Source organism: Festucalex cinctus, chromosome 1 (genome assembly GCF_051991245.1).
Source record: "Festucalex cinctus isolate MCC-2025b chromosome 1, RoL_Fcin_1.0, whole genome shotgun sequence".
In the NCBI taxonomy this organism is placed as follows: domain Eukaryota; kingdom Metazoa; phylum Chordata; class Actinopteri; order Syngnathiformes; family Syngnathidae; genus Festucalex; species Festucalex cinctus.
The window spans coordinates 51,161,200-51,272,354 of NC_135411.1; the positions used below are offsets into that span (position 1 = coordinate 51,161,200).

At 41.8% G+C, this 111,155-nt stretch overlaps 5 protein-coding genes across 12 annotated transcripts; 2 read left to right on the top strand and 3 right to left on the bottom strand.

The window, feature by feature from the left end:
• The first annotated feature begins 1,839 nt into the window (after positions 1 to 1,839).
• On the top strand, positions 1,840 to 70,489 carry tnrc18 (trinucleotide repeat containing 18). 3 transcript variants are annotated; one of them, XM_077540325.1, is made up of 30 exons: positions 1,840 to 2,033; positions 3,487 to 3,852; positions 21,618 to 21,758; positions 26,432 to 26,533; positions 26,667 to 28,421; positions 40,401 to 40,485; positions 40,653 to 40,867; positions 41,672 to 41,818; positions 42,018 to 42,202; positions 42,314 to 42,719; positions 43,235 to 44,170; positions 45,503 to 45,648; positions 45,730 to 45,863; positions 45,942 to 46,055; positions 46,156 to 46,351; positions 46,428 to 46,734; positions 47,462 to 47,686; positions 50,401 to 50,583; positions 52,591 to 53,042; positions 53,301 to 53,438; positions 55,863 to 56,004; positions 56,102 to 56,219; positions 57,844 to 57,919; positions 58,244 to 58,352; positions 58,818 to 58,934; positions 60,641 to 60,778; positions 62,567 to 64,263; positions 64,341 to 64,577; positions 64,670 to 64,744; positions 68,050 to 70,489. In XM_077540325.1, exons 2-30 carry the CDS (start codon positions 3,645 to 3,647, stop codon positions 68,254 to 68,256), a joined length of 8,991 nt encoding a protein of 2,996 aa, XP_077396451.1. In that variant the 5' UTR covers positions 1,840 to 2,033; positions 3,487 to 3,644; the 3' UTR covers positions 68,257 to 70,489. The 3 variants fall into 3 exon arrangements, with proteins under 3 accessions (XP_077396451.1, XP_077396461.1, XP_077396468.1); XM_077540335.1 differs by having other exon boundaries at positions 46,156 to 46,336; XM_077540342.1 differs by lacking the exon at positions 1,840 to 2,033 and adding an exon at positions 9,936 to 10,100 and having other exon boundaries at positions 3,758 to 3,852.
• A 1,506-nt stretch (positions 70,490 to 71,995) lies between these two features.
• On the bottom strand, positions 71,996 to 74,764 carry LOC144000820 (immediate early response gene 2 protein-like). 4 transcript variants are annotated; one of them, XR_013278333.1, is made up of 2 exons: positions 74,662 to 74,764; positions 71,996 to 73,328 (listed from the first exon to the last, which is right to left on the bottom strand). XR_013278333.1 is itself a non-coding variant. In XM_077494511.1 (2 exons), exons 1-2 carry the CDS (start codon positions 74,147 to 74,149, stop codon positions 73,005 to 73,007), a joined length of 417 nt encoding a protein of 138 aa, XP_077350637.1. In that variant the 5' UTR covers positions 74,150 to 74,407; the 3' UTR covers positions 71,996 to 73,004. The 4 variants fall into 4 exon arrangements, 2 of the variants coding, with proteins under 2 accessions (XP_077350637.1, XP_077350719.1); XR_013278322.1 differs by having other exon boundaries at positions 74,584 to 74,724; XM_077494511.1 differs by lacking the exon at positions 74,662 to 74,764 and adding an exon at positions 74,057 to 74,407.
• A 3,321-nt stretch (positions 74,765 to 78,085) lies between these two features.
• slc29a4a (solute carrier family 29 member 4a) lies at positions 78,086 to 102,222 on the bottom strand. Of its 3 annotated transcripts, none has more exons than XM_077540362.1 (12): positions 102,037 to 102,222; positions 95,098 to 95,213; positions 92,164 to 92,495; positions 89,400 to 89,531; positions 89,212 to 89,325; positions 88,640 to 88,768; positions 85,368 to 85,442; positions 84,983 to 85,251; positions 83,275 to 83,395; positions 83,014 to 83,201; positions 82,701 to 82,941; positions 78,086 to 80,835 (listed from the first exon to the last, which is right to left on the bottom strand). In XM_077540362.1, exons 3-12 carry the CDS (start codon positions 92,384 to 92,386, stop codon positions 80,699 to 80,701), a joined length of 1,629 nt encoding a protein of 542 aa, XP_077396488.1. In that variant the 5' UTR covers positions 92,387 to 92,495; positions 95,098 to 95,213; positions 102,037 to 102,222; the 3' UTR covers positions 78,086 to 80,698. The 3 variants fall into 3 exon arrangements, with proteins under 3 accessions (XP_077396488.1, XP_077396498.1, XP_077396481.1); XM_077540372.1 differs by lacking the exon at positions 102,037 to 102,222 and adding an exon at positions 99,325 to 101,416; XM_077540355.1 differs by lacking the exon at positions 102,037 to 102,222 and adding an exon at positions 97,382 to 98,118.
• Positions 102,223 to 105,320: 3,098 nt separating this feature from the next.
• atp5mf (ATP synthase membrane subunit f) lies at positions 105,321 to 107,312 on the top strand. The gene is made up of 4 exons (XM_077540400.1): positions 105,321 to 105,456; positions 106,199 to 106,306; positions 106,401 to 106,517; positions 107,175 to 107,312. The coding sequence occupies exons 1-4, from the start codon at positions 105,375 to 105,377 to the stop codon at positions 107,201 to 107,203; spliced, it is 336 nt and encodes a 111-aa protein (XP_077396526.1). The 5' UTR covers positions 105,321 to 105,374; the 3' UTR covers positions 107,204 to 107,312.
• Positions 107,141 to 110,497, bottom strand: cpsf4 (cleavage and polyadenylation specific factor 4). The gene is made up of 8 exons (XM_077540384.1): positions 110,056 to 110,497; positions 109,880 to 109,930; positions 109,646 to 109,798; positions 109,454 to 109,549; positions 108,446 to 108,539; positions 108,294 to 108,366; positions 108,040 to 108,192; positions 107,141 to 107,928 (listed from the first exon to the last, which is right to left on the bottom strand). Exons 1-8 carry the CDS (start codon positions 110,156 to 110,158, stop codon positions 107,860 to 107,862), a joined length of 792 nt encoding a protein of 263 aa, XP_077396510.1. The 5' UTR covers positions 110,159 to 110,497; the 3' UTR covers positions 107,141 to 107,859.
• Positions 110,498 to 111,155: the final 658 nt, after the last annotated feature.

Genomic DNA, 111,155 nt, shown 5'->3' on the forward strand with positions numbered 1-111,155 from the left:
TTGACCACTCCCCACCAATAATTCTGAAAATGTGGCTTAAGGTGACAAGTGTACTTACCGCCATAAAAAAAAAAAAAAAAAAAAAAAAAAACAGGTGTGCAAACTGCAGTATTTGTGGCTAGCCTATCACTCTTGATTAATATGTGCTTTTTTTTTTTTTTTTAACAGATCAAGAATGATGGGTGAAACGACTAACAATACAATAACATATGCTTTCAAACTTGCGCTGTAAATATTATTCATCAAGTATAAAATATTCCTGACTGTTCTGCATGAATGATTTCCATCAACCACCCACCTCCAAAGTGGAGATAAGACCCCCACCATCGCCGCAAAATTTGACAAGAAAAACAAGGAGAAGATGAAACCTGCCAAATGTTTGTGGGGTGAAGAGAGCAACAATGGGAGCCTAATCTGCACCCATTGTCTGGATTCTCAGTTGGAGGGAGGAGAACAAAGGGTGCCTCGGTCCCCTCGGAGGGCTCGGCGCGGGACATCGGACACATCTGATCCCAGTCTGGGCACTCCCTTCTCGAGTCCTGTCGCGGGTGAGAGTCGCCATGAGGGCTCCGGATGATTGATCAACCTAAAGGTCTACCTTATCCGGAATATGTTGTCCTTTTTGTGACTAGGGATGATCTCATCGAAGCGCGTGTATGTAATTTGGGTTGTTTATCCCTCCGTTTAATGACGAACAAGGACGTTTCTCTCTTCACCGAATCGTAGCCTCCTGGTTTACGCTGCCGGAGGATTGCCTTGAAACCGACACTGTCAAGAGAGGAGGGGTTGGAGGACTCGGGAAAGGGGGGAGTGACATGGGCAGCTTGAAACCGTGTCGGATTTTTTAATCAACATTTGTTGGAACTGCATAACACCCAGTCGCGCAGCTTCAGAGGCTGTGGGAAGGAGGAGAGGATGGGGAGCGCAGTGGGAAGTTTCGGGGTTCGCTTGTAGCTTCCAGCAGAGTTTTTGCATAAGTAAAATAAAACAACGACATTTTCCTCCTCTTCTGATGCAAATTTGAGTACTCACTGAATGCCCAAAGGAGGCATACAAGAGCTGCACCACCTTCTCTAGGGCTTTTATGGGACATTTGCATCTCGAAGGTTCCTGTAAAGCAGTCATGGTGTATCTATCTATCTATCTATCTATCTATCTATCTATCTATCTATCTATCTATCTATCTATCTATCTATCTATCTATCTATCTATCTATCTATCTATCTATCTATCTATCCATCCATCCATCCATCCATCCATCCATCCATCCATCCATCCATCCATCCATCCATCCATCCATCCATCCATCCATCCATCCATCCATCCATCCATCTATCTATCTATCTATCTATCTATCTATCTATCTATCTATCTATCTATCTATCTATCTATCTATCTATCTATCTATCTATCTATCTATCTATCCATCTATCTATCTATCTATCCATCCATCCATCCATCCATCCATCCATCCATCCATCTGCGTCGTAGTGAAAAACACTGCAGCGTTTTCACCGTTTCCCCATGTGCTTTGCGCGTCTATTCTAATCAGTGTGTAAATGCTGAGCGTGGGGGTCGTCTTGCAACCCCATAACCAAGAACAACCATCCCAGCACCCCTCAATTTTGATCGCGTAGTCCAGAGGAGTGGAAGAGTGAAGCGAGAGGGGACCTTGAAACGGCCCTGCCTCTCTCGCTCCATTAATGGTTTTTATAGGGATCAGTGTTTGGAATTTGATGGACGTGTGACTCAGCCAATCACAGAGGAGTTTTTGTCAACCAATGGGCGGGGACCTTTAAGTAGGCTGTACTACGGAGGAGGGCGGGGCTTGTAAAACAATGCTATGTTTCATTGCTGATGAGTAAACGGACGAGACGGGGGTTCTCTCTTCCTCCCTCTTACCCCCCATTTCACCTTCGAGTGAGTCTGGAATGGACTACAGCAGTTCTCCAAGCAACTTGGACACATTTTGCGAGACTCATTGGCATTTTGAAATCGTGTCCTCGCTTCCTTAACACCCCTCCCTTTTCCAAGTAAGCGCCTTGACTTTGTTTTCGTACTTTTCCTCGGACGCCTTCCAGAAGAAATGTTGATTTCTCGCTATTTCTCACAAGCTACATTGTTTTGGGTAGGGCGCGGAGGCTCTTGGGTCTATTTACGGAGTGAAAACATGACTTCTTAACCCCCCCAACCCGAGAAAGTTTAGTCGTTAACGGAATGGCTGCAAACTTTGAAACGTGGCTCTTATGTCGTGTTTCTCCGCCACTTGAAACACACATATCACAGAGCCCAAATGCTCCCATAACTCCGTATACTCCGGGTTCATTAATATGGCTTGGGGAGTTAAAGGTGTGCTTGCGATGTTGCGTGGAAAAATACAAAACTGTTGCCGAGTGAGCAGTGTGTGAAGGAATAGATACTGCCCGCCTGCAGATCACGAGTCATTCCTGTAGTGTTTGCTTGCAGCTTTTGAAGGTTAAGTCCACTTTCGCCTTCTAAACATTACACCGTGTTGAATCACGTTTATGTTTCGGCGTGACTTTGCGTTATTCAGTTTTCTTGTACGATCCCATTCATAATTTTAAATAACTCGTAAAGTCGCGATTAGTCGCTACCCCATTTTTAAACTTAACTTGTGCATTTTGAATAGTCTCAAGGGCAGCACGATGTGTGCAGTCTTTCACTTTCACCACAACCATTTATTTTACATTTATCTTGAGACTCAGTGCTCCCTCGCAGAAAGCTCGATTACAAAGTAGGTCAAACTCCTTTAAAAACACGGACTCAAACAATATTCAGTATACATCAACCACGCCGTTGATCGTAAATGTGATTTTAGAGTAGCCCTGGACTAAAATTGTGTGCAAAAAAAACAAACAAAAAAAAACAAACAAAAAAAAACAAAAAACGCCACCGCCGCCTCTGACTGACTGCTGTCTATTAACAACTTTTATTTTTCATACGTTAGGGATGTGCTTAATAATCACGCTGTATTTGCTTTGCGCAGTGACTACAACCTAGAGTATTAAATTGGGTTTAAAAGTGAAGTTGACCGATATGAAATGCATTAAAATATGAACGTATGAGTTACCATGCAAAAATCGCCGTGTATGTTCATGGCGGCGCGGAGCCACTGCCCGGTGCGTGCTGGTTGTGTTTCCCCGGGAAGCGAAGCCCTTCAGCGGCTAAATGCTCGCTGCGCATCGGGGGGCGGAACGCCTCTTTTTCGCTGAATCATTGAACCACAAAGCTGTCGATTTAGTTAGATACAATCGCGATTAAATTCTCTACTTTGAGTAATACGCGGTATAATAGTGATAGCAAACCAACAGTCGGATCTAAGTGTTTTTCTCCGAACTGCGTCATAGCATATATGCGCCGCTTGCATGGTCGCCGAAACGATGAAAAATGCACATAAATTAATATATTAAAATGTTGGATTTTCCGGTATTGTAAATAAAGTGATTGTTTTGTTTTGTTTCCCAGGTCAGCAGAATGGCTGAAAATGCGTCCGAATCTCCCGGACCACTAAAGACATTATTTTTGTTTTTATTATTATTATAGCCCAAACTGGCGTTTTTCTTCGGAATAGTTCACCAATCCGAAAGGACAATTTGTTATCCTAACTTTCCCTGCTGTGGATAATGGATGGCCGAGATTTTGGAGCTCCCCGATCCGTCCACGTCCCTCCACCGTTGTTGGCGGGGCTCTCCGTGGAGCCACACCGACTCGGGGCTTCAGGAGCAGCCGGGAGGATCCCTCCTCCCCCCGGCCACTTGGCCGCGACTCACCCGCCACCTCTCCACTCTGGAAAATTCTTACCATCGGCCATTAACCTGCACGGACACCACAGTGAGTATACATTTTTGCTCTACTTTAATGCTACCACAACTGCCATAAAATACACTCCTAAGGATTAACTATTAACTTTAAAGGCGGACTGTTTGTGTCACTTGGCATGCATGTTCATTACTGGATGATGTTATAATGTGGGAAATTAGACCAGATGTCGTCTTGTTTTATGGAGGCAGTGACTGTAAAAATGATAATAACAATAAAAAAGAACCCTGGGCAAGTTTGAGATAGGAAAGGAAGGCATGTGTGAAGGATTCCCACGCTTTCGATGGGCAACACATGAGTGGAAAAGTACTTGGCCCAAACAGGAGCACAGCAGTGGGCAGGCTAGAGTGCAGTGCTCTTGGATTGCATGTGGACCATTAAACCGCCATTCGTGTTCCAAATGTTGCTATGCTTATGCGTGTTGTCAGAATTGTACTGCTCGACGTGTGACGTTGCAGCAATGTGATACTTAATGCTGGCTGGACTGGATTGCGGTGTTTATTATAGTGACAATGCAGGCTCGGGTGCACTCTTCTCTGGGAACGTTTTGCCGGTAGCTGCTGCTCCCCTTTCAATTTCTCTTGTTGTGTTTTGATAAATCTATATTCAAAGAGCGAGCTGAATGTTATTATGCGGATGTTGGAATAAAGGGACTTTGCTGAATGTAAACCATTAAACAACCTCTCCTCCTTGTATTATTCTAGCTGATTAGTGAGTGTTTTTGCGTTGCCTGACCAGTCAGTAGATCAAATGCAATCTTTGTTATTTTCCTCTGAGCTAGTGATTTACCTTGTAGTTGCACTGCCATGTCACGTCTCCTCCTGTTATTAGTAATGGAAGTTTTGTATGTGTGTGCACAGTCTTGTGGTCAACGAGGGGAACGTCAGATGCCTCTAGGTTCCAAATACATGTATGGAGGAAAGGTTACAGCTGTGGGTGTTTTTTTTTTTTTTTTTTTTTTTTTTTTTTTTTTTTTTTTTTTGAGATGGAAAGTCTGACAAATACTGTCATCGTGTTACGTCCCCCCTGAAGTCATGTAGCTGCAGACAGATATACAATTACAGTTTCTCTGGTTTCTGTTAAAGGGTAAACCCCAAGAGATGCTAATGTTTCAGATGAGCGGCATTCTTCGATCTTAATTGTTGAATGTGGTTGTGTGTAGTTTATGTCATTTGGGGTACAATGTATGATTAAACCCATAAGATGAACACAATCATTTTTTTTTTCCCCGACACCGAGTGACTTCTGATTTGTTTGAATTTGGAATAAAATCCAGTTATAATGGAAATGGGAAAAACATGTTCTAGAGTAAATTTCTCACATCCTAATCTTTAAGTCTGTGGGCCAAGTTTTGTAATGTGTCAGTCTTCTTAACCGACAACTAAGTTTAAAAATAAACCATCTACTGTTAATATTTAGATGTAAAAAGAAAATACTCAACCGTAGCGTAATGCAAAGGTGACAGATATCGCTCCGCTCTTAAAATAATAACAGCCAAAGGTCGACCTCAACTGCCATACCGAGGTGTGTCAACATGCACAGTGGAAAGATGTCATCGGCTTTAGAGGCATGATTTGCCCAGAATTCTTCAGCTTCAGGGTTATACAGCTTTAGAGGTAAAATGAACCAAGACCCTCTATGTCTAAAGAGCATTCATTTGTCACTCCCTACACCTAAAACACACGTACACGTGTGCATGCTGACATGGTGAGCCATGTCAGTCATACATTCCGCATTAGGAGAGTTTATTGACTGTGTGTTGCACCATGACAGTTTTTTTTCAGATTCTCGGATGACTTGTTAAAAATCATTTACAGGCCCACTGAATAGAGTAGCGGATATTTTTTCAATTTATTTATTTTCATTATTTAGGTTTGCATGGCTGTAATACTGTGCCATTTAAAATGACTCAAAACCATGTGTTTTTATTACTGTTATTTTAATGTTGACAGTAACACAGCCAACTTCAAGCAGCAGTATGTGACGATGCAGCCACAACGCTCTCTGTAGTGGGAAGAACCTCCCCAAAAGTCCTCAGAACATGTATTGGGAGTGAGAAAGAAATGGTCCGAATCTTTTGCGCTGGTTTGAAGCTCAAAAACAGCTTAACGTTTAAAAAAAAAAAAAAAAAAAAAAAAAAAAGCCTAATAAGCATGATTTTTTTTGAGGCAAGTAATCAATAGTGTTGACGAGCCACCAACTATACAACTGGACAGCCTTTTATTAAGACACACACTTTTAAATAGCTGAGTAATATATTTAATATGAACAGGATGGACAACAGCACAACTAAAAACTAGTGCTACCACTAACAATCTTTTTAAAAATCGAGTGTTTTATCGATTATTCCATCGATTAATCGCCCCCCCCAACAAAATTTATGTATATATATATATATATATATATATATATATATATTCTCATTGTTCCTTATCTTCTATACACATACTACACAAACACCAACATAATTAGCCTATGCTAAACAGTTAACAATCGCGATTTAACATTAGCCCCAAATAAACTTGAATCACTTATTGTATTTTTCCTGAAAATCACTTCATAATCCAACATGAAAAATCCAATAGGATCAAAATATTAAATGTCCATTTTAAATGGCGTACATTTAAATACTGCTTTATCTTAATCATATGTTTACTAAGCCTGACGTATTTGCTTGTTTCATTCAAACATGAGTTGTCGAAGCCTACACTGCACATTCACACACTCATTTGCTTCCAAAAACATATCAATATGTTCTATTTTAAGTATTACCAGTGTCCCAAAGACGTATTTGTTTTATTTATTATTATTATTATTATTATTATTATTATTATTATTATTATTATTATTATTATTATTATTATTATTATTATTAGAATGCTAGAGCATGGAGAAGGCTTTGATGCAGCCTCTGAACTGCAGAGAACGGTTGAAGCAATGGTAGTTATTACAAGAACAGCCGACAGATGGCAAAATAGTATAAGGGATCAACCAGGGCCATGTTGCAAAGAAACAGTTTTACTCCGTTTTAAACAGATTTGTGAATAATGATGAAATTTAGCTATATTCTGATGCAAATTACTGCAAAATGGAAACGGATAGAAATATCCTTTTTTTTTTTTTTTTTTTTTTCCCCTGATGAAAGAAGAGACACTCTAATCTTTCGTTTGGTAGGTTCCATGTTTTTATAGCATTCGAACACAATATTCTGTTGGCCTTGCAAAATCAGTCAAAATGCAGTTAAAGAGTTGGGAGTGAAGGGGGTTGCTTCTGTGAAAGTGGCTCGGAGTGAATGAGCTAAAATAACTAGTCACATACGGTATATACTCTATATAAAAAGATATAGATATTTTTTCCATCTTTTGCTGTGAAAAGGAGTTGAAGCAACTTGCATTGTGTGGACAAAGTCCAGGTGTATTCACAGGGAGGGCTGTGAAGTGAAATTTACCCAATCACTGGTCCAAAAACTGTCCTGATGAAACGTGGATGTGTTTGTGTCTGCCCACACACTGACCCTCTCACTTGCTGACTCTTCCCCTCCACACACTCACCAGCCCACACACCAGCATATGAAACAGGTCGTTTGGCTTTATGGCTTCTCTTCAATATCAAATCCCTACAGATTACATCAACCAAACAGGATTGAGATACCAGTCCCATGTTTGGCAATAATAAAACCCTGGCTCCACAACGTGACAGTTATTTGGTAATTGCAAATGGTAGCAATGTTCCACTTTTAATTACCACAAACAAGAACTCGAGCACCCAGTGAGTAATCAGATGAGCCAAGATGGTGTTTTTGTTGTATGCAATTGAAGTTTTTTTTATTTATTTATTTATTTTTTGTTTTTTGTTTTTAATTATTTGGGGGCTTCACTTTTGTAGCAGATTGGACTAGCACACTCTTACAGTGGTCTGCCTTAACATCCTTTTGCACTACCTGCACAATCTGGCATTTTGCAATCTTTTTTTTCCATGCCGCTGTTTGGAATGGGGGACTAGGTCATTCAGAGGTGTAGTATCAGAGCTATAACAGAGTTGGGATTCCGCCTCTGTAGTGCAGTGCCAAGAACGATGTGTAAAGTTTAACACCTGACAGTCCCCTCTCCCTGTCTGCTATGTTGAAAGCAATTGTTATCGTACCACAAGTATTTTATACATACTTGATGCTGGTGCTGATGTCGTCCTGCATCTAATTATCTGATTTGTCGGTTGATATGTGGCTGTGAAAATGCACACAGTTGTGGTAATATCTTGCTTCACTGGGTTATGTGTAGAAGGCACAAATGGATTATTACTAGAGGTGGGAATCTTGGGGCACCTCACGATTCGATTGCGATTACGATTCAGAGGCGACGATTCGATTATAAAACGATTATTGATTTCCCCCCAGGCAGCAGAAAAAAAACAATGTATTTTGGCGCTTTTAATGTTTCGTACATTAGTTACAAAAATAGTACAAAAGTCCTCTCAGGCCTAAATAAACTACTATTTCAGTATCAAGTTAACAGTTCAAAACAGTAAATAAAATACTCAAGTCCTCATTCTGTAACAACAGCTTTTAAGTATATTCAGTCTTCAACAGAATAAAACATAGCATTGAGCAAAAATATATTATTTTTATCCACTCAAAAGTGCACAGAGGTATAAATGAAAGACAATGTGAACTACTACTTAAATACAAATGCCTTAAAAAAAAAGTGCTTTCCTGCTTTTTAAGTTGTGTAAAGATGAACATGTAAACATTAAAGTTTCTCAGAGGTACAAAAAAAAAAAAAAAACTCAAGTGCTTTTCTGCTTTTTAACTTGTGTAAACATGAACGTGTAAACATTAATGGGATCGTTCGGCTTTTTTAACATGAATCTCAATTTGATCCTCACCTCCCGTGTGTGCGATCAGCGCTGACTTCGGCGTTGGACGAGAGGAAAATAGTCCAGCAAGCTGGCTGGGGTCTCGGAAATAAAGCGTTTTTCTTCTAAAAACTATTTGTTTTCAAAAGCGTGATACATTTCCACCACAATACTCTTTTCTGAATAAAGTCAGACGCCATTACCGCCAGCCACTACTTTTCTGTTCGTTCGTTCGTATCACTGCGCGGCGCCCTGTAGAACGCTAACCGACGCACTGCAGCCAGCTAGCTGATACTTCCGCCTGAAGTTGTTTGCCTTTTCGGAGCAGGTCTGATCGGACGAAGAGGTGGGTTGGTCAGCTCAGCCATGCTTGTTGTTGTTTTGAATCTCGAGGCGTGAGTTGTGGATGTGTACTCTCGGTCCGTCCCAAAAAGCGTCCCGAAGACCGCGCGCGCTACTGCGTTTCAGTTCCGCGTACTTTTCGCTCGTTTCGCTTCCCTTGGCATATTTATATAATCGGAATTTGGACATTTGTGAATCGTTCTCGATTGTTGCACGGCCGAATCGTGAATAATCTAAGAATCGGAAATTTTGCACACCTCTAATTATTACATACTAGGGCTGGGCAATAAATCTAATTAATTCGATACATCGTCATTTTAAAAAAATTAATCGTTGAAAATTTGCTAAATCGTGAAATCGAATTTTGTCTTCTGGATGATTAAAAGCTGTTGTTCTTTCTTATGTTCTGTTACATCCAAATGCTTTTATGTGATGTAATTTTGCGTTAAAACTGAACTAGAATCAGTATACGTTACTGGTGTCTGAACATTTTGCACAGGAATTATTTTTGAATAAATGAAACCTTTTATAAGTAAACGTTTGTTGGATTTATCAGGTTAAAATCGTAATCGTCCTGAATGACTGCAAAAAATCGAGATTTTATTTTTTGGCCATATCGCCCAGCCCTATTACATACATTTTGTTATTCTTCATATAGATAAATTTTCTGGTACTGTATGTTGGTGTAATAGAGGCTCTTGATTCAACACTGCCCGCATACTTGCAGGCAGATGTGTATGTCACAGCTTAGTAAATTACTAATTGTATAGAAAGAAACACACCAATTATAGTGAGCTTTTCAATTGTGCACAACTTTTAAACTGTAAACAATCAGCTTTCTTTCCCCCACCAAGTTATTTGAGTCGTTTTTTTCTGGCTATACATTTTTCTCTGTCTACCAGAGGTCTGCTGAAGCCTTTCGTTACCAGATTAAGGCCATCTGTCCTTGTGCATGGAGAGCAGCAGATGTAGGACCTACACAAATGTAAATAACTACACTGATGAATGAGACAAGCCCAGAAAGTCTCTCTTCACTGTTACTCTTAAAAAGCTGGAGGCATTTGAAGGTAATTTTCTAAAGTATGTTGACAATCAAGACAGTGTTTACTTGTGCAATTCACAAAAATGCCCCCTTTCCCAGCTCTAGCAACATTTTTCAACCCTGAATGTTCACTTGCATTGCATTTCCCAAAAAGTGTGATGTCCCCCCCCCCCCCCCCCCCCCCCCCCTAAACAACTGCTGTAGACATGGTGCATGACATCGCCTGTGAGTAATCAGTATTGAGGGTATAAATTCCAGATACAGATGCAAACTGGATGTCAGTTGCCTTGTTGTAAAACAATTGTCCATTACGACTGTTTTTGAAGTCAAGTCAGTCCCAACGTTTCGGAGTAGCTTGTGCATGAACGCATGCATGCACAAGTGACCAAATGATTTTTGGACAGAACGAGGAGCCAATGAAGGTGTTGAAGTGTGGGCTTGAGAACAAACTGAAGAAGAAGACTTAATTGGCTTTATATCCCCAAGATGGGAACTGGGAAACATTTTTTTTCCAGGGTATAAGATCTGAGATGTTTGTGTGAGAAGAGGAGATGTCTTATGTGTGGGAATAGGCGCATGTGATTGTGCTTATTGCTGCTCGGGCCAGGGGTTTCCCCCTGGGACTAGCTGCGTAGAGATTTCTCCTGACCATGACACACTCACGTACAGTCAGATGAATGTGGTAGCCCTTCAAATGCTCTCTCTTTGTGACTCACACATGCATACAGTACATATGCACACTGAGGTGCTGGAGTGCAAGTATAATTCATGCAGCTTGTCGGGCAGGACCGTGTTGTCTCAGCCAATACCAATTTGTCTTCCACGGTGCTTGGATAGCGTCTGTTTACGTTAATATTAATGTAGTGAGTGTTTGCGTGTGTGTGTGTGTGTGGGGGGGTGTTTATATGTGAACAAGGCACAGTTCTCTGTGTGTGTGTGTGTGTGTGTGTGTGTGTGTGTGTGTGTGTGTGCGCGCGCAAGAAGACGAGGACACGTCCCCTCTCAGATAAATTGAATCTTTCAGGAAAGAAAACAGGCTCTTTAAGGGAAGGCACAAGGCACCGCTGCCCTGCTACAATAAACCTGTCAGAGGGAGACAAACGGCGCACAAGCATACGTGGTACACGCAGCTGTCAAACATGAGACTGATAGACCCGTGTGTGTGCGTGCACGCACACACACATGGGACGATGCACAAATGAGCATGCTGTAGCATGTTGAAATACTCAGTGCATTAGCTAACTTGTCGGCTCTGCCAGAACAATCCCTTAAATTCAAACACACAAAGGTCACATGCAGCGTGGTGGCTTTTCTTTATGCTTGCCTGGTGAGTCTCTGCATGTCCCCGTACAAAAGGTTACATATTTGGAGTAAGACCCTAGAATTACAGTTCCAATGTGTAGTGTTGTGAAAGTGTCAGAGTGAGGGAAAAGTGTTAGTTTGGCACACTGATCCTTCCTTTGTTTAATCAACAATTGGCTGTCATCTTCGCACTCCACGCTGTTTCTATTGTACGTCAACTGTACAAGCAGATTCCACACTTGTTTGACACTTCAGTTTGTGTGTCACTCCTATCACTACAAAACATGCTGCCTGAAGCACGGCGGTTCATTATATTATCTGGTGTTAATAATAATTTTTGGTAGATTACAATGCGGTTACTGACTTGGTGGCTGAATGGCTGGAGTCTTAACTGCTCTGGACTCTTGCAGACTGAATGCATATTGATTAAGGTAGTGTTTACTTACCTTTTTATTGAACGAAAGCACACATTTCACACTGGAAAAATCTGTTGTCACATCCCTAGACAGAAATGTCACTGAAAATATAAGTTTACTGAAATACCCTCACTTTGTACCTTCTGCCATCACATTTAATGGTTCTGCCTCCGTTTGTTACTATACATAGTCGGCATGGATAGATGAACAAAGATGTATTATTTGCAGTTAATAAATAATCCTTTTTTGAAACGTTTAATTGAAAGTGGATTGGATTTCTCACGGCACAATAATGTGCCACAGTGCAGTAGTTGAGAATCACTGGACAAAATAAAATAAAGATTACATTGTAGATGTAAAGATGCTAGACTTTAAGGGATAATTCATTTTGTAACCATGCTTTTTAACTCAGAACACATATTCAAATGAATGGAAATACCATTAATTAGTGTGACATATCAATATCGTGATAATTTGTCTCCCGGTAGATTATCAATACGCCTACGCAAGTATTTTAATATTTGTAGTTAATATACAGCCATTATAATGGCTCCATTGTTCATGACTTATTGAGCAATTACTTGGCGGGCCACTTGGGGGAGGGCCTCATCAAAGTGGTGGGGAAATGGACGGAATTCTTCAGGCGAAGAAGACTCATTAGCGCTCTTTGACTTGTGGAAGACATTTATCTGTCCAGCAACTAGAGGTGGGAATCTTGGGGCACCTCACGATTCGATTGCGATTACGATTCAGAGGCTACGATTCGATTATAAAACGATTATTGATTTCCCCCCCAGGCAGCAGAAAAAAAACAATGTATTTTTGTGCTTTTAATGTTTCGTACATTAGTTACAAAAATAGTACAAAAGTCCTCTCAGGCCTACATAAACTACTATTTCAGTATCAAGTTAACAGTTCAAAACAGTAAATAAAATACTCAAGTCCTCATTCTGTAACAACAGCTTTTAAGTATATTCAGTCTTCAACAGAATAAAACATAGCATTGAGCAAAAATATATTATTTTTATCCACTCAAAAGTGCATTGAGGTATAAATGAAAGACAATGTGAACTACTACTTCAATACAAATGCCTAAAAAAAAAAAAAGTGCTTTCCTGCTTTTTAAGTTGTGTAAAGATGAACATGTAAACATTAAAGTTTCTCAGAGGTACAAAAAAAAAAAAAAAACTCAAGTGCTTTTCTGCTTTTTAACTTGTGTAAACATGAACGTGTAAACATTAATGGGATCGTTCGGCTTTTTTAACATGAATCTCAATTTGATCCTCACCTCCCGTGTGTGCGATCAGCACTGACTTCTTTCTGACAGCGTTCGGTGACACGCGTTCTGGTTCGACGTTGGACGAGAAGAAAATAAAAAAGAAAATAGTCCAGCAAGCTGGCTGGGGTCTCGGAAATAAAGCGTTTTTCTTCTAAAAACTATTTGTTTTCAAAAGCGTGATACATTTCCATCACAATACTCTTTTCTGAATAAAGTCAGACGCCATTACCGCCAGCCACTACTTTTCTGTTCGTTCGTTCGTTCGTATCACTGCGCGGCGCCCTGTAGAACGCTAACCGACGCACTGCAGCCAGCTAGCTGATACTTCCGCCTCAAGTTGTTTGGCTTTTCGGAGCAGGTCTGATCTCACGAAGAGGTGGGTTGGTCAGCTCAGCCATGCTTGTTGTTGTTTTGAATCTCGAGGCGTGAGTTGTGGATGTGTACTCTCGGTCCGTCCCAAAAAGCGTCCCGAAGACCGCGCGCGCTACTGCGTTTCAGTTCCGCGTACTTTTCGCTCGTTTCGCTTCCCTTGGCATATTTATATAATCGGAATTTGGACGTTTGTGAATCGTTCTCGATTGTTCCACGGCCGAATCGTGAATAATCTAAGAATCGGAAATTTTGCACACCTCTACCAGCAACTGACTAATTTTTGCATACGTTTCTATGAAAAATGTGGATTATATCTTAAATTTTAACATTTTAAAACATATTAAAATTTTATGTTTTAACTTTTTGAAGCACGCAATTTCTGAGGAATATTAATAATGATTTAAATGGATTGAATATTTAAAGGGGCTGGAAGCAGGATTCAGAGTTTTTGCACATTTGCGACCCCTCTGGCGAAACGCGGAATGGACCCCAGCGATGCGACTTCTCGGGCACGAGCAAACCTCCAAGTTAATTGAACAAACGTCAACATGGAGCAAAACGCCCTTTTCATAGGCTTAATAATGTACCTAACCTAATTACAACCTTCCAAACGTCAATAGTGCATTCCCGTGAATCCGATGACATTGAGGATAGCAATACTTTGCTAATATGCCCAAGTGCGGAGACATTATAGCGACTGTGCGGTCGTTTTATGATCCTGCGGTAGTTTTATTCTGCACTGCTAATCATAAATAGACCCTATTGTATTGTATTGTATTGTCTTGTCTTAGATCTCTCCACCTGATGAACGCTACTCCTATATTTATCCGCGTCCTCCCGCAAAGCTGCCCCGAGAGTTTAGTTTTTTTTTGTTTTTTTCTTCTCCTTTTTACTTCTCCTTTGTCTTCTGTAGAGACTCTACAAGGAATTGATACGTCTTCAAGTCCATCTTGAATTAGCTGTCCTGTCCGTGAAGTTGCGTGAACAATCGCGAGAGCTAACGGGGACAATAGCGTGAACGCGCACGACGTCATGCTCCGAGCAAAAGTTAAAGTTTCCGGCCCGACTGCTCCAACATTTTTTCCTTTTACAGAAAAATAGCGGCAACGGTCATTATGCCTCAGTTGTGGCCCCTGTCCATAATACAATTCTTAAAACGTGCGGGTGAAAAATATGGTTATTTTAACACTCAAATTTGAGTCTAATCTTTAATCGTGCTCCTTTAAGTAATTTTATTTATTCATTTACTTTTGCAATGTTACAACAAAAAATGGTGTCGCAGTTTATAAAATGAAACAATTAACTATGTAACTTGATCCAACCCACGACCTCACGGTTGGGACTCTACCACTGAGCAATGCCGCCCCTAGACTTTGTGTATTTTTTATTTTTTTTATTTTTTTTTGGGGGGGGGGGGGGGGGGGGGGGTCTAGTAAAAATTCAGAAAATTTTATTTACATCAAATAGAATTGCTACAGCATGTGTTATTTATTTAATTTAAACATCTCTTTCCGAATAGCTTTCATCACTCAGCATAAGTAATGTTAACGTTTGGCAAGGCACATTCAGCCAATCACAGATGCAACTAGCAGACAGGCATGTTGTTTTGCACTAACATGCAAATACAGGCTCATTCAACTTTTGTCAAGAGAAGTCAATACCGTTTGTTTAGGTAGTAGGAATATCTTCTGGAGCCAAACCAAACGGCTTCACACAGCGTCCTGTGCAGATAAAAAGTGGACAATGTAACACAGCCAGCTTCCAATAATAGCCAAAAAGGAGCCGACAGCAGTATATATAAAATTGAAAGGAGTCACTGTGGTAACTTGAAAGCCAGAAATAAAAATATTACTATCAAAATAGGTTAGAAGATAAATCTAACTCTTTACTCGTTACTATTAGTAGCCTATCCTGATGAACAGCTCACGACAATGGTGGGCCACGGCGCGGTAGCTGAAGACCGCTCATTCCGCATATTCGTCAAATTTAAAAGAATTGAACTTTCTTCACACTTTGCCTCGCGGCAGCTAATCAGGCTACATCACGCACAGCGTCCTGTCTGTTGTCACCCAGAGCCCGAGCGCAATGACAGTGTTAGCCGGGACCGTATTGACAATTCCGAGATGACGTCACAAGTCAATTTGGTGAACAAATCGCTCAATGAAAGGCATTACACTTTGGATCATTGTAATTTGATTTGTGAGGATTATTTAGATTTTTTAAATATGATGAGATGTTTTTTGACTGCTGTCACAATCTGTGTGGTTTGTATGATAGTCACAGGCAAAAGCAATACAATCCGCCATTTGTTTTCACCGTATGAAGGAAGCATTTGCAATGAGTTGCATTGGGGAAGAGTCAGAAATGCCAGGATGTTCGGAATTGTCAATACTGAGCAAGGAAGTAGCATTACACGCTGCTGGTAAGTGTATTTATTTGCTGTTTGAACTGTACCGAGGTAACTTTAGTGTTTAGAATCCATTATCCCAAGATATTTAGGACAACCACCAGCCGCTAAAGTGGGAATGCTTGATGGGTCTTTGATGGGTCTTTCTTTAAAATGAGTCTTTTATTATTTTTATTTTTTTTTATTATTATTATCAAAAGTACTAGTGGTATTAGTACTTGGTATCGGCCGTGACTATCTACAGTTGAGTACTCATACTGGTGGTAACAGTCTGGAAAAAAAAGTGGTATCGAACATCCGTAATGATATTAATTCAGTTTGTATTGTGCTGCTTATTCTAGTGTGAGCATCTTGTCTACCAGGAGCGTTACTTACCACACACGTTGATTTGATGATGAATCACAGAAGCCAGTCTTGACTAAGCTGCAATAATATTAGCCATTTTTTCCAATGGATAAAGGAAACATATGTTTGTGATTGTGAATATTGTTGTATGCTCTGCTTATGTTCCAATGTAAATTGTTTAAGGGTTTCTAAACTACTGCAACTACATCGTCGATGATCGTTTTGTTATCCCATCTAAGTTTTTTTTTCTTTTTTTTTCTTCTCCATATTGTGTTAGCATTAAGCTAGAGACCAAAAGTCAAACAGACAAGATAAAATGATTGCTTGGACGTGACAGAGGCCTGTGCACTGAGCTTTGTTTCCAAAGTATGTGCAGGAGATATTTGAGATACCAAGACAATCTCACTGCTGACATACGAAATTATTCGATTATCAGCTGGGAAAATTGTCGCTGCTGTGGTTTTAAATCATTGTATCAAAGAGCAGCAAATGGCAGTCACAGATAATCTAAAATATGTTAGCTACATAGTATTTTCAGTAATGCCACATACTCAACATGTAATCATTTCAAACTTTCACGCATTAATGCCTGTGTTCAAAATCTGCATCTGCCTTCTCTTGTATAATGGAAAGAAAAGGTTCTTGTTACATTTACCAGTACCACTGTGTTGCTTGGTGGTTGTGGAGAATGGAAACAGCACAGTTTTTATAGTTAGTTATAAATAAAAAACAGTATCAATTGATTTCCCAAACACCCCCCCCCCCACACACACACACACCCACACACACACACAACAAAATCCCTCCAACTACTGATGGATAACAGATGGTGTATGTGTGTGCACGCGTATTTGTCTGTTGAGGAATTTTTCTGATTATATATAAATTTGTTTGCTTTATCTTGCTTTTGTACCTATTCCAATATTGCTTGTTTTAATGATCAATTTTTGTGAAATCATTCATTGATTTTTGCACATGATTCTTGTCCGCTTTTAGTCCAATTCACTGATTCCACTGTTGGCCATGGCAGGCAGCAGCTTTCTCCGGATTGAATTTCAACAGACCTTTCAGTTGCTTTTATCGAGGATCTGAACATGGAGGCTCAGAAGATGCTTGGACTCAGAGCATGTTTCCTGGCAACCCAATCACACCAATATGGCAAAGTAACAATCTTGTGAAGTGGGAGCTGTTTGTGTATGTGCGTGTGTGAAGTGAATGGACTGGGGTGGGAAAAAGATGGGATGGTGAGAAGGGTTGAGAGATGAGGGAAAGAAAGGCTTGGAAGAAGGTGAGACAAATAATTAGACTAATTCCAAATGTACTGGCTGTTGGATATTGTTTCTGGAGCGAGGAGAGCAAATGTTTTCTCTTATGCAAGCCATTTCTCTTTCCTTTTTCCTCCACTGTGAAGAAAAGCTGAGATGGATTTTAGGATGGTATTTCCCCCCCAGTCCCCACAACATTTCTGAGGTGTGTCAGAAAAGTCCCAGGACTGTTGGAACTGTTTGACAGGTTGTACACGAGCTGGACGTTGTGTGTCTCGCATCAAGGTAAATCCAGTATATTTCAAAATAAAACAGTTTGCAAAATCATTTTTTCGAAGGGAAGCTAGCTAACTACATAGCATGCCATGAGTCGGACAAAAAATGAGCTCAGAGTAAATTAAACATGACAAAATAGCACTATTTAAACACAAATTATACTTTCGCATGGTAGAAAAGACATGGTAGAAGTCGCAGAAATAATGTCCAAAAAGCATATCGATTTGACAGCAGGCAGCCGTGGCTATTGTTTACAAATAGGACTCTCTCTATACATGGTTGTTATTGCGTGAACTCAACTCTCCAGCGTGAACCCCCGTGATCTTGTGCTCTGGCGGGTGCAGATTTCCGGACACGCAAGTCCGTGCGGCCGCCATACAGAAAACACACCGCGTCCGTTCAACAGTCATGTGTCAAAAGTCCGTCGTAAACAAAGAGAATCTGGTCACTTTTCAAAATAAACATTTTAATAAAAGCCTCGGCTAATCAATTAACCGGAAGTACAGCCTTTATTTATTTATTTATTTATTTATTTATTTATTTTAAATACTTTCAACTGTGCTGCCGCTGCGGCCCGGTCCAAAGTCTCCCACAGCCCGGTACCAGTCCGCAGCCCGGTGGTTGGGAACCACTGGTGTAGCTGACTGATGTTCATGGCCTATACTCTATTAGAGAGATCTCTGGCATATTTTTTCTTTCATTGCTAACTACTGCGCAATTGACAAAAATAATGGGAATGAACGAGCAAGAAGATGCCACAGTAACAACAGCACACCTGCTTCTCATCAAAAAGACAATTTGTATGTGTGGGGGGGAAATGTCATTGAATACTGTGTAGTCAAGTCAACTGCTGTTATGGAAGAATGACAAAATTTTGTGCTGTTAAAACGATTCATTGGCTCTGGCTGAACATGTTCCATAAAAATGGAAAAATCCCACAACAATATTGGTAATTGTAAAAATGCGGGGTCTTTTTTTCCCCCACCACCAAATCTCATGAGGAAAACACATTGCTTTTGGGTTATGACAGTGCTTCTCAATCATTTTTTGTTACACTCCCCATAGGGGCTAGATTTTATATATATATATATATATATATATATATATATATATATATATATATATATATATATATATATATATATATATATATTAGGGGTGTTAAAAATCGATTCGGCGATATATCGCGATACTACATTGCGCGATTCTCGAATCGATTCAATAATCGGCAGAATCGATTTTTTTTAAATTATTTTTTATTTTATTTTTTTTTTAGGATTCACACCTTGAGCATGGAAGAATGTTATATGAACGGAACATTAAGCCTTAATATTTTATTTTAATGCTGTTCAAACATGAAACAGATTACAACCTCTATAAGACTGAAATTTCAGATAAATAAATAATACATTTTCATATAAATCTTACACTGTACAAGCTTACTGATTAGTATTTTCTAAATTTGAATGAAAAAAATCTCAACAATCGACTTATAAATTCGTATCGGGATTAATCGGCATCGAATCGAATCGTGACCTGTGAATCGTGATACGAATCGAATCGTCAGGTACAAGGCAATTCACACCCCTAATATATATATATATATATATATATATATATATATATATATATATATATATATATATATATATATACGGTCTATACTGTAGTCCAGCAGCTGTAGTTACAACAAACATTTTTCTGTTCTCTATTACGCATCTTGTCATCTCTTGAAAGGATAAGACTTTTCATTCACGTCTTTTTAACAGTGGCTAAGTGATCTTTTTATATATTGTGTATATGAAATTGTATACATTATATTATTTAAAATATTGCATGTCCTATTTAAAAAGTACAATTAAAAGTGTTAGCTTGAGCCTGGACAGATTTATTGCGAGAATGTGAGCATAGTTCTGAAATTGACTAACTTCGAACTCAACCGGCGTCACTGAACAAATTGTACAACTTTGGAGGTTCCGCTGTAGTCCAAACGCTGCTCCCTGCTGACGTTGGGGCAGTCCGTGGTGGTGGGGATTGCTTTCCAGCAGAGTTAACCAACTGAGACAAACGGAAGGTTAATCACACTGTGAGTATGTGTTGTGTGCCTGTGTTTTTGCAAGTGTGTTTAAATAAAATATGCGTGCACTTGTTGGCCACATGCCTCTCAACGAGCGTTCACTGAAAAAACGCAGAACTGCTTGCACATGTTGGTGATCATTCGATGCTCTTAAACTACACACACTGAACTCGTGGTGAAGACACAAACTTGGAGCGACTTGGGCAGTGCATAGAAGGATCCACATAATGCTGACTGTGAGCGTGCATGCCTATGTTGGTGATTAATTGGAAATGTGTATTTATTGATTTGAAAATGCATCTATATGCTGACATAATGCAGTATTAATGTACTTATTTCGATGCAGGAAAAAACGGATTGTCGTGTGTCTTGATTCTCATAAGATGGGACGAGTATACACGTACACACACACACACACACACACACACACACACACACACACACACACACACACACACACACACACACACACACACACACACACATTTCTTTCCCCTGCCACCATGTTAGAGGCGAAAGCACCCTTTCCCCTACACATGGATAGTTTTATCAGGGTAATGGCTGTGTGCTGCTTTTAGTTAATGGTCTGGGCGGGGGCGTGATGGGACGATGGTGGAACACCTCAGTTAAACGTGAAACCTTTTTTGGGCTCTTGAGATGTGCGATTGGAGGAAGCAGCAATAGTTCAAAGGTTCAAAGATTGCTAATGGTCTGATAGTGCTTGGATGAGCCTACTTAAAAATAGACTGATAAAAGTATCAATACTGAGTTGGAGGGTTTCTGTCTTACAACTTGGGTTAGGTTTTAAAGGCTGTTTGTTTGATTTCAGCATTCTTCAGTGCATCAGTGCATCCTATCCTGCATGTGTCTATAATGAGGTTAGCGTGAGTTAAATAGACACAGTGGACATCATCATGGTCCAACTGATGCCTGTTTGTTGTGATAATCAAGTTAGGAATGATGTCTGCTGAATCTGAAATAAACCTAATAAAACCTAATTGCGTTGAGCCCTAAACGGAATGCTGTGTAGCCAATAGTAGATATAATAAAACCACTAAGGTTAAAAACTCTCTCTGTTCTGATACACACATCGACCACCGTTGTTGTTGTTTTGTTTTTTTTTGTATTTAAAAGCTGTTACAAACCATGACCAAACTGCTGGCATCATAAAACCTTAACAAAAATTAATTCATTGCCTCACACATATTGAATAAGTCTCGCACAGATAAAATGAAACATGTTCTTGAGCTTAACTTTGATATTGGCAGATGTGTTTTAAAGGGACAGCGGTTGGACCTGTGGATTTTTGCGATTTTATTTTTGTATCCGATGAAACTATTGATTGAATTCCAAATTACATTACTTTGACAGCATTTTAAGGTGTGAAGGGCTGAAATGGTTGACACTTGACCTAAAATGTCGGCGATGCACTCAAACTTGTTGTTGAAATGCAAATCCTTGCAGCAGAGTTTGGCTCAGCTCAGCTCAACACAAGGTGCCCTTGTGTTTAAAAAAAAAAAATGTTTGGTTGAGTTAAGCCTAATTCTCCTATATTTCCACCCAATAAAGATGTCATTCCTAGAAGAGAATGTCATTTTAAGATTAGATGATTTTATGTCTTAAAAAAACAACAACATGTTCTTCTTTCACGTTTACCAACTCACCAGCGATTCATATACAGGCTACAGCCTAGGCCACCGTTAATATGTATAATATACAGTAATGTCCATTGATTGGCTTTGGCTGGTTATTACTTTGGTCATGGTGGTTACTATGGTGACTGACAGTCCTTATTTTTTCCAGGTGATGCCTTCCCAACGGGATCCAATCCCTTCCTGGCTGGTTATCCATGCCCCTCCCACCTGACCTCTGACCCTGCATACAGATCAGCCAATCCCAGTGGTTTGTCGATGGCTCAGCTCTGGGCATCACACGCTCACGAAGGTAAATACATGCAATTCCATCAATCAGCACCATAAAGGACACAAATGACGTGGCGTTGCCGAGGGAGTGCTGTCTCTCGGCACCCGCCATTTGCCCCCAGAGACCTGTTCTTCTTTCTGGTAGTCTCATGACTTCCACCAGTGGGATTTTTTTCCCCTTTTCTCTGCTGTTAGCTCTGCTCCTGGCTCTGTCCTAAATGTGTCTCACTTCCTCTTTCCTGCAGTCAGCCAGTCTCACTTTTTTTTTTTCACCTGCCACATCTCACTCTAATGTGTTATCTTCTTTTGTTCTTTTTTTAAAGCCCCCTACCCAACATGGTCTTCAATTCCCTCTCTTGCCCCACTTTTCAACATTTCGCTCTCTCTCTCCCTGACCTAGCTTTTCAAGACAAACGTGCATGCATGTACGAGTGTCTTTGTCTCCTCCTGGGTAGTCTCTGTCCTCTGTGCTCTCCTTCTTAAGTGATTGAATGTATGTGCCCTCTTTACATGTCCCCTGATTAAGTCTGACTGAAGTGGTAGAAAGAAATGAATGAGGCACATCTTGCTATAGCATCTGGGAAAGGCTATACTGTAGCCGAAGGACAAATAGATTTCACTTGGGATTTAAGTAAAAAGAAAAACTGCTTGGTGTACCTGACAGAGATCTCACTCAGACTTGGTAGAGATAGGTGATAGTTTTGCTCCATTTCACCCCCGTTTGTGCAGTTAAGACGGGTCATCACTGTCATGTGAGTCTAAGATGAGGATGATTTACGTACGAGCATTGGTAGCTTACAGAAAAAGGGAGATAAACCCTGTCTGACCTAATATTCAGGAGATGATGGAATAGATGATGTTTAGACTTCAAATGTAGTCTGAATTAAAGCACAGAGATCTTACTTTAAAAAAAAAAAAAAAAAGATAAATAAATAAAACCCTGCCAACTCAAGAGGCCATAGATACGGATATAAATAAATTCCTTCATGGCCTAAAGGCGGTTCACAATGCCTGATGCCTGGTTGTAGCAACAGCTGAAGGTAAAAACTGGAAGCATTTCTGGGCAGCAGCTAAGAGTCCGATTTTGGATGTGGTTGGGACACACCCACGCGTCACAGGAATTTTCTATGAAAGCTGTGAGGGATCAATGCTAGCTAGATGTTTGCTGAGTTTAAAGGAAGGTTAGTGATAAAGCTACCCTGCATTCATTTGCCCTCTCAGTCTAACACTGCCTTTTATATTTCCACCTCACTGTGCCTTCCGCCATGCAGCAGCTCTGCTCGCATCTCAATTTCTGCCTCTCACAAAGTAGACAGATTTACACGCTGGTTCTGCTCTTCAGCGGTTCATGCTGGAATGGATGCGGCATCTTTCGAGATGCTTTAGCAAGGTGTTCCTGGGCATGTGGGAACAACACAAGTTAGCAACACCAGTTAGCATAGGAGTTACAAACAAGCGCATTGCTAGCATGAAAATAAAGGGCAGAGCCTTTTTTTTTTCTATATTAAGAACTGGTCTCTGAGCGCAACAGCTGGCTCCGAGGCAGACTCGAGCACATTGCTGACCTCATGTATGGAACAACTGAGAGCAAGGGGAGAAAAAGAAGTGTGCAAAGTCTGACATGAAGTATGCCAGATGTTGTCATGCTCAAATAGGAAGCTCAGATAAGCATACAGACTATGACCCCATTCGTTTCATTTTCCTTCTGTGCTTAGCTTCAATGAATGTGAGGCCAGTAATTTACCGTAATCAGCCTTTTTTTGGTTTAAATTTTGGTTTTAACAAAAAATAAATTAACATTCACAGTAGCATAAACTGGTAAAATTGCTGTAATGCTGAACCAATATGGGAACTATCAAGGAGCTATATAAGAGGAAGGACATTGCATGTTTATGAAAGCAGCAATCCAACTTTGAAATGTGATGCGTTGCTTTGCCAGATACAATGTTCTGTAATCTGGCCAAGTTTCTTAAGTGGCTCTAAGCGTAGGCACATTTTCTTAAGTGGATCTAAGCCACAACTATTTCGTTTAATCAGTATTTTCTCCTTGAGGCACTCGAATATTAAATGTTGGGTTTGAAATATATTTTATGTATGGCTGATCACTCACTTTTACTAGCCTGGTCGCAGTCTCATAAAAGCACATTTTTGAGGCAGGGCAAAACATGAGCAGACTGACAATGGAATGAACCAATCAGCAAAGAGTGGACGTAACGTCAGAAAAGCCACTTCCTATATATTTTGATCAGGGCTGTGTGTGGGCTAGTGCGGCACTATATAGTATCCTAATATATAGTTCCCTCACCTCAATTCAGACAGCCAGTTCACTACTTGGTCCTCGTCGCATGTCATGTAACCACTCTACGTGTCATGATGCAGCAGCATATAAATTGCCGAATATTGATTGTGAATAAAAAATGTTTCAAAACTGTATTTTATTTCCTTTGATGTACAATTGTTCAACTAAAACAAATTATTTCCATAGTACATAGTTAATGTATCGCTTTGCTGCTCGCGCCATTTTTTTTTCATACTCTCAATGCATTGTGATCTATTGCTGCATTCGAGGAAAGTAGGGAGCCAGACTTTTCCGACTTCATACCGGAAAGTGAGCACGGGAACGCCCCTTTGAACTCGTACATCCGAGTTGCAAAGCCGGGGGAAAGAAAAGGACCGCAACTTCACTCACCGGCTTCAATGTTGATTGATTTACATGTAGGGACAGTACATATTAATAAACATTTTAGTAAATATGCCAGAATTAGCCAAAAGGCTATTTTTTCCCCCAAGACAGATCGTAAATGTCACCCTAATAAAATTACAATACATTTACTAAAAGGTACGTTAAAACCAACAAGGGAAAAACAAATACAAGAAGCATGAGAACGTACAAAAGGCAAGCAAAGCAGCGAGAGCAAGTCCTGTTAGTGTTGACATTTCTGATTATCAATTAACCATTTTTTTTAGTTCGAGCTTAAATGTAATGTATGTGTACTGTTTAGATTTCTGATAACTGGAGTGAGATTCCACTCTGTAGCAGCTCGGACCGACAAAGCAGTTCTGATGTCACTTGACAATGGTGAGCCACATAGAGAGACAGTCTGTGAATGGCAAGACATAATTTAAAAGATTTTAAACAGATATTTATTTATACAGTATTGCTCCTTTAATTTATTTGAAATAGGTTCACGTAACATATCGTGAATGACTGCGATAACCAGAGTAAACAAATTATCGGAATCAGCCATCTTTGTTGTATCCATTTTCCTCGAACATTTTGAGGTTGGAACTTGGGACAATAAGAGTGGGATAAATCCGACGTCCCACCTTTATCAAATTAACCGGTCGGATTGAGTGACCATCAATGTTCGCTACTTTTCAAAGTGCATTGAGAGTAATTTTGAATGACCTACATTTTTTTTTCTTATGGACATTCTCTCACCCCTATAAAATGGCGTGACCCCATACTAGTCAGTGCACTATATAGGGAATAGCTTGCACAATTGGACACAGCCCGAGTGTAGTAGTTGCCGTAGTTGGAGGATAAAATAAATATGGCCGACATTCTGCGCATCGTATAACCCCATTCGTAACTATGAAATGTGCATGTTTCTCCCAGTCGTATTAGCACAACTGGATGCCATACACACATGTAGCTCTTTACACCATATGGTGCCCAAAATGCTTTACAATGCCTCACATTCACCCATTCACACACCAGTGGTCGGCTGCTGCCATGTATGGCGCTGCCAGGTCCACTGGGAGCAAATCGGGGCTCCGTGTCTTGCTCAAAGACACGTTGATGTGTTCACCAGGGTTGAGGATCGAACCCACAACCTCATGGATGTGAGACGACCACTCTTCCACTGATCCATGCTGACCCAATTGCAAATGAACCTGTAATATTATTGTCTTGGATGATATGGGACATCATACATATTAGTAAACATTGTGAATTTGTAAGGATGATGGACTATTATTATTGCTATTTGCTATGATTGGTAAAAGTTATTTTTTAAATCTTGCTTGCCTGGCTATTGTCCAAATTTCTCAGTGGGCTCAAATATGTATATTCAGCGCTCGAACTAAATGAGTGCCTGGCTCCTTTGAAAAGTCTTTAAAAAATAAGAAATAAAAAGGATCAGGACACGAGACAAAATTCGGAATTTTGTGGTTGAATTCCTATTCCTACAAATTAAATTTTGTCTTAAAGAGGAAGTCAACCCAAAAATATTCTTGACAACAATATCTTCTATGCATCTTCACTAGTCTAAACACGACATTCTGATTAATATTGTTTTTGTTGAATATGAATTAAACAGCAAAATCCACCTGTTATCATCCATCTCGGGTTGCGACCATTTTGCGACATGCTGTCGAGTGAAAACAGCGTCGCAGTTGCTCACTCAGGGTTTAGGTAACAAGTAACAACCAATCACGGCTCAGCTTCAGAAAACTGGTGAGCCGTGATTGGTTGTTGCATTTTGTGTGTGCACTTTGCCAAACATGCAGTCGAAAATGGAAAATAATCTCAAGGGTTTTTTTCTTCTTTTTTTTTTCAACAAATGTGCTGGAATACACTCATTTATGTTAAGCACTGTACACAATTTAAAGTGGAGGAAATGTTCCAAGGGTGCAGTTCTGTTGTGCTATTTCTAAATGGAATCGAATGATATGTTCTGTTTCTGTCTCTAGGCTACCCTCTTCCTGGCAGCCTGTACTCAAGTCCCTACCTATCATTGGGGCACTTGGACCCTCCCTCAAACCCCCAAAATCACCTCTATGACTCCCATAAAGGTCAGTCATTTTTTTTTTTTTTTGCCCCACTCTTATTGTTACTGTGGATGCACTCAAGCATCTAATTTGTCCTCATCCCCAAAGGTGTGCATTTGAGGTTGGTGCTCTTATTTTTGTTTTTGTCTGATTTTAGAGAGCTTTTTCCTGCCAGCTGCTGTTAGCCAGTCGCCCCTCCACCCCCACCCGCCATCTGCTCCTCAAAGCACACGTTCCAGCTCGACTCCGCCCCAAAAGGCATCCCGAGACGCAGGCAGAGAAAAGTCCTATCGGGGGGAACGTGAACGGGACCGAGAGCGGTCACGGGAGGAGCTGCGACCGCACAGTGTGGTGGACCTCACGCTGGATGGGAGATCTGAGGAAGACCACCGGGGGCGCCCTGGTGGTAAGGAGCGAGAGAAAGATAGGGAAAGGGACACGGTGGAGAAAGATGGTTGGTCGCTCCATCTGCACCACCATCAACCGAAATCGAGCTCTCAGCCCTCCACAGGGGAGCCCAGGTCAAAGCCGTCACCTGTGCTCCCCTCCTTCCCTCCAGGTGGGGGCGGAGGCATGAGCAGGCTCCCTGGACACGAAACGGACCGAGTGAGTCGGGAGGGTGAGGCGGGCTCTCGAGCCCACCATCACTCTAACGCAAACTCTAATAACTCAAACTTGCTGACAGCGTCTCACTCCGAACGACAGAGGAGGAATGACTCCATGCAAGCAGGGACACTCCACTTCTCCTACGCCCTTCCTCCTTCCCTGCAGACCTCCAGCACTTCAGTGCCCCTTCCCCACACGCTCCGAGAGTCCACGAGAGAGCAAAGAGTCAGTGCGCCAACATACGTACCTTCTGTGGAGGTTTATGACGAGCGTGTCGGGCCCATCCAGATCGCATCGCAGGCCCGCGACAAGCACGGTGACAAAAACAGGGACAGAGAGCGAGAGAACGATAAAGAGCTGGAACGGGAAACTTACAGGTTTTCTGAGAGGAGCCTGATAGAACACCCTCGACTTTCCCAGTCTGGTGACTCAGGCAATCATCGAGAGGAAGGGTCTGTAATTTGTTCCAATGGTTCTATCGGCAAACGAGGCCAGGACTCTTCTCACTCTTCCAATCAATCAAGGTTTAGCCCGGAAGCGCGGGACATGTCCAAGCACTCGAGTCGTTTGGGCGTCGAGCGGGCCGGGCCAGACAGAAATTGGAATTCCATCAGCCCTTTGACCAACTACGCTACCAATCACATGGCTGCCCTCGCCGCCCAACACGGACACACGCGTTCTTCTCCGCACAGGCAGCCGTCACACACACAGATTTCTCATTCCCCTCACACAACGAACCGACCCTCCGCTAATGTTAACTCACAGAGGCATTCCCCGCAAACGCACGCCACCGAGCATGGACAAAGCCGCTTGGGTGAGGAAGGGAGTCAGAGACTCTACTTGGACCCGTCAGCCCTTTACCGACCAGGAGTGTCCGCTGGTGGAGAGAGAGCTTCTGTCCCCTCGGAGGTGTCGGCCATGCAGAGTCTCATTAAATACAGTGGCAATTTTGCTGCTGAGGGACCCGCATCCTCCTCCAGGCTCACAGTGGACACCCGAGGGTCTTTCGGAGGTTTGGCTAGTATTGGGATGGAAGGTGATCGAGATCGAGAGCGGGAAAGAGACAGAGAAAGGTCACTTATTGGCTCAAGTGCTTCTGGGTCACTGAGGGTCCCTCCCCAGCTGAAACGAGAGCAGGATCGACCCGACAGCGCCCGCTCCTTTGGTCGAGAGATTGAGGGCGAGGTGCGCCACCCTCCTGTTGGCATTGCTGTCGCTGTGGCCCGGCAGAGAGAGAGCACCAGCAGTAAACAGACCAGTGCATCCTCAGACCCCCAGAGACCCCTGCTGCCAACAGCTATTAAAGGTAATGATTGTTTTTGCTGGGATATGGGGCCAAAACAATTTTCTGACCTTCGTTTTCCACACCTGTGCATTGGAGATTAGTCACTTCACATCACACCTTGATGTGCATTTTATTAGGATGTTCGACACCACTTTTTTCAGACCGATACCAGTACGATACAGTAGTCTTCAGTAAGTAGCCAATATCGATATCACAAGTACAGAAATACATAAAATTTCCTCCCCCACGCAATGGTGAAATCATCCCACGCAATGGTGAAATCATCCCACGCAATTACTCCAGAAGAGGAACTACATTTCCCATCGCGAGATGCTGTGACTATCGCGTGACCGGTAGCGAGACTGGGAAAATCTAACATGGCGGCGCTCTGCTGCTAAAATAGAATTAGCTTTATATTTCTAATTAAACCCGAATTTAATGATTAGATAAATTCGATTTTTTTCTTTTCTAAGAAAGATCGGAAATATTATCCAGTGTGGACGACCTCGAACGTTTTATTGACGATCATTTTTATAGCTGCGCGATGGATGAGCCGGCGGCCAGTCGGGATAATCCTTCGAAAAAAAAAAGGAAAAATGACTCGTCAACAGACACGGACGATTTAGCAACCGCCGACGTATCGGTGAGTATGCTGGATTCCATAAATAAAAAACTTGACGTCCTCTGTCTTATCCGCGAGGACGTCAAAGAATTAAAGGCAAGTTTGGAATTCGTTAGCCAACAGGTAAGCGATCTCCAATGCGATAACTCCGAGCTACGCTCCTCTCTCGTCGCTGTCACAGCCGAGTTGGAGACGATTAAAAAGGAAAATAAAATGCTAAAGGAAACGGTCTTAGATGTTCAATCCCGTAGTATGCGGGAAAATCTAATATTCTCAGGTATATCCGAAAATTCTCCAGATAATCCAGAGGGTGAGATAAAAAAATTCATGACATCATCGCTAAAGATCCCACAGGAGACGGTAAATAATATCTCTTTTCACCGTGTACACCGGCTCGGAGCTCGTAAGGGCAATAAGCCCCGTCCTATTATTGCTAAGTTCGAACATTTTAAACATAAAGAATTGGTAAAAAGTAAAGGACGGGAGCTCAAAGGGACATCTTTCGGGATGAATGATCAATTCCCAAGAGAGATAAACGAGCGGCGAAAAGTACTGTTTCCTATCATGAAACAAAATAGACAGGAGGGTAAACGGACTTCGATGGTCGTTGATAAATTATATATCGACGGCCAGCTATTCCGAAACCCAACCTCGACCCCTTGGCTGTTCTAACTGACAATTGGTAGAGCCGAGCATTGTGTGATTATTTGACGTAGGTATATGTATATGTATGTGTATGTATATGTGTATATATGTATATATATGTATATGTATATGTATGTATATGTATGGATAATGGGTTACGAAATAGAATATGAATTTATATTATGCATAGGCTATAAAGTAATAATAATAATAATAATAATAATATAGAAATATATTCTTAAAAAAATAAATTAATAATAATAATAATAATCTCGCTTAGGTCACCATTTACTGGTGTATTGTTATGTTGAATCCCCCACAGATTTCCTTCACACTCACTTCCCCCCACGTTTCTTCACTATTATACTTATCTACTTGCTATCTCTCTCTTTATATAAATTATATAAATTGCCTAATTACTCTTTTGCTATCCTACAATATGTTAATATTAATAAGCAGCTTATATAGATGTATACATAAGACTGAGTCTATATTGCTTGTATGCAGAAATTAGCTCTGGTCTCCTGGAATGTGTGTGGCGCTCGCTCCCAGGCAAAAAGAATAAAAATTTTAGACCATCTCTCAAAATTTAAGGCAGATATTTGTCTCCTACAAGAAACCCACTTACAAAAATCAGAAGAAAAATTATTTATAGATAAAAATTTTAGTCAAGTTTACTCTGCCTCCTATAATAGTAGACAAAGAGGTGTCTCTATACTTATACATAAGAATTTATTCTTTACTCTAAATAATATAGTAACAGATTTAGAGGGCCGATATATTATTATCCAGGTAACTATATTTAATAAAGTATATACAATTGGTAATTTATATGCCCCAAATAATGATGACCCTGATTTTTTCCATGAATTTTTCTCTCGGTTACTCGATTTAGCAACAAATTCTACTATTATTATTGGAGGTGATTTTAACACGGTCTTGAACCCGTTAATAGATCGTTCTAATAATACGATATATACAAGGCGATTACGATCCGCTAAAGTAATAGATGAGTATATGGAGGATTTTGGCCTCAGCGATGGCTGGAGACTTCAAAACCCAACTAAGAAGGAATTTACTTTCTTCTCTGCTGTGCACCGATCATTCTCAAGAATTGATTTTTTCCTTACAAATAATTCTATTGTTGATAAAACTGCTATAAAAATACATTCTATAATTATAAGTGATCATGCACCAGTCTCCCTCACTCTACAAATTGACTCTACCTTTAAACCTCCCCCGATATGGCGTTTTAACATCTCATTACTGAAAGACGTAGAGTTTGATAAAATTATTAGAAGGGAGTGGGCAGATTTTTTGGAAATAAATGACTCTCCAAATATATCTCCATCTCTTCTCTGGGAAGCAGGGAAAGCGGTAATTAGAGGGAAAATTATATCATATTCAACTTATAAAAAGAAACAGGATCAAAAATTAGAAAAATACCTGGAAGATAAAATTAAACAACTAACGGATGAATATGTATTAAACCCAAATAATCAAATATGGATAGAACTACAGAATATAAAAATACAGTTAGATAACATGTTATCTAAAAAGACAGAGTTTATAATACAACAGTTGAGATATAATAATTTTGAACATAATAATAAATCAGGTAAATTCCTGGCAAATCAACTTCAACGGAATCGGGAAAAATCTCTTATAACGGCTATTAAAGATATAAATGGTGAATGCACACAATCACCAGAAGAAATTAACCATATTTTTTATAACTATTATCGAAATCTATACACAGAAATTAATAGACCTAACCCTGAATATATTGAGGAATTCCTAAACAGCTTAAATATACCTCAGTTATCTATTGAACATAAAGATATTCTCGATACCCCGCTTACTATAGATGAGTTGTATCGTGCTTTAGACAGTGTGCCTAATGGCAGAGCACCTGGTCCAGACGGCTTTCCGGCTATATTTTTTAAACATTTCTGGTTAATGTTTGCTCCATTATTTCTAAGAGTAGTAACTGAAATTAAAAGTAAAGGTGATATACGTCAAGATATGAATATAGCAGCAATTAAACTTTTATTAAAGCCAGAAAAAGACCCTACCCTCCCGTCAAGTTACCGACCGATATCACTAATTAATACCGATATTAAAATTATCGCTAAGGCCTTGGCATCTCGATTAGAGACGGTAATCTCGACAATTATTCATAGTGATCAAACAGGTTTTATTAAAGGTCGTCATTCTACTAATAATATTAGGAGACTCTTTAACTTGATTAGTATGTCACAGCGGCATGATAAAAAGGCAGTTGTTATTTCGCTGGATGCAGAAAAAGCATTCGATAAAGTTAACTGGTCCTTCCTCTTTGCTGTCTTAAATAAATTCGGCTTCGGGGAGGCATTCATTCAATGGGTCTCAATATTATATGATTCTCCTAAAGCTACAGTTACTACTAATGGGATTACATCACAGAGTTTTACTTTACAAAGGGGAACAAGACAAGGGTGCCCAATTTCTCCTTTATTATTTGCTATATTTATTGAGCCGCTTGCATTAGCTATACGTCAGGATAGACGGATCCAAGGAATCCACTCCGGGACAATAGAACATAAAATTAATCTATATGCCGATGATATATTACTCTATTTAGAAGAACCTGCTATTTCGCTAGGGGAAGCATTTAAATTAATAACTAAATTCTCTCACTTATCAGATTACTCTATTAACTGGACAAAATCAACATTATTACCTATTACAGAAAATTCATGGAATCCTACAAGTCAGGATCCACACTACTCCTTTCCTACAGGTAATTTAAAATACTTAGGTGTTAAAATTTCACCTAAGTTAACTGAATTAACTTCTTTAAATTTTTCACCATTATTGGATAGTATCCGTAGTGACCTGGAACGCTGGAATAATCTTCCGATCTCTTTAATAGGACGGATAGCTACTATAAAAATGAAAGTTTTACCAAAGATTAATTATTTATTTTCAATGATTCCATTTAAACCTACGTCTAACTGGTTCCAATCGCTGGACTCTGCTATCATAAAATTCTATTGGAATAAAAAAAAAGCCAAAATTAGTCTATCTACTCTTCAGGAAAGTAAATCTAAAGGAGGTTTAGAGGCACCAAACTTTATGTACTATTATCTAGCTAATCAACTACAATATCTTGTGCTATGGACACAACCCAACAGAGATACTAACTGTTGGTTGGAATTGGAGCAGAAGGATTGTAATAATCTTAGACTGTCAGATTTACTCTTTATTACAAAATCAATAAGACGACATAATTGTTTTAAAAACCCAATGATAGCCGCCACCCTGACTGCCTGGTGGAAGGCATTAGAAATTACAAACTCCCAATTGGCGCCCTGTGGGCTCTCTCCCATTTGGCATAACCCCGACTTTCAACTTAATAATCAGTCGTTCCATTTAAGCCTATGGGAGCAGAAAGGAATTACACACCTTCATCATCTTTTCTCAGATAATAAGTTTATATCATATACAAACTTGGTCCAGAAATATGAAATAAAAAAGGGAAATTTCTTACATTATCTGCAAGTTAAAAATATGGTTAAGAAACAAATCCCAACACTTCAAGATACGCTCCAACTGCCTGTCTTAGCTAAAGATATTATAAAGCTTTCTCCAACAACAATAAAGAAAATATCAAAAATATATAAGTTATTTTTATACACAAATAAAACGTATTTACCGACTTTAAAATGGGAAAAAGACTTGTCTATAGTTCCGGAACCAGACTTTTGGACCCAAATCTGTGAAAATGTATTTAAAATGACCAAACAGACAAATTTGCAACTTATCCAATATAAGATACTTCATAGAACATATATTACACAATATATGATGAAAAAAATGGGACTCTCTGACTCCGACATTTGTCTCCAGTGCTCACAAAACACTGCCGATACTTATCTTCATGCTTTATGGTCATGTACTCCAGTGCTGCATTTCTGGACTAAAATCTTGGAAAAGCTCGCTGATATATTAAACTGTAGGCTTCCTTTATCTCCAAGACTGTGTTTACTAGGTGACTTAACAATAACTGAGCGACCATGTAAACAATCACAATCTATATTTATAGCCCTTACTATTGCTAAAAAAATAATCCTTGTCAATTGGAAAAATAAACAATCTCTAAATATCGACCACTGGTTAAACTTACTAATAAATTATATCTCAATGGAAAAAATCTCTGCCTTAAATAAAAATCAAGTATCAAGATTTAAACAAATATGGTCTATGTACATAGAATATTTTAATCTCAATTTGGCAACTTAATCCTGCCAAGATTCTGCCTGTTAACGAGAGCCACCACATCGTTACAACTTCTGTTTTCGCTGCTCCTGTATTTGGTATTTTGTATCTGATTGTTTTTATTTTTATATAGTCAGGAACCTAGTTGCTGCTAGTGGGCTCGAGCATACCACACTATACGACACTATACTCAATAACTCCTTAAGATCTATTTCTAGTGGGCACTAAGCATCAACACTTGGTGTTACTGCATGCTAATTAGTCAATTTTCTTGACGCCGTCCCCTGTGGTCGGGCGGGGGTGGTTCTGCCCCCCCCCCCCCCCCCCCCCCCGTTGTCTGCTCGGTGGCGGTTGCGTCTTGGCCGCTCCCTGGGCCCCCTGTGGGGTGCGGTGTTGGGGTGCTTTCCCTGGTGCCCGGGGCGGTGCCGTCCCGGCGCGGTCCGCTGCTCCGTGCCCGGCGGCGCGGTTCGGGGTGGGTGGGCCTCCGGTGTGCCCCGTGGTTCCCTCTCCCCTCCCCCTTCCTCCCCCCCGTCGCCTCTCCCTCCTCGCCTCCTCCCGCCCATCCTCCTCTGCCTCCCGGTCCCTTTTCCCTTGTCGCCCTCCCTCCTCCTCTCCCCCCCCGCCTCCTGCCCTGCAGCCGCCCTTTCGCCTTCTTGTCGTCTTCTCCCCGCTTCCCCCGCCCCCCCCCCCCCTTCCCTGTCTGCCCTGCGGCCCCTCCCCCTCCCTCTCCCTGGGCCTGGGGCTCCCTCCCCGGCCCGGGCGTCGGGCTCCGGGGGCCGGGCGAGGGTTTGGGGCCTGCCCCGCTCCGGTATAACTCCTGGTGCCCCGGGCGGGCCCCGGTGGCTGGTGGGCTGTCCGGTAGCCCTGCTGCGCTGGCTGTCCGCCCATTGTGGTGCCGGGTGGATGAGGTGGGGGGCGGCGGGGGGTGGGGGTGCTGGGGGGCGGGCGTGCCACCTACACCCGCCGGGTTGGGTGAGGCCCCGCTGGTCGCTCCTCTTACTCACTTCACTAGCTTGCACTATACACTTTGTAAATATACACATAGGGCACACAACACATTTCTTGGTGGGGTGGGGAAGGGTGGAAACACCGTCTTCACCCTTCAACTCCCCTCCAATTTTAATGCACCTCACGTCCAAGGGGAGGGGTGAGTTGGGGCGGGGAGCCATCAGAGGGGATGGACTGCAGTGCCTGGCAGCGCTGTGGTCCCCCCCATTTGTGTCCCTGCCCCACCACTTTGTCCCTCCATTCCCTTTTTTAATGCACCACACATATACATATTCATTTTTTTGGGGGGGATACGGGTGTGTCGGAGTAGGGGAAATTTTTTCCCTCTGCTCCGACTCACCTGCTCCCAATTTTAATGCACCACACGCACACACTTGTATATACACTGGGTGGGGCCACATTCACGGTGTAAGGGTAGAGCTCGCCAGTCGGCGAGCTGGCGGACTCAGTAACAGGGTTAGGTGTCACTTGTACTCTGGCGTGACGACCGGGGCCTCTCCCCACCGGGCTCGGTGTTCTGGTGTCCCGCCTTCTCCCCTGGTGCTTCCTCCTCTGCTTCCCCCCTCCCGCCGCGGTGCAAATCTCGCGCGGCTGGAGGTGGGGTGGGCACATCTTCCCTCTCTGCGCTGCTGCCCGGTGCCGGTTTCCGGGGGGGGGTGGGGGGTTCTCGCGGGGGGCCGGGTTCGCGGGGGGGGGGGTGGCGGCCGTCGGGGGGGGGCGGCTTGTTTGGGGGGGGGGTGGAGGTATGGGTGGGTGGGGGGTTGGGTGCTGGGGGTCGGGGTGTGTTCGGGGGTTTGGGGGTCGGGGGTGGTGGGGCCTGGGTCGTGGTGGATGGCGGGTTTGGGTGGGGTGCGGGGGGGTCGTGGGGGGATGGGGGCTGGGGACCGGTGGGGCGCTGTGGGGGCCCGCTGGGCCTCGTTCTGCGGCCTTGGGCTCGGGGGGGTGGGCCGGGGCTGGGGCGGGGGTGTTCCGGGTATCTGGGTCGGCTCGCTGACCGGTGTCCGCTCGGGTGGCTTGGGGGTGGCCTTGGTGCTGCCGCGGCCTGGGGATTCCGGGGGGGGTGGGGGGGGGGGGGTGCTCGCTTTGCTGGACCGCGGTTGACGGCTTCTCTCTTTGGTGGTGGTCCTTATGCATGCCAGATCCGTCGCACCAGCATCTACTGAAACTCAACAGAAGTACCCTCTCCCTCCCACAGCCCCTTGAATCAGTTGGTGCTGGTGTCTGTGGTTCTCACTTTTCTTTATCTATCCTTCCCTCCTTCCTCTCTTTAGTTTTTCCTCTGGTCACTTGAGATCTTAATTTATTAGAAGTATGAGGTTTCTGGGGTTGGCATAAGACTCCGGTTTTGTAACCACGCAGGAGGGGTCTTGTTGGTGCTGGACTTCACTTTGATGGATTGGATGTACTGGCTTCTATTGATCTCACTCTGCCTTATCGATCCTTCCCTCCTTCCTCTCTTTAGTTTTTCCTCTGGGCTCTTGAGATCTCGCTAAATTTGCTGGAATTTAGAGGCTTCCGGGGTTGGCGTAAGACTTTGATTTTGTAATCATGGGGAAGGCAGGAAGTGTTTGGTCGGTGCTGGATGTCACTTTGATTTACCTTTCTTTTCTCTTTATTTCTTTTTTTTCTGACCTTTTCTCTGGTCTCCTGACCATTTAAATCTCACGACTCTGGCAAGATTCTGAAGTACCTGGTTAAGGCGAAGGGTAATGGGATATTTATAAGGTTTTAGGTGAATGAATGAGTATAAATTTATACGTATTTGCACGCACGCACGCAAACGCACGCAAACGCACACACGCAAACGCACGCACGCACGCAAACGCACGCACGCAAACGCACGCACACATACACACACACAAAAAAAAAAAAAAAAAAAAAAAAAAAAAAAAAAAAAAAAAAAAAAAGGAAAAGAGCAATGATGACAAGACGTTGAATCGGTAAGACTACCGAATGAACAATTCTGAGCTCTTCAAAAAAAAAAAAAAAAAAAAAAAAAAAAAATTTCCTCCCCAAAATGACAGATGATAATTGACTTCATTAATAATAATAATAATAATAATAATAAAAAAAATTAAATCATAATTTTAAAGGCATAGTGTGCAATAATTAACGCCATCTAGTGGTGAAGTAATCACTGATTCATTTTATTGATTTAAAAAATGTGCAAAAAAATATGACCTATCACGACAAAGTACATTTTCATAGGTCGTAATCAGTAATTATATTACATGTCTGGAGCCTCACTTTATAAAAGGCTGACATGTTTCACTGCTATTTTCCTGCTACAGATGCCCAGAGGACAACTTAGCTTACCTTCCACAGCTGGTGGTCATTGCTGAGTCCGCATGATTCGGGCTCCTGCCGCTTGTCTCCCTCTGCTTTACTCTTGAACTGCTTTGCTCTTGAAGGCTTCTACTAGCTTCTTCCACTGCTGTATAAATAAAGATGACTTGACTAGCCACTCTTGTTAGCTGCTTGCTCGGTCTTTTGCCGTCGCTTGCTGCCAAATCGCTATCACTCGCTGAGATGCTCCTTCGTTCACGACAATAACAACATTGGTGGTAGGCTTGCGAAGTTTGGTCTCTGATTAACCGTAGTTCGAGTGCTTCGAAATGCATGCCCTTCGGCCGTATTCTATTATTTGGCGACATCTAGTGGTCAAGTATTACACACTGTACCATTAAAGACCTACTGTGTATATATCTCAATGTAGCATTTTTCCTTATAGGGAATTTCAACCCAAATATTTTCTTTACAATATGTTGTATGTGCCACCACTAGTCTAAACATGTCATACCGATTAATATTATGCTTGTAGAACATATGTTAAGCAGCAAAATCCATTTTTCAGCCATTTTGACACATAATGTCAACTGAAAATAACATCAGTGGCTCAGGGCTCAGTTAACAACCAACCACAGTTTAACTTCAGAAAACAGATGAGCCGTAATTGGTCATTGCTTGAGTCCTTAGCAACTGTAATATCATCATTTTCAGGTGACAGAAAGTGGGAAAATGGTCTTCCCTTGAAATGGTTAAAAACTAACAATAATTTTAATACTTAACTCATATTCCACAAACACAATATTAACCAGAATTCTGTGTTTAGATTAGTGGGGCTGCGTTGAACAATTTTGGATTGACTTTCCCTTTAAAATTGGCAATAAATAACAGCAACTTTCTATTCTTCTAATTTCTAATTTGTAGTTCCTGATCATAAAACGGCCACAAGGGGGCAGCTGATACTGGTATCGGCTGCCATCACGAGTACCGATACCTTGAAATCCAGCAGTGTATTTGCTCGATATTAATACCTGGTATCAATACTTGCCTGTCCCTCGTATTTTACAGTGTCTGGCGGGGTACAGCGAGTAAATATGCAATATTTCCAAATAAACTTTGTTTTGCCTTTTGCCTTCAAATTACATGCTCCTTTGCAGCTGCAGAGAACTCAGCTCTACTTCATTAAATGAACCAAGAGCAAAAGATCTCTCATTTTAGTTTCTATGAATTAATAATGATTCATTTTTCTTTGGCCCAAAGTCATATTTTCTCAGCTCTGTTTGACTTGAAAGCATTCTTGCCTATAATGTGATTGGACAGCTTTTTGTCCGGATTACTAATTGCGTCATGTGATGCATTTTGTTTTTGGGCTCATTTTGGCGAGTCAGTTGGCTCTCCTTCTGCACCCTTCTGTCTTTAGTCTTCTTTCTGTCTCTATCCAAATGTCTCTTTCCTGTCTGTCACAGCTCCAAGTGTTTTTTTGTTTTTGTTTTTTTTTATCCATCCTCTGCTCTCTTTTCATTTCCTTCAATGTCTCTACTTCTGAGTTATTTGGCAAAGCACACCCTTCTTGTCCCACCTCAGGGCCCCCTTCTCTCTCCCCGCTCTTTTCTGCAGCTTATAGTAGGCTGCCTACAGTTCCCAGCCTCACCTCCACCCACTCTGCATTAAACATGGCATTACGGAGCTCGGCTAAAAGCTACAAATAAACATTGAATGACAAGAAGTCCATTGGTTTGTTGCTAAGCAATGTTGAGCCTCGAGACTGATGGACTTGTGTGAAAGACTGTGAGGTACAATAGATGACTCAGTGTTATTAGCATGTAGTTGTGCATGCACGTCCATCCCCGGTAGGGCCTTTAGCGTATTCCTTTCTGGGGTAGACTGATTTCTCAAATAGCCCCCCTGTCCAAAAGAAGCTCTTTACAAACAGCTGAGGATTTGCTGTGGAAAAATACAAACAGGAGGAGTTGTGTGGATGCAAGGATGGGGAACAGGCGGTAGTGTTAAGATGAGACTGCCGGGTAGATGGGATGAGAGAGTTCTCATGGGATTCAAAGAAGAAGCGAGTATTAGGGAGGTGAGCGAGGGAGAAAAGGTGGTGACTAATCATCACTGGCTTTGTGATGCGCAAAGGATAGCATGTGGGCCAGGCTCCCTGTAACCTTGGTAACGGTCTTGAAATCTTTCCTGTGGAGCATGTCAGGGTTGGTTAAAGTCTCTTGTCCCTACACACACACATGTGCACTTTCTCTTTCTGAATGGTTCAGCACAGTGGTATAAAAACCTCTCTCTCCATCTTTGTACCTCGGGGACCTTGAGTCAGCTTGGCTGGGTGGAGGCCTAGAGTGGAAAGAGATCCTCATGTTTATTCTTTCCTTGATAGAGTGAGGACATTGCCCACAGAATTGCAGTATCTTTAGCAACTCAAGTTTAAAGTTCACTGTGCATCCAGACAGCCACTAATCTACTGTGATGCTCTGCTAATTGGCCGAGAAGGTTGAAAGACCAGAAATGCTACTTTGAAACTAAAGTAGTTCTGTGTATACATGTGTATACTGTTGAGATATTCTAAAATATTTGGCGCTGCGGGTAGTGTGAAAGCGATTGTTGTAGTTGATCATCTCAGTCCTTTGTTCACAATCTTTGTTGTGGTTCATTTCAAAGGTGGTTAATGAGGTCAAGGTCAACGATCGGAAGTTTTTTGTAATTTAGCCTAAATGTGGAATGATTGATTAAACAATTGCACGTTATGTCCCATGTAGTATATACAGTATGGTGTAAATATACCAAAGGAACACTTCAAAATGCATCCAGTTGAATTGAATTGAGGCTTAACTGCTGTGTGGGATCTGTGACAAATGGTTCACCAGAGCAAAGCAGCAAGAAGCTATGAGACATCAAACACCGTGCATCCTGTCAGGTCAACAGTGTGACGATGCGTTTTGAATGGTCGGTCAGATTGAGGTCAACAAGCTGGCCTGCCGTTAATTAACCTCTCGTGCCCACGGCCTTGTCGTTGTAACGTAATGACGACGCGTTTTGAAATCCAGTCGTCTTATCAAATTTAGTGCAGTCAAGTGTTGGCCAGCCAAATAGTCACAAATTCTCTCAACCCTGTTCATCATTTCCACACACCTTTTACCCGGACTAATGTGACTTCTCTGTTGTCAACCTAGCTGAAGAACGAGGTGAAGAGCGCACCCGTCATCGTGAAGACCGAATGCTCTCAGGCCGTTTGGATCGTGATGACAAAATGCTCAGGTGAGGCGGACATCTACCAGTCTTTTCTGTCATAAATACAAACACAATTGAAAGAGGCTGACAGTCTAACAAATATTTTTCCAAATCATGTTTGCAGGAATGTATAACGGCTTCATGCAGCTTTTGCATTAAGTTTTTGATGCAGTTTACTACTTGTTTTCTTGCAGAGACCCCAAAGAGCTGCCCGACTTCACCCAGTTACACCCTCCCCTGCTTTCAAGCAGTTTGACACCCAGTATGATGACAACCAGCCTCATGACCCCTAACCTTATGGTGACTGGAGGGGGTGTGAGATGGCATCCCGACCCATCAACTCTGACCTCTCACCCCTGGCTGCCTCGCCCTGGTGCCTCTCCAGTTTGGCTCCCCAGCTCACCATACAGTATGTGGACAGACAAATTCTATACTTTTATTGGTTGTATATTGGTCATCTTTGTCCTGATTGAGGAAAAAAGTGTTTTAAACAAAAGTGACCCTTTGACACAAACTGTTTTATTCACTGGCTAATCATTCAAAAATAGTAATCAAGTATTTTATATGTTAACGAGTCCCCACTGCCAGATGTGAGCAGGTGCAACAGTGGGCCGCCATTTCCCTTTTCAGCTGACATCGGTGCTGCCCTCTTTGGCACCCGAGTCGTTCAACCTGGTGCTAAAGACAGTCCAACTCCATTTAACACTTGCATACGACATGCTTACAAAATTCTACATGTGGCTGCGTGGCGGTCCTCCATTGGTGTAGTAACAGAGGGAAGTGTTGGCTTTCTCTCAAGTGGTTGGTGCACAAGTAGCCGCCTCCAAGGGTCAAGTGCCGCAGACATTCCTGAACTTTGTAGGACGTTCCAGACCTACGCCTCATTCCCAGTCCAGAAATAACCGCGTGCAAATTTCTTCAGGCTTGTATGTTAACTGTACATACAAAACACAAATCTCCCCAAGGGCCATCTCAGTCTAGACACTTGAGGAAGAAAAAACACAAATTCTCACGAAAGGAGCGAAATTCAGTTTGAGCCCCCTGATATAACTCATTACGTCCTCAAAATGGGTATAAATACTGGATGGAAAATCATGTTAGTTTTGAGCTTTGTTAAGAAAATGTTTGTCTTTGTGTCTCTATTTTTTTTTCCTTTTTCTGTCCTTTACCCACTTCCCTCCCATTTGCAACCAAACCTCCCGCTTCTTCTCAGGCTTGAGCTCCTCCTCCCTGCACCAGACGCTTCCCCCAGGCTACCCAACATCCATACCAGGCTCTATACCACCACCCTACCAGTTTGTCAGAGACTCACAGACTGGAAAGCTTATAGTCATCCCAACGGAACACCTGCCACACTATGGTATAAAGGCATTTCTCAGTTTCGCTCAATTTAAATCTACCCTTGACCACTAAGAAAATACTATCACTGTAACAGTACAATCAATATAAAACAAATGTATTTTAGATTTGATGCCTGCCAACATGCTGCACAAGGCTGCTGTCTAAAAGTGATGTTTAATTTAAATGTTCCACTTGTTGCTGTTTCATTTCATGTGCAGGAGGAGACTTATTGGAGCGCGGGACTCCTGTGTGGCCGGGGGTGTACGGTACAGGGACCTCTCTGCAGCATGCAGCCCAGCTCCAGCTCCTCTCCCAGCAGCAGATGCTCCGGCAACAGGAGCTGCTCATGATCCAGCAGCACACGGCACAGGTTCTGGAATTGCAGAGGAGTGCACAGCTCGTTGTAAGTGTCGTTTGTGCTTAGAGGACCTGAAAAATGTGGACGATGCCAAATCATCTCATCCTAAAGTTGTCAATCACGGCATTTATAAGCGGTGTGTCATTTGCTTTTCAGGAGCATATAAAGGCCAGCGAGCACCGACCGGACACGGATGACAAAGCAGACAAGCAGAACGGCGAACCCAAACCCCGAACCCGATTGGCATCTTCCCCATCTCCATCACCCGTCCTCCAACCCCGCAGGCCTCCCCCGCCGGCTCGTTCGCCGACGCCCTCAACGTCCTCCCTCACCCCACTGCCACTGCTGCCCTCACCAGTGACCAACCTCAAGTCAGCGGAATCGAGGCAGAGAGTGTCGTCTCTCTCGCCCGCGCCGCTGCCACACGCACGCTCCCCGTGTTCGGCCTCACCACATCCGGCCTCGCCACGGCTACCGAAACATGAGTCTGCCGATGACGCACAGGCTGAAAGGGGGGAGCGGAGAGATGGACATAAACCTGCTTTTCAAGGCATCTATTCAGGTGAGTGAGTGATGGACTTTCTCCTTAAATGTGGAAGTCAACCTCAACATTTTCTTTACAATATGTTCTGTGCAGCCCCAGTATTCTAAACATTCATATTGTATTTGTGGAATATGAGTTAAGCAGCAATGATCCAATTTTGGCTATTTTGCCCCTTGAAGTCAATTGAAATTGACATCACAGTTACTCAGAGCTCAACCAATCACGGCTCAGGTTCAGGGAACAGGTGAGCCATGATTGGCCGTTACTTGAGCAACTGTGATGTCATATTCAGTCAACAGCAAGTGACAAAATGGCCGCCCCCTGAGATGGATAAAAATTGATGGATTTTGTTGCTTAATTCACATTGCACAAACACAATATGAATCAGAATACCATATTTAGACTTGTAACACATTTTTTGTGTTGACTTCCCCTTTAAGAATGCCAATATGCACGGTTTTACTGATGTGTGAGGTTTTTGTTGTTGTTTTTAACTTGCATACCTTTTATGGCCATTTTTTTTCTGGTTACAGAGCTCTCGCCTGGTTACCCTTACCAGTCAATCACTACTCCTTTTGGTACTCCTGTCCCATCTTATCATATCCCAGCGCACACAACAGCAAACGCAGGAGCTCTTCCACGGCGCCACTCGCACTCTTTGGACTTGAGTACCTCCTTGCCTTCATCCCACCTCCATTCAAGGCTGCCGGATGCTGACCTCAAACCACAAAAGCTAACAATGAATGAGTCATTCCTGAAACAGGAACCTGCTGTAGAAAAGCAACGGTGCGATTCGGCCCCAGAACCACTGATTCCTCTCCTGCGTAGCTGTAGTCCTGCCCGAGCACGACAGAATAGACAGGAGGAAGGGGGCTCGTTGAAGCTTCAGCCCATACCTCTACTGGTTCCTAGTCCTCCACTGCAGCAAAGCCAGAAAGTGGACGATGTCAAGCAGGAAGACAAGGATGGACAAATCAAAACAGAGGTGCAAGCATATCAGTGTCAGGATGCGTATTCCTCTCCAATCGATGGAACTGAGCCTGAAGCAGTGATTTACAAGGATCCAGAGCGAATACAATACCCGTCGCCCATCACAGCAGACCTGGACCTCCAGGAATCCACCAAGCCAGGCACAAGTGCTGTATGTGAAACCCATCAACCAACGAGTCCAAAGCAACACGCTCCTAGTCAGAATGAAAACGTCACTAAAATAACCGGCTCTTCCAAGTCGCCACTCCCTCCGATCGTTCCTTCTGAAGATCCCATGGCGGGGATGCTTGCTCTGCTCACAGCCAGTCAGATGTCTCAGCCATACCCGCTCAGCCAGACGGCATCAACGCTCATTCAGCCCACTGAAAAGGCTGCAGACTGCAGCAGCGCTGACCCACTGGAGATGGTGGCATTGGAGGGCATGGCCCTGCTCAGCCAAATGGCCCAGCAGGAAATGGAGAACATCAGCATGGAGCAGGGTGAGGCGACTTTTAGAAAACAAAGAAATTGAGGATAATATACACACACCTACTCGCAAAAAATAATTATGTTTTTGGGAGCCTAAAATGCACTATAACCTTGCAAGTCAACTCAACATGACATTCTCTAAAGCAGTGGTTCTCAAATGGGGTTACATGAACCCCTGGGGGTACGTGAAGGCACACCAGCGGGTACATGAGATTTTAAAATATATTTAGAAAGTACAGTATATGTAAATATCTCAGAAAAATATAAATCCATAAAATGAATTTTATATTCAGTAGGCTGTTCTGTTGTAGTGTCCTAAAAACTACCAAAATGGTTCAACCCAACTTGCCATATGCCAACGAGGATCACCTGTCAATTACTTAAAAACTTTTTAAAATTCAATTACAGTATTTATTTTTGAGAACAGAGCTTTACTATAAGCCCGAAAGAGAACACTTTGTTGAATAATGAGCAAAAATCTTTCTTCATAATTAAACATTTTTTCTTTTTTTTTTTTGTTACATATTTTTATTTCCAAATAGTTCGAGAGACCACGTTTACAAATAGAATTCCAAAGTTTAATAAATCAGACAATGATGGCACAGTACTTTTCTTTTTTTCTTGCTTTCAACCAGAAATGCTTTGCGTTGGTTAGGGGTTACTTGGCTGAAAAAAATATTTCATAGGGGGTACATCACTGAAAAAAGGTTGAGAACCAACCACTGCTCTAAACATTTGAATGCACATACAGTATCTAGCTGTTAAACGTTGCAGTAATTTTTGTCCTAATTACTGCTCTCGGGAGCTAAAAAGGAAAATTCACAGCAGGTGTTTGACCAACACATTCCTTGGTTCAATTAGAATTGGCATGAATACGGTTCTCTTTTGACATAGCAAGACCATCCTTCAAACAGGATGTTGGCAGAGCGAGTGTTGCAGAGTGTCATTAGCAGGATGCAACAAAGATACACAAAGACGGGAAGAGTCACATAAATACTTAGAAGTGGATGTCCTTGGAAAATATATTTGTTAAATCATTTTTTTTTTTTTTTAATGAATTTTGTTCTTTATTAGAAAACAACAGGATTGGTGAAATATACAAAAACATTGAATAGGTGGACATTCAAAAGTGTAAAGTTCAGAGTGAATTCACCAGTAAAGGTTTTAATGCATTTTACGTTCATTCTGAAGGTTCACTTGAAATAAACATTTTGTGAGTAATGTATGAGAGGAAGTAAAAGTAAAATCACCACTTTTATTTTTTCTCCACAATGAAAATGTATTTCGGCACAGATACATTTAGCATTATCCTGTGTGTTTTATTTTCACTTCATCCCGTTCAGATTTGGCAATGGAGGGTTTGGACTGTCTTCTTGAGGCAAGCAAACAAATTCTGCTGGAGGCCATAGAGAAACAGTCCCACATTGATCTGCCCAGAACACTCGATCCCACCCGAAAGTACAGCTGGAGGGAGAGGAAGGAGGAGCCGGTAGGAAGATAAATATGGCCATCCACAAAGGAAAATGTGGAAAGAAAAGCTTCAACATGTTTCTCCTTTTCCCCCCTGAAGCTGTATAGTAAAATGTCCATGGACGTGTTGGACGCGGTGGAGGTGGAATACCGCATCCGCCTGGCTGAGCTACAGAAAACGTACAAGGAAAAGCAGCGAGAGATGAGCAAGCTGCAGAGACGCAGAGACAAGCAGTATGTGCACACCACGCACGCCGACTCTGCCACATCTTAAGCACAGGCACACACCTTGAACTCTTCTTGTCGTGTCAGTGAACGGCAGCAGCAGGATGACGAGAGGCGGACTCTAACTAGGCGGGGCAGAGGTCGACCCAGGAAGAGAAAACACTTGGCCACACCTCCCAAACTGGACAACAGGCCTGGAAAGTGAGTGTGGCCCACTTTGTTGTAAATCTATCTATAAATCACAACTTGGCAGATTTGACCCATTTTTACAGTTTGAAGTACAAGTATTCCCTCTTTTCAGGGTGGGTCGGTCATTGCAATACTCGGAGGACTCTGAAACTGGTGAAGGACACAGAAAACGCTTTCTGGTGTCCAGAGAAGACGAGGAGATGGAGATGGGGAGTTCAGGGGTGAAGATAAAAAAGAAGAAAAAGAGCAAAGGCTGGAAAGAGCAGGACACATCCAGCAGTCATTTTGGCGAGGTAACCCGCTTGCAAGTGCGTATTGTTTTGACATTCCCGACGGGCGCCTTCCATTCCACTCTGCTAAACGATGCGCCTGTGCCATTCTCAGGGGCTGAAGGTGAAACGTGGCCTCGTGTGCGAGCAGGAGCAGCTCGCATCAGACCTCGACAGAGCGCTGTCGCTCTCGCGGCTCGACTCCATGGACGCACATCGCAAACTATCTTCCGGTTCGAAAGGAGAGCGGCCCAGGGGCAAGTCCACCGACAGCCAGTCCAGGGAGCGAAACGTCCACTTGTCATCGAAAGGCAAACACAAGGTGGCTCCAAAGGATTCAGACGCCATCCGGAAGATGAAAAGTCAGAAGAAGAGTGCTTTTTTCTCCCCGATGAGATCAGAGTTCAGCAGCTGCTCTAACAGTGAGTACAGAAATTTAAGAACAAGCTTATACATAACATTTAAGAATTTGACTTATGAGCTTAATCATGGAACAGTTCTTAAACAGATCTTAAAGTGATAGTGTGTAGGATTTAGCGCCATCTCCCTCTGCTTTGCTCTCACTAGCATTTGCTAGCTTCTCCTGCTAGCCGCTCCAGATAGTTCTTGCTATCAGCTCTTGTTCAGCTCTTGTTAGCTGCTCTAGTGAGTTCTTGCTAGCCACTATTGCTCACGCTAGCTCCTGCTCGCCGGGCTGCTGGCTCGCTCACTTCACATAATAATTGGTAGTAATTGGTGGTTGGCTTCCGAAGTGTGGACTCTCTGAGGCATCGTAGATGGCAATAATTTCTACACACTGTAGCTTTAAGTCAGGTTATGTACGGTATATGTTCTTTATAGCATTCCTAAAACACCAAATGTAGGTGGCTCAATGTTTTTAGCCAGTGCTGAACAGTCCACCCCCCCAAAAAATAAAATTTAAAGGTCCCCTTCCCATGTAATAAATTAATCCGTATTACAATAAAGAATATCAAATCATACATAAAGGATAAAATAAAGTTGCTGTATTTTTTTTATATATATTATATAAACAAAACCGACCAATGGAAATGAAGAAGAAAAAAAAACAACTACAAATCCTAATTTTATTCCAGTGCCTGTCCATTTTTTTTGCTTGATGAACTATTGACCACTCTGTCCTTGTACCAGACTCTGATTCTGAGGGTCACAATTCTGCAAGAGGGGGCTGGCCCTCTCTCTCAGGGATGAGGTCCCACGGCAACCTGATCCGAAAGAGACACGCTGCATCGTCGCCAACCTCCGTGCTGTCCAGGGCAAAGTTGCAAAAGAAGAAGAAAAAGAAGAAACACAAGCACTTATCCCTGCTGCTTGAGGAAGCGGGCTTCAGCTCCTCCGACGACTCGTTCGATCAAGGTTACTGACCCCCGTCTTAGAAACTCACACTGTTAAGTCAGACGATACCTTGCCTGTTGAGTCTTGTCACAGCTTGTCTTTATTTGTCCTTTGCTAAGGCAGCTTCCCGCCCCCCCAGACTGTGCTTTAGCTTGACCATCCCTACCTCTCTTTTGCTGCTGGTTTCTCTGCAAAGTTGCCTTTTTTGTTTTTTTAAAAAGAGTTTACATATTCCTATGATGGTCATTTTATTGCCTGGATTGAAAAGCCTTTTGTAGAATTTGTACATTGATATATTGTGTGAATTGTGAGATTTGTTTTCATAAAGTTGTATTGCAGTTTGGTACATATAAAAGCTTTATTAAAGGTTTGGACTTGATTAGTATGGAAAGTGAAACGCTGTGGTCCTTGTGTCGGCCTCATCTGTCTTGTCTGTTTGTCATTCTGTCCAAGTGCACCTTCACATGTCGTCCCAGAGCCTTCTGTTTGTCCAATATCCCTCAGCTTGGCCCAGGAAAGGTTGGAAAGATTGCTCGGCTTCACGTTGCAGAGTGACATTTAGTAGTTGAGCTTTTTTTCAAATATATTGTGGGAGCTTAATAGTCTAATTAATGTGCTTATTTTAATCCAGATGAAGCCTCCAATTAGACATTTGGGATATTTGGACAAAAGAGCTCCTTGCCTGTCTACTAAACCTTCCAATAACACTTTTCCCCCCATTTTCGTTTGCTGTCAACTTCTTTGCACTGTTGGCCACCTTCCCCCACCCCAAATTGTCTTACCTGTGATGCTTTGAGTGTCTCTCTGCCTGTTCCACGTGCTTGTGCTGCTGCTGCTGCTGCTGCTGCCGCTACTACGACATTACAGAAGTTTGGCAAGGACTTGCTCAGCCTAGCCTGAACGCTTCCTCGCCCCGGCTAGTCTACGCGGCGGCTAAAGCGTAGCTTAAGCTAGACTGTGCTAAAGCGTGGCTGCACTAAGGCTAGGCTGCACTCTCGCCGCCGTGCTGCCCCGCCCTGCCCTGCCTGAGGCCACACCCCTGTCACCTGCTCTGTAAGTAGGACGAGCCCCTCTATTTTCTCCTCCGCTAACATGGACAGTGCTGTATGGAAAGACGTTTGAGCATTTATTCCATATCCTTGATAACCAACTTAAGGTCTGTACTAGTGCGCTCCGTCCTCTCTAGTATGACAATTACATGATAATTAGGAGGCAAAAATGGCCTAATTGTCTTTCATTGTTTACTAATACGTCAATAGTAGCGCTAGTAGTGGGTAAAGTGATTGGTAGTAGTAAGACAGCTGTCTGCTTGTCTGCACTGCTGAATTGTCTTTCTAGTGAGGACAACTAGCATACTAGCACATAGGCATTAACCTGAGTATCAAAAATAATAAATGAATGCTGAAATAAAAATCCATTCACAGAATATCAACTTTCACCTGGTTTTTATTTATTTTCCTTCCAAATTAGTTTTTTTTTTTTTTTTTCTTGAGCCATGGTCACACCTTTTCATACCAGTTTACTTTATTTTTTATTTTTTATTTTTGTCTATGTCAAAAGTTAGCCTTGTAAAGTTGAGCTGGGATGAAGACTGTTACCATGGTTGCACAAACTTTGTACATAAAGGAAAAGAAGGGGCCTCACAGGGCTGTCCTCTCAGTGCCTGCTTTGTTTTCTCTGTTGTCCTCGCATGCACTGCATCTGCTTCCTGAAATTCAGTTATAAATGTGCGTCCATGTTGCGCAGTATAACATAGCAAATTATGCCTTCCAGGTGGTAATTTGGAGACCAAACAACCACAAAATTCTGACAACTACATGATATCCAATCCAAGAACTGTATCATAATCCTGGGCCTTTACGAATATGGAAATGTTCAGTTACCACTGATACTGTCAGACAGGTAGTACTAGTAATTTAGCAATAGTATTGTGGTTGTAGTTCGCAGTGTTGTATAACTCTAGTGCAACATAATGAGAGCAAGGTGTAGTATTTGATTACCTCAATTTGTGACATGAGTCAAGAAAATTAGAAACAGTTCTCATTGTGATGCAATTCAAATGAACACCAGTGCAATCTACAACCACAGTAAATGTCACTCAATGAAAGCAAAGGCAGAATATTTGATACAGGTCTTGTATTGCATAATATTGGATTGTTAATATCTGACTACACTTGTACTGTGCATCCAACCCTCGTGTTAACATTCTGAGAAGACTTTCCTCCTGTTCATCTGTTGGACCTAACTGCTTACTACTACACCACTAACCAGCACTATGCTTCAATATCTGTGTGAACGTGTGTGTTTGCTTGCTGCGATGTCTTCACTGTTGAAGGAGGAAGTGGATTCCTGCTGTTTTTATATTCCCCTAAGGGGATTTAAAATATGGCTAGTAATGTATAGGTCAGAGGTCACATGGTCTTATGGTGAGTGTGGATGTGCAGTAATGGTATGCACTGTGAGGTGGAGTGTCTGCAAAAGAATTTGGATGACACAGCATACAGGCTTTTGGATGGTGTTGCTCTCTTTGCACTGTGGGTTCCATCCGCCAACATGTTTGTGTGTGAATTCTATCCAGGCTGCTCTATCATTCCAAGCAGGGCACAGAATTCAGCTTGTGTGCATCAAGACTTATAGATGAGAAGTGTGTTTTTAAACTGCTCAGTGAACATTGTGACCACAATATAGCAGTCAGATCTGTCCGTCTCTGAGCTAAATGTCTTTTTCTGAAACAGAATCTTCGGAAGATGACTACGAGAACGAGTACAATGAAGATTCCGATTCGGAAGACGGCGGCTGCGAGGAGAGCGGCCTGGGTCTGTTGGCCAGGTTCGCAGCCAGCGCTCTACCTGTCAGCTCCGCCCCTTTCAGCCTTCTTCCTGATGGCAAACATCACAGCCGGCATCCAAGCATTCTGGGTAAAAAAACAACAAAAAAAACTCACAAAAGCAGAGTGGGTTTATCTATATTGTTTTGTTGAACCAACCAAAAACAAAAAAACAAAAAAAAGAGAGAGATAAGAAGGTGTGAACAAACGGCTACCAGTTGTGATGGTTTTCTGATTGTGCTTTTTGTGGTTGAGCAGGTCTACCTGGCTGAGTGTTTTTGCAGCACTGTGGTTTGGCAGCATTAAATATTCATTCATTTCCAATTGTCACATTGCGGTCAATTGAAAGTTTCAGTCTTAAATTATGCATTGGTTTAGATGTAATCAATAGTACTATTCTTGTAATTATTGATTGTGGAGAATCAACACATTTACACCAACCGGCCACAACAATTGGCATCACATGCAACATCTAATGAAATTTAGTACAGATGCAGTTTCAAAAATTCATAGATGATCATGCTTATCTGCATCAAGCAGAGAGATCAGTCTCAGTTACTTCGCTTGTGCAACCAAAACATCAGGAGCTATCAGTATGATGTATCTTAGATCACTACAAGCTACATACAGTTAAATGTCAGTTCACAAATTTAATTCATTCCGAGATTTGTTTTGCAAAATGAGTCCCTTTTAAATGGTCAGAAATATACCTAAGAAAACACTTTTTTCCTTAATCAGTACTAAGAGTAGTTTTTCTATTTCTATTAAAATTTAAGGCCAAACAGTCACTCCTTTTTGCCTCATTAGCTACTTGTAATGTTTCTTTGTTCCTTTTTTGTTTTTGTTAGAGGGAACAGGGGTTGGTAATGTTTCCTTCTTTTTTCAACAGTACTATGATTAGAAAGTTGTCATTTTCTTTGGAGCAATACTGATGGCTAATTTACAGTAAAGCAAAGATACCTGCAATATGTGAGACACAATATAAATAATTGTCAAGTGACAGCATAAGCTAAAAGCGTTCCACGTGGAAGCCATGACTGTTTGTGAACTGGAGCATAGTACGTGAACCGTAGCAAGATTTGTTTGAATATCTTGTTTGGAAACCTGCTTGTTCATGAACAGGGTCGTTCGGGTTGACTCTTCAACCGTTTCAGTAGAACTAAAATAGTGAACCCTCCATTATCACTAGATGAAGGTCTGCGTTTTATAAATAGTTTTCCCCCTTCTACACGCTTTAAACATATTTAAACTGATTGAATGAACAGAACAGACTAACTTTTTAAAGTAGTGTCTGTTCATACTCTTTTGCTGGCGCAGTTCTCCAAAGAAGAGGCCAAGTGTACTGCTGTGCTTGCTTCAAGCTGTTTGTCACTCCCAGTTAGTGTACTGTAAAATCAACGCATAGAACTAAAGAGCATTAAGCAAGTAAACTAATGAGCCAAACCATCTCGTTTCTTTTCAGGGATGTGCACTAGCTTAATGCTAACAGAAATTGCAAAATGCCATACATGGGCTAACCCACTTGCTCTTCTAATGCGCTGCATTTCTTCCAGTAGCCCTTAGTGCTGTCTGGCACAATTTTAATCTAATGAACCCAACAAACATTTATCCCCAAAAAATCCGTGCAAATCAGTTTTAATATAAACTTAACGTTCATAGTTTGTGCTTAATTTCCACAATGAAGTAGTTGGTAGCTATTATAAACGTGTCTTGTAAACCACCCATCCAGCATTCTGCCACTTGTGCAAAATTACAGCAGATAATATCATCTGTATGTAACCCAACATAAGAACAACAGCTGTTAATTATCCATAAGACAAAATTCACTTTCACAATTTAGCAAATTTTAATGGTTCGATTTTAAAAATGCTGATTTATCAAATTGATTTAATTTATTGCTCAGCCCTACAATGTAGTAACTACTGAAGTCTCTCACCTATAAACAGGAGCTTGCCTGTTCACTACAGTGTATGCTGTGAAAATCCATCCAAGAATATCGCTTACAATATGCTTTGTAGCATAATATAGCAGGAGCGCATATGGCTATAATCTTTATTTGAACTTTGAAAATCATGAGACTCTGTCCACCCACCATCAGGTTCATCAGAGTGTGAATGGTCCGACTCCGGTTCCGACCTGCGCTTGAGGAAGTTTCCCTCTCTGCTGCATGGCAAACGCTCCGCGCCCGAACTCCCACTGTTGCCCCCGGCGACCCGCCGCATCGAGCAGAGCAGCCCGAGCAAGCGTGACGAAACGCTGCCCGTCAAACGCAAGCCTCTGCCTATCAAGCAGCGGCCTCGACCTCAGCGCCGGTTCAGCTTCGATCTGGCCAGCGCTTCCGGCCTGGGAGGCTTCAGCGAGGACGAAGCGTGGAACCGCCGACGCAGCGAGAGGATCTTCCTCCACGACGCCACTGCCTCGGCCAACCAGATGTCATCTTTGTCCGGCGCCAGTCAGAGCTCCTCCAGTTCAGCCCCGTCGCTCACCCCCAAGTCTGTCTCCAGACCCAAACAGGCTCCTTCCAACAGAGAGGGCAAAGACACAGTGAAAGTACGTCAATTATTCATCTAGCGGTTATTCAGAAACTGGGGCGGGGGGTTCCATTATACACTTGCTTCTTTTCAAAAGCACTTTTTTTGTCTAGTGTATGTGTCACAGCTCCAGCAGGGTTTCCCGGTACTTCAGTCACTGTAGCACTCCCCTGCTGTCTTAAATGTTGCTAACAAGAAAGGACAACTGCAGGCTTCTCCCACCCTGTGTGCATACTGTATCATTCTAAAGATGTGTGTTCTGACATGTGTAAAACAGAAAAAGAAGACAAAGGAGTCCTCCTCTCTGCCTGTGAGCCCGTCCTCTCTGGGTAGTCCAATACGAGACGGCAGCACGTCTCTGAGCCTCAGCCCGGCGCGGAAAAGCCAATCGAAAGCAAAGACCAAGGCCCGGGAGGTCAGTGAGATGACGGATGAGCTGAGAAGTCATTAGCACCATAAGCTAATTGCTTAGTATCCTGGCAAGGTCAAACGAGATTGCTAGAGTTCCACGTTTGGACATAAATGGTCGAAAAAAACACATTTTTGTTTCCTGTCTTTGCAGTCAAGTCCGAGTCCATTCAGGGCTTGCTTCTGTCTTGCATCTGAGAGTATATTAAGCATGTATAGTAATGCAAGAATAGTACTACTGCTCCTGTACGTGATTCATGAAGATGCTGTAATATTATTCATTTTTCAGAGAGGATAAAGAATATATGCATGTGAGTATTCCATCGTGTGGACCTTGATTCGTTGCTTCAAAAACCGCAACTATCGATGCAAACCCATAGCATGTCAATTGGGTTTTTGTTAGCATTAAGCTAAGTGGATTTTGCCAAGGCAATATAATGGGCTTGTTTTAAATGCACGAAGTGTAATTATTTTTGTTTAGTTCATTAAACTTCAACACATAGCGGAATTAAACTCCCTTCAAGCCTCATTTTTTTTTTTTTTTTTGATGAAATTTTCAATATTTTCCAATGTGCTGTGTACTCCGAAGTGTGCTGACTTGAGTTCACTGAGCAGTTATATTAAAGGTACAGTGTGTAATAAGTAACCACTAGATGTTGCTATAGCATAGAATGCAGCCGAAGTGCAATTTTTGACGCACTTACACTACGCTGGCTCAGAGAGACTCCACTCTGCAAGCCTTCCTCCAATTCTTACTTTGTGTGAGCGAGTGACAGCGACTTGTCAGCCAGTGTGAAACCCGGCGAAAGTCCGAGCGAGCTGGATTTAGGCGGAGCAGCTAACAAGAGCGGCTAGTTAGTCAGAGCCATAGGCTAACGAGCGGCGAGCGGGAGAAGCTAGGCGGGAAAAAAAGCAAATAAAAACAAAACAAAAAGATCATGAAAGCTTGTGAGAGCAAAGCAGAAGGTGACAAACGATGGGAGCCCAAATCACGGGACTCGCAACGACCGACTGCAGGTCCCAGCTGTGGAATGAAGCGGTGGTCCACCCATTGGGTTAGACACTCGATGTAAGTACCACCTGGGCTAACTACATTCGCAAAGTTGTCCTTTGGGCATCCGTAGCAGCATGGCATGGCAGCCTCTTGGAACGTGAGACTCCAGCCATGTAATATAATTGATTACTAGACCTTCGATTATATAAAAAAAAAAAAAAAAAAAAGTATGTTAATGGGATAGTACATAGTTTTGCATATTATTGAAAACAATAGTGGGTTTTTAACTTGAATGCATTATTAGTTCACCTCTAGATGGCGCTAAATATTACACACTGTGACTTTAAGTTTGCGCTTGCAAGTCAAAGCAAAAAACCCATCCTACTGACAGATCGTATCTCGAAAATTTACTAATGGTTAGTGGTTACTTGCCACAATTGTGGCACAAAAAAAGGTAGTATACAGTCGAGACAATGACAACTTTATGAGCACAATCCAATGACGACCAAAATCTACCTCTACAAAGTTCATATTATCTTCATCATATGGTTGTAGTTTGCAGTTGTGTAGTATGAATCGTACATGTAGCTATATTTTGATATGCTCATATCGCGATGTAGCTAAATGTGATAACCAACATATGAGCAACATCTCTGAGTGAGGCAGTACCGTTCTGCATCACTGCAAACTACACCCACCATAATCAATAGTAGGGGTGTTAAAAAAAATCGATTCGGCGATATATCGCGATACTACATCGCGCGATTCTCGAATCGATTCAATAATCGGCAGAATCGATTTTTTTTTTTTGAATTTTTTTTTTTTTTTTTTTTTTTTTTTTTTTTTTTTTTTTTTTTTTTTTTTTTAGGATTCACACCTTGAGCATGGAAGAATGTTATATGAACGGCACATTAAGCCTTAATATTTTTATTTTAATGCTGTTCAAACATGAAACAGATTACAACCTCTATAAGACTGAAATTTCAGATAAATAAATAATACATTTTCATATAAATCTTACACTCTACAAGCTTACTGATTAGTATTTTCTAAATATGAATGAAAAAAAATCGCAACAATCGACTTATAAATTCGTATCGGGGTTAATCGGTATCGAATCGTGACCATTCGTATCGGGATTAATCGGTATCGAATCGAATCGTGACCTGTGAATCGTGATACGAATCGAATCGTCAGGTACTAGGCAATTCACACCCCTAATCAATAGTGTCAATCAAAATGTATGTTTCCCCCCTCCATGGATCTCAGTTATTGAATCTATTTAAATGCAAGTGACGACTGCATGGAAGCAGCTGATGTCAATAAGTATAAGGGAAAAACAAAAACCTCTCTCACCAAGACAAAATGTTTTTTGTAAAGCTGAATCAAAGAATATGATGTTATTAGAAAAATAAGGGTCTTGCGTGTCATTTGCAGCAATCGAGGGGAGCAGTGAGCCGGCTGATGGAGAGCATGGCTGCCGATGAAGACTTTGAGCCCAATCAGGACAGCAGCTTCAGTGAAGACGAGCTCATCCCGCCGCGCAGCAACAGTGTACCCGAGAGGTCCTCAACACCTGGTCAGCGTTTGTTTATGCATCAGCACCGTCACTATTCAGAAGAACCGGCACACGTGTTCAATATTCACGTCTTGTGTTTTCTGTTTGCCGCGTCCAGCTCCAGTGCAGTGTGTGTTGGACAAGGACTCTCTGGCGGACGGGCTACGGGTTTTGATCCCAATGGACGACCACCTTCTGTACGCAGGACACGTGAATACCGTGCACTCGCCGGATATGTAAGTACCTCGGCGCTCAAACACAATCTGCTATGTTTGTTTGGATTTCAAATGCAGTTTTCACTTGAATAATCATGGAAATTGAATGTCTTGAAATATGGGTTTAATTTGTTCCGTGATCAAGCATGTAAAAGAGCACTGGTATCAGAAATCAACTTTCCACATTGAAATGAATGGATATGCTTTTCAAAAAAAAATAAAAATAAAAATTGGCATTGTCTATTTAAATGAATAAAAATCGCACTCCATAGTGTTGTGCTTTATAAAAAGAGTTAAGCAGCCATATCCACCAGTTTTATCCATCTCAGGGGGCGGCCATTTTGCCACTTACTGTCGACTGAAAATGACATCACAGTTGCTCAGGTAATAGCCAATCATGGCTCACCTGTTTTCAGAGTTGGTCATGTGATGTTTGCAACCTGAACCTTGACTGGTCATTACCTAAGCCCTGAGCAACTGTGATGTCATTTTCAGTTCACAGCAAGCGACAAAATGGCTGCTGCACGAGATGGATAAAAACAGGTAGATTTTGCTGCTTATTCTTATTCCATAAATGCAATATTAATCAGAATACCGTTCTTTAGACTAGTGGGTCTGCATAGAACAGGGGCGGGACAACTCGGTCCTTGAAGACCGGAGTCCTGCCGGTTTTGGAGGTTTCCCTCTTCCAACACAAGCTGATTGCAATCAACAGGATCGTTATCAGACTTAAGCAGAGCTTGCTGATGAGCTGATCACATGTCAGCTGTGAAACAACCAAAATCTGCAGGACTCCGGCCTCCGAGGACCGAGTTTGCCCAGCCCTGGCATAGAACATATCAGTGACAAAATTTTGGTGTTGACTTCATCTTGAAGTATCTTAGATTGGTTAATCACATCATCAAAGCACAAATTGAGTAACTGTACTTTAAAACCGTATTTATTGGCGAGTTCTGCTATGGACAAGATTTTTTCAAACATATTCTTGGTGGAATATTTAGTTTAGACGGGTCATGCACATCAAGGCTGGCTCAGTGATATCTATTTTTTTTTTTTAAGGTTTCCTCTTTGGCTTATCAGTTATTGCCAACCGTCATGAACAACCGTTTGAGTTATGAGGTTTGACTGTATAATAGAAATGCAGTGCAGAACGAGCCTTGCAGTTTCCTTTTCCATTTCATGTGCCAAAGTGCCTCAGGATGCAGCGTAATGCATACTTAACATCTTAATCACAAGAAGCAAATCAATAAGAGCATTTGACAAACTGAAACGGGGGAAAAAAATACCAGCTCTAGTTTGTTCACTGAGCTGCACTCAAATCCGATGTGGCTGAGTTAAAAGAAAGCTAGACTTAATCCCTTTTAAAGCAGGATTAATATTCTCTGGGAATATAAATGTGAGCTGTGCAACAATAGAGACAAATTACTGCGCATCCATAATCATGTCGTCAGGGTTTGTTTTTGTTTTTTGAGTGGCCAACAAGGTGTGTATGTAGAAAAAAAAAATTAGTCGTAGCAGCCTTAGCCAGCTACGCTTGATTAAACTCAGTTGGAAATGATGCAATGCTGCGTCGAGGACCGAAATCACAGATAGGAAAGTGGATGTGGCTGCACATGTTCGAGCCTGTTGTAATTCCTTGCCGCAGATACAGCGTGGTGGTGGAGGGCGAGAGAGGCAACCGTCCGCACATCTACTGCTTGGAGCAACTGCTGCAGGAGGCGGTGAGTAAACTGGATGTCACTCGCATGAGAACGGCGGGGTTAAATGCGCCGCGTCGCTCTCGCTTGGATTTCCAGTGACACATGAGAGGGCAGCCGCTCGCTCGGAGCTGAAAGTGAAACATGAAACATGCATGAAACAAAGTAGGTCATACGTCATGTGACGGCCACATGCGCTAAACCTCTCCTGCCCTCTGCCTGGATGGCTTCTTCAAGTTTGTCTGTGTAGTCTTGATGAAATGAATAAACGGCATGTTGGTAAGAAACACTTAGCGTGGCTTGTGTTGTGCTGACATTTCAAGTCCTTTTATTCTTGTCTGTGTTCAGATCATTGATGTGAAGCCTCCTTCGGTGCGCTATCTCCCCGAGGGCACCCGCATCGCTGCCTACTGGAGTCAGCAGTACCGCTGCCTTTATCCCGGCACGGTTGTCAACGGTACGCGAGCGCACACGCAAACGGTGCAAACGAATGCCATGAGTCATAGTCAATTTACGATTTAATTGTAGCTGGCAGCACAGACCAATGTATCATATCAATTGGGTGTTTTTCAATGCAGCAGAGTATTGTTACACCTGATATGAGTCATGTGTAAGAATAAATATAGCCTACTGGTCATAGCATACTGTCAGAGAGGTATTTATTTGACAATAAGTTTATTATTGTGCCTGTGCTCTGCAGTTGTTGTTGTTGTTGTCATTATTATTATTATTATTATTACAGAGTTACTTAAATGAAACTTAGGAGCAGTTCAGGCCTGGTTTGCTTTTAAAAAATGGGCTAGGTTATTTTACAAATCAAAAATATTAGAAAGCAATAATAACAATATTAATCACCATTCAAAATTTTAAGACAAGAAAACTAAACTGCTTCTTCCCATTTTGCTTTTCCACTCCCAAACAGGAAGTTCAGACATCGACGAGAACGACGATCTCATCACTGTGGAGTTTGACGATGGCGACACGGGACGCATCCCCCTCTCTCATATACGACTTCTGCCTCCAGACTACAAGATCCACTGTGAGCACATATTGTACATAAGCACTGATTGTTCCTTTTTTTTCCTTCCCTATTTCAGCATAGAACAGAAAAAATGTTACGGCCCCGATTGACAAAGAGGGGAGAATTGTTTACACAGTCGTCCTTTGAGATTTCGCTTGACCTCTGTCGCAGTAAAACACCAAGCTGGTTTAGTATTCAGTTTGGGGCCCTTAGGTCACGCCTGTTTTTATTTTTATTTGCAAGAATCCTGTCTGCGTGGGTGTCACAAAAATATATTCTGTCCTCAGACACAAACTATGTTTTAGGTCACAGTGAATTGACTTTATAAAACTTTTTATAACACCACTACAGTGTGGATAGACAGATCAATATTTTTCTAACCTTTTCGGGGCTGAGTTTTGTTTGTGTTTTTTGGTCTGTATATATGTGACTCTGTTCCGCTCAGAGCACACAAACACACGCATTTCCTCCATTTACCCTTGTTTTCAAAATAACTTCCTTCAAGCATTTGATTGGCTGAGGTGACGTTAAGGTTAGGGGTTGCAGCACCACCTGTTGCTTTGATTTTATCTTGACAGCTTGTACATTGTTTTTTTGTTTGTTTTAGTTTTTTTTTTGTCTACAAAAACAAACGTGTGTTTGTTAAATATTAAAGAGGAAGTCAACCTGAAAGAAACATTAATGACAATAATATGCTATACATGTATGCAGCCCCACTGGTCTCAATACGGTATTCTCAACTCAACTTAATATTGTGTTACAGGAATATGAGATAAGCAGCGAAATCCAGCAGTTTTTTTGTTTTTTGTTTTCAAAATAAACAAATATGCTAAACTAAACTATCAGAAGGTGGCCATCTTGCCACTTTCTGTCCAATGAAAATGGCATCACAGTTGCTCAGGTCTCAGGTAACAACCAATTACAGCGCAACATCAGGAAACAGGTGAGCTGTGATTGGTCGTTGCCTGTGCAGCTGTGATGTCATCTTCAGTCAGCAGCAAGTGGCAAAATGGCCGCCCCCAGAGATGGATGAAAACAGCTGGATTTTGCTTCCTAACTTATATTCCACAAATAAGTGTAATATTAATCAGAATGTCATGTTTAGACTAGTGAGGTCACATATAACATATTATTGTCAAGAAATGTAAAAACGTTGACCTCCCCTTTATGTACAAAGACTCGGGCTTCATCGTTGTGTATATTTTCTGATGTAAAGTTGTAAAAAGAGACCAATAGGGACAAGGCATTAAAGAGATGCTAGTCCATTTTACAAACTGTTGACGAGCCTTTCAGCAAGGCATTTTGACATCTCTCACTCACTAATGCCTTTTTTTTTTTTTTTTACAAAAGAGTATGTTACAAAAATAACTGTGAAAAGAGAGTTTGCCCTCTGGAGAGTTGTGCTTGACTATTTAAAAAAAAAAAAAAAAGGAAAAAAAAAAAGAGAGGAAAAACATAAAAAATCCAGCAATTTAAAAGACAACTTTGTAGAAGGGGAATAGAACCAGAAGCATTTCCAACAACAACTTGTGCCAGGAGCTTGAATAAATATCTTCCATTGTTGCAGCTTAGGGACTGCCAGCATGCTTTATGTTGTTACTTTGTGAGGGAATAAACTCTGGGGGAGGAAATATTGTCACTAATATCATAGAGTGCTAATTGGTCCTTTTACAATGTATATAAGTAAGACTACGAATCCTAAAGTCTGTGTGTCCCTTGAGCAGGCGCTGAGCCTTCCCCCGCACTTCTGGTGGCTAGCTGCTCTCGCAGGAGGGTGCGTAAATGCAGCAAGGAGGCCAAGACTGATGAAACTGCTCCAAAAGTCAAAGGGAAACCTGGTCGCAAGCCCAAACCCAAACCAGGTGAGCTGTTCTCACACACGCAGAAATGATGGATGAATTGACTACAATAGCAAAATCACTGTGAGGAACATTCGACTGTATTTGGTTGAATTCAAACGGTTTTGACAGCAATGCAGATTGACAATCCTTTTAAGAAAGGCAAGTTGGTATTTTCCACGACAGGTCAAATTCGGAGAGAATCTTAAAATAAGCCTGTCTCTTGTGGTAATAACTACAGCCATCACGTCTGCCTTTATTTGCCTTATTCTGCCCTTTTCATCAGCAATTTCTTGGGACCAGCAAAGGATTGTTTCTCTCACATGAAACTAAATGTGTCTGCATGAAACCGTAAATAAAGAGATGGAGTTCACATTATTTGGCTCAGTACTTGTGATGGATATACAATGTTTTCCCCTTTTAGTGCTTTCATTATCCATTGATGACAAATGCAAGCACCATTTGTGTTGGGGTAAGAAAAATCAAAACAATCATATTTGACTCCAAACTCTAAAATAGAACTTGCCGATATTATGTCATCTTTAGGTGTCATATTCATCAAGAAACAAAGTGAGCAAGGCTATAAAAAGTGTAATTGTGAGATCAATGCTCTCATGATCACTCTAGTCTCTTTTTTTTTTTTTTTCTCTCTCTCTCTCTCTCTCTCTCTCTCTCTCTCTCTCTCAAACAGTATTTTGTTCTGGAAGGATTGGGCTGTTTTATGCTCAAGTCTGACATATGGTAAATTGCAAGACTAAGCAGGCCTGAAACATTTTAAAGTCAGCCTGGTTTCTTTGCTGGTTTGTTAAACTGCAAAAGTCACAAAGCCAAACAATGAAAATAGGCCAAATCTCGTGGAAGAGGTGTTCATCAGTTCATTAAAGAGGAAGTCAACCCCAAAATGTTCTTTTACAATAATGTTCTATGTGCTTCCCACTAGTCTAAACGCAGTATTCTGATTCATATTGTGTTTGTGGAACATCAAGTAAGAAGCAAAATCCGCCTGTTTTTATCCATCTCAGGTGGTAGCCATTTTGCCACTGATGTCTTTTTCAGTTGACAGCAAGTGACAAAATGACTGCCCCCTGAGATGGATGAAATGGCTGGATTTTACTTCTGTGAAGAGCAATTTTGGGTTCACTTCACTTTGAAATCTGGTGATCATAGAGACATTAGAATTAGTTATTAACTCATTCACTCCCAGACATTTTCACTGAAGCAACCCCCTTTGCTCCCGCCTGTTTTACCGGATTTTGAGTGATTTTGCAAGGCCCACAGAATATTGTGTCCTCTTGCTATAAAAACATGAAACCTACCAAAAGAAAAATGACACACTCTTCTTTCATCAGGAAAAAAAGTATATTTGTATCTGTTTACGTTGTGCAACAATTAGCATTACAATATAGCTAAGTTGAATTATTATTCACAAATCGGTTGAAAACTGTGGTGAAAACAGCTTGTTGCAACATGGTCCTGGTTGAGCCCTAATACTCTGCTGCCACCTGCTGGCCGTTTTTGTAATAATTACCGTAGCTTCAACCGTTCAGTTCAGAGGTTGCATCAGAGGCTTCTGTGTACTCTAGCATAAAAACAAAACAAAACGTATAAACACGTCTTTGGGACACTGGTAATATTAAAAATAGAACGTATTTATACGTTCTCGGTAGCATATGAATTAATAGAACTTTTTTTTTCTTTTTCTTTTTTTTAATTGAGATGTGTGTGTGAGGATGCGCTGTTGCTCACACCATGAGCTTCATTCTTAACGACCCAGCATCCATGTTTCATGTTGTGTTATTGTTTCCACCCCAGAAAGCTCCTTGAACTCTGATTGCAAGGAGAAGACAAAGTCGCCAACGTCCACCCAGCCTCCAGACAAAACCCAGGATTTGAACAAAGTAGCCCAGGAGAGGAACTCGTCCGGCCAGAAAGCAATTCAGGAAAAGCCTCGGCCTGCCTCGCGGCCCGCAGTGGGGGCACAAGCCAAACCGGGTCACAAGAGCTCCATCACATCCCCTTCAAGTAGCCCAACCTCTGTGGGACCCAGAAAGACTAGCTCAGCTCCTGCTGCTAAATCTAAAGCTAAGTTAAGCTCATCCTACCCTTCCACCTATGGGAAGGTCCTGACTGTGGATCTGTACAGTGAGCCCAATCTGTCCTCATACAACGGCCAGCGTCGAGAAAGAGAGGGCAGTGTCGGTACATCCAACAGGCCTGTGTCCAGGCCCAGCTTGACCACATTATCTACCGCAGCCAAGCCCAGTGTTCCAACTCCCAGGTCTGCCTCTACCCCTGCACCAAAAAACAAACCCGCCTCGGACCATCACGGCAGCTCCAGACCCATCGGATCCGTTCTCCTTCCCAGCCCGGGTGCAAGGCTGTCAGCAGGTAAATCCGGTTCCTCTCTGGCTCCCAGAACTTCATCAGTGACCCTCCCCGGCCCCAAACTGAAGATGCCGTCCGAGCAGTTGGCCTCCAGGCCCAACTCCATCTCCAGGCTCAACAAGCCCGCCTCCAGACAGGGGGACGTGGTGAAGCGGAAGCCCATGTCCGTCGAGCCCCTCGTGAAGCTTGATCACGAGGGCGTGACCTCGCCCAAAACCAAAAAGACCAAAGCTCTGATGTTGCTGGAGGGCCAAAGTGTCCGACGGGATCACGCCCCCGTGGCCGCAGCCGACCCGAAACCGCTCAAATCCAAACCAAGAGTCCCCGAGTGCGAGTCTGGCCTGCGGGAGAAAGATTCCACCTACAGTACGCACGTTCTGGCCAAAGAGAGAGGGGAGACTCGCAACAGAGGGCAGGAAGTGGACGCCAGGGAGGAAAAAGTCCCAAAAGAGGAGCACAAGGAGGAGGACGGAAGGACGACGAAGGAAGAGTCCCAAAGCAGCAGCAGTAGCAGCAGCAGCAGCAGCAGCTCCGAGTCAGAAGCAGAAAGCGGCAAAGGGAGCGTGAAGCAGAAGAAGAAATGCACCTCCAGCTGCTCGTCCTCCTCGTCATCCTGCTCCGGCTCTTCCTCGTCTTCATCATCGTCCTCGTCTTCGTCCTCGTCCTCCACGGATGACTCCTCATGCAGCTCCGACGAAGACAGGACCCCCACTCCTCCTCCGGGCCCGGTCTCTCCCTTGCCTGCAGCGCAGGACAAAGTCAAAGAGGAGCAGCGAGAGGAAGAGGATGTGAAGGAGGAGGCTGATGACGTCAAAGCGGAGGAAGAGGAGGCCTCTCCTGTCTCCCGTTCACCCTCACCTTCACTCTCAACCTCGCCAACTCCCAGCGCTCCGGTCAAACCGGCCACCGGGAAGGGTTCCGGTCAAAGGGGCCGCCCTCCTAAACCCAAGGCCAGCGGAGGAGAAGGGAAGGTGGGGAGGCCGAAGCGGCGAGAGAGCGTCCACCTCCCCACCACCAAGGAGTTGGCCAAACGCCAACGGCTTCCCAGTGTAGAAAACAGGCCTAAAATTTCCGCCTTCCTCCCAGCCAGACAACTCTGGAAGTGGTTTGGGAAACCCACTCAGGTGAGCTCCCACGCAGATCTCCGAGAATCATCCTCCGTGTCGCTCGTTCCTCCCTGTGATGTTGTCCGCTTTCACAGAGGCGAGGAATGAAAGGCAAGGCCAAGAAGCTGTTCTACAAGGCCATCGTGCGTGGCCGGGAGATGATCCGCATCGGCGACTGCGCCGTCTTCCTGTCGGCTGGGAGGCCCAACCTGCCCTTCATCGGTCGCATCCAGAGCATGTGGGAGTCGTGGGGCAGCAACATGGTGGTCAGGGTCAACTGGTTCTATCATCCAGAAGAGACCAACCCTGGCAAGAAACTCACGGACAAGAAGGTAGGAAGAGGCCCAAAAAAATGCAAGAGAGGACTTCACTGTTTTGGTATTTAAATTTGTATCCTAATTGTGACATTTTGTCCCTTTTGGAGAACTGGGAACAAATATGTGGGCAGTCTTTACCAGCAGCTCTACATTCTTCAATTCAACAAAAAGACTTCATGGAGGTGAGAAATCTCCTTATTAACTAAATATTTTTGACTGATTTTGCAAGGCCCACAGAATATTGTGTTCTATTGCTATAAAAACATGGAACCTACCGAACGAAAGATTAGAGTCTCTTCTTTCATCAGAAAAAAAAAAAGTATATTTCTATCTGTTTCTGTTTTGCAGCAATTAGCATTAGATAAGTTTGTGGGGAAAACGGCTTGTTTTGCAACATGGCCCTGGTTGAGCTCTTATACCCTGCTGCCAGCTGTTGGCCGTTTTTGTAATTACTACCATTGCTTCAACCGTTCTCTGCAGTTCAGAGGCCGCATCAAAGCCTTCTGTATGCTCTAGTATAAAAAAAAAATAAAATAAAACATAAATACGTCTTAGGGACACTTGATACATTTAAAATAGAAGGAATTTATACGTTTTGGGGAGCAAATGAGTTATGATTTTCATTATTATAGTGTCCCTTTTAAAATTCCTGATACTAGCTCGTTTGTTAGCCAGCAGCAACCCTATTAATGAGCCAACAGCTAGCAGCTAACGCTAGCAGTGTTTTTAGTAGGGATGGGCGAGTACCGATACCAGGTATCGGTATCGGGCCGATACCAGCCTTTTTTCAAGTACTCGTGACGCAGACGAGGACAAGCGACCGATGGCAGAGGGGGAAGACGTTAAGTGAGTCCTCCTTGCCTGTAATTGACGCTAGTTTGCAGCAGTTTTTCACCAAAACTTCACCGGTTTGGAAATACTTCAAACTTGTGAATCTTAAACTAAAAGAGCATTTTTGTGTTTTATTTTGAGCGTTAAGACTATTGAAGAGTGACTGTGCTGTTTTTTTGTCAAAATTCAAGGAAATATATTTGTTTAAAAATATCTTTTAGTGATTTTTTTTTTTATTATTTGTCAAAATGTACTACTGGTATCGGCAGTTGCTATCGGTATCGGTGAGTACTGAGGGTCTGAGTATCGGTCTGAAAAAAAGTGGTATTGAACATCCCTAGTTTTTAGCATGGCGCGCGTCACACTTGTTTTAATATGTTTGAACAACTGACATACAAAATACCATCATCACTCTGAAACGAAATAACAAGTGAAACATTACTAAAGTTTTTACACCTCTTGTTAAAATGTGAGATCATTTGAGTGAGACTTGGCTAATGTTACTAGATTTTGAAAGGATGGCAATTTTTTATTTTTTATTTATTTTTTTGAGCACCCTGTATTGTGTTGTCAAGATTAGGAAATCATTTTGTAGAGTTCAAAAGTGCAAAATACTACAATTTAAAATCATGTACTATGGTAATGCTTCGAAAATGAATATGAACATTTTTAACCATTTCTAAATATGAAAATAGCTTAAGGGAATTATCCAAATACTTTTTTCTTTACAAACAACAATTTGAGAATAATGGCGTTCTTTAGCAAGAAAAAAAAAGCAGCTGTTTCATTTTTCAGCCCTACTAAGAGACAAATTACAATTTATGCCTTCCTCTATTGCATCCCATTAGGACACGTCAGGCTTTTATCGTCATTATGTCAGCTGCATCCATCGCAGAGATGTATTTGCTACCAATTCCCTCACACACTTAAAAAGAACTACATTGCGCTGTGCTGAATAATGTTTCTAATATGAACTACTTACTTGTGAAGTCCTGAATATAAAGAGACCGACATGCAGTTGGACACCACTGCAAAGTACAACCACTATAATGAGCATGATGTCAAATTAATATCAAACGGACTGCAGCAACATCATGTAAGTCTGTGTATGAAAATTTTCAAATTTTCGTCAGGTGGGATATTTTGGCGTCATCTACATTTTTAGTTTGTTGTCCTGGTGCTTTTACAAAAGTTTGTTTACAAGGGGGGGTCAAAGTATGGTACAAGGGCCACATGTGGCTCACGCTGTACTTTAATCTGGCCCAACGGGCATTTAAATGTCACTGTCATGTAATCTTGTCAAATTATTGGTTAATTCATTTAGATAAAATAACGTTTTTAATGTAAAAAGTACTTATAAAAATGGTTACTTACATACAAATATCATTACATTATTAATAAATTGTTGCTTTATTAATAAAATAAATTTTACATTGTATTCGATGTTTGTATAATAGTAATTTACATTTATTTTTTAAAGGTAATTATGGGTTTGAAATTGTTTTTTACTGTTGTGTAAAAAAATTTACATACTCACTTTAACTTCACAATAGGTCTGTTTTAAAAAATTAAATATTGTCATCCCTGGTTTAGAGCCCAATACAATCTTGCATTCATTATGGACACTGAAATTAAAATTGAAATTTTATATTGAATAATTTCTTAATTACAATTAAATTAATGTAAATAATAATGTCATAAGAAAGAATGAGTCCATTTTCTATTGTTAAAATACACCGTTTTCTTGTATTTTACACACGTACTGAAATTTTTGAACTATTGTAATTAGTAAATGTTAAATGAATTCTGATGAAATAAATTATGAATAATAAAATAACAGGAAAATATTTACATTTACAAGCACACTTTTTGAAGAATTCTTTCATGTCTCTTCATACCAGTGATAATTTCGTCGACGAAAAATTTTCGTCCCGAAAATATTTTTCCAGACAAAAATGTAAACAAAAACTAAAATAGAAGCCAATCATTGAGACGATAACGATAACTAAAATTGACTGACAATTTCGTCAATGACTAAAACGAAAGTGAAAACAACACAGTGATGAAAATTCACATGATCCAATCAGAAGGAACGAAACCCCGGTTGGAGAAACTGTTCAGTGTGACTGCACTTCATTAAATGTTCAAACATGATTACATTCATTGTTCAGCTGTAAGATTAATCTCAAGCAATTATGCACTTTTTATCTTGCGTGTTGAATTACAGTTACAAATAGGTGTGTTATCATTTTCTGTATAAACATTGAAATGTATATTGAAGGAAAATATCGACTAAACTGTCAATTCAGTCGACTAAAACTGCTTTTTATTTTCGTCGACTAAAATTGGATTCAAACTAAAATACAATTAGATGACTAAATTATGACTAAAACTAATTTTAGTCAAAAGGATATAACTATAAAACTGAATAAAAATGTCCTTTCAAAATTAACACTGGTTCTCTCGCTCATTGTAATAAAAAGAAAAAAATGATACTATTGTGTAACATCATGACAAAACGACCTTTTTATTTTTTTAATCTCACCTACAATTGACCTAACCTGTCCTTTTAAAAAAACAACAACAATTGAACGGAGGTCTATGTGAGCCGTGATGTGGACTCTTAATTAACACGTGCGTTTGTGCCTGCGTGCAGCGCGCCTTGTACCAGTCGTCCCACAGCGACGAGAACGACGTGCAGACGGTCAGTCACAAATGTCTGGTGGTCAGCGTGGAGGAGTACGAGCAGATGAGCCACACGCGCCGCTACGCCGAGAGCGAGGACCTCTACTACCTGGCCGGCACCTACGAGCCCACCACCGGCATGATCTTTAACACGGACGGCGTCCCGCTCATCTGCTAGGCAAAAAAAAAAAAAAACACCGCAGAAACTTCCGTGCTTTGCCGTTCTCGCCAAGCGAAATGTGACCCGACCAGCAGGCAAAGTTCATTCGTGACGAGACTTATGGACAAGTCCACTGCAGATAGTATTAAAAAGATCACACGCAAACAAACTCTGGTGTAAATACTCACATGTAATAGAAAGCTATATAGAGGCAAATATGAGTGTTTTATTTTCACGTAATAGCTACGTATGTCAGAGTACTTTTTTCGCTAAGAGGTAAACCGTGGAGAAGCTTTAATGAAACGCGATTGACGACCCAGGTTGTGATTCCGATGTTGCCGTGGTGATGTTCCAGTCATGTCTGAGTCTTTTCGATGTACCTAGAGAACAGCAGGACGCAAAGAGAGGAAGCGACGCACAGAAAGATGACGAGGTAGAGACTCCCTCCAATTTGCTGAGAGCACTTCCAGTAATAAAATAGAACACGTGGGCTTCTTAGCCCCTTAGCCCCCCTTGACAATCGAAGCTCGGGCAGGTTCAACTGTCTCAAACTCCCGCAAATACTCAGGCTAAAGAGAGAGAAAGTAGACTTGTAATGTACTCTTTAAACGCACTTCTCTGTTTCATCCGCCTGAAAAGCCAAATCCACCCTGAAGATGATTTTAGACAGGTGAGCAATAGATTTTATCCACATTCTGCAAAATGTGGGATACCAAACTTGGGGAACGGATTGCACAAATCACAGAAGCTCAGGGTGGATTTTTCTTACTGTTTTTTTGTTTTGTTTTGTTTTTCTCCCTCCCCACAGGTTGTAAACACGTTTGTCAGTGTTTGATCATATTTTTTCATACATTCATCCTGTGGCGCCTTTCAATCACGTTTCGGCCTCTACGTAGTGTTTAACACGAGTGCACTTTGAATAACTTTTTGAAAGGGGGTCTAACGAGTTTTTAGCATACCAGCCTTACCCTTTTTTTAGTCACATATGCATCATCACGCTTTCTTCCATCCCACTTTTCAATGTGCCTATTTTGACCGTTTTTAGGATTCAACTGTTGAATGTTATGCTGAAAAAAACAAAAAACAAAACAAAACAGTGGCCCAACTCTTCCATTCAGGCCTTATAATGATCATCTTTTGCCAAATCCTTACGCATCCCATCTTGGCCCTTTTGTAGCCACTAAAACAGGAAACCGTTATCTGCATTTGTGCTGATTAGCTGTCCCGTTAATGTGGATTTAACGGAGGTCACACCAGCCTGCGCCACTGAAGACACTAAAGATTGTCTTGTTGATAGTCAGTTGTTTTCAACTTAAGTTCATCTTTGTTAAGGTTACAGTTTCCAATTAAGTACTAATTGTAGAGGTTTGCATTTCTGAAAACGTTTGATCATATGCTGCTAGTTATGTTCATATTTGAGGTTTGACAAGGTACCGCAATGAAAGCAAGATGACCCACACGAGAGTGCAGGTCGCACTAAACAATCACACACATCGACAAAGAAGTGCCCGTTATGAATGTTTGTTAAAAGCACTTTTCTCTGTTTTTGTGTGTGACAATGAAGAGAGAATGCTCTCATACGCTCGCACGTTTTTTTTTTTAAACCCATCTGGGTGTGTTTATGGCCTTCCATTTTCTCTTGGCCCCGCATCCATCCAAAGCTCAGCCTTACAGGGTCCAACATGCACACCCTCATTCCCCAACGTTGTCCTCATTGTGTATGTGTTTTTCATTGGCTTGCTTTTGCTGTAATTTTGTTTTTTGTTTTGGTGTGTGTATATATTATATACATACGTCTTATTTTGACCCCTCTGTGAACAATCGTCCACGCCTGCTGACAGGCACTGGGAGCTACTAGCTGCTAGAGAGAGCATAAGAGAGAATGCGACGACTGGAGGCTGGTTCTTCGTCTGCTGTTCCTTCAATATCGTAAATCGTCCTGTTACAGAAGAGCAAGATTATTTTGAAAATGAATAGAAAAAAACTGATCTACGTTTTGTAAATGATCCTTCACTGTCGAAGGAGAAAGAAAAGCTTATCAGAATATACTTTGTACACGTCGAATCTTGTAAAAATGCTAAAGAATACATTTTAATGAAAAATCAGAAACCAGATATATATACTGTATGTATGTGTAAGATCTTTTTTTTTCTTTTTTTTACAGACAACGACCACGTTTACCAGTGTTTCTTTTTAATGGTTTTAGTAACTCAGTACAGTATTTTATAGTTAATAAACAGATGGAACTGTACTTTTGCTGTTCTGCGTGAGTTTTTGGGTTTAAAGAAGGACTTCTGCAATTTAAAAAAAAATAGAATTTGCTAAAAGCAGTCATCATGACTAATACTACATACTAATGCATGAATTGTGATAAAAAAAAAATTTAAATGAATGCATTTTTTTTTTTTTTTTTTTCCATTTATGGCCTCATTTTGTCCCTGTATACAACCAACCAATCAGACAGAAGGCATGACTCAACATTTAAACCCCGCCCTCATAAATGTGAGGAGAATGTGTGGCCCACTTCACCACCTAGCTGCTAGCTACATTTGGTTCTTCAATAAGATTTGACTTATAGACCAACATTATGTATTCCCCATCCTTTCCCAAATTTCTAGCTGGACATTCTGGCATCATCTTGTTCTGCCTGTCGCTATACATTTCTGGCATAGATAGACGAAGAAATATACATTATTTTAAAATAATATTTTGACCAATGAAGTGAAATTGCATAGTTTCCAGCATCACAATACTCTCATGGAAAGCTGTTTGCGAATCATTGTTCTACGTTAATGATGACTGGAAAAAAAAATGCTGACAAAATGCAAGCATATTTGTGCAGGTCTACATGAACAAAACTGCAAAATGTTTTTAGCGCATACAAAGACATTTTCCGATTAAAGTGGACTAATATCCTCGCAAGATGTTTGAATTCAAGCTAAAGTGAATATTTGGCAGCTTCAAATGTTTGCTTTGGCGGCGGTGCTCCCTTGCAGAGAGCGGCTGTCAGGTTTGCGCTTCTCATTCCGTTTCCTTCCTCGTGTGCCCGATGTGCGTTTGAGTGGACTGGCCCTTTAATCATCAGTGGACTCCATTTTGGCAGCCTTGTAATGAAGCTGCTGGTTGTGATAAAATGGAGGGAACTTCAGCTTCCTGCGCTGAGCTCCACGGCTGACCGCAGCAGACGCATTTCCCACCGCTTTCATGATGTGTGTGTGCGCACCTTTTTTTTTTTTTTTTTTTAGATTCCTCTGTGTATGTGGGTAATTAAATATTTGCTGACATGGAGTGTGTGCGTGTCAGATCCAGTTTCATGGAGAGCGCCGCAGTCTGCGGCTTTGGCTCCCTCTCAGTTTCTCTCAAAGGACCAACATCAGCATAACATCAGCACCTGCTGGGAGAATCTCTCTCTCTTTCTCTGCATCTTCTCTCTCTGTCCCTCTGCATCTTCGAGCTCTCTCTCTCTGTCTCTCTCCCCATCTTCACCATTCCACACACATACACGTACAATACTGTGGGTGTGTTAGCTAGAAGGATTCTAATAGGCTGACATCACATGAATATAAATATCCTATTGGCTGAGGCTTCTTACACTAAGGGAGGTGATCGTGTGTGCCTTTTCTGTTCCTCACACTTCTCTATTTTTCCCCCAATAGTTCTCAGCCCCCTCCAGGTGTGTGTGCGCCCGCGCTAAGAAGCCGTTTCCCAGGAGACAGGTGTATAAGTGAGGGGGCGTTCAAAAGATGCACAGCGCACAAACAGTTGAAAAGCTTTTTATTATATTCTGACTTTCCCAATGTCACACCATCAAACTATGTTATCCTTCTGTTTTGTCACAATGCAGAAGAAAGGACAGGAAAAAAGTTGGTCTCACTGTCGAGATACTCTCTCAACATAGGAGTTGTCACTCCCCCTCTTGGCTTATTATACAAACTGACAACAGGAAGTTTGGCAAAAAAAAAAAAAAAGACCTCAAATAGGACGCGCAAAACAAGCTGTCAGAATGAAGATGCTTGCAGTCTTCAAGTCACTGTCAGACGGATTCAGTCTTTCGAAAATGGAGCAGCCTGGTATGAATATGAATATTAATTTGACGGTTTATATGGGCCATATATGTATGGGTCTATAGTGAGACTCTCAATCGAGCAGAGGCTTGGAGGAAGTCCAAACGAGAAGAGGCCCCGGGGACAACTTGTGACAAATTGGAGATGTCTCTTGATGCCCTGAGAACACCTCAGGAACCCCCCGGAAGAGTTTGTACAAGGTGTTGAGGAGAGGCAACTCTGGACTTGTCTGTGAAAGGTGTTGCAGGGGCAACAAGAAAATTGATGGTTTTTCTCGATGTAGACCATCATTCAATCAATTTTTGGCTTTGACTTGCGAGCGCATACTTTTGAGATTTGTGCGCAGTATGGTGGCAATGAGCTAAATTCAGCTCATTTCACAATAGGCAACAAGTAGCAAATCGTGAAAAATTCTTCAGGAAGCTTCAAGCTGTTAACCCACAGTTACTGTTAAAGAACGTTACACTTCATGTATTTAAAACTACCACATAGCTTAACGTTTGTTTGCTAGCTTAATGCTAGTGCAGCTAGCATCTACGCTGTGGCGCTACAACCCTGTAAGATAGCAACACGGTGAGACAATATAAGAGCACCCAGTCTTATACTCTTTATCCTCTGTCCCGTTGGTTGTTGCCTTCCTCACATTATGAAGTTTGAAGTCACCTTAATGAGAAGCCTCCGAGCATGAAGAGGAAGAGTTCATCACTGGGAGATGGCGAGGTACGCTTCGACGCTCTCCTTGTGTTCGTCCTCCATGTCTCCGGCCATGGGCGTCTCCGCGGGGCTGTCGGCCACCTGGTGGCCGGCGGCCGTGCGCTTCTCCGCAGTGCTGTCGGCCACCTGGTGGCCGCGTTGCGCGCTTGCCAGAGCCGAGAAGTAGAGGTCGCTGGAGTATTCGATCATTTGGATCAGCATGAGGCTCCGGTGAAGCCGCTGCCCTCCTTTCTGGATGCGAGAGCTGTGCAGTTTCCCCAAAGAAGCATAATAGATCCTCAAGGCCTGCTCGCTCAACTCCAGGTCTGTTGACTTAAAAAACAAAAACAAAACACGTCGGCGTTACCTCATGCTACCATTTCTAACAAAAAGATGAAGAGGAGAAAGTTTTTTATTTTTTTATAAAAAAATTTTTATGCCCCATAATTATCTTAGGCTGTTTATACAAATTAGCATACCATGTTTGGCGAAGTTGCTCAGCAGTTGAAAGTGCTGGTTTGCTTGCACATTCTCTCAAAACTTATGTGTGACATCACAAACACAAGTGAACTTCTTTGTGGCGCTACAAACAACTTTAGTACGTCTAGCCGTGACGTCACCACTCGTCTGCGGGACGACACAACTTTGGCTGTTAGTAACAACTCTTTAATGCGCTCAAGTGTTAAAGCAGTATTTTTTTTAACTTTAAACATACAGCCGCCACTTCTGAAATATAAGCTATATAGACATTTTTCTTGCGGGCACCTCTAAAGTGAAGTAATGTCCTGTCCCAGGAAGTAAGCAATGCATTAAATTGAATTAATTCCTGCAATTATGTGGAATGTGAGGTTATGCGCCAAAGGAGAAATGTTAGCTGTTAGAAACTGACGTTGGTTGTTTATATTCAACCACCAGTGATGAAGCAAAGTCTGGCAAATCACTTGCATCTATTCAGAAACCCAGTATTTCCCATGCCTATATTTAACCAAAGCACATATTTTATATTTTAAAAACCTCACGTCACAACATATTTACAAAAAAATAAATAAAATACATCTCACAAAAAGTGGTCCAATCTTCTTCAATCCCTTTTCATTTTTTTTATTTTTTTTTTGTAAGGGCTCCTTTCCCTGGGAGTGTTTCTCTTCTGGCATTCTTTCAATGACGCTGCAATATAAACTCTCTCCGCTAATAAATTATATGTCTCAGCCACTTTTTCTGCCCAACTTTCAATGTTTCTAACAGCTCTCTTTCCACTGCAATTTCCTACAGTTCGCTTTCATTTGTTCTCATTTCCCATGTCACTCTTAAAATCCTTCTCCAAAAGTGGATCTGCAGTGCATCAATCATGTCTTTTTTTTTCTTTTTTTCCTTCCTCAGCGTCCATATCTGTGCTGCGTACAATCCACAGAGCATTTCATTAGTCTTCCTTTTTTGGGTAGCTCTTTCAAGTTATTATCCTTCTGTTTGTTACAACTGCACATTTTGCCTTTGCAATTCTCGCTGTTGTTCTGGGTTGTTCTAGGATGCTTTTTAAGTATTGCGTATGCACTGCACCTTATTATTATTATTTTTTTTAAACATTTACCTTGATTCTTATTTCACTTGCTTCAACAATAAGCTTCCTGCATCATCCTGCTTTGCCCTTGCTTTTTTATTGACTTACTCAGTGTGAAATCTGCGCCTGCAATCTGGCAAAAGGTGGACACACATTCGTATCCTGTCGAGGACCCTGTTTGTAAGCCTTACGTCATCGCCAAAGAAACGCTTCAAAGTCATCCTCCTCAGACCGATGGTGCCCCCTGCAGGCCAAAACGCGTCACCAAGTCTTTCATTCATTTTCAAGACGCCATGATAAAGTTTGCCTTTATGTTTGCATTGGTAACATAATTGGGTCGCCTTCCATACTCTCTGCATAAGACACATGGAACCAGAACACGAAAGCCTGATTGAAGTGTGGTGCATAGGCAAACAGGAAATTTCCTGTGGCTTAGAGATTTCTGGGGGCTTGCACCAGTCTCATAAATCTGATTAAAAGGTTTTCTTTGATTTAACATAATTGGCATTGTTTCATGGTTTATTCACAGACTTCAATACACATCCAAATGTCTCATCTCATTGTCGTTTTATGCACTACAACCTCTCCCTTCTCATGCAAAGGACTCGGCCATCTTCTTACTGCACGTGAGGACTTGATTGACCTTACCGTAAACCACGCAGCATGACGTAATAAACCAAAACCAATGCAAGACGTCATGTCTGTGACGGCAGGTGCGTTTTGCTGTGGACAAACAAAAGCAATCCAGCTCCCGGTGGTGCATTGCATGGTTATCCAAAGCCAAGAAAAAAAATTCAATCAAAATGGTTAAACGCTGTAGTCACAGCGTGTGTAAGGTCAGTGGCGCTCCTGCCATTAGGTGGATTAGGCAGATGCTAGCCCCGAGCGCCCCGCTCGTGAGCAAAAAAGATGACAGGGAGACAAGAAGTTTATTATTATTGTTATTATTTTAAATCCTCAAAAGCTGTTTCTGCGAGCGCTGCTCATTCACGGATTTACATATAGTATGGAAGCCCTGCGCTCATCACATCATCATGCTCACGCATAATCCAGTATTCATATAAATCTGTGCTTTGCGAGAGAAGCGCACATACGTCATTCAGGTCGCCGCCTGTAAACGTGATGCTACCGAGCCCGATGCTAGCTAACCCACGTGTGTACGACCATAGCGTTTATATAAGAAAATGAAATGAAAACACTACTATGCTGTCCTGGCTCAAAGCTTAAAAAAAAGATCACGGTCAGATTCTCAGGTGGATGCGCAGGATGATACAGCACGGGCATAATAAATAAACTGGGCTGCTCATGCTGTAGCGAAAAGTGAAGCCGGCGGCGGCCATCTTGCGTTGCCACACTTATAGTAAGTTGACTTTTCCGCAGCATACTTCTTCTTCCTCTGCGGCGAAAATATCACTGCGTGACGTACGGTTGTACCAATAAGTATAAAATATAAAATAAGTGTGGGAGATGCACTAAATGCAGATTTCATCAGTAAGAATGCAAATATAAAGTTTTCTCTCATAAGGTACTGAGCGTTACTCATATTGGTCTGCATCATCAGAACCAGATATCAGAACCATCAACAATGAAATGAAAGCAAAGTTCAGAAGAAAACACAATTCTGGTGAAATCTAAACCTAACTTCTGCAAGTCCCGATTCACTATACTGAGATAATACTCTGAATGGTTGATGCAAACAATTAAGTTCGTTCTTTGTTTGACTCTCATTATCCCATACAGTGATTTATTGTAGTACTATTACTACATTATTAATTTTGCACTGAAACTACGGTTTTAAAATTCCACAGACGTGAAGATACCGTGTGCCCTGTGTGAGTTTAATGATGAATATTTTGTGGTTGATCTAATAAATTGTGCACACTCTGCAGGGGCACTACCAGAAATCCTACCTTGGGTGCTAAGTTGCTTAGGAACGCCACTGGTAAGAGTGATAGCCGTTATCCCAATCGACTAACCGGCGTCCTGCGGTAGTCACGGCGTGTGTAAGAGAGACACAAGAGAGACACTGTCTGGTTTATTCCCTTCCCCTAAACCCTCAAACGACTATGAAAAATGTCTGCGCTGGATCAGACTTTGTGGAAGACCACACAACCAGTCGAATCCCTCCAAAATGACCAGAAACTACTACGTCTGCACTAAGGTAATGTTCTCCATTGTCATTTTGCCCCTTGGCACAAATTACCCCACTCTCCCCTAATCAAGCCAACTTGCTGGCAGGATTGTGAAGAAAATGAACTTGAGTTACCTAAGTGGAGTGGGGAAGTAGAGTGTGAGAGGAAAACAAAAATAAAACCTCAGAACTGCCAAAGGTTGTTTTGATTCAATTATTAGATAAGAATTGTCACTGTCTTTGAGAAAACCTTGTGTTGTGCGGTACACACGTTAAAGGCCTCATAAAGCCTCCTAAACAAGACTTTGCTTACCACACAAAACACTCCAAGCCTTTTCAGTCACGTTAAAGCAAACACGTGGTAAGTGTAGACAGAATAGAAAATGTTAAATGTTTTAATATGAGCAAGCCTAGTTTGTTTCAGTTGGCTGGCTGAAAGAGGAGATGAAATGGATATACAGTATTGTGAGGCTAATACTGTAGGTTGGTTAGTAAATGGTACCGCATCACAATAACAATTTTTGCTCAGGAGGATAGTGGGAGAAATTAATTAACTGCAGTGAACTAATTTCCCTCTGAACCAGAGAACCGGAGCTCCTCCTCCAAATAAAACAGTAGATAATTTGAGGCACTTACTCACCTAATGCAAGCACAGATTGAGTTCCTCCACATATTAACTGTTCACAAAAATAATACGTTCCCCTTCACCTGACAATTAGTGATTTTTAAACATAGAAGGGCAAAAACATCCCTATTGAAAATTAAACTGCACTAAAAAAAAAACTAGCCACCAGAGGGTGATAGAACTGCACCATTGGAAATCAACCTGACTTTTTTTTTTTTTTTTTAACAGATGTGTAGCTTTTAAATATCGTGAACATGACGACGACGATATTGTGGCAGTTTTAATATCACAATATCACGATATTGCCATTATCGTTACATCCCTAATCATGTACCCTGTTGACATGATCCTGATTGTAATATGATGCCGTTGGATGTAACATGAAAGTGTATTCATTTAAAATGATTTTGACTTTTGTGTCAACATGTAAAAATGTGAACTCAATTACATCATACTTCATTTGTAGATGCCGTGACTCATAATAAATAATGTTATTATTGAATTACAAATATAAGGTGGGTAGGATGTAAGTAAATCATTTGTGAACATAAAAGCACATGGTGCATAATATAAATGACAGATACGAGCAGACTGATTTGAATGGCATCTTGTTGGCATCTTTATGGACAACGTTGGCTGCTGTCTTGTGCGTTGTTGTCAACCTGTGCAGCTTGTTTAATTGTAAAAGAATTCAACTGAAGTGATAGAAACGTACATGCAATCTTTGGTTAAAGGAGGTCGCAATCTTTGTTGTCCAAAGAAAAACTGCAAGTCAATGCATGTGACGTCTTTTGATAATAGATTTAATGTTTTTTCCCCATTCTCGTATGCTCAGTTTTAGTAAACGCCTGTCAGCCGTAGAGCTTTGCTGACATACAAAGTGCACTGCTATTCATCTTTCCACGCATAAACACAAATATTCCACAAGCACTCAAAACTGCTCAGAGAGAAAACAAAACACAAATGAATCAATATACCTTGAATAATAGAACACTGAATCAAAAAGACAAGAAAAAGCTTTGGATTCAGCAATAGACTGTTTTGAAATGTTTCTGCATTAGTAAAAGATTTGACAAACTTTGCAAACATTATGTGACACGTGTCATGGTTTGCTCATTCCCTTGCTCAGATTTGCTTCAAACTGAAATCTTTGACATAAAACAACAAGGACCGTTCACACATACAGAGATAAACTAACCAAAATATCATTAACCCTGGCACGTCACATAACTTTGCGCTTTTAAATATCATTCCATAATATATTTACAAGGTTTAGACAGTGACACTGTTGATTTTACATTCACTCTTTTCACAATTCATAACATGATGTAGAAAAAGTTTTACATTTTTGGCACTCTTTGTTTTGACCCCTCATAATGCAACATTGATCCAGCACAACCTCCAAAGTCGAACACAAACAAATTTGCTGAAATCTTTCAAACGTTCTTATGAACATGTAATCCATTTATCTATGTGTAGGAATCATTGTAAATAAGTGATCACACATTTGCTGCAATGAAGAACTGCTTCTGCTTGCAATGAAGAATCCTTTGCTCTGCTCCACACTCACGTTCACATAGCCTAGCAGAAGATGACTCAAGAAGCTGAAGAACCACAACATCGAACGCAGCAGAATGGTTCGAGCCAGTCTGCTGAGGCCACCTGTTTTCTGTTAAGAAATGATTGCAAACTTGACCACACGTACTCAGCAATCTTCCACTCACATACACAACACATAGACAAACAAGTACACTGTGTTCCAACTATGCCTTGCATTTGCATTTTTAGGGTTGGAACACCCATGTAACTGGGGGCGTGGCCGCGTGGAAACCAAATAAAAAGAGAGGGTGAGGAGAGGATTCTTCAGAGAGTGCAGTAGTGAATTGTATCAGTCAGCTCCTCTCCTCTACCTCACGAGCCTTGAACTGAGTGTCTTCTCTCCTTTTTTGTGTCGTGTTTAATAGATGTCATACAGGTAAACCTGACACGATGTAAAGACACTGATCATGTTAATGATTTCTCACAAAAATTTTCAACAATGGTAGGAAACCGAGGGATCTATAAGTCTTTGCAAAGGTCTACATTTTCAAATGATCACTTCTACAGGATTCCTAGGAAATCACAATAACTCATCACTATAGAGCTAATTTTAGAACAGGTCTGTAGGGGACTGATTTGTTGCATGTCGGTGACCCCTGACTTATTGCCTGATTTTAAACAAAAAATGTGAACATTTCCAACGGTCAAGTACAAAGAGAAGTTAACTGCTGTATGATAAAAGTAAAATAAAATAAAACCACTCACTATTTATGTGTACAATGTTCTACTGTATTATGCAGTTAGGTTATCATCACACTTTTCTCCTTTGCCATCATTTATGTCACAATAAAAAATATACAAAAAAAAATCACTCGTGAGGTTCATCATTACGGTTTCAACTCTAACTTGATGAAAACCAGAAGATTTTGGTTGACCTTGAAATTTGGCTTGTTCGACTTTGGAGGTTGCGCTCACATGGAAAGCATTTGAGCTAAAAAACAAAAACAGAAACACAACAACTCACGACATGAAGCACAATGAGCAGAAGCTGTTAGTCACAGATGAGCAATACTGCTTAATGGTTGACTCAATAATCGATTTATTTTGTATGCCACTTACTTTGATTAGGGTCACAGGTGACTAAATTTGGCAGAGAGACGTTCATGGTCACCAACAGGGAACATCTAAACACATCCCCACCTATGGACAATTTAATCTGCACTGAACCTGACATGCATGTTTTTGGAATGTGGGAGGAAGCCGGAGTATTAAGAGAACTCACATAAACACCGAGAGAACATTCAAATTCCGCACAGGAAGGCTGAAGGCAGGGTTCGAACCTCGAAATCCAGAATTGTGAGGCATACATGATAACCCGCATGTTATTTTATTTACTGTATATTTGGTCAGCCTCTCAGGTGAAAACACTAAAAATAGAAAGATATGAAAGATGAACACATCAGTTATGACATCCATACAAACAACCTTTTTAGAGTCATCTTCATCTCAGTTATTTAATTGTTGCACCTGTGACCAAAATAGCACAATTTTACCTTATTAATAACTCTAAAAAAAGGTGCATTCAGGGACCATCGGTACTCCAGCTACTGTAAGTGACACAAATGAAAGCACAGCATTACGTTGAAACTCATTTCACAGTGAAACACTCCAAAAGGACGACCACTGAAGAGTCGGGGGGTAAAAGTTCACCAACATCCCCAAATTCTCCTCTCATCCTGGTTGGAGAATGAAAAGCTATGTAATGCTACACCGTTTCCTTCAGATGGGAGGCCACCCTCTCCATGGGTGCTGCTAGTGTTACGTCTACAAACGTGAGCATATGAGGACATTCAAACGCTTGTAGTGTTAGCGTGTAAGCTGAGCGTGGCGAAACCGCTTCGTGGAGGAGCCGTGAAGCTGTAAGCTGCGTACGCCACAACGGAGCCCAACATCAAGCCTGTCATGTAGGAGACCGTCATCACGTTCCCTGCACCAAACAATACTTCATTACTGCATTGAAATCCTTTTTTTTTTTTTTTTTTTTTTTTTACAAGTCCTCCAACAATAACGACCAAATCGGTCTTTTTTTTTTTTTTTTTTTACCATGCACCAAAATACAAGTACAGTATTGTAGTTTAGCGACCTCTAGTGGCCATGTTAAATAGCGAGAAAATACAAAACTGAGATTTGAACCCGGAAGAAGGAAGGAAGAAAAGGATTTAAAAAAAAACATTTTTAAACCCTCCAACGTCAGTTGAGGGCTGACCGATGCAATTATAATAAGCTATATTGTATTTAAAATACACAACTTTTAAAATTGTCTCCTAACATTGCATACCATTCAAAACGTATGGACAACGCCACCGTGTGGTGTAACCTGTTTGTATTCCCTTACTGCTAGTTGTATCAGATTCGCACAATAACGATTGCATTTGTGCATTTGTGAACCTAAAACTATAATTCTGATTTTGAGGAAACTTTGATGTAAGAAGACAAATATTTTCTTTATGTTTGAACTGAAATTTTGTCCAAAAGAAAAAAAAAAATGGTACTGTCGAACATCTATTAACACAGTATCAAACCTCAGCTTGTACTTTCATCTCTTTAATGGATTGATGTATGTTGCTTGTTGAATTACAATAAAATGTATTTTAAAAAACTATTTAATGGAAATTTAATTTAAAAAAACATTGCAATACAATGTATATTTGGTCATGCAAAACTTACTAAAAGTTGAACATTTGAAATAAACTGTATTTACTTTAGTTTACCTTAACATTTGCACAGGGAGTCGCATCGCTTCTTGATGCCACCAGACCGCCATTTTACCACTCACAATCAACCTTTCTCGGCATACGGTCCTATACATTTTACAGTATCAATATTGCAGAACATTTAAGATGGTACTTAGTAGAAACGGCATGATTTGTATACTAAGAGCCTTGAGCTGTATATGTCCAATCTATACGTATACAGATAATAACTTTACAAAGTAGTCTGCTCACGAGATGGGAGTGGTAAGATGGACGCCGTCCAGCTTCCGCCCTGCGACTTTACGCCTTTGATTGGTGAATGACAATGGAAAGAAAGCATTTTGGTTGGCTAATGACAATGGAGGAGGAGTCGGTTTGATTGGTTGGTTAATGACAATGGACCGAAATGGAACGAAAAGGATCTAATTGGATCTAATATAGCGGAGTCGGATAAACAGCTGTCTTTGGACCAGACTGTCATTGTCTGTGTTTTGGTTATCGGTCATGTTTTCCTTATTGTCTCCTTTTTTTTGTTTTTTTTTGGCAATGTCTCGTTAAGTTTGATCATGTCCTCCTGTGCTTGTTATCCCGTTCCCTTGTGTTACCCAATCAGCTCCGCAAGCCACTTGTGTCTTGTCCAGGTGTCTCTCATTGTCTCATTACTGTGTATTTAGTTCCCTGCTTTCGTTCAGTCGTTGAGTCATTGTACTTGTTGTCCTGCATGTTTAGTTTTTAAACCAGTAAGTTTATTCCCAGCTTTGGTTTGCACTTTATATCTTGTGTGGTACTTTGTTTTTTTTAAGTCAAAATAAAATTATGATGAAGAGCACACCTGCCACGTCTTGCCTTGCCTCCCTCCACTTGTGTCCACAACCTCCCACGTTCTCTGACACAGACGCACTGGGTTTGAAACTCTCTTTAGTATTTTTGCACTATTTAAAATGGCCGTTAGTAGTCGCTAAACTAAAATATGCAACACTTGATCATAATTTGGCATCTTTTGAAAACGACCAATGTGGTCGTATTTATTCGAGGACTGTTTCTTCAGCAGCCATTTCTACTTCATTCTTTGTCTTCTGACTATAAATGTGTGTCTTACCTGCCAGCTCCCTCTGTTCCGGCGCCACCTTGCCCGCAGCCTGAATCATGGGCACGGACCCAAAGTAGCCGTTGGTGACGCCCATGAGCAGGGAGAAGAGACACGGCCAGGCGGGGTGGGCCAGGGTGGGCGCGTGTGCCGGGTACACGCACATGATGAACAGAGGAATGAAGACCACTCGCAGGCAGGAGAAGAAGAGCAGACGGCCTCCGGACCAATCGTAGGGCAGCGCTGCCAGGATCTGAACATATAATACAGTCGTTACGATCCCAAAACGAGAGACGGTTTGTACAGCTCAGGTGAGCTCTGTCACCTTGCCAACAAAGTCGGACATGTTGAAGGTGGCCATGATGAGGATGGGCAGCCACTCCCCTAAGGTCTGGTTCCTCATCTCAGACTCCAGGCCGGGGAAGAGGCACAGGGTGATGCTGTAGGTCACCGCGATGGACAGCATGTAGGCCCAGATCACACGGGACACCACGTAACGATGCAAAATCAGATCTGTCCGCGGAGGTCGCACGTGAATGAGAAGTTGAGTACATGAGATACATTCGTAGAAAAAAAAAATCATTACCGCGAACGCCAGGCCAGGTTCTTCTGATCTTGATTTTTGGGGCGTCAAATCGCACATACGTCCCACCGACGTAGTCCTCAATGCCGTCTTCGCTTGTGGGCGGGGCCATTCCACCATTCCCCTGAGGAGGAACCAAACACATGCTGAAATCAACACTTTCTATCGCCGTCATGGTTTATCAAGTAGCTGATAGAAAACATTTATCAGTAATATTTTGTACTTTTTGAAAGACAATCTATTGACACAACACTGGAGGAAGCATATATAATAGTTCATGAATATATTAACCTACAAGTAGGGCTGGTTTTTAAAAATCAAATGATCGATATTGAATCGATTTTCCTTTTCGAACGTAATATCCAAGCATGAATCGACTATTTTAATATCTCTTTTTCCCATAAATTAACAAGAAAATGGAATTTTAAACCTAAATTTTTTTGGTATCTTTACTGTTTTTTCTTACATTTATGAAAGACCTGACTTATTACAATTTATGACAATTCAAAACATCTTAAATTAGATTAAATAAATAAATTAAATTTAGAATAATGAAAACATTTTCATCTATCCATGCTGATGTCAATGCTTGTGTAACACTCGTGTTATTTTTATGAAAAAATAAATCATCTAACCAGTTACTGCCTCCGCAAATTTTAATTTGGAATTTAATGTTTGTGGAGTTCTTCATCATGATATTGGTACTTGATATTTAGGAAAAACTGATGTTCCATAATTAATATCGGATTGAATTGAAGTGAATCGAATCGAACAGAACTCTTGTGAATCGAACTGAACTCGATGGAGGAAATTTGAATCGATAGCCATGCCTACTTACAAGTGTCTCTTTCTTTCCCTTTCATTAGAAAGACACCACATTGGCTATGCATGACTTCACCTCTATTATCAGATCACTGTGAGTGACTGCAGGTTGACGACACACACATACACATGCATGCGCACACGCATCCATTAGTTGATTAAAGGGTCTCAGGAGACAGAAGGGACCACTCTTCCTTGATTATAGTCGTAATGTACTGCCTTGGTTTCCCCTGGCAACCAACACAAAGAACTCCCTGAATCACACTCCTCTACGTCAGACATAAGTGAGATGTCCCTCTCACAAAACGGGACAAGTGTGAACATAAAAAAAGAGGACAGCCCGTGTTGATGGGTGGTCCTCACACACATGCACGTACGCACACACTCTAGTGTCATTTGATTAGCAGCTTGTCCACAGGTGCTAGCACTTATGTTTCTTTCACTTCCTGTCTGACCTTCTCGTCTTTATTTAGGAGCCTTTAGAGGGGAATGAACTGAGCTAGCAACAGCAAACTTGTAACATTTATGCTTGACAGGTAGTCCTATCTCTTCTTTTTGCTTGTTAATTGGTTGTACATTCCAAAAAAATAAAAAAAATAATAACTTCAAAGCGATAATGTGACATTCCATTACGAATCACTCATGCTAGCAACGTAACTAACATTAGCTTGTTTACAGCGTTAATGCTAGCTTAAAATTGCTAGCGCTGCTATTTTGCCAAAGCTGGATATGCTTTCTCTGGCACAAACTTAACACTGAGTAAGCTATTTTGAGAGTAAAGTGAGCTTTATTTCAGTAAATAAACTTTTTGTTTGGTAGCGTGCTGTGGAGGTTTTTGTTTTTTTTTCCCATCAAAAGTTGTGAAACACCACCATCGAGCACAACTTACAAATTTAACCTCCTCCGCCGTGACGTCATGATGAACCCTGTAGCCGGTGGAGTTGCCGCGGGGGTCGTGGCCTTTGCCCTGACCTTTGCCCTGGTTGTGGCTGGTGTAGTAGCGGATGAAGCGGGAGCGGCGCACCAGCAGGTGAAGAAGGAAGCAGAGCATTTCCATGCCGATGGAAATGAGGAAGAAGATGAGCGTGTTCCTCCTCTCGTCCGGGATCAGCAGCTTGGTGAAGATGCGAGACAGGGAGATGATGACACCGGCAGTGCCTGCATGAAGAAGAAGGAGGAAGAGGCTTAAATGTGTCGAGACACTTGAGAGAGGAAGCTGGAGGCCATTGCGCAAGATGGTGGTCAAAGGAACACGAGGATATTTTTGTACTCACTCTCTCCGGTCATCACCCCCTGTGTGTACCTCTTGGGCAGCATCCCCATGTAACCATAGAAACTGGACTGCTGCACTGGAAACGGATGAGGAAGTGGCTTTAGTGGTGTAACAGTCAACCAGTGGCGGTTGCTGGCCTACAGTGGGGACGTAACCGACTTAATCCACTGCCAATAACTAGCACGTTGCAAATATAGAAAGGATCAAAACTAGGGCCCGGCCGATTAATAGGCCGCTGATTATAATCGACTGATTATTGGCCTTCAAACTTCGGCAGTTTCCGACACTGTGAAAGTACCCTGAATGCACTATTTTGCTTGCGTAGCTTTAGCAACTAGCAAGTGTGTAGCGTATGTTATTCTGGTTATTCTGTTGTCCCTAAGCGTCCTTTAAACTGTTTAATGACACCGCAGTTGGGGTTAACTGTAAAACTAAATACACAACGTTAAGAATTACATCCACTGTAATTTAAATACAAAATGTTTGTTTTTAAAACATGACTAACATAGCGCTAACAGGAAGTTAGAAAATGCTAACCGGAAGTGAGCATCGACTTTGGGAGTGTTTTTCCTTCAAATAAAGAATATCCACACATAAATCTTGTGAGAACGCAGATGAGATAACGCTACGCAAAGGTACAAATTCTTCCCAATGTGTGAATAACGAGTTATTTTAATTGAATTCAACTTTCTTCTGTACTCACTTTAAGTGTATACCACACTGCCCCCAAGAGGCCCAAATGCACAGGAACAGTCAGTATTTGGTCTTAAATTTTTTTTTCCAGTTGCTATTATTTTAGTTTGTTCTATTCCTATTTCACTGTCTTATTGTTTTTATTTTGTCATTGTCCTTTCAAGTTATATTATATTATAAAGTTGATATTTCAATGATTCAAAGACTTTCGTTTCTCAAAATTCAAGGATGCAAACATCCAAGATTTCATTTTTTTTTTTTTTGTCTTAACACACATTTCCACAGACATGACATGGCACGAAATACAATCCCCGAAGTCCCAGGTTAGCCCAGTAGGTCCCAAGACTTCTGAAAATAACACAAGATAAAAATATATAAAAGATAAGGTTCATGGTTTACAGCAGTTGTAAAAAAGTAAGAATGGTTTTGTTATTGACACATACATCTATACAATAACCTTGTATACTTCAGGATTTTTTTTATATGGACTTGTCATTCAAAGCAGAGAATCTTAATAAAAGTTTGTGCGTAAGTGGCACCCATTGAAAAGGAATTAGGGAAGGGGTTAATTCTATACATTATATATTATGGAATAATCGGCAGATTAATCGGTAATCTGTATTTTTTAATGACAATAATCAGTATCGGCATCGGCCTCAAACAATGCATATCAGTCGAACCCTAATCAAAACTGTATAGAAATGTACGAAATTAGTTTGTAAAAGTTAGTGAGTGCTTCTGATAGGATTTAATCTGCAAATAGGATTCAGTGGACTATCAGCAAACATGTGTCTTAATTAAGCATCAGCATAATTTAATTTTCATTAGCAGCCATGCTCCCCACCTACTGTGTGTGTTGTGACTCTTTGACCTTCTGGAATCACACAGCCGATGGGATGATGGAGTTTTTCATGAACTAGTTATACAATCATAAAATATAGATGTATGCAGTAATGATAGCTGAATGGGTCTGCAACCTGCGGATCTATTGGGGCTCTGTCGATCATCTGTTGTGGGCTTGTGGCTCTGTGAATTTGGAAATGGAATGACAACAAATATTTACTTTTATAGGACTTTGTTCATTTTTCTAATGTAATTATAAATTTGAATTTGATTGGCACTCTGGTAACATTGAATAAAACAAATTGAAAATGTGTCACATGCGCCAATGTGCGACACCCGATGCCACAATTTATTGAGCTATTCGACAACACAAGAAAAAGAGAATTGTTGAAATGATTTAAAATTACAAATTGAATTGTTGACCAACTTTTAAAAATCACTTCAATTGCTAACACGATTGAATTAAGTTAATCCAAAGTGAATTTATTAAGTTTGATTAATTATGAGTTCATTAAACTGAATATATTCACCTGAATTAAGCTAGTCCTAAATGACTCCAATCCAAAGTAATAAGTTTAACGAACTTATAATTAAGCTTAATATATTCACTTTGGACTAACTTAATTCAATCATGGGTTGCCAGTTGAAGTAACTTTTTTAAAGTTGGTCAACAATTCAATTTGCAATCTTAAATCGCTTCAACAATTCTCTTTTTCGAGTGCACTGGTTGGCAGATCATGGATCAATACAAGGGGGAAAAAGTGCCTGAATCAAAAATGTTTAATGTTATGTCTATATGAACTATATTCCAAACAAACATGCCTCATACAATCGTGCGTGTGAAAATGAAGGTGACGTGTACAGCCCTGAACACTGAGCAAAAATGACATTAACCCGGTAAGATAAATACAATTTTATATTGCATTATATTTTACATTTTTAAGTTAAATAGTCTTTGCTGCCCCCGCGACCCGACCTCGGATTTGTTAACTTAAGTTGTGAGTCAATGGCATTCTCTATATATGCAATAAAATGATGATGAAAGAGAAGAAGACGGCATTTTTGGTTTGCTGCAGGTGGATAATTTAAGTTTGGCTTTATTTTCATGAATACGAGGAGAACTCAAATAGACATTGACTATTTTATTTGAAAGTAAGCTTCAACCAAGCGTCTTTTGTTCAAAATATTTTTGTTCCATGCAGAAATGTTTTTTGTTCTTATAGCAGTTCTTTGATTTCATAAATGCAGAACACTGACATTTTTTATACATACAGCTAAAAATGATGCACAGTATTCAGTGTTATCTTCACTTTAGATGCCAAAAGGGTTTTGTTGATTTTTAAGTATTCTCCATTATTATTACTGCTGGTGGCTTTTAAAGAGATGATTTATTGATGTATGCAGACTTTCCATGCAATTCTGTTGACGCTTCTCACTGCTGTTCACAGTCATTTCTCTATGTAGTGTTCATTTACACATGAACTGTATACGTAGAATTTATTAAGTGTGTACATTTGGTGCGTGCATTATCTCATTGCCTGGTTTAAATATATGAGCATGGATATATATTTTAGGAATATTTTATTTATTACTGTTCTTGAATGTTGCGACTGCTGCCACTGTAAAATCTTAATTGCCATGTTGTGGCACATAGTGCATTCTATTCTATTCTATTCTATTCTATTCTATTCTATTCTATTCTATTCTGGTCTATTGTTGGCTGGCTGCTTTGCTTACCTGTACATCCAAAGGCAACTACTCCCACTGAGACCAGGTTGATGATATAAGCTTGGCTGGTAGTGAATTTTGCCAACCACACATCAAATACGCTGACAAACACCAGAGGCCCCAAAGCTAAGATGTAGCCTGCACAAAGAAAAAAAAAAAACGCACACACATATCACTCAAAGGTGAAGATAATCAATCATCCAGTGAAGAACCCACACTTCAATCTGGATTTTAATAATCTCACTGTTTGACTGGTTTCCTCATGGATTCAAGTGGATCTCATTTATGCTGCAGAGGGCACTGCGGTGCAAAATGGAGTTTTAATAGAATGTTGTGAGCCGATTTAACATTAGTTTAAGCATTATACAGTACTGTATACAAAATAAGTGGTGTACAGTTTAAGCAGCTCCTCTAATATTACAAGGGGACATCTAATTAGAGTTTGTGCATTTTAAACAATAAATGACAATGGGAATGGAATAGTTTTAAAATGTGCACCTTTTACTTTCCACTACCTCCAAGTGGCTTTAGTGTCAAGGAGATGTGACAATTTCTCTGTAGGTTAATAATGTGTAACTCACCCACAGTGATTCTGGTGTGCATACTGAGCCTCTCCACCAGCACGTTGTTGAGGAGGACGGCCAAAAGAGCCACCACGATGTATGTCAGACTCATGTCAAACACGATGGACGTCCCTGGGATAGATCACAAAACATGTAGGTGACATTCTTAAAAGTTGCATGACATTCACATTGATGTGCGTTCGTACCTCTGAACTTGTGGTGCAGGTAGTCCACGTCTGTGATGAAGCTGTTGTAGGGCAGCAGGAACCCCACGCCAGCCAATAGCATTGCAAAGTAGATGCCATGGTAACGGTCGTCGGGGATCGGCTCCTCAAAGTCTGAGCGGGAAGGTAGCAGACAAGAGTTATTCATAATTACAAGATGAAATCACGGACCGGGCTGACACACGACATCTTCTTTAAAGCTACCAGGAACTAAGAGGAAAGACGTACAACAGGACAGAAAGGGAAGAAAAGGGAAGTTCTTCATTGTTGGTTTTTTTCTTTTTGCAGTTTTATGACGCTGTCATTTACAGGCTTGACCATTAGGGTGGATTTTAAACATAGAAGGGCCAAAACAAGCCTTTTGAAACTTCAACTGCACTAAAAAACTAGCCACCAGAGGGTGCTAGAACTGTGCAAATAAAAATCAACCTGTGTTTTTAAGATGTGCTGCTTTTAATATCGTGACATGACAACGACGATATATTGTGGCAGTTTTAATATCATGATATCACGATATTGCCGTTATCATTACATCCCTCGTTGTTTATGGTATATGCTTATGGTTGCTCCACATGGATAAATACATTATTTATTCGATTCTTATTTGGATTAGAACCTAATTGCACACCTTAATTAAACCCTCCTGTGGATGCATTTCATCTATGTGATTTATTTCATTTTACAAATAACATCATTAAATGAAAACGAATGTCTTGCAATGTTAGTGGAACAAAACAAAAAAAAGTTTTGGCACTTATTTTTTGGATGAAGACCGAAATTCCTTTTGTTCTTCGTTGAAGTGCATGGAATTCTAACAACAATGTTGATAAAAAAACAAAAAAAACAAAACATCACTTCTTTACAAAGTGACAAGTCTCCACACCCCTGTGTAGGTGCCTGCTGCTTTTTCACCAACAAGCCCAGGAACTTTGAGTTCTGGGTAAAGGGAGTTCTTGGTTGTAAAAGTTCAGCAGGGAATTTAGAATTGTGTTTCCACAGTGTCTTCGAGTTCTCTGTAATTAACTCAAATGAGTTTGATTGAGTCCAGACGATGTAAAAACAACGCCCCCAAATTTGACCAATCAGCCGTGGTCACTGCAGCCCCCCCCCTCAAAATTCCTGCCTGGCTCAGCAAGACCCTGCTGCTGAGATAGTACTTGGATGTCCCCTGAGGCATTTAATTACCCTGGTAATTGTTGTTGGTGGAAAAAACGCCCAAATTGAATTTACCAAGGTAAACTCAAAAGTTCTCCAAAAGTTCCTGCGGTGGGAAAAACGTCTATACACTTGTGACGGCAGCCAATATATTATCGGACGCCCTCATGTGGCCGTTTTATTAACAAGAACTAGAAGTTAGAAATAAAAAGAATAGAAAATTAACGTAAATAATTCATTTCATGCAATTTTTAGGAAATATGTTGTCATTATTTTTTTTCTCACTTACTCACTCACTCACTCACTCACTCACTCACTCACTCACAGATGCTGACGTGTGTGAATGAGTGAGTGAAAAAAAAAAAAAAAAAGTGCGTGCTTTCAAATTGCCGCGGGAGTGACGTCACACAGCTGACACGTTCGCCCGGCCCCGTTTGCGACACGCCACCCCCCGCTCTGCGATTGGCTGGAGGGGTGTAAACACTGTCTTTCCACTGAAACGTCCCGCTGTTTCCAAAACAAACACAAAATGGCAAAATACAGGCTGGGGGTGTGGGGGTTTAGGACAAAATCACCCCCACACGTGCAGAAAAGCCCAGATCTGTAAATTGAGAAGTAGTTTGCCTGTTTAAATCCTGTATTTAAAAAGTGCCTTTTCCAGAGTGAAACCGGCAGACTGCGCCTTTAACAAGGTTTTTCCTTGACATCTACGCATGATCATCTGTGTCCTTCCAAAGTTTTCTGATATTTCACAACTGTTTAATGACTTAGTTGCTCCTTTTATATCTTCATCAGATTGGTGTGACTTCTCTGAATGTGTCTGTAACCTTTTCTGGTTGTGCACCATTTTGAAATCTTCCCAAGATTATTTTATGTGACTAATAAATCATATCTACCTAAGGGATAAAGCATAAAGGATGCGCATATAAAGGGTCAGCATAAAATATGCTTGCTGCGTATCATCTGGTGGACTTGTAAATGACTTATTTTTTGCGCACAATTTCTTACCAACGTCTTTTGAGAGTGCATTAAACATGCTGTATGATTGGTTTGCAGTCCAGGTTGTACCTAGCCAAAGGTATATTGATGCCACGGGATCAGGAACAACTGGGGGTTCAGCATCTTGCTTAAGGATACTTTGATGAGTCACACTGGGCTGGGATCGAACCCACATTCGGGGGTTGCGAGACAACCACTCTACCACTGATCCACACTGCCACACTAACAGTGATGGGATGTATCGATATTGAAATGTCACCAGTGTGCTGGAAACCGGAAAGATTCCCCTTCACCGGAAAAGAGGGGGTGGTCTATTTACAGTTTTTCTCCATAGGTTTGGCATGTAAAATGTCATTTCAGTTTCAAGAAATGTGCCAAACCTTTGAAGAAAAACTGTACCACTCAAGGTAGTGCTATTCAGGTTAACACCCAACATCCACTCCAACACTCAAGAGAATGCACTGACAGTCTAACTTTTTATCCTAATAGTACATATTTGATTGAAGACTGGGAATTTAACACTGACTAATTTGCTGTGTATGCTGTGATAGGTTCCACATTCAACAACTCCATTTTTAAGATAGTGGCTCACCGGGCTCAGACAGCGCCAGAACACCTCTCTCCGGGACGTCTTTGCTGATCTCCTCCTCCTCCAGCTGGTAGGAGTCAAAACTGAAGCTCTGCACCACTCCGCTCTCTCGTCCGTCCCTCCATCCCTCTCTTCCTGCGTCCCTCCATCCGGCTCTCCACACGTCCCTCTCCTCGGGCGTCTGTGCCGGGGTGGGCCTGCGACGCTCTGCTCCCATCACGTCCATCTTTTGCAGCCAAGTGGGACGCTCGCTACACACTTGTGGGAGCCGGCATGTTGCACACAATTCGGGTGAGGCAGAGAGGCAGGAAGAAGCCTTTTGGATGATGGAGGAGCTGCGAGGACACCATGGGAACCAGATGTTAAGGTAGAAAAGGAGAGACATCTGTCATAAGCTTTAATAAGTGGAGACAGCGTCAGACAAGCCAAGGTTATGTGAGACGTGGGAGCTTATTGTGCGTGCGTGTGTTTACTGAGAGAGCGAATGACAAAAGATGCATGACTGTGAGCCAAGTGAAGTGAGGTGAATGCGATGCATTCAGAAAAGCATGAAAGCATAAAAGTGAAAGACAAATTGTGATATAAATTAAACATTGAGCTACAAACAGTGTGATGAGAGTAATTGCACTTTTTAGTTTTGTTTTTAGTTATTTATTTATTTTTATATAACTTTCAGGGGAAGCAAATGTTTGCTTCTTTTTTTCTTATGCTTTATGTGAGACACAAACACACATACACATTCAGCTTAACTCATTCACTCGCAGCCATTTTCACTGAAGCAACTCCCTTTGCTCCCGGCAGTTTTACTGGATTTTGGCTGATTTCGCAAGGCCCAGAGAATATTGTGTTTTATCGCGATAAAAACATGCAACCTACCAAAAGAAAGATTAGAGTCTCTTTTTTCATCAGTTAAAAAAAAACATATCTCTATCGTTTCCCGTTTTGTAGCAATTAGCATTAGAATGTTGCTAAGTTTCATCATTACTCACAAATTTGTTTTAAACTGCGGGAAAAAAGCTTGTTTGCAACATGGCCCTGGTTGATCTCTTATACTCTGCTGCCACCTACTGGCTGTTTTTGTAATAACTACCATTGCTTCAACCGTTCTCTGCAGTTCAGAGAATGGATTTAAGGGTTTTGTATGCTCTAGCATAAAAAAAATATTAAAAACCACATATGAATACGTCTTTGGTAATATTTAAAATAGAATGTATTTATATGTTTTTGGGAGCAAATTAGTTAATACGGTTGGCAGCTTTTGTCATGTTTGCTATTCAAGTTCCTTGGCCAGGTTTACCAATTTACAAGCATTCCTTTTATTAAAGCCGACAGAATCTCAATGAAACCAAATACAAATAATCGAGTTTACTGGATATTACTGGTCATTTTGCAACATAATCGAATGTGTACACACACACACGACGCCCCACCCACAGGCTACAGCATGCAAGTGCTGTCAGTACGGCAGCTGGGCTCAATCTTTCACTGGCTCTAGTTAGCTGAGGAGTGTTGAGGAAAACATTGCAAGTGCGGTATTGATGGGACACATGCTTCTCTTTGTCATGTCCACACAAACACTTGTGGCCAGCTGCACAATCCACACAGTTGCCACTGTGCATTTGCAATAAGACTCCGCAACTATTCAAAACCTCTAAATAACCTGAATTGAATGACATTGACAAGTGTGCGATAATATATGGACATTTTCTATACCATTCGTCCTCATTATGGATGTGGGTGAGCTGGATTCGATCTGAGCTGACTGATTGAGAGGCAGCGACTGGACTGGACAATGACAGGACACATACTGGAGACAAATGACCATTTACATTCACACCTATGGACAAATTAGGAAGGCAGAATACCCGTACAATGGGTAAGAAGCAACTTGAACCATGTTGTGATTCTGCAGTTTGTGAAGCACTGCATAAATAAAGTTGACACAATACAAAATAGGAGTGCTGCATCAATAATTGTGCCTTTTCAGTTTTGCTTTGTTATTTTTATTTATTTTATTTTTTTTACTATTCTGGTTGTAGCCGTTTGTGCTTCATCATACAGATTCTAACATTGTGACAGCTCTCAAACAAAATCGACGCCTTCTTAAAATAATCGCCTATGTAATTTTTTTCAGATTTTTCAAGAAACAAAAAAATTGAACCATTTGTATATATGTATTATTTTATATATATATATATATATATATATATGTTATATATATATATATATATATATATATATATATATATATATATACATGGCAAAAAAACTATCGATCTATCTATCTAAAAATATATATACTTTGTTTTTTTTTTGCAAAAACAAAACAAAAAAAAGACTTATGCATTGTAAGAGGGTGACAAAATACAACCACAGAATAAACATATAATTTCATAAGAATACGTATCTGATGTATGTAGTTGTAATATGCTTGGCAATCTTGACTCACCCACCATTGAAATAAGAGGTCATGTTAGGTTTATTCCCCTGGGGGGGCGGTGATTGGGTAAAATGCTCCTGTTTATTTGCAGCTGGACGCCATGCCAATGACAAACAAGCGCAGGCGCTCTCGAGCTTCTTGGTTTAAATTAAAAGGCAAGCCTGTCACATTACTGAAGCACAATCGAAGATCTTGCATCTTTAAAAAAATAAATAAAAAATTTACCATATACAGATGTGTTTTTATTTTACGCGCCCAATACGTGCATCTTGATTCTTGAACAGTGCACACATGAATGAGAACACAAAGCGCATGCATTCTGCCGCCGTTTTAGAAAGAAAACCTAACGCTGAAGCTAAACCGGCCAGTGCAAAAGACGACTGCTGTTTATTTTCTCATTCCATCCAGCTGCGCTCTCTCCAATTACTCTCGCTTCACTAAGTTGTTCTTTCTGAAATTTAAAATGAAGGCAACGACAAGAACAAACAACAGGTTACCTCGGTGCCGATCGGCCGCCCCTACGTTTGACCGCCCCTTCTCCCCGGCCTTGGTGGCTCTTCAGTCGGTCTCCATCCAGACAGAGCCTCCCGCTTCCTGACGCAGCATCCAGCGGCTGAGGAGGAAGAGGATGGGTGAAGCGACGACAGAGCGAGAGAGAGAGAGAGAGATGCAGTTCTTGAAAGCCCTTTAACAAGCTTTTACCGCAGCTTTAAATCATGTAAATTTGACATTAGAGTTGAATTCGCCAACAAAACCTTTACAATTAGATATGCTTATGTTTTTTTTTGTTTTTTGTTTGTAAAGGAAATCAGTGATGCATTAGTAACACCCACTTACCACAATGCTATCATTGCAGCTTATGTCACTCTAATCAATCCTTTTAAATATGTTAATTCTTGTAAACTCAGTGCATACGGTGTGTGCTGAAAAAAATAAGATGTTTATTATTGTCATCTATCTATCTATCTATCTATCTATCTATCTATCTATCTATCTATCTATCTATCTATCTATCTATCTATCTATCTATCTATCTATCTATCTATCTATCTATCTATCTATCTATCTATCTATCTATCTATCTATCTATCTATCTATCTATTCACACAGATGCATAATGTTATGCATATCTAACTTTCTGCATAGGTCAGCCTGACTCTCAAGACTGGAAGCTTGTGTTCAGGGCAGCAGTGGTGGGGACAGTAGCGTTTTGTCCAGAGACTACTCAAATGTGGATCCTGAAACCAATACAATATTAGTGGTGTTTGAAAAGATCAAACTACTGTATATGTCACCATTTTTGCCTCATCGAAAACGCTATCCCCCTAAAAATACCCTGCTGGAAAAGAGTGTGAATCCTCTCAAGGGCTGCCACATTTAATTGGTACACCAACGTGAACTGCATTGTAGCCTACTAAAATACAAGTGAGTGGCACGTCAATATTAAAGTGCATACCTGTAACTAGACTACCTCAACGCCCACTGTGAAAAGTGAAGAAAGGAAAGATGAAGAGACAGAGGAGCAGCAGGAGTCAAGCGAGTGAAGAAGAGAGATGAAATCCGAGAGAACAGGTGCAGATGTACAGATAGAGAGATCAAGGCAGGGAGACAGATGGAAGAAAAAAGGAGAAAGAAGAGGAGCTGTTACCTGTGAGGTGATGAAGATGAAGGATTGCAAAGATGGGAGAGAGGGCATCAGTATTATGGGCCGGTTAATGTGGCAAAAAAAAGAGCATGCATTTATGTATTCAAAACTGTACAAAAGTTATTGGTTACCATTAGATGAGCTGTTTAATGACATCTTCCCACAGCATTATCATTAGGGGTGTGCCAAAAAATCAATTCATAAAAGAATCGAGATTCTCATTTATTAATCGAATCGAATCAATATTTAATATCCAAAAATCGATTTTATTTAAATTAGAAATGAAGAAGAAGGGGAAAAGGCAGTTGTAGCCCACATGCTGTTTTTGTGGAAAAAGGCACTTACAATATAAAATTAATAAATGTAAAAAAGAAAAGAAAAAAAAAGACACTTTAATATCGCTATTTGTCATTTTGTCTTGCAAAGCAGACTGGAGTAGATCATGACAATGTTATGCATATCTGTAAATTGAAGCAGAAATCATTTGTCAATCAAATATTTTGGAATCGAAAATCGTTTGAATCGAGAATCGAAAATCAATTCTGAATAGAATCGTAGACACAAAAATTGTAATTGAATCGAATTGTGAGACAGTCAAAAGATTCCCAGCCCTAATTATCATATATTTAAAACAATATGCATTCATTGAGTCACTGATTCAAAAGTTGGGAACTTGTGCTAAAGTGAACCACTATAACATCAGTAACTCACTACAATCATAATAATAGTAAATCCTGTCCAGGGTGTTATGCACTGAAAGGTTTGGATCCCAAATGCAGACACAAATGAGATTTTCTCCATTTATTCACATCGAAAGGCAGAAACTCAGAGATGCTGTACACGGGACAGTTGGACAATAAGCCAGCAAAACACACACAATTCACAGACTGCACCTACAGACAGTGAATCGTAAAGGACTAAAGAACGACATCACATAAGGTCCAGACATCCCCTACAGGATTACAGGTTGACATCACGAACATCACGTTTTGTAAACAGACACTTGTTACATCAGTAGCTAACAGACACTGTTACATCAGTACCTAAACAGACACATAACAGGTCATGAACTCTGGCGCATGCGACCCAGGCCATGACAATGGGTGTATGTGATATCTGTATTGTGTGTGGCTCACCCTCATTCGGTCCCGTCGCCATGGGCGGGCCTTGGGGGTCCGTGCCCGCCCTGTCAGTCAGCCGTGCCCGCCCTAGCAAGATGACTCACCAACTATTCGTCCTATCAGTCACGTAAACTTGCACCTTCTGTTTTCAGTAAAGCATGGCGTGCCAGCCAACCACATACCTCCTTTCAAGTTTGGCTGTGATTGACAACTAAGCGAGCCAATGACAATCAGGATAAGGAGGGATGGGGTGGGGTGGGGGGAGACGCGCGCTCTGCAGACGTGCCTTAGCCAAATCTACTTCCGGGTAGATGGTGCGCATTTGCCGGCTGGCGCTGGGACAAAGACTGAGCAGTGAGCACTCGTGCCGCTTTAATAGAAGCCACCAAATGCCAAACCTCGATCCAGGATGACACAGTTGACATCATTGGGAATCCTGAGTCCACTGGTTACGTTTACAAGTGAGTGGCAAACTTTTATTTTAATTAGTCAAGCCACACAGCACGGATGAATTGTAGCAATACACAGTATGCGGTTAACAGACCCAAGCAGTCACACATACACAACAACAACTAAGGAGCATAAAATTATTTATCACTAAAGCAGTTGCAGGGGCGGCACGGTAGTCGAGTGGATAGCACGTCCGCTTCCCAGTTCTGAGGTCTCCGGTTCGAGTCCAGGCTCGGACCTTCCTGGGTGGAGTTTGCATGTTCTCCCCGTGCCCGCGTGGGTCTTCTCCGGGTACTCCGGCCTCCTCCCACATTCCAAAGACATGCATGGCAGGTTAATTGGGTGCTCCGAATTGTCCCTAGGTGTGCGTGTGAGTGTGGATGGTTGTTCGTCTCCGTGTGCCCTGCGATTGGTTGGCAACCAGTCCAGGGTGTCCCCCGCCTACTGCCCAGAGCCAGCTGAGATAGGCGCCAGCAGCCCCCGCGACCCTTGTGAGGAATAAGCGGTCAAGAAAATGGATGGATGGACTAAAGCAGTTGCAGTACAATGTGAGTTGAATTCTCTTTTTGTTATTGCCAAGTTTGTTCATGTTGATGACTGTCACTAAGTTCTAATTAAAAAAAAACAGCACTTTACACATCCTTTTGGATTGATTTTCTGCTTAGTTTTTTACTGAACCCATATGTTGTTTCTGTATATCATCGACATAACTCAACCTTATTTCTAAATCACTTTAAAACATCCATTGCTGCATACAAAGTGCTGTGCATGGAATAGAAATTAGTCTTTTAGTAGACACAAGTGAAATAAAATAACACAAAATAAAATTAATTAGTGTCACGCCGCCACCGGCGTGACGGCCATGCTTTTATTTTCATAGTCATGTTTCCTGTTTTACTTTGATATTTTGAGTCTCATCTCACCCCAGGTCACTTGCCCTTCCTGCCGCTCCATAATTACCGGTCCCCGCCCTTGATTATCACCACCTGCCACCAATCACCTACAGCAATAAAAGCCACCTGCATTCTCCCCTCAGTGCCGAAGTGTCACAGTCAGTGCATGGAAGCGTCCCACAGTCCTCGAGTCCTCGAGTCCTCGAGTCCTCGAGTCCTCGAGTCCTCGAGTCCTCGAGTCCTCGAGTCCTCGAGTCCTCGAGTCCTCGAGTCCTCGAGTCCTCGAGTCCTCGAGTCCTCGAGTCCTCGAGTCCTCGAGTCCTCGAGTCCTCGAGGACGTCCTCGAGTCCTCGAGTCCTCGTTCCTGTTGCCTTGTTGTTTTGCCTTGTTTTTGTGCCTTATCCTCCACAGCGGAGCGCCCTTAGTTACCCCTTGTGCCTTGAGCCTTGTTTCCTCCCTTGCGGAGCGCCTTTTGTTGTCCCCTGTACCTTTTGCCTGTTTTTTCCTCCCCAGTGGAGCGTTTTTAGTTCTCCACTTTTTGATTCCCCTTTCTCCTCTCAAGTTGAGAGTAGACAGCTGTTGGCCGGAAATAAACCTATTGCCTTTGTGGCCTACCTTTATCCTGCGTCTGAGTCCTACCTCTCCTCGTCGTGTCAGTACACTTCGGCCAGCATGGACCCAGCAGGAAAGGTCGAGGCTGCGCTGCAGGGCCTTGAGGTCCGGCTTGCCAACCAGGAAAAGGTTCAGCAAGCCGTGATTTCGCAGCTGGAGGAGCTGTCGAGCCAGGTCCACGAACTGGTGAGCCAAACGCAGCGTCGAGCTCCAACCCCCACCGGACAGCTACCCCTCCCCGAACTCTCCGTCCCGACCACGTCATTCACCGGGGTAGGATTGAGACTGGCCTCCCCAGAACGATACTCCGGTGAACCTGGACAATGTCAGACTTTTCTCACGGAGTGTGACATCCATTTTGAACACTCACCACAGGCATTTTCCACAGCTCGGTCCCGGGTAGCCTTCATGGTGTCCCACCTGACTGGACGAGCCAAGACCTGGGCAACCGCGGAATGGGCCAGGGGCTCCTTGGTCTGCCAAAATGTACAGGACTTTCAAGCCGCCTTGCGCCAGGTCTTTGATCCCGACAACAATGACCGAGAGAAGGCACGAGCATTGAGCCGGCTCCAACAAGGCAAAGAACCCGTCAACGATTACGCAATCCGCTTTCGCACCTTGGCCACAAACAGTGGCTGGAACTTCACAGCATTACAGGACCACTTTCTGAAAGGACTCTCACCCGCCATCCAAGAACTCCTGATACCCGTGGACCTTCCTACCGACTTGGATGCTCTGATCTCCCTAGCGATTCGTGCTGATCATCGCCGACGGGAGTTGACCAAGTCCAGCGGGCACCATAGAAGGGTGGAACCAACCCCCTTGTCATCGCCAATGGAAATCGAAATGCCACAGCTCATCTTGCCTCCCCGACCAGCGCTAAGGGAAGTGCAGAACGTCGAGGAGGAACCCATGCAGCTTGGTCGGGCCCAGTTAACCACCGAGGAGCGACAGCGTCGCCGCCAAGAAGGCCGCTGCTTCTACTGTGGTGAACTTGGTCATCTGGTTGGAACTTGCACCGTGAAGAGAGGTTCACCGGTGAATTTCCCGTCACCCCGACCTGCCAAGACCCAAAAGATCACGCAAGCCCAGATCAGCCACCATGATATAACCATAGACCTGCCAGCCCTCATCGACTCCGGTTCCAACGAGAGCCTCATGGACTGGGGCCTCGTAAAGCGAGTACGAGCCGCCACCACCAAACCCCTTCCCCGGACCATTCAGGCTAGAGCTCTGAATGGCAAGGAACTCTTTTGTATCACTCACATCACCGAACCCCTGAAGGTTCAAATTGGACAACACATCGAGAATCTCCGTTTCCACGTAATCCAAGCTTCGTCACCCACTTTGGTTCTGGGACACCCTTGGCTACATCTACACAACCCCAGAATCGACTGGAACTCCGGAAACATACTGGAATGGGGAAAAGACTGTTTGGATCACGTCTTGGACCAATTAGCTACCAGTGCATCCTCAGCCGCAGTCAACCAGGTGACTCTTGAGCCTTTCGATCCTGAACCTCGCCAGTCACTGCCTCAAGACCCCGAGTCTCGCCGGGCGCATCTCCAAGACCCTGAGCCACACCAAGTCTCTGCATCATGTCACGCCAAGTCTCTGCATCACGCCGACCAAGCCAAAGCCGACCAAGCCAAAGCCGTCCACGCCAAAGCCGTCCACGCCAAAGCCGTCCACGCCAAAGCCGTCCACGCCAAAGCCGTCCACGCCAAAGCCGTCCACGCCAATGCCGTCCACGCCAAAGCCGTCCACGCCAAAATCGTCCACACCACGCCAGGTCGGCCAAGCCTGCCACGCCTTGCCAAGCCTGCCACGCCTCGCCAAGCCTGCCACGCCAAGCCTGCCATGCCTCGTCAAGTCTGCCAAGCCTGCCACGCCAAGCCTGCCACGCCTCGTCAAATCTGCCAAGCCTGCCACGCCAAGTCTGACAAGTCTGCCAGGCCTACCAAGTCAAAACGATCCACGGGATTCCCTTGGTACTTTCCGAACCTGATCCTGCGCTAAGAAAAGGTCTTCGGAACGGTCCCGACGGGACTCTCGTCTGGCGTCATGGACGCCCTCCTGAACTGCCTTTTTGTCTGGGACGGATGGGTGGGTCGTGTTTCCCACCTCCGTGCCCCCTTCCGCCCACCCTTGTTTTTGGACTCCTTGTTGAAAGGCCGTCAAGAGCCGGCCATTGAGGGGGGGGTACTGTCACGCCGCCACCGGCGTGACGGCCATGCTTTTATTTTCATAGTCATGTTTCCTGTTTTACTTTGATATTTTGAGTCTCATCTCACCCCAGGTCACTTGCCCTTCCTGCCGCTCCATAACTACCGGTCCCCGCCCTTGATTATCCCCACCTGCCACCAATCACCTACAGCAATAAAAGCCACCTGCATTCTCCCCTCAGTGCCGAAGTGTCACACTCAGTGCATGGAAGCGTCCCACAGTCCTCGAGTCCTTGTTCCTGTTACCTTGTTGTTTTGCCTTGTTTTTGTGCCTTATCCTCCACAGCGGAGCGCCCTTAGTTACCCCTTGTGCCTTGAGCCTTGTTTCCTCCCTTGCGGAGCGCCTTTTGTTGTCCCCTGTACCTTTTGCCTGTTTTTTCCTCCCCAGTGGAGCGTTTTTAGTTCTCCACTTTTTGATTCCCCTTTCTCCTCTCAAGTTGAGAGTAGACAGCTGTTGGCCGGAAATAAACCTATTGCCTTTGTGGCCTACCTTTATCCTGCGTCTGAGTCCTACCTCTCCTCGTCGTGTCAATTAGAGTAAATATAAGTAGATAAGTATACACGCAAATAAAATACTAAAAATCTGTACAAGTATAGAAATACAATAACACAAAATACAGAAGGCACCATAAAAAAAGTAAAATGATGTGAAGTCTCATGCTGAGTCAAAGATCAAAGAATAGAGATGTCTGGCAAAAATGAAAGGAAATTTTGTCCATATCATAAAGCCCTATTCCAACATGCAAATGAAGGCAACTGCTAGCCAATTCCAGATAGAAGGGGCTGGGTCACAGAGTCATTCATTCGGACATAGTTGTTTACAGAAGTGAAGAGTGGATTTGTTTCAAATGAACTTTTGAGTTGAATAAATGCAAAATGAACTACACATTTTTTTCAGTTTGTCTTTTAGATTTCAGATTTCCGCTTTTAAGTGACAGAAAATATTTCTGAGCACTTTTGCAGTTGTGACAATGCCACTGTTCAACCTGATGAACATTAGATTTAGGTTGATGAAGTGTGCCCCCCCAAAAAAAGGTAATGCCCCCCCTACAATTTCTTTCTGGTGACGGGTCTGCCCTCATTCATCTTTGTTTTACACACTGTAATCTCTCGCACGCACACAAGTACCCAGTACGTCCACGCTTGACAACACATGTCAGTGCAGCGCAGGGAAACAGTCTTCACTTCCTCCCCCGTTGCCCCCATTAGCATTATCTCCATTTTACTGTTTATTAAGGTTGCTAAGCAACGACCAGCGGGTCTACAAATTAAAGTGTACAGAGCCCTGTGCAGTGGCTCCTTTCCTGATTTAACTGCAGTATTTTTGGACAAAGCAAGAGAACTAGTACTGCCTTATTGTGCACTTTTCTCATTCTAAACGCATGATCAACAACACGTTACTGGATGACCATCATCCTCACCATTTTAAGCCAATATGTAATGGCGTCTGATGGATGATTCTAAAATAGACAGAATGGATACATAGAAAGTCTAAAACAAATCAAAACATACAGGAGTTAACCCGGTGGGCACTCACTAAACTGAAATCTCATGATTTGCTGAGTAATGGTTCTGATACTGCACTTATTTTATCCATATCATGTGAGTGTGGTCTGACTTCAATTATTTTGCGTGCTTCACAGTGTGAGTCAAAGAGTTTGATTAAGTGGCCAAAAGCATTAGCGCTAAAGAGATAGTCACTCGGGAGCTAGCCATCTTCTTTCCCCTTTGATCTATCTTTCATGGCACTTGCAAATTTCCTTAGGGCCATTGAACGCCCCACAGCAGCTCTAATGAGATCGTTGTAGTCGGAAACAAGAGACAGTCCTAGAAAAGAATCTCTTTCTGACTGATGTGTCCCACGTTGTTTGGCCACAGAGGAGAAACTGACAAAGGACACATGGGAAAAATAAGAAGTAGTGCATGATGGACGGATGAACAGGAAGTGGCTGCGGTTTTTTTTTTTTTTTTTTTTTAATTAAAGCCCCCTTGCCTTCTTAACTTTCCATCTTCTCTTCTCCTTCAGCTTCGGACTTCCATTTCTGCTTACATTCCCTGGCATTCTTTTCCATCCTTGTCTACTCGCCTCCCAGATGGCTTTTCTTCCCTTTCCTCTATTCTGACCGAGCGCTGTTCTTCCTCTTCCTCCTCCTCTTCCTCCACCTCCATCTCTCTCCATCAGCTTCAAAGAGCTGTGTCTGTGGCAGACCTCCAGGGCACCTGCCTCTTCAAGTGGAATCAAATCATCCGTCTCACACTGGTTCCCTGTATATGTGTACGGGAGACAGTGTGCGTGTGCGTGTTTGTGTGTAGCCAGTACAGACTGCTGTGAAGTGCAATAAGGCCCAAGGCAGAGCTTACAACAAACAAGCCAGACAAAAAAAAAAAAGCAATAAACAAGCAAGTGAACCTGGACAACGGGGTAGTTCTTCAGAATTATTCTCCATCAAAGTCAAATGCGTGTCTTTTGGTTTAATACTTTTTAATGTTGAACAAATGAAAGAAACTGAGCAACATGATAACTATACCCACACAATTCCCTTAGGAGTTAAAAGTAGCCAAAAAATAGAATCTTGATTTATAATCCGACTGAGTGTGGGACATCTGGAAGTCTTCCATCTAATTAAAGTCATTGCAGAGAAGCAGGCAAATCACTCGAATAAAGGGATGCGCCTTGGAAGTAGGCCAAAACCACAACTGTGAACTGTGTGTGTTAGTGTAGCCCATTTATTGATCTACACTCCATATGGGATTCTACCCTAGGGCAGGGTCCCTCCACTCACACACCAGCTAGAATTAGATCTCCTCTCTATTTGCAGGTATGATACAGTATGAACAACAATGCAGCGGCCTGTGGGCAGGTTGGCTGTGTTCTTTGATCGACCACTTTCACATCACAAAACCCCCTTAGAGTCGCTGCATGCAGACTTGACTCCAAGTACAGTTTTTTGTTTTTTGTTTTTAAATAAAAAGCCCTGTGATTGGCTGGCAACCAGTTGAAGGTGTACCCTGCCTCTTGCCTAAAGTTATAGCTCTAACTCACCTGCGATCCTAATGAAGACAAGTGCTATAGAAAAGGATGGATGGATGTTTTGATAAATTCTCCAAGTCACTATTTTAAATCCATTGAGATGATGCCCAGCAAGCAGGAACAAAAGGTTAATTTGAAAATAAATAAATAAATAAAATATAATAACAATACTACTACTACTACTACTACTACTACTACTAATAATAATAATAATAATAATAATAATGGGGCCTAATAATGACCAGTTTGCGACAACATTGCATTAGATTACTTTGATGATGTGCATTATAAATGTTCTTTCATTGCGAAATGGTATAAGTTGCAAGTTGGTTTATCTACTGAAACTCAGTGGCGGATTTAGCCGACTTAATCTATCTTTTAATATCCCCAATCTCATGCCGCAATTTAAACGCTTCGCTTTTCCACATTTTGGGGTAATTACAAAGAAACCAAGAAATCACATGCACGCTACTTAAGTATTCACAACCTTTGACATATGGTCAAAATGGAGCTCAGAATTCAATTCATTAATTAATCAACAAACTGATGCAAAGATTGACTCGAGGTAACTGGTCTCTTGTTTTTGGAATTTGTTGAGGTGTTTTTTTAGTGTACGCTTGTTTGTGTTTTCTGAAGACATTATCGCTCAGCTGTATGTTTTATTTTTTTCTGTAAGCTTCATTTGTTAATAAATAAATATTAAAAAAAAAAAAAAAGACATTCAAAACGACTAGCTTGATTTCATCCATGTTACTGTCCTCTAGTGGAAACCCCATAAAACTACATTTGCTCCCATAATGCACCGCGGCCCGTTCCCATCATTCTCTGCAGCTCAGACAGCCAGGCGAACTCCACCGGTCAAGATGGCGGATAGACCAGGTAGTGTAGCGTGTCCTCTGCGCAAATAGTCACAATCGTGTCCGTTTTGTGGGCTTTACTGAGGAAACAATTCTAGATTTGAGCACATTTGACGTGTTTAATTGCGTTAACTGACAGTGAACTAATCTTTTCTTTATGTGTATGTTAGCCTCAAGGCCGCAGTGAACCCTTGCGAGTCGCGTCAAGGACTTCGCCTGTCATTGTTGCTAATTTTAAAAAATAATTTATTAAAGTAATAACAATCTAATGCACGATTTCCATAATCTTGCCGGTGCATGTATTGCTGTTTTGGCGAACTTGTCACGTTGATACGTCAAATTTCCATTCGTAAATATATTGTTCTGTTGTGCATTTAAAAAAACAAACAGAAGAAGTACTGCACTTATTAATAGGGTGTCGTCTTTGCTGTTGGAGTGTTTTAAACCTCCTTTTAACGCAAGTTTTAATGCGCCGAATTTTAAGATGAGCTTTAAATGTTTTCATGTTTTGCAATTGACATATGCTCCCTGTATAATTATTATTTTTTTTGGCGGGGGGCGTGTAACACAGCATTGTAATGTGTTCTGTTCACACTTACTTTTGTGAAACGAGTAGTTCATTGTGTTATCGAATATTTTTCCATATTGTGCGAATGAATGCAGGCAATGACCATGCTGCTTCCATACACTGAAATGCGTGCATACCACAGTGGCAGGCGCTAGATTTTATTTGAACTGATTTTCCAATGATCTCCTTTCAATAGTTCCAATAGCTGAGAAGCGTCTGATGGATGTGAAACTGGGCGAGTTGGGGAGCTGGCTCAGCTCGCGAGACTTTACCCCCAATGGGATCTTATCTGCCATTCGCAGGGGTGAGGACACCTGCCTTGACGACAAACCGATGCTCCGTTTTCATTTGTCAAAATTGTGTTATTTCACCCGAACCCATCATGTCACCTCCTCCAGGAAATCAAAGATACTACACCAAGTACATTGACGTGAAGAAGGGAAGCTTAGGTGGCGTTGCTATGGTGCTTGTTGGCTACATGGTTCTCAGCTATGTGTGGGAATACGACCACATCAGTAAGAGCTTCGCTTTCACTTTACCTTTTGACATTAAGTTGTCGACTTAGGAAAACAGACAAACGATGTTGAAGACTAAAGCATGCAATTTGTTGTAGCCATGGATCAACACATTCTGTGCCTGCTTAATGGGTAAAATAGTTTGCAATAGACATGGATTCCAATGACGGCCACAAAACAATTTGTACGTGCACCGCCAAACTACAATGTCACAATAAGTGTGTGTACACTAAACTGATCTCTCAATTTACTTGCTCAATGTTGAATCTGGGCCTGTTAACACAATGTTGTTTTTCTGCTGTATGACTGGAAATTGGTGCCATCTAGTGCAAGACAATTGAATTGTTCTTCCTGTCTGTTTCTGGCATATATATTGTAGACAAAGATACATTTGTAAGTAATTTTTGCCAGCTATTAATTAGGATAAATTTCCTGGGTGCATTAGTGGTAAGAAATTGATGCTGTAGTCCATCACTAATCTTTGCTAATGCGGTCCTTAAGTCATACCTACAGAAATTTGTTTCAAGGAAAGACATTCAGTTACCACTGTACTGTTTGTGTCAAAATTTAACATGAGCATTGGGTGCTCTATTGTCTTTCAGAAATTTCACGATGGTAGGAAATGGTTTCCAATTGTTTATTCTCTTCCTTTTGTAGAACACGATCGTTGGAGGAAGTACCACTAACTAGCGGCATCAGACTTTCACAGATGGGCTGTTGAGCTCCTCCTCCTCTTTGCTTTCTCAGCTTGTTCAATATGTGACCATTGTGACCAATAAACAATACGAAGAGTGATTGTGGCTTTTGTTTTGATGCAAAACACTGATAGTGGACATTGTTTTTGAGGATTTCTATTGCAACACAGTTTGGGATGGTATGTTTATTTACACTGAGAATTTGTCCTCACACTTCACATGGGGCATCATTGAAACCTCTACTGATCACAGTAGCTGCTTTGTCTTGTAATGAGTTATTTTGGGGGCTCAACCTGTTGGTGAAATATAACTGCAAGTTTTTAATACACAAAGGCTAACTTACGTACAACTAACAGAAGAAATAGAACTCACACACTATTTTAAGGTGTACTTTTTTTTTTCTCTCTCTCTTCAGGAATTCCATTCAAGTATGCCACAAATGACAATGGCATCTTGATCTCCCCCCCCCCTGTATAAAAGGCAAAAATACAAGTTGAAGCAACATAAATCTCCTTGTGCCTGTGAAAGAGTAGATTGACCAGAATGGAAAAAATATATATCACAGGCTGTTTGAGGAGTTTCATTTGAAGGATCAACCAAAATCAAAATGTCCATCATCCCTGGTGCCTCATTACACCAGTTGAAGGTCACTGCCCACTCAAGAACGCAAGATGGCCCTTATTACACTTGTTGGCGTAGTGGCCCTTTTCTCCACACTGCACATAAAGGAAAAAAGGTGGTAAGAGGAGAAATTTGCTTTTCCGTAAAAACTAAGGTGCTCAAAACAGCCGATGTAGTGTGATATGGCCGCAAACAATGTGAATCACCTTGTAGCAGGTGACCTGGTCCAGTGGTCGAGGCCCTCTGTTGGAAATGGGATGATTCTGTGGAGTCGCAGTAATGGAAGAGTTGTTGCGCGGGCCTGGACTTGCGTTGGTGAGGTGGATGACCGAGAACGACGAGCGACTTATAGACCCCGTCTGCAGCGATCAAAGCAACGACAAATGATTCATACTAGGCCCAACACAAACGTGACGATCATCACCATCAACTTGTTCCTGTGTGTGAGCAAGTGTCTCACCTTTGTCTGATTTTGGTTTTGTAGTGGCAGGGGAGGCTGCTCAAGGGTTCCCATTGGCAATTCAAAACGAGGGCTAACAAAAAAAAAAATCTGGCTGAACAGAGTCCATACAATTGAGACATTTTACTACAGAATGCAAACTTGATACGTACTGCATAAATTTGCAAGATTTTCCTTCTGGACAGAAGCCCACCAGGTAGTTAACACAAATCACCCTTCTTGTGTGTCTGTGTCTGCAGTCAGGACCTGAAACAGGAAGTAACAAAGCATTACAGTAGGTCTGGCCATCCATTCATTCGCTCACCGTCACGGCTGGGAATGAGTCTGGTCTGGTCGCCAGTCAGTCAATCGCAGGGAACACGCGGAGACAGACAAGCATCCACTCATGTTCATCCTTGTGTACAATTCAGCCTTTAGAATCTAGTAGGGGTGTGCATCTCTCCACAAAAGATGATTTGATAGGGGGGTGAAAATTGTTTCAGGGTCATTCGAGAGACATGATGATGCAGTGACTTTTGTTGTTGTCGTCATTTTACATTTATATGAATTTGTCAGTACTGTAAATGAGTGGACTAAAACTTGAATCAATAAATATAGTGTTTATTATTCATTATTTCAATATGAATCAAAATAATTGTGATTATGTTTTCCATTTTATGACATCACTGCCCATAGCAAGCGATTGCCATTGCTGTTGTCGTGCACTCGATTACAAATGCGTTGAAGGTCTCTCGTATTTGTAATTTATTGCCTTTCCGAATGGCTTAGACTTGCTGTGTTGCGGGTTGTACCGCGAGGAAGTATTCAAAGCTGCATCTGCAGTTCTTCATTGTTCCTCGTGAGAAGAAAATGGGTGAGAAATAGCTGGAAAGAACTGTAAAAACAGACGGTACGATGGATGGACCATTCTAGTCGTCAGGAACCTAAATTCAGGCATACTTCCGTTTGCTGGCAGCCAACATTTTATGGCCTCATGGAAAATGCATTTTTTATTACGAAATGTGCCAATATGATGTGTGCAGAGTTTGAAAGATAAAACTGAGTTGTGCTTTTCAAATTGCCATAAGATTTTGTGAGCGTGTGCCATTTTGTGGAACGTGCACAAGTATTGTGTATGAGGAACAGTACCGGTAAATTGAAACTTAAGCTGAAGGACCTACCGTGTTTGCAGAAGCCTCGGTCATACCAGGGACAATCCTTGATCTTGGACTCGGGATCGATGTGCAAGAATGGACATTCCTTGTTGCTACACTCACCTAAGACGTAACACACACAGTAAACATAAAAAAAAAACACACAAAAAAAAACACTGGGTTGTTCTGTGCAACAACACTGAGGTCCTGTTAACGCACCAAACTTGGAGTAGAAATAGCATTCGGGCATCTTCGTCATGTCATACTCGTGCAGGAACTCGCACTGGTCTCCTTTTTTGCAAAGTCCTCTAAGCCAATGCTTGCACACTACTGTCTTCTCTCCACTGATGTGACGGAAAGGACACATCCCACCTAGAAGAAAAAAGAGCGATGTAACATTATTGATGACTGTGGTCATTATTAGATGCATGAAGCAAGACCCTTTGTGTTTACCTTTCAGGCACGCAGCTCTCATGAAGAACTCGCATACAGCAGACCCGGATTCTAAGGGGGCGTGGTGGGGGCACATATTAAGGTCAAAACATTCGGGGAAACAAAATCATCAGGCTTGAGTGGTCTGGATAGTACTCTGCCGTCAACGAGCTAGCAGTTCGCATGCGAGCACTTACTGTCCATGCCGGGGAACGGCAGAGGCTGAGCCCCCAGCTGTTGCTCCACGGCAATCTCCAGGTCGAACTTGATGTGGTCCGCGCTAGCCAGTAAGTCCTGCATGGCTCAAGGCGATGATTTCGTCGAGTCCCGCTATGAAACAAAACGCCTCAGTTAGCTAACTTTACTATTGCAAGAATTAACCGCTCATTTTTCTTTTTTTTCTTTTTTAAATCCCCCAGCCGCGAACCAAAAGATAGCCAGGCGAACCCTTGGCTCAACACGCCAAGTAAGTTCACCGAAGAAACTCTAAGACACTGCTGTATTTTGTAGAAAGAAAGCCCTAACACGGGATTGGTTTATAAGTTTGTTTTTGTCACGAAACTGTTCTCTGCCTAGCACGAGAGGCGCGCACAACGACCTTTGACCGAAAATACGTCATTTCCGTTTCATTCCAAACAGTGTGTAAGCTCGTTACCGCCACCTACCGATATATTCCAAAGACGGTAACTCTAGTAAAAAAAAATACTGTATTGACCCAGTTACTAGTTTTAATTTCGTTTTCAGCAACATTACCCCCACAAAGCATATTTCCGCAGTGCAGATCAGTAGATGATGTCGGGGAACTATAATTCATCCATCCATTGATACGCCTCGATGAATGACCTCTGCCACCTGCCTGAAGTCATTTTCAGCCACGCTTCTTGATGTTAGAGCCGGAAAGCCGAGACACAATACCCTAGGCCGAGAGGTCATGTTCTCATGCACAACAAGATACTGTTAGATCAAAAGAAAATGGATATGTTTTTTTTCCATTGGTGGTTTCTTTTTTATTTACATTCTCTAAGGATTTCAAATAAGACATTCCAGATACAGTCCTACTTTATGCTTTAAAATTATGTTTTGTTATTTTACAAATACTATACATTTTATTGTTTATATATGTTAATTATTGATTTGAACTAAATCTTCATAATGTGTGACAAAAATCACAAGTCTGTTGTTAGCAATTTAGAAAATCATTTTGGACCCAACTGCTTGCTTTCAAAGAACTGCACATGCATTACACATGTAAACAAAGCAGCATGCATCAACACTTGCGTAAACAATTAACAATACC

Excerpts from the sequence above, each read along its gene's own strand:
- cpsf4 (XM_077540384.1), bottom strand. The coding sequence starts at position 110,158 with ATGCAGGACTTACTGGCTAGCGCGGACCACATCAAGTTCGACCTGGAG. Across the intron at positions 109,931-110,055 it reads GCCGTTCCCCGGCATGGACA|AATCCGGGTCTGCTGTATGC; the intron begins GTAAGTGCTCGC and ends ACGCCCCCTTAG. Across the intron at positions 108,540-109,453 it reads CCGAGGCTTCTGCAAACACG|GTCCTGACTGCAGACACAGA; the intron begins GTAGGTCCTTCA and ends TTCCTGTTTCAG.
- LOC144000820 (XM_077494511.1), bottom strand. The coding sequence starts at position 74,149 with ATGCCAGAAGAGAAACACTCCCAGGGAAAGGAGCCCTTACAAAAAAAA. Across the intron at positions 73,329-74,056 it reads AGAAGATTGGACCACTTTTT|TCAACAGACCTGGAGTTGAG; the intron begins GTGAGATGTATT and ends TTGTTTTTTAAG.
- atp5mf (XM_077540400.1), top strand. The coding sequence starts at position 105,375 with ATGCACCGCGGCCCGTTCCCATCATTCTCTGCAGCTCAGACAGCCAGG. Across the intron at positions 105,457-106,198 it reads CAAGATGGCGGATAGACCAG|TTCCAATAGCTGAGAAGCGT; the intron begins GTAGTGTAGCGT and ends TCCTTTCAATAG. Across the intron at positions 106,518-107,174 it reads GTGGGAATACGACCACATCA|AACACGATCGTTGGAGGAAG; the intron begins GTAAGAGCTTCG and ends TTCCTTTTGTAG.
- tnrc18 (XM_077540325.1), top strand. The coding sequence starts at position 3,645 with ATGGATGGCCGAGATTTTGGAGCTCCCCGATCCGTCCACGTCCCTCCA. Across the intron at positions 26,534-26,666 it reads CCTCTATGACTCCCATAAAG|AGAGCTTTTTCCTGCCAGCT; the intron begins GTCAGTCATTTT and ends GTCTGATTTTAG. Across the intron at positions 46,056-46,155 it reads CTGGACAACAGGCCTGGAAA|GGTGGGTCGGTCATTGCAAT; the intron begins GTGAGTGTGGCC and ends CCCTCTTTTCAG.
- slc29a4a (XM_077540355.1), bottom strand. Across the intron at positions 83,396-84,982 it reads CGGCGGAGGAGGTTAAATTT|GGGAATGGTGGAATGGCCCC; the intron begins GTAAGTTGTGCT and ends GTTCCTCCTCAG. Across the intron at positions 80,836-82,700 it reads GGAACAGAGGGAGCTGGCAG|GGAACGTGATGACGGTCTCC; the intron begins GTAAGACACACA and ends TGTTTGGTGCAG.